The following is a 144,179-nucleotide window of genomic DNA, read 5'->3' as shown; positions in this document are numbered from 1 at the left end:
AAACAGCAAAAGCAATTTACTTGTTCAGCCAGGCAGCAATGGTGTATTTTTTTACACTGGCATAGCTTGAAAAAACCAAGTTGCATCTCAAGTCATTTAGTTCAGTTTTATTTGTATAGCACTAGTCACCCTAAAGCTTTTACAGACACAATCAATACAGTTCAATTTATTGTAGTCCAGTTCTAACCAGTTTCAACAAAATTCATTACATAATGACCGTGTTCATATAAAAAGAATAATTACTAAACTAAGGAAGCCAAAGGATTCTTCTCTTTGTTTCAAACCTCCATCCTGATTTGCATGAGGAGACAAAAAAACCTCCCATTTATCAGGTAGAAAAACCTCCAGAAGAACTCCTCAAGGATGGCCAGCTGCCTTGAGAAGTTGGAGAGGGGACAGGAAAGAGGGGTGAACAAGCAGCATTAGCCAGTGATGCCTGCTGAGAAAGAAGAAGAGAAGCTCAAATTAACCACAATAATATTATGATGTGTTTATTCACTAAGGATGAAATTTACATTTCTAAATCATCTGTTTGCAATGACATCTTTAGGACATTATTCATGTTTAAAGTTCTAACAACCTTATACTATAGCAATAGGACAAAAGAGATGGCTAAGGGTCTCCAAGCCAGCCTTAGCTCTCAGATTTATATAAAAAAAAAGTAAAATTTGAGGACTACTCTTTAAAAGTCTTGAGCCCGGAATCAAGAAATTAATGCTGTAAATTACTGAATATTTAGCAAACATAGAAGTACAGCGTTAAGGCCGATTTACGCTCCCTTTACGTATGTAATAAATATTTCTGTACATTTCAAACATTTGTTCCCATACTTTCATTCATCCTTTACATTGTTATAGCTGTTAGGTAATACATCCCCCAGAGGGCAGTGCAGAGTTCAGAATTCACCAAGTTCCAACATCAGTTTCAGACAATAAAAACACGGCGATGGTGGAGGACACCTGTTTATTCTCAGAAAGAGACATAAAAAATGGATGAAGGGCAGAAGTTGGTGGTCTGAGAGGACCTCAAATATGTAACATCCTTCATCTTTGTTCCTTTTGCTTGTTGCAAATAAGCTATACTGCCCAACACTGCCCCCCATGGTCTGGATGCACGAGGCCCCTGAAAATGGACCAAATTATGCTCGTAAAGGATGCAGAAGACGGACTCCGTCTTCATCTTTAGTGTTGAGCATAAATGGGTCTTGAGTTAAAAAAAAAAAAAAAAAAAAAACATTGTTTGCACAATTCCAAAGAGGGAGTATTTAGTCTGAGTAGATTTATTCTTCAACACAGTCTGAGCCCTCTTAGAGAAGTTTTCTGTCATTTCTTGAGTATCTTCTAGGAATAGTTCTCCTGACTTCTTGAAGGACTTTCCAAATGTCTTTGTTGGGTGTTTTTGCCTTTTCTTATTTTCTCTGTCCAGATGATCTCACACTGCTTCAATAATTTCTACTCAGGGATGCTTTTCTGCACTGGTACTGTGGGGTCATTGTCATGCTGATAAAAGAAGACATTACCAGATGTTGTTGCAAGGTTACATGAAGTATGAAAAAACTTTTGTGGACCTTGGATCATCCCTCCGGTCCCGTGTCAAGTCTTTGCTGGATTTCTTTCCTGTCTTGAGGACATTTTTAAAATCTACAGTAGTTTTTTAGACATGAGACTTCTTTTTTGTCCTCTTGTCCAGTTTTCTTGAATTTTTTAAGGACACTACACACAAAGTTGAGATATGCAAAAAATACAGTTTTCTGATTGTCAGACTTTCTTATCTTTGTATTTTTTTATACACACAACTAAAGAAATCCTGCATCCTTGTGACTGACAGTAGGTGACAAAGAGCCTGAAGATAAAATCTAAAATGGGATTTTTGTTGCGCTAAGTGGAGACACAACACTGGCTCCTCCTTTGCATTATGTACCGTTTCAATGCTTAAATGATTCATAGGTCAGTGTTAAGTGACGTAAACTCTAAAAGACCTTCAGGAAGCCTGGAGAACTATTGCTCAAGACCACTTTAAATGATTAAAGGTAAGACCTTGAAAGCAAATTTTAGAGAAATGAGGGGTGGCCAACGCTTACAGAAGAGAAGCTTTGTTTGGAGAGGCTTTCGTGTTGAGGGATTTACAGGTGGTGTTAACAGACTCTAAACTAACTAACAGGCATCCCACCAAAGACAGATAACCAGAATCATGGATGGAGCACATATAAAGCTCCCATAGTGCCGTTCTGATGCTGGTTCTGATAAAACTGCTGCTGCAGCAGTATCTCTTGTTGACTGGCTCTAAGAAGAATCCAGCTGTCTTTGCAGGATAATTTGGCCTTCTATAAGCCTTGAAATGTAGAAGGTCAAGACCATACCAAGGTCTTGTATTTTCTGTTCCAATTTAGCTTTCTGTGATTGTTAGTTTATAAAAACCTCAAGGTCTGTTTGCTGTGAACTACAAACACAGCACCAAACTCTTTTGATTTAAACCCCCCGTGTCTCTCTGGCCTTTACTGCTCATTAGAAAAATTAAACAAAAAAATGAAAAGTTCATGCTTCTAGCTTTATTTACTCTCCTGCTTAAATTAGCGGGATATTCCTCCATGGTTGCCTTAGGGTGACAGTGAGCTTCATTTTGCGGAACATTTGCTCTGAACACTTAAGATCAGAGATTATTGTTTCACATACCTCACTGCACAGGAACATTACTATGTGGATACGACCTGATTCATCGCTGCTGTCCAGGCTTCAGAGCAGCTTTGCTTGGTAGGCTTGTGTATCAATATCTAACAGTGGCAATGAGGAAAAAAACATGTTTTGAAAGTAAAAGAGGGCTCAAAAGCAGCTTTTCCTATACGATGTCCATTTCAGACACTGAATCTATCCTGTGGCCTTCGGTTTCATTAGGCTGAAGGTTAACGGAGATGTACAGTGAGATGGGCAGTTTGTCTCATCACCTTTAATAGAGCTGTCCATAACGCTGAACAATTTATACAACCATCCAAGCTCAAACACACATACCTTCTGAAAAGTGAGGCGCTTCTATGAAAGCTGGGATTTTTAGTAGACTTTACTAATTGCTTGGGGGCACTGGAAAAGGAGAAAAAGGTTACGTTTCCCACATATCTGATGCCAAATCGCCATCTTCAGTGGGAAATAAATCAATCCCTCACTTGTTTTTCTCTTTGCTCCCACCTCCCGTTTTCTCTCACACTCTTTCCCATCCACACACACTCCTGCTGTAGCTGGTCAATACTGGAGCAGGTATTGAGCAGTAGCTGTGGTCGAAATGAGACTTTGATTTCTCTGAGGGGGCGTGGGGGAGGTGCTGGCCCCTGTAACCATTGTGTTGCATCTCCCATCAGGGGACCTCTTTGCTCACTGATGAAGTATGTGTGAGTAAAACCAGCTTGCACTTTAAACACCTTTTGAGTCAAGCTCAACAGCAATACTTTTTATTAGCGGCTGATAGCATTCATTAAGGGCAATTCAGCACAGCTTCTAATGAGCTGATCCACTTTTCTACACTTCGTTCCTCTTGAAAGATGGAGATGGGGGACTGAGTTTAGGAAGCTTCGGTGATGAAGATTTGTGCTCTGTCCCTGAAATACACTAATTTCTGCCAATTCACAAGATTTACTTTGCAGATCATATTCTTTAACCTCTTCTTGACAAAAGATGTCTGTCTCATCACTGTGGGAGTTTGATTCCAGCTCTAAAAACTCTGCTAATGTTTCTCCTATGACTCTGCTTTGTTTGAAATGAACCATGAAGGTCCTGCTGGTTTCCATGGAGATGAAGGAGGTTTATAGTGAAGGCTTCACTCTTCCTATCATAGACTGTCTTGGGCTAAGGTGAAGACGGGGCTATCCCTGGATTCTCCTGATTCTGACCATTGATAGAGGTGTCCATCATCACCATCATCGTCATCATCATCATCATCATCATTGGCCAATGGCTTACTGTTATATTTACCTGCGTAACACCTCAATTAAACACCTGGAAACCTGCTCAGGTTCACTTTTTACCTTCTAATGTAGCACAGTACCTCACCAGATATTACTTTACTCATTCCTAGGACTACTTTACTCATTCCTAAGACTACTTTACTCATTCCTAGGATTACTTTACTCATTCCCAGGATTACTTTACTCATTCCTAGGATTACTTTACTCATTCCCAGGATTACTTTACTCATTTCTAAGATTACTTTACTCATTCTTAGGATTTTACTCATTCCTAGGATTGCGTTACTCATTCCCAGGATTACTTTACTCATTCCTAGGACTACTTTTCTCATTCCTAGGACCACTTTACTCATTCCTGGGACTACTTTACTCATTCCTAGGATTACTTTACTCATTCCTAGGACTACTTTATTCATTCCTAGGATTACTTTACTCATTCCTAGGACTATTTTACTCATTCCTAGGATTACTTTAACTTAACTTTGTTAAAACAATAAGTTTGCATATGTTTAAGTAAAGCCAACTTGTTAGATTTTACAGTGCAGGGCTACTTCACTCATCCCTAGGTGAACTGGCCTGCTATCCTCTGGTTTTCACAGAAAGTAATGTAATTTTCTTTGAGGGGGAGAAAATTTACATTTTCTGCTGTGTTCCAGGTGAATTTACTCTTGAAACAATAGCACATCCTGATTCTGTAGTAATGTCATGTCTCGGCTTTCTGTAGAGACTGTGATTTTACATACATCCTCGTGGTTGTGAAAATATCTTTAATTTATTTTGGTGATGTCATTTCAGGCAAGAGGTTTGAAACAATTAGTCTCGTCAAGAAGAGGTTTACCAATGCAACACCAGTGCCTTCGATCCAAACTTCCAAATCCCATCAGCTGACTGCTAATAGAGACATTTCCTGAGTCTAGCTAAAACTACCAGATTTCTTTAACCCCTGTTAGTCTCATGCACATCCACTGTGACTCAACGACAACACACACAACAGTGTGTTTGTCAGACTGAATGTGATCCTATCTCCTCTTTTTATGGTCTTATATTATTTATATGTCTGGGCCTTTGTGGTGGGGAAAAAGTGAGGGAAAAATTGGAGAAAGGACCTTTGACAGAGCAACATTGATGAACAGTCTGACAAAGTGAGATACATAAACATGAGGTCAGGGGAGTATCGCAGTGGGAGATGGAGGAGGAGGAGGAATGAGAGCTGGCTGGAGTGAGGGTGAGGAAGGACAGGGTAGAGGAAGATACAGTGCTTTAGAAAGGTTGTCTCTCATTGACAAGCTCTCACTCCATTCAGGAAACCCACCAATCAATGCTTTGACACACACACACACACACACAAACAGGCTCATATCAACCTGTGAGGCATTGTGTGTGCTGTGACGGAGCAGAGGATGTGTTAGCGGTCGGCATGGTGCAGGAGTTTGTGTTTGAAATGCAGAACACGGCGAGAGTCCCGGGGAGCTCCTTTAGCAGCAAAGCCTCATTAAAGAGACACTCGCCTTAAAGCAAGAATACCCCCCCCCCCCCCCCCCACACACACACACACACTTACATGCACAAACACACACACAGAAACAGACGCACAAGCAGAAACGGCTTCAGACGAGTGGAAATGTCAACGTGGAGGAAGAGAAGCAGCGTGGTAAACGTCCTCCACTAATCCTTTCTTCCATTTCCTCTCCTTGTTCTCTGTGTGAATAAAGTTTAATTTATCCCCCCAACCACCCACCCACCCCTCACATCTCACACTAATATTATATTCATGTATATTAGATTGTGTCAACTCTGTGGAGATGGGCCGGGCTGTATCTGGTGTGCCTTTTAAAAATGCATCTATGAATAAATAATGTTTGTATCTACTGATTGAAAAAGCCATATTGCCAGAGAGCCATGATGAAATGATAATGTAATATCCATCCCCATGCAGAATAAAGCAAAGCCATCCTTTATTTCCCCTTTTGTTATTTATTTATTATTTTTTATGGGTTTTTTTTTTTTGTTGTTGTTTTTTTTTTAATTCTCAGTTAATGAAACCTGAATCTCTGCAGCTGCACCTTCCTGACTGATGACATTCTGTACAGTTTGCAGTGTCGCTATGTGTGTGTTTTAATAAAGAGGAAACCTCTTTCTATAAATCTGTTGTGTGGTTGTTTGGTGAAATTAATAAAGAGGAGCAAGCCGGTTTCCCGAGCACAGACCCCCCCACGCAGCTTCCTCCTTGTGCTAATTGACAGTGATAGCAGAGACTCGTCTCCTGGGCTGATGTTGGGAGCCTAATAAAGATGCATTACTATGAGGGTGGCAGGATGATGCGCATCGTGTGATTCCCCACCCCCTCCACTCCCCACGCAGCCTGATTAAACTGATAAACTGAGCCAAAAAGAGCCAGAGATGGGGATGGAAATAATGAAATAGCAGTGAGTGGAAGGTGGGGGAAGAGTCACCGTGATCAGACAGGGAGAGAAATCTCATTAGGAGCAGCTCCATGCCTAATGAGTGAAAGTTTTATACCCCTTGCTTAATTTCACAATTTCTTAATTGCCGTGACATTTCCAGTTAAAAGCGCCGGCCCCTGGGTGACCCCAATGTGTCAGACTGGAAAACGACACACACACGTGCACGTGTACACACTGCCGCTCGTGACTTTGATATGCTCTCATTAGCATAGCAACGGCGAGATGACCATCCACGAGGGATGCAGTAACCCAGGCAACCAAAGTTGGCCAGCCTTCTACGGGAAGCAGAGGCACAAATGGAGCGCTCTCATCCTGGTCTCCATCCTAATTTTACTAAGTTGCAACAAAAATTTACATCCAAGGATGTTGCAAAGATTTGCAACAAGAGCAGCTGTAGTAAACTTGTTTTGACTTGTTAACAGCATCTGCCAGGATTCAGAAACCTCCTTACACACTGGGTGCATTTTACCTTTCAAAGCTTAAAACCCCTCTAGATCCCCGAGCACCATCACTTCTACCACCACCAGTGTTTCAGGAGCAGTAGTGTGTAGCTCTGTGGGATAAACTGTGATGGATAGCTACCCTTTAGATGATCTACGGAAGTTTTCCAGGCATTTCTATCCCATCCAGGTGGTTTACAATCCAGCCACTAAATTTATAGTTTTTATTCAGAGACTCTATCTGGTAAATCCACAACGATCCATGATAACAGCATTATTTATCACATGTCATCATAAAAGCATCACCATCACTACTATGTTGCTAAGAGACCTCTATTTAGACCTGGACATGATGATGAAGCCACTTCCTGTCAGACTTTCCACCAATCAGAGAGCTTAGATTGACGGTAATGTCCAATCAGGAGCAGCCAAAGATCAACCAGTGAGCAGAAAGTTCTATGTGTGTGTGAAAAGAAGAAAAATAATGCTCCTCTATGGCTGGAATAAAGCCAAGAAGACGTTTCTGATGCACGGTGGCGCCACAAAGCAGCTGAGCTGGAGTTGGTTTAGTGAGGATAGCAGGTAAATAGTAGCAGGAATAACTGGAAATGAGGAAAAAGTGGAAACATGGAAATAGTTTCTGTTGTGTGTTTGTTTCAGTGCCAATACTAAATAACCCTATTTATTGGCTGAAAGGCTAATTGACTTCAAACTTCATCCTAATCTGGTTGGATGGATTCTGAATTTTCTTACCAATAAGTCCTAGTGTGTGAAGGTGAATAGTACGTTTTCTAATGTGCTCCCATCTTCCACTGGGTTGTTGTCTCTCCACTGTCATACATAATGTTAATAACAGATATGTTCTAAAATTTGCTGACGACACGGCCATCGTTAGCCTTCTTGATGGTGGTAAGACAGCACACGGGCAGGTTGTGGATGATTTTGTGAGCTGGTGTGAAAACTCTTTCCTCCATATAAATGTGTCCAAAACCAAAGATATGGTTATTGATTTTAGAAAGTCTCCGTCAAGCCCCCCGTCTTCTTCTATTAAAGCAGCTGCCATCAAGGAGGTAGACAGTTATGGATATTTGGGTGTGGTTTTTGACAATAAATTATGTTTTGAGTCTTACACTGACATCACCTCTTATCACCTTCTCTTTTCAAGAAAGATGAGGTCTTTTAATGTTTGCACTAAAATATTGTCTCTTGTTTATAAAAGTGTAATTGAATCGGTTTTATCCTTTTGTATTATTGCTGGTTCGGGAGCCTAAGTTTGGCAAATAAAAATCTCTTGGGTCGTTTAGTAAAAGCTGCTGGCAAAGTTTCTGGATCACAGCAGGAGGGCCTTTTGGCCATCTTTAACAAAAATGTGGTGATGAAAGCTCATTCTATATTAAACTGCCCAAACCACCCTCTCCAGAATGAGTTTATTTTATTACCTTCGTTCGTCACTAAGGCCTCTTTTGGGAGGAGAAAGAGACTTAAAGTGTTGTTAGTCCCTACTGCTGTTCATCTACTTAACAGTATTAACCTAAGGTGACAGTTGTTCTCTCTATTTGTTTTTAGCTGTGATTTTATTTAACCTATTTTAAGTTCATTTGTTGTTTTGGATTGTGTGAATCTCTTTTTGACATTTGGTTCTGAATTTGGTTTTTGATGTTTTTGATGTGATGTCTGTTCTATGTGTGTGTTCTGGTTGCAAAATCAATTTCCCTCTGGGGACAATAAAGGATTTGAATTGAATATTTTTTTCTCCTGAAAGCCAAGACTTGAGAGAATGATGAGATGAGAAAAGGTTTGGTCACTGTTGATCTGTGTGTTATTTCTACAATGTTCTGTTAGTAATAAATTCTGCTTTCTTCTTCTGGTCGGCCTTTATGCTGCTATATCTATTCATACATTCATTTTACATCATTTTAGCCTCAGAATCTGACAGCTGAGAAACATCATGTCTGATGCTGACTGGTATTTTTTTAACTTGTCCTGTCCAGCATGGTAGCAGCAGAATGATGCTCTGGCTGCTGTGTTGTGCTGAACAAATTTGCTTTGCCAAGGGGAGCTTTATGGATGTAAAGCCCCTACAGGCTGGTTTAAAAAATGGTTTGGAGTTTTAAGAGTTAATCTACATCTTTGTGTTGTCATTACAGCCTGGCTCTGAACCTCTTTAATTTCAGAGTAAAGTGTCAAAACTAGACGATCAAGCATCAGAGGTTTTCACTCAATTTTTTGTTCTTGATTGACCGAAGTGACCTATGCTAATGTGACCTTATCGCTGCACAGCTACCAGGGTATTCCACAGTTCTACAAAAGCCTCGATTTCTTTCATCCAGCATGTTTGATGACCAGTGCCAGTGTTTCTGCTCCCTGCTGTCTGTAATATTTCAGATTTGTGAACTCAGTGTGGAACAGGGAACACAACCAAGTGAAGATCTGCCATAGGATGCAAACCGCTGTATTCTCTAAGGTCATGTATATCCCCCTTACTGTCAGTTCTCCTACTTCCAGTATATGCTGCTTCCTGCGTTGTCACTCAGCATTAATTATAGACACCAATCACAATCATTCCACCAGGCTGTAACTCCAGGGATCTGACAAGTGTCTGACAAGGACCTCTAGAGACCATCTGAATTATGACTCATGCCTGTCAGGAAATAACAAACTCCTGACTGGGAAGCAGATTATAGACTCTTCTGACAATAACAGTGCGTTCCTTCCAGCCAAATACTTAAAAGGACTGTTAAAATATTTTATGTAATACCATTTTTTGGCCAAAACAGTCTGCATGATTGTAATTCTTCACACTTTAAGTTCTGACAGAAGGTCAGTCAAATAAATCCACAGTATCCTCACCTTCAAATATGATTTTTGAAGGAAGAACTAGACTGGATGCAGTCCATTTTTATTTTAATCAGTCAGTCAGGTGTAATGAATCTGACTCCAAAACTCATAAAAAAGCCACCATGTTTGGTAATCAATATTACAACTAATATACAAAATTGTGGTAAAAGTTTGAAGTGGTTGGAAATCCTTGTCAGGTGACAGAACTACATGTTACACCATCAAACGGCTTGATTCAGTCCAACAGCATCCATCTGTGCTCTCCTCAAAGCCATTAACTAAACCTGTGATTTTCCACCTTCAACACTGGCGTCTCCCACTTCGTTTTTTGTTGCGCAACTGTGGTGTTGCAACACATAAGTTGGGATCCAACTTTCCTCGTTAAAACACTGAAGCGGAGGCAGCAGCAGCATCTGTGTTCTGCGAGGTGAAACCCGTCATCACCGCAGCCTGTAAGGATCCCTCCAGCTACAGAGTTTCTGCTTTGTTTATAGCACACAGGACAGATGGGATGGAATAACTTGGTTTATGCTCCTTCTGCTCTTTGCAATCACATCTGCATGTCCAGTCAAAACTTATCAGATGATGAAACTGAGAAATTTTACATGATGGAAAATCTGAGCTGATAGTGAATCTGATGGCAGCAACACATCAGCATGGTGTAAATAGTAGTTCCAGGGTGTGTCATGGCCCACGCTCATCCTCACCCCTGGTTTCCTGTTGACCATATTTGGCACACCCTTTGTCACCGCAATCAGGATGGCGCAGCTGGAAGACATCTACTCATCATCTCACCTGCTCTTAAACTCCACTCAGACCTCCAGTCATCGCTGGATTATACTACTCATCGTGGTAACCAGTCGCTTTCACTATCTTGTCTCCACCTTGTGCGAACTCAGCTAACCCACAACCTTCTCTCTCTTCCCAAGAACCCATACCTGGACCAGACCGTGCCGCGAAGATCCCAGTCTGCCAGCTCCAGCCCGTACTCCCAATGAACCTGGCTTTTCCTCTGCACAATAAAGTATTCTTTGATCATTCTCAGTTTTCACCTTTCCTTGGATCCATACACCAAGCCCTGGCAGAGTGATGTTCAGCACGGTGTAACAAGTAGTTCCAGGGTGATGTTCAGCAAGGTGTAAAAAGTAGTTCCAGGGTGATGTTCAGCACGGTGTAAAAAGTAGTTCCAGGGTGATGTTCAGCACGGTGTAACAAGTAGTTCCAGGGTGATGTTCAGCACGGTGTAAAAAGTAGTTCCAGGGTGATGTTCAGCATGGTGTAAAAAGTAGTTCCAGGGTGACGTTCAGCATGGTGTAACAAGTAGTTCCAGGGTGATGTTCAGCACGGTGTAAAAAGTAGTTCCAGGGTGATGTTTAGCACGGTGTAACAAGTAGTTCCAGGGTGATGTTCAGCACGGTGTAACAAGTAGTTCCAGGGTGATGTTCAGCACGGTGTAAAAAGTAGTTCCAGGGTGATGTTCAGCACGGTGTAAAAAGTAGTTCCAGGGTGATGTTCAGCACGGTGTAACAAGTAGTTCCAGGGTGATGTTCAGCACGGTGTAAAAAGTAGTTCCAGGGTGATGTTCAGCACGGTGTAAAAAGTAGTTCCAGGGTGATGTTCAGCACGGTGTAAAAAGTAGTTCCAGGGTGATGTTCAGCACGGTGTAAAAAGTAGTTCCAGGGTGATGTTCAGCACGGTGTAAAAAGTAGTTCCAGTGTGATGTTCAGCATGGTGTAAAAAGTAGTTCCAGGGTGATGTTCAGCACGGTGTAAAAAGTAGTTCCAGTGTGATGTTCAGCATGGTGTAACAAGTAGTTCCAGTGTGATGTTCAGCATGGTGTAGCATCCCCTGTCTGGAAAAGTCTGGGAAGTGAGGAGACCAGTTGCTGGAGTTGTCCCATTCTGGTCTGATGCAGGATTCTAGCTGCTCTACAGTGCTGGACCTGGTTGCTGGATTTCTGCTTCCATGATGCTCCAGATGTTGTGTATTGGTGAAAGGTCTGGACTGCAGGCAGGCCAGTTCAGCAGCCGGACTCTTCTTCTGTGAAGCCATGCTGTTGTGATGGATGCAGGTTGTGGTTCAGCATCGTCTTGCTGAAATCTGCAAGGCCTTCTCTGAAAGAGACGCAGATGTTGCTCTAAAACCTCCATGTATTTTCAGCATTGATGGAGCTCCACAGATGTGGAAGCTGCCCACGCCATAGGCACTGATGCAATCCCATCCCATCAGAGATGCAGCTTTTCACCTGTCCACTGATAACAAGCTGGATGCTCCCTCTCCTCTTTACTCTGCAGGACACGCCGTCCATGCTTTCCAGAAACTAGTTCACAGTTTCATCCAGGTTTCCATTTTGCCTCAGACCATTTTAAATGAGCTTTGGTCCAGAGAAGACAGTGCTGGTTCTGGATCCTGTTCACATCTGGCTTCCTTTTTGCATGATGGAGCTTCAACCTGCATTTGTGGGTTTCAGGGGGAACTGTGTTTCTGGAAGTCTTCCTGAGTCCATGCAGTGGTTTCCAGTAGAGAATCATGTCTGCTTTTAATGTAGAAGATCACCAGCATCCAGCCTTGTCCCATGCACACAGAGACTCCTTCTGATTATCTGAATCTTTAATGATATTAAAGATGGTGTTATCTTTAAAGTCATTGTAATTTTATGTTGAGGAACATTTTTCTGAAATTGTTCAATAACTTTAAGAGCCAGTTTGTCTCAGATTGGTAAACCATTGTCAATCTTTCCATCTGAGAGACTCTGCCTCTCTGAAATGCGCCTTTATACCCAGTACTGTAAAGATATGGTTTATGAGCACAAATACAAGCCCCCTGCTTGCCATGACTAGCTCTCATGCTAAACTAGTCCTGTGCCACCATTTAATGTTTTGCCAAATACGTTCTGCGTATTTAATATATTTAGTACGACCTACAGCGAGCTGGGTTGCTAGCCTCCTGGGCTTAACATATTCAGTAGGCTTGCCATACTGATGTATCTCTTAGTGTTAAGCTGTTTGTTTGACTGGAACTTCTCTGTGGAGTATGTTGTTGATTTTATTTTATTTTATTTATTTATTTATTTATTTTAACATGATTTTAATTAGAAACTTGTTTCATTTACCTGGATTTTACACAATTTGTGACTTCACTGCTATTTTCACACTGCAGGGACATTTCAGCCAAGCAGCTTTTCATACTGAGTGGGACGTTGTGCTAATCTCCACCCGTTCATACCTTTACACCTCAAACAAACGGTGCACTGCCAAGTGGAAACAGTGTCAGTCTCTCCATCATTCTGGCTCAGAAACCTAGCAGAGTATTTGAAATGCATATGGTAGATGCTGCACAGATGGATTCCTCAGTCTGGCAATTTTATTCCACCTGTCAGTGTTTGTCCCTCATGCCTGACATGCACACTCACGTGCACGCAGTCACGCACACATGTGGGAGAGCAGCGGGGGTGGTAGTGCTGTTGTTAATTAGAAGTTAACATATCAAACTGCGTTTTCTCAGCACCTCAGTGTGTGGGGGGGTTAATTGTGTGGGCAGAGTGACTAGCTGCATAGCTGTTTGTGTTAACTCGAAGCACAGGCTATGTTTGGGAACGTCTAATAATAGAGACGTGGACAGATTGGAAATTCCTCTGCTGCCCAAGCAGAATAAAAGTACTTTAACTACATCTCTGAGTAAGCAAAGAGGCAAGCGGGAGAGGAGGGGGGAAAGTTGAGAAAAGGAAGTATGAGGGTTTGTTTTACTCTTTGCTGGCTCTGTTTTTGTGAAAGTGTTGATCAGCTGTGAATGGTATGAAGGTACACGGAGCTGTGTCAGTTTGCCTCAGTGCGCTTTGTGTGCAGCATTGTGCAGACCTTCTGCAGGCCTCCCCGAGACAACTCTTTAATGAGCATATCGATCAGTGTTTCTCACACCTTCGTGTTCCCCCCATAGAGAGAGTGCAGGAGACAGAGATGGAGAAGAAAAGGAGGAGGAAAAAAGCGATGAAAAGACGAAAGCTTTAGAAAAGCTTTAGATTTACAAAGTGGGCCGTTTTCCCTTCCAAAGACCGCAGGGGAGTCGGCTTTGTGCCTGTAAAATTCAATTTACCTTTTCACAGATGAGCTATGCTGCGCGGCTGGTAGCTGAATGTGTGTGTTGGTCCTGGTGGTGCTTGTGTGTGCATATGCATGCGTGTGCGTTCATTCATGTGCATGCGTGTGAACAGAGGGGCAAAGCAGCAGCGTGAACCCTGGTGTGAACCTGGGCTTTCTCTTGGAGTTCCGTCTCGCTTCAGCCGCTTCTCTGCATCACATTACCGCGCCACCTCCTCCCGCCCAGCTCCACAGACAGAGAGGGAGGTGGGCACGACATCAAAGACAGTCGGTGAGGCTGTTGGAGCAAGTTAAATCGCTGGGATGTGACTTCTTTGTAGACTTGAAGGAGAACAGTCAATAATGTGCACTTTTCTCTGGGGTTGGGCCGTTGTTTACATCAATCCCGTGCTGCTGGGTGAGGTCCTGCACTTTAGTGTAGAATGATATGCCATGTCAGCGGAACATCCGCTTCCACTCTGTATGCAACTGTTGTCCTCACAAGTGATGTTTTGCAGCAGTGTTTCCTCACAAAATCAATTCCTCCCAGCACTTGGCAAATCCCTTGGTTTGGGAAAAGCATCAGAAAACATCCGTGAAGCTTGTGCTTGTTTCCAACACTCAACTTTCCTGCCGAAATCCAATAGAGAACCACTTAGAATATGTCGGTGGCTGTGTGGCTGTGTACTTATTCTATTCTTACTGGTTTTCTACCTGTGACATTTTAGCATGCTTTGGACTGTTTGCTAGCTTTAACTTACAGTTGGTGCTGTAAGGAAACATTCACTCTGGCACCGTTTTGTCCTCTTTAAACAAACCCTAATCCACTTCCATGGATAGTATGGTTCATTTGGAGTCGTTTAAACACTCATTTAAACTCTGGTGTGGACTAAAGAAGCAGTGGTGGCGATAGAGTTTTATACATTGGGGGCCAGACAGTGAGACTTTATTATGGCGGGTAAGAAAGGAAATACAATACAATACGACATACTTCATTGTCTCCATAGGGAATTTTGTCTTGGGCTCAATGCTAGCCTTTTCATACCTTCATAGTACAACAACAACACAGTATCACACAGTTAACATAATGACAAGGTGTAATTCCTCTCAAAATGTACAGTTTTTAATCTTATACACATGTTATACACATGGTCCCACCCACGATGCCTATTGCACACACCCCTAGCCTATCGCGCGCACACCATATACACTTATTATTATCCACACCAAAAATAAATACAAATACAACCATTAAAAATGAATAGTAAAAAAAAAAAAAAAAAAAAAAAAACTAAACACATTGAGTCTACTGCACATTCAGTTTGTCCTGGGGCAGTGTTTTTTAGAAGTCTGATTGAAGTGGGCACAAATGAGTTTTTATAATGGTTCAGTTTATAGAGAAGGACTCCATCATCTGTGGGTTGGCAAATGTTCATATTCTGTGTGGGTTGGTCACCATCCTCTGCACCTGCCTACAAACATAGATGCTCTGAAGGGGCTGGCACCCCCTCTTCCCATCTCCTTCATAGCAGTGTGTACCAGCTTCCTGAGGTCAGTCTTCAGCTGCACAGTCAGGTTGCTGCGGAAATGTCCCGTATCTGACCAATACTCTCCGTATGTCCAAGTACTGCCTGATGAAAAGAAACTCCTGGCTGACACCACACACACTCAGTCTACACAAAAACCAGTCTGCTGTAGACGAGAACACAAGCTCTCCACGCAGGCCTTCCAGCTCTATGTGAGCACCAGGATTCTTGTATGAGCTGACCTGACTGATGTTTGCATGGTGTACGACCACAGGACTACGATCCCTACTGTTCCTGATCTGTCTGTTCTCTGCTGCATGAGAATAGTTTTAATTTAAAAGTACAAATCTGCACTGTTTCTTTTAAGCTCCATCAAGCTTTTATTACTGTTTTTATTTAATGTTCTTTCTTTTTCCTGTGTCTTTTTTATTATTACACTGTAACTTTTATCGCTTGCATTTTATCTTATTTCACTTTAGCGTTTTGTCTTCAATTTCTCTATTTTCTCTGACAGACTTGTTCACCGGTGCTGCTGTTGTTCTGACTGATTCTGCTGTGTGACATTACGTCAGCGTGACGTCTACAGCAGACAGGTGATCAGCGAAAATACAGATAAATAACATTAAAAATTAAAGCTTGTTCACAAGGCTTAAATCACAAGATTTGAGTCTCAAGTCTTTTGACTGTGAAATGTGACTTAATTGCAACCCAGACCACCGTGCAGCCCAGGAGATCTATATTAAAGAATTCAAGTACCCCTTAAAAATAATCTTGTTAATGAAGCTCAGTTAAACACTTCCATTGCAACAGGCCACAATAAATCATATCTGCTAACAAACTGTTCTTTTTAGCATTTGTACTCAGCAGTGGTTACAGATTCGCTTCAGACATTCTCTAAACCTGGACTGTCCAAACGACTGTAGGTGTACTTTTAACTACTTCAGCTACTACTTACTGTGCATCAAAAATGTGGTTTGGTGGCTAGCTAGCGTTGAGTGTTGCTTCTAAGCCAACTACCATCATTAGGTAACATCTTTTTCTTAAGAAACCAAGCTAACTATGTCTTTAATGACAGTTATTATTATTACCTCCATCCTTACCGAAGGTTATGTTTTTGGCAGCGTCTGTCTGTGTTTATCTGTCTGTCAGCAAGGTAACTAAAAAAATTATGGAATAAAAATATGAAAAATATGAAATAACTGATTAAATTTCGGGGGTGATCCAGATCAATGCCTAGAACAGCAAACATTCCAGTACCCCCCAGAACCACCAGAAGGGGTCATTTTGACACCCTGCTGATACAGCATTAAAAAAAGAAAAAAGAAAAGATAAAGGTGGTGTTTACAGAGGCTATTTTTTTTCCTTTGAACCCTTTTTATCTTTACAAGTTGACAGCGCTTCAGTAAATAAATAATTAATTCATTATCATGTGGGATTACTTGGGCTTGTTTTACAACAATAAAATGTCAAATATTTACTAGCTTACAAAATGCAACAAGTCATATTAGCAGCAGTTGACATCTGTTATGACAGTTTTACTATTTAAAAATATTGTAGATGTTAGAAATGATTTTGTGGCTATCTGGAATGTTTTTTTCATTGCTAATATCTGAAATAAAAATTATGACTAGAAACAACTGGATTCTGGATATCAGAAACTCCAGTTTTTCCCAGTAGGAATTTTATTTCAGATATCCAGAATGTTTATTTTAGACAGGAGGAATGTCATTTAGGATGTCTGGAAGTAAAATGCAATACACATGAATGGGGAATGTGGCGTCATCTGAAAATATCTAAAATGTTAATTTTGACTAGGAAGAATTAAATGACAGATATCTGAAGTACATATCCAGTCAAGCTAATATATGTTAAAAATGGCCAACTAAAATATGTAAAGATTTGAGGATACCTGAAGTTTGGTTCTTACTAGTATGTTTGTAATCGTAGAGATCTTGAAATTCAGTTTCTGCAAGCAAAAATGTGATGGAGCATATTTTTCTTTGGAATTCTGACTAGTAAGAATGTAATTTTGACTATGAAGAATCTAATGTGGACATTTACCGAAAGGATCAACAGGAGGAGTGGCTTTGATAAGAAGTCAAAACGGCTTGCCATACAATTTGTCATCGTTGCCAAAAGACTCCACTTCCAGCTTGCACTGACGGCACTCGCCTTGCGTTGTGAGAAAATTTCACCCTGGAGTTTGTTGTCAAATCTTTGCGGTTTCATCCACCCAAAACTCTGTTACCGTGGAAATGGGAGGCCAGAATGCAACTAAACTGTGGTTTACTGTCTCAGCGTTGTGGTGTAAATGGGGCCCTGTTTGCTAGCTCACTGACGTTTTGTGCCACAGTGATGAGAAAGCGGAGAAATTAGCAGCATCTCCAAAGCAAATGTGGGCTGTTCTCAGCTTTTTGTCACATTTCCATGTGATTGCATGTAAGTAAAATGTTAGGACTGGTGCTTTCTAGCATGTGTAAAATCATTAATGCTACAGAGATCTCACTTAGCCTGCCTCTTGCCTGCTCATAGCTGGAATAGGATCCAGATTCCCAGTGACCCCGGAATGAAATAAGCGGTATAAAAAATGAATGAAAGAATTTCACTCAGCTTCCTTTACAGGGGGTGCTCATTAGGAAGAGATTAATCGACCATTCATACAAGTCATTAGAGCAGTGGTTCATAACCTACTTTCTTTTGGGACTCCATTCATGCAAACACTAAAAAGCTATGGACCCCCTGCCCCACCCTTGAACCTGCTTGGTTTTATACTTTCAAAAGTGAGATTTGCACCATAAATACCGTATTCTGGCTGAGTCCTGTCCTTCACTAAAGCCAAAGGGAAATTAACAATATATAGACTTACTGTTTCCCTTTTCGTTTTAATAGGGACAGTGTGTGGATGGCACTGAATGTTCAAAGCCTCGGGGACCCCTTGTGCTCTTTGGGGGACCCCCTTGGGTGGTCTCGGATCCTAGGTTGCTAACCACTGCATTAGAGGTTTATAAATATTTCGTGGCAGGATGGGAATCAGACCTTCAGCTGTGGAAAGTTCCCCAAACAACGTATTTCCTTTTCATGTCAAAGCTGAGTAGAAACCAGCAGATGCAGATAGCGTTACCGCGATAGGATGTCCGGTGAAATATTTAGGAGTTAATGTTACTAACAATTACTAGGAGAATTGGTGGAACATCAACCCGTTACCGTGGTGATCTGCGGTGGAGGCTGGATTAGTGGAACATCCACCCGTTACCGTGGTGATCCGCGGTGGAGGCTGGATTAGTGGAACATCCACCCGTTACCGTGGTGATCTGCGGTGGAGGCTGGATTAGTGGAACATCCACCCGTTACCGTGGTGATCCACGGTGGAGGCTGGATTAGTGGAACATCCAATCAGTTTCACCGTGGTCGCATTTCCACTGGGAGAAACTGGAGAAAGTTTGGTTCATTTGCTGCTTCACATAAAGCATAACTTACGTATAAACTTATTAACTGACCGTCCTCCCGGTTACACATGAACAACGTTTCTGTGTTTCTGGTTGGATGAACCAGAATCTGTTCAAGAATTAAACGAAGGAACGAGACCATTTTTAACAACTTTAATATAATTTGTTCTCCTCTCTGCTTGCTGTCGCCTTCTTACTTTTCCAGATCATCCTTTAGCTTCTTTTCTCAGGAGTGCAGACAAACAGGAAGATGGACGGGACATAGGCTGGGGACATCGGCTTGTCTTTTACCCAGGGGAAGACGCAGTTAGCCTCAATTACATGTCCGTTAGCAACAGGCTAACGTGAAGTGTCTGGTCGCGGGGAGCAACGTTAAACCCCTGCAGTTTGCTGCATTTTAGTAACATGTTGTCTTTACTTTTTTTAGAAATAAATATATTCAAATTAGAACAGTCCACCATAAATAGACCTGGAAAGCGTACAAATCAAACTTCCCACCAACAAAGTGCTGCTACACAGCAGCAGAGTCTCTGATAGTTTCCAGTTATCTGGTCTGACGGCAGCAACACTTTTAGGCATCATTCAGGGTTAGCAGCAGTCTGGAAAATACAATTTCATACGTGGGATGTGGATTGAAGCATCCAAAAGCACGACAGGGATGTACCTTTTTTGATTTATTTATTTGAAAAGCTAGCTGAAGTAGCTAAGCCGGTAGCAGTACGCCTGCTTTGTTTATCTTTTTGCCACCCATAAATGGTGCTGACGTGCAGGTCATGTGATCAGTGACGAAAACTGGGAATCTTATGTAAAATACTTAAAATGCAGCGGCGACTCCTCCAGCATGGGAGACAGTGTTGTTGTCACTCAGCTGATTCCACGATGCCATCTCCATATGTGCCACACAGTGATGCAGGACTGATCCACTTCTGTTTGGCATGTGTGAACTATGAGGAGGAATATCAGTGGGTTAACAAGAATGTCTATTTTTCTATCATATCATATGAGAATGTGTAAGAGGAAAATGGTGGGATGAATGCATCAAATATGAGGAGCTTGTATGTGACTCTTATTGCTCTGTCACCCACCTTTAGCTCAACTGAACCTTAAGTGTATCGGTGTTTGTTTATGCTGTTGTGTGTTTATAAGTCAAGATCTGTGTGTTTTCATGCCCCTGCGAGGCTTTGCCCTTTTCACTTGTTTTTTAATGAGGAGGAAAATGTTTCTTGGCACAGCAAAGTGTCTCCAAAGTCATGCATGAAAAGTGGTAGAAAACATACACTTCATACTACAATCACGATGACATCTTACTGGATTTCTGGTGGTGAAGACACCGAGGAGCTTCACAGCAGCTGCATTATTTCTTTGCCATTCCAAAAACCTTAAAATGGAGAGAAAAAGTTGAAGAAACATCAGCATTGAAAGACAGAAGAAGAGCTGGGAATCTGTTCCCTCTGCTGTTCTGTCAGTAACCAGCTCTACCTGGGTCTACCAATCTAGCTTTTTCCACACCGGCTTCCCCAATTATATGTTTACTGCTGTTTACCTCCAGCAGAGATTATTTTCTTTCAAACAAAGTTAAGCTTAATGATTTAATTGATTTAGTTAGTTAGTTTCCACATTAGTTTTACTACCTTACTGGACACATTGAGAAAGTTGGCACATTGAGGTAGAGGAAAGGTACAATAATGCACAACAGATGAAATTATCCCTCATTCTTTTGGCCCTAGACTTTAATAGACCCTAGGGTTTTACCTTGTGTATCAATTTTTTTTTTTTTTTTTTTTTTTTTTTGAGAAACAAGTCAACAAACAGCTCAGTGATTATCTCAAGAAGGACATTTTTTTTTAACCTCTAAAGCTCTGTTTCCACCAACAGGCTGGGGCGTTGCAGTTTAGGGTACATTTTGTAGGCCCACATGTGAAGACTGGGAAGGGTACCCTAAAGTCCGACCCGACCCATCCCCATTTTTTTGGGACCCTTCCGTTGGTGTACCTATCTAACTGATCCGAACCAAAAGGGTGGTGTTTGACACACTGCAATACGTTGATTGGTTGGAAAAAAAAACTTTGGAAAAAAGTCACTTCCCACGCAAGCTGGCATAAAAACAAAGCAGGACAGCTCTTTGTTTAGAGCAACCAATTTTCTTTTTGTTGATTAAATCTCAGTTTAAAATGGCGTTGTAAAGCACCGCTGAGAAGAAAGAACACGAACTGTTGGATGACAGCCATTCTCTTTCTTTGTTTCTGACTCGTGCTTTGGTTCTACTTTAAGGAAGGCATTGCACTGCGATGGCGTCATGCTATTACACATTTGAATAATGCTCCGCAACCCAAGTAAGGTTACGGTTGGCTGTGGGAACGCAGCAAGATTACATTTTACGAGCTGTATCCGTTGGTGGAAACAAAGTCATGCAACTGCTCACAAGAAGCAGTTACAACAAGAACTAACAACTGGAACCATTTACAACAGGAACTAATGACCGGAACCAGTTACAATAGAAACTAATGACAGGAACCAGTTACAACAAGAACTAACGAATAGAACCAGTTACGAATGACTGTAACGAGTTACAACAGGAACGAATGTCTGGAAGCAGTGTTACAGGTAAAACTCATTGCAGACAGCTGTGGCTCGTCCTGCATGCAAATGCCTGACCCAGATGTCTATTCGGAGTGGTTGGACCTGACGCACCCCGGTATCTTCCATGCTAATTGGCTCATCATCCAGCCAATCATACTGCAGCTCGAGGGAGTCCCGGAAATAAAGGACTGCTGCAGAGGTTCATTCGGGAGGGAAAGGCTGGACAGCACAGGCTGCTTCCCCTCACCATGGCAGAGTTATGGCTGCTTTGTTATTTAGTTAACACGCCAAGTTATGTGCACTCTTTTGTTTATATAATCTTTGTATGGATTATTCGGCGGGTTTTGTGTTAGGTTATAGGAGTAACCTTTATGGGTTTCTTTCGGCAGTTTCACTAACCCCAACACTTGGTTATGTTTGACATCTGGTTTTATTCTTTATGTATGCTCACCACAGTAAAATGTGCTGTGTTTTACTTATACATCTGTCCACAACTTACTTTTGTGTTGCTCCCACTCATACCCCTGAAAAAGGATGTACCAGCAATTACAACAGCAACTAATGACAGGAACCAGTTACAACAGGAAAGAGTGACTGTAACGAGTTACAACAGGAACAAATGTCTGGAACCAGTTACAACAGGAACAAATGACTGTAATGAGTTACGACAGGAACAAATGTCTGGAACCAGTTACAACAGGAACAAATGACTGTAATGAGTTACGACAGGAACAAATGTCTGGAACCAGTTACAACAGGAACAAATGACTGTAATGAGTTACGACAGGAACAAATGTCTGGAACCAGTTACAACAGGAACAAATGACTGTAATGAGTTACGACAGGAACAAATGTCTGGATACAGTTACAACAGGAACAAATTACTGTAATGAGTTACGACAGGAACAAATGTCTGGAACCAGTTACAACAGGAACTAAAGACTGTAACCAGTTAAAACAGCAACTAACGACTGTAACCAGTTAGAACAGGAACCTATGACTGTAACCTGTTGCAACAGGAACTAACGAATGAAACCAGTCACAACAGGAACTAATGACCGGAACCAGTTACAACAGAAACTAACAACAGGAACCTGTTACAACAAAAATTAATGCCAGGAACCAGTTACAACAGGAAAGAGTGACTGTAACAAGTTACAACAGGAACAAATGTCTGGAACCAGTTACAACAGGAACCTATGACTGTAACGAGTTACGGCAGGAACAAATGTCTGGAACCAGTTACAACAGGAACCTATGACTGTAACGAGTTACGGCAGGAACAAATGTCTGGAACCAGTTACAACAGGAACCTATGACTGTAACGAGTTACGGCAGGAACAAATGTCTGGAGCCAGTTACAACAGGAACTAACGACTGGAAGTAGTTACAACAGGAACCTATGACTGTAACGAGTTACAACAGGAACTAAAGACTGAAACCAGTTAAAACAGGAACTAACGACTGTAACCAGTTACAACAGGAACTAACGACTAGAAATAGTTACAACAGGAACAAATGACTGTAACAAGTTACAACAGGAACAAATGTCTGGAACCAGTTACAACAGGAACAAATGACTGTAACAAGTTACAACAGGAACAAATGTCTGGAACCAGTTACAACAGGAACCTATGACTGTAATGAGTTACGACAGGAACAAATGTCTGGAACCAGGTACAACAGGAACTAACGACTGGAAGTAGTTACAACAGGAACCTATGACTGTAACAAGTTACAACAGGAACAAATGTCTGGAACCAGTTACAACAGGAACATATGTCTGGCAACCAGTTAGAACAGGAACCAATGTCTGGAACCAGTTAAAACAGCAACGAATGTCTGGATCCAGTTACAACAGGAACTAACGACTGGAAGTAGTTACAACAGGAACCTATGACTGTAACGAGTTACAACAGGAACTAAAGACTGAAACCAGTTAAAACAGGAACTAACGACTGTAACCAGTTACAACAGGAACTAACGACTAGAAATAGTTACAACAGGAACAAATGACTGTAACAAGTTACAACAGGAACAAATGTCTGGAACCAGTTACAACAGGAACAAATGACTGTAACAAGTTACAACAGGAACAAATGTCTGGAACCAGTTACAACAGGAACAAATGACTGTAACAAGTTACAACAGGAACAAATGTCTGGAACCAGTTACAACAGGAACCTATGACTGTAATGAGTTACGACAGGAACAAATGTCTGGAACCAGGTACAACAGGAACTAACGACTGGAAGTAGTTACAACAGGAACCTATGACTGTAACAAGTTACAACAGGAACAAATGTCTGGAACCAGTTACAACAGGAACATATGTCTGGCAACCAGTTAGAACAGGAACCAATGTCTGGAACCAGTTAAAACAGCAACGAATGTCTGGATCCAGTTACAACAGGAACAAACAACTGGATCCAGTAATAACAGGAACAAACCACTGGAACCAGTTACAACAGGAACGAATATCTGGACCCAGTTACAACAGGAATAAATGACTCGAACCAGTAATAACAGAGACAAATGAATGGAAGCAGTTATAGAACAGCTAGCACTATGACTTTCAGTGCATTTCACAGTGAAATAATAAAAGCTTTATCAGAAGTTTTTATAAAGCAAGTTTTACTGTATCTCTGGATCACCCACAACTTCATGGTTTAGACATTATGGGATGCTGGGCAGAGCTGAGGCACATTAAAGCAGCATGTTTCCATCAGTATATCACCCAACGGCAACATAAGGATGGTAAATATGGAACAAACGATGGAAATATCGGTGTTATGAACCCACAGTGCAATTGTTTAGCTACAAAGCTGTGTGAGGTATTTTATTCACCATTTGCCTTCAAGGGAACTCCAAGAATAATGAGTTTATTAATTTCTGCTTCAAAAATGGCCCGAATCACCGCTGCTCTACCATATCACCAATGTTTGCCACTGGAGGAAAATTGTCTGAGCTTCTTTAGAACTGATTTTACTAGAAAAAAAACTGCACATTTAAAATCAGTTTAAACTTTTACTATGCTGGTAACTGAGGGGAGGAGAGTTGTGGTTTCACTTTTATGTACTTATTATTTTCCAGGTTGAAATGCCATGAATTAACCCAGGGTTTAAGGGTTAAGGTTTAATAGGGAGAATGACATATTTTGTTCCGACAAGTGACCTTTGTAGTCTTGTGAAAGCTGACTTCCTAACACAAAATGTCCTATAAGAATCCAGAAAAGCCATGACTTCAGCACGAGAAACTGAGACTGAGAGGAACTGAGGTTAAAGGTAAGTTTAGGATTAAAAGGGTTGTTTATGTTAGGCTGATATGACCAGGTGAGTCGGTCACTTGTGGCAACAGAAACAGGCCCTAAACAGCCCCTTATTACTGATGTGAGAAATTACAGATTTTCCCTAAGAATGCATTTTAAGAAATTAAACATGTCAGAATTTACTTTTTTTAAATGCACCAAAAAGTCTAAATTGTGTCATGAGCACTTTAACCTCTTACCTTTTTGTTACCATCCATCTGCATCCTCGCATCCTGTGTGAGTTGCACTATGCCAAACGTTTCTAATGCATCTGATCTACCTGTGTCTAAGCATACATTTTTCTTTATTGTTTGTATTTTATTTTCTTTTTACTTTCATACCTAATCTATTTAAATATCTTCTCCTGCCTTCTGGGACTGCAGATAGAAACCAGCTAAGAAGCTGAAGTCTGGTCTCAGACTCAGTCTCAGTCTAATGTTTTACTTTACATGGTCCCTGACAAATAAACTATTAAATAAATACATTTCTACATGTTTTTGTTTAGCAGCAAGAAATTTTAATATTCAGCAAGAAAAACAAAATTTTTCAGCAGTTTTTGTTTTTCTGGTAAATATAAATATAATATAAATTATATAAATATGAAGCCAAACAAAAATCTTAAAATAAGCGATTCTTTAGCTTCTCTGTGTTCACTGGCTAAGGGCCAACTGACTACCAGATTAATTTCCTGTGTCGGTTTCTGTGTATTTATTTATTTAATCATTCATTTGTGAGTTATATTTTGGTTTACTGGTGATATTTTGGTAAATATCACTGTTTTAAACCTTAATGAGCTGACACTAACAGGTGATAACTCTCTACTGTGTTTATCACTAAATGTAATACTACTGATCAGTTATTTGATCTAATATTGATTTTAAAAAAAAGAAAAAAAGCACCTTTCACTGAACAGTGTTGTAGACATGCAATTTTAAGCTTTTAAAAGAAAACCAAAGGAAGAAAATTTGGATTTAATCCCATGCCTCCCTGATGGTAAATTGTTGAAGAAGAATCTAAACAACCATAGTGGCAAAGATTTGGGCACCATATTGCTCACCTAGTGAGGAAGGAGAATAAATCAAACAGAGAGCAGCTGGATCTCATTTAGACTTCAGTCCATTCACCTGTTCCCCAGTTGCACTGGGAGCAGGAAGGACAAAGCCTCATTAACAAGTCCACCAATGTCCTTTTGATGTTGCTGGTGGAGCAGAGACACCTTGTGGCAGCTCACGGTACTGCAACCACGTCTCATCACATCCTCAGCTGAGCTGATATACATTTTTGTTCAGATAATTACAACCAAAAACCCAAACTTTGATGTATTTGCATGTGTGGCTGTCAAATACTGAGCCATTGAGACAGTTATTGCGCTCAGATTTCAGTCCTGGCTGTCTCTGTTTTCTACAGGCAGGGTAAGCCGCTTGGGGTTTGGAGCCGACAGTGAAGCTCCATAGATATCCAGACATCAGGGCAGAGGGTGTTTCCCCCGGGAGATAAGGGAGCTTGATGGCTGACTCTATCACAGCATGGCAGGGACCGGTTCCCACCGAGGATAAGGCGCTGGGCTGCAAATCGTTCCTCATCTCTGAAGTTGAAGGTCAGAAACTAAAGTTGTCTGGATTCCTGGAGGAAGATTAAATCAAAACGTGACCGACATGCACAAATGGAAAGCTGTTGGTCTTTAGATCTTCTCAACCTTTTATTTAAAAGACATTCAGCAGACGTGTCATTGGATGAAGACGCATCCACTACGCACCACATGTAGAGGTTCAAGCACTCTGTTTGGGGACACTGTGTAAAATGAACCTTTCCACATTACAATCATAAACTTTATGTATTTTATTGGGAAGTGTTTACATTTTTACAAATAAAAGCAAAAATAATGTGTTGTCTATTTGTATTCAGCTCTTCTGAGTCGATGCTTAGTTGAAACACCTCCCTGTAATTCCAGCTGCAGGTCTTTTAGGGAATGTTTCCACCAGCTTTGCGCATCTAAACTGAAAGTTTAGTCAAAATAACTCAAACTCATTCAGATTGGAAGGAGGACAGCAAATTTTAATTTATCTACATAAATTCTGATTTGTATTTAGGTCTGGACTTTGGGTCGCTCTAACACATGAGTATCATTTGATCTAAACCAGGGGTACACAAGTCTGGTTTTCGAGATCTACTTTCCTGCAACTTTTACAAGCATCCCTTCTCCAACACACCTGAATCTATTGGCAGAATTCCCTCATCTGCATGTCATTCAGCACTGCAGAGGCTGGTAACGAGACATTTGCTTGAATCAGGTGTGTTGGAGAAGGGATGCATCTTGAAGTTGCAGGATGGTAGCTCTTGAGGACTGGACATTGGCTGCCCTGATCTAAATCATTTCATTGTATGTCTGGCTGGATGTTCAGGGTGATTGTCCTGCTGGAAGGTGAAGCTCCGCCCCTCTCAGGTCTTCTGCAGCCTCTACCAGGTTTTTTTCAGGGACTGCTTTGTATTTAGCTCCATCCATCCATCAACTCTGACCAGCTTCCCCATCCCTGCTGAAGAAAAACATCCCCACAGCATGATGGTGCTTTCAGGGTCATGCACTGTGATAGTTTTCCACCACAGATAGTGTTCTTCATTTAGACTAATGCGATCAGCTTTGGTCTCATCTAACCAGATCATCTCATTTCTGTTAGCTGTGTTCCCTACACTGCAAATGGGACTTCTTATGGCTTTTTTCTTGCCATCCTTCCATACAGGCTAGATTTCTGGAGTAGTTGCTCTGTAAACAGATTCTCCTGATTCCACCTGAGCTGCGGATCTCTGCAGCATCTCTAAAGCCACCATGGACCTCTTGGCTGATCTTCTCTGATTAGTTGTCCTTGTCCAGCTTGTCAGTTTAGTTCAGGGCTGGGCAGGTCTGGTCCTCAAGAGACCCAGTCCTGCAAGTTTTAGATGTTTCAAAACACCTGATTTAAATAAATGAGTCACTAAGAAGAACTTAAAAAGCTGTCGGGTCCATTTAATTTGCATCAGGTGTGTTGGAGCAGGGAAACATTGAAAACCTGCAGGACTGTAGATCTCCAGGACTGAACTTGCCTACCCCTGGTTTAGGTGGACCGTCATGTTTTGGTAGGTCTACAGCTGAACGGTTTCCAGATGAGCGACCGAACAGAGCTTGGGATATTTTCCTATAACCTAACCCTAGTTTGAACTTCGACCTGTCTGGTGTGTTTCTTGGCCCACATGATGCTGTTTGTACACTGATGTGCTTCAACAAACCTCTGAAGTTATCACAGAACAACTTAATTTGGACTGAGAATAAGTTACACACAAGTGGACTCATTAGCAGCTTATGAAGGCAATAGCTGCTCTGGATTTCATTCAGGAGTATCGGAGGACGGGAGGCTGAATGCACATCAGACTTTTCTGTTTTTATTTGTTAAAAAAATATTAAAAACTCTTTCTTATACATTTCCCCACGTCACAGTTGAGGAACATTTTTTGTTGCTCCATCACATAAAATCCCAACAACATACAATAAAGTTTGTGGTTGTAACAGGACAAAATGTGGAAAAGTTCCAGGGGTGTGAATACTTTGTCAAGGCTCTGTCATAAAGCCTTAAGAAAACATATAAGACACCATCCTGACTTTGGGTTAAATTTTATCTGAATGTCTGAGACCTTTTTAGTTATTTCTAATCACATTTCTGTCATAGGAAACATTATATGAAACTAACCAGGCCGAAAGCTGGCACATTCTCTATGCTCAGTTATCTGAAAGAGATGTTCTGGATAAAAAAATGTTTTCTAAGCTCATAGTTCGGTGGTAGATGTTCAACATGTTCAACAGAAAGACGTTAATATGAATCTTAAATATGGAGCAACACAGCTGTGTGCTGACAAGCTGCCTCACCATCATAAGTTGATTTAGAAATAACGACTCAAACTTCCTTCAGCAGCTTCTTTCATCTCTTTTCTAATTCTGAAAACACTTTGAGCTGAAGAAGCTGGGGGGAGCAGTCGGGTCCAAGTTTTTATGAGTCTGCTTACAGTCCATTTACCTTCCATCAGAAATGGTAAACGGACTTTACTTACATAGCCCTTTTCTAGTCACGTCTACACACACACACACACACACACACACACACACACACACACTATTATATACCAAATGCCTTTTTACCCTGCCTTACCTTCACACACATCCATTAACTGATATGATCTGGTTTCCTGATTCCCTGAGGGGAGGCAACATAAGGTTCAGGGTTTGGCTCAAGGACACGTCTGCATGTAGTCAGTAGAAGACTGGAATCGATCCACCGACTTTCTGGCTGGTAGACGACTGTGCTTCCTCCTGAGCTACAGCGTATGTAAAGGATGGATAAACTCACTCAGGGTGCATAGTCTTTACGCTCTTGTTGTCTTTTAATGGTTTTATTTGTTTTTATTGTTCTTATTTGTTCATCGTTCCCATTGTTTTTTGTTTTTATTTAATTACCATTATTAATGCAGCACTCAGCAGAAATGTGCTTTATATATAAACTTGAACTTGATGGTCTGAGGGGTTTTGGTTGAAGTCTGTTCAGTTTCTGGTTTTGTTTGAGTTCTCTCTTTTGGTTCCTGTTTTATTTTGAAAGTTTATCCTTTTCTATATTCTGTTCTGTTAACTTCCTGATTGACTCACTCCTTCCATGATTAGTTTTCTGCATAGACTCTTCATTTCTATTTTCATTTCTAGTCAGTTTCTTTTTTTTTTTTTAGCTGTGTCTCCATCGTTTGAAAAATCTCTTTCATATGGCTCAGATGAGGTAAGCAATGATGTCACTCCTCAGAAATAATGGTGAGTTCCAGTTGTCTCGGAATTCCGAGTGGTCCAGAGTTGGTGACGTCATTACCAGCTAGTTGGCATTCCAGTTGCACCTACTCAGAAACAATGGACTTCTGGCCGCAGCCATCTTTAAATCTGGATTCTCAAGGTCCTCTGAAACTTGGAGTTTGCTGTTTGGAAAAATGAGATCACTTTGTCATTTCTAGCAAAAGTTCCTTGGAATTCCGAGCTCTGAGAACAACTGGAACCCACGAAAATACAAGCCCCGATACATACTTCACGGATATACTTCCTGGATTACCTACTCCGAAGACTACAGTACGTCCCATCACTGCCTGCACCAAAATAATTTAGGTGCACAACCCACATGTGTGAAACGTCAACCTTAAATATATTCTGATAAAATCTCATAAAAACGAAACCATGCATATAAAAGTGTTTTTAGTTGAGTTTGGTTTTTAATTACTGCTGCAGAACTAGTAAAACCTTTAAAAATGATTTATTGCATTGTTACGTGTAAAAATTCATTGATGGCTCAGAACTGGATTGTTGCCAATTTTCGTATTAAAAGGACCTCTGCTTTAACAAAAGAGCAAAACCTTTTGTTCATATTTATTTGTAAAAGCAAACTATCTGCTTGTTAACAGCAGTATTCTCTTTGCACAGCAGTAGTTCAAATATTTCTTGTAAATCTGAGCTTTAACAATGTGATTAAAATCAAATGTAAATGAAAAAGAAGCATAAAAATTTCAGGATTTATTAGTTAAAAGGAAACAAGTCTGCAGAATGAATTTAAAGTGAAGCTGCTTCTAGACAGAGGGAAACAAATGTGATGGAAGATCATTGCTGCTTCAGTGAGCACCACACCGGGTGCCTCCTGTCAGCTAAGAACAGGAAACTGAGGCTACAATTCACACACACTCACCAACACTGGACAATAGAAGATGGAGAAATGTTGCTGGTCTGATGAGTCTCCATTTCAGCTCCACATTCAGATGCTAGACTCAGAATCTGCTGGAAACATCATGAAAACATGGATCCATCCTGCCTTGGATCAACGCTTCAGGCTGCTGCTGGTGTAATGGTGGGGGGAGATTTTCTTGGCCCACTTTGGGCCCCTTAGTACCAACGTGGCCTGGTTTAACCACCACAGCCTACCTGAGTATTGTTGCTGACCATGTCCATCCCTTTATGACCACAGTGGAGCATCTTCTGATGCTACTTCCAGCAGGATAATGCACCATGTCACAAAGCTCAGATCATCTCCACCTGCTTTCTAGAACATGACGATGAGTTCACTGGACTCCAACGGCCTCCACAGCCACCAGATCTCAGTCCAGTAGAGCAGCTTTGGGATGTGGTGGAACGGGAGATTCTCATCATGGATGCAGCCGACAAACCTGCAGCAGCTGTGTGATGCTGTCATGTTGATATGGAGAAAACCTCTGAGGAAGGTTTCCACCACCTGCTTTCACTTATCACACCAAGAGTTAAGGCAGTTCTGGAGGGAAAATGTCTGTTTCAGAAGCTGGCATTAATCTAAATGCAGAATTTGAAATGAAATAAGGTGTACAGCAGATAATCTGTCATGTCACAGCATTTTTTAACACCTGTATAGGGTTACATACTTTACGTTCAGAAATGAATTCCTTACTATGCGTAAACTGGATGCTCAGTAAGTCCTAATCCTGAGCACAAGGCTGATATTTAGATTTTACGCTGCTTATTCTCAGAGCTGTGTCTCTGTGCTAAATTTATTACAATCGTTTCACCACTCGTTATGCTCGGATTCAAAGGACTTAAAAAGACAGAGTTGGTAATGATCGGCTCCCAGCGAGCAGACAAGAAGGAGATTTCACTGTCGTTCAGTTCTGATGCAATGTCTTATTTATTACAAGCCTTTTTCAGCCTTTGGTTCGTCTCTCATTTCTTTTTATGTTCTAGACCCTTCAGGGAAATGTGAATCTGATATAGACTGGAATTAGTTTTTCTTTTCTTCTTTGCTAAAGCTGACTTTCCCTCATGTTGTGCTGTTTTGGCGTTGCACCACTTTAAAGCATTAAATGGAAAATGCTCCCTGTGGAAACAGGTGCGTGCTGAAAGAAACCGTTCCCTGGTGTTTCCCTCATGCCTATGTGTTTGACTTTCTCTTGTTTTTCCCAGGCTTTCATCCTCCCTCTCCGGTACGAGGTGTCCTCCCCCCCCCCTTCATTCTTCCACCTCATCTCTGTTTGTTCTGATAATGAGCGGAGAGGCGTGCACGGCCTGCCTACAGAGCACCACGAAGAGCGAAGGCAGAGTTGAGGGAACACTCTGTTTTCGTAGATAGGAGACTCCTCGTGTTCTACTTTTACCATCATGGCCTATTTACGTACGACGATCTCGCCTCTGATGCTCAGTTTATTTTAAACAATGCTTCTCCTGACATAATTGGAGTACACAGGCACATGCGCATGCATAGGTTTTGCTCTGCCTATACATGTGTGTCTTCCCATTCATGTGGGAGGCCGTGCCTCTCATCTCCCGGCTCAGTAGGGTTGCTATGGGAACAGTGGAGGGCCTGCAGAAGCACTGAAGATGCTCTGAATTGTCGTGAGGTCACCTTGCACAAGCCAAAATGTGACACACACATGCTCCAACATAAAGACATGGATGCATCCCACAATGCACTGCGACATCTCATTTTACCAGCTTCTATCCTCAGACTTTATCTTGACTTGATGTTGAGCCGTCACCCACAGATGTTTTCCTCAACACCAAACTCCAGCTCCCATCCCTGGCTGAAGCACTTGTGTACGCAGGAGTGCTGCAGAGTGCTGGTATTAACACGGCTTTTAATCAGAGGCTGATGGAGTGGCATGGAAGCCAGGTGGAGGCTCTCTCTGGGAAATCAGTGCCATTAACTGATCAAGTAAAGTAGCTGAAATGCACGACGGCAGCAGATGTACTCCCTAATGGCGAGTAACTGCTAATAAGCATGCGCACGTAGGTATGTGATGGTGTGTGTGAGCAGGTCACAAAAATGCTTGTGTGGGTTTGTATTCAGGTCTGGGTTAACCTTAAAAGTGCACTAGATCTCTGGCGCCCCCAAGCACCATCATTTCTGCCACCACCAGTGTCCTAGGAGCGGTAGTGTGTAGCTTTGAGGGGTAAACTGTGATGGATATTTTACCCTTTAGATGATCTACAGAAGTTTTCCAGGTATTCCAGGTTTACAATCCAGCCACCAAATGTAGTTTTATTCAGAGACTCTATCTGGTAAATCCACAATAATCCATGATAACAGCATTATTTATCACATTTCATCATAAAAACATCACTATCACTACTATGTTGCTAAGAGACCTCTATTTAGACCTGGACATGATGATGAAGCCACTTCCTTTGAAACTTTCCACCAATCAAGACTGGGGTTAAAAACTTCAGCTGCTACAAACTGGTTTAGATTAAAAAAAAAAACAAAACAGACATGAGTAGCTTTTAGTTTTGAGGGTTAAAGCATGTGTGGGCCAGTGGGGGAATTGATGTCATTGGAGGTGCAGACATACTTTGTGAAAGTCAAGCAACATCCATTTAACACTGATCCCAGCCCTTCATTGTCTTGTTCAGACTGACCCTGTATGTGTGTTTGTGTGTGTGTGTGTGTGTGTGCATGTGCTGAGTAGCTCCACACCAATCAACCAAAGCACCGTTATTGATGCGCTGCTCTCCGCTCACCTCTCCCCTTGTTTACTTGTTTTAGTGATTAGTCTGACACTCAACAGGCTGAAGCACATGGCGGCTACTTACCGATGGAAATTCGGAGGAAGCTCTGCGGGTGTGAAGGTCAGAAGAGATGTGATGAGGGGGGAGAAAGTGTGGGAATGCGGAGCTGAGGGAAGGATGCGTGAAATCCCATGATGGGTTCCGCTCAGCATCCAGAGGATTTGCAGAAACATCCAGTGGAAGGCAGCGTTCCTGGGGTGCACTCCAGATAGAAAAATCTGGCACTGGAAAGGAAACAGAAGCTTACTTTTATAAAAATGATTATGGTATACATGTAAACAAAACTTCACACAACTCTCACAAGGGATAAAAAGCAGCTTCAGGAGAGATGAATGGCAAAAAATGGATGTAAAATGTGTAATCAGGATGGATTTAGAAATGCTTTGGAGGCCCAGCACTTTTATTAACAGCCTCAGAGTCTGAGAGGCTATTTTAAGCAGCCCTGGCTCTGCACGTCATTATCTCAAAATATTCTTCCATGTAAAAAAATTAGTTATACTATAGTTGTACTACCATCTATTTACTTTGTACAATCATTGTTACTGTTTCCTGTTTAAAAAAAGGGTTATTTTTATCTTCAAATATAAGTTTTAGCAGGAATGATTAAGTAACGACAAAACCCAAAGCTCCTTAAATCAGTTCCCATTTGTTTGGCAGAGCTCAACCAACATGGCGTCACAGAAGAAGATGGTGTGATGCATCCAACGGCTGCACAGATCGCCATCTGCTGCGCTGCCTCTGTTTTTTTTTCTATCTTTCTGAGAATTATCATGATCTCCTCCACTGTTCCCATGATTGTCTGAAACTGACGTCAGAACTCAGAGGTGAAGTCTGAATTCTGCGTTGTCCTCTAGAGGATGTATTGCCTAGCAACTGTACCGACATAAAAGATACATGGGATTATGTGGGCAGTGATTATATGATGTTTCAAACATACATACCTATTTATATAAATAAAGAAACCATAAATGAAGCTTTAAAGATTCATTAAGTAACTTCCCAACCTTAGAACTCTGTTTCCATCTCCTTTGATGGCACAGTGACATTTATTATCACGTTTCTGACTCCATTGCTACCCAGCAGCATCCCGAGGCCAAAAACAACCTTTTCTTCCATTTACACTGGTAGATTCCATTTATTTGAAACTGGGGCCTTTATTGGTCTTTCTGAACAAATAATAATAATATGAAGAAGAAAAAGTTCCAATATTAATGTCCATGTATTTGTAATTTGTATCATTTATGATATATCTGGTCACGATGGCAAAATTTTCTATTTTTAAGAAACAAAAATCAACACCAATGGAACCGACAGGATGGAAAAGGAACAATTCACTTTTTAATTTTGCATGTTGGAAGACCTGAAAACAGTTTCTTTGCTTGTTCAGGCAAAGATGCATTCTGGGGACATGGGGAAAGTGGCCTGAGCTGTGCTTGCATCTCTGTTGTGTTTTCCATGTTGGGAAATGATCATGGCCATCCTTTCTCACATCAGGGGCACCCCAGTGGTTTTCCTCTGTAGGATGGGAAAACCATAGGGGTGGTATCCTCTGGAAAGGATAGTGGTTTGCCACACGATTTGACCTTCCTAAAACCTTCTCAGAGGCAAGGGTTTCTGCTTGGTGTTTGGTTTTTCCAGGTCTCTCCTGTAGTGGATCCGCCTTGTTTACTGCCGCTGTTAACAGTGTAGCAACAAATGGATATGTACAGTCTTCGGGATCTGATGCTGTTACGAAGGTCTCCCATGAATTTGTACATGTCAGCGATGGCTGGTCCGAGAACCATAATGTGGGTTTTGATTTTCCGATCCAAACAGCTTTGGTGTTGTCTTTTGGTTTTCTTGTGGTCTTCTGAGTCTTCCTCATCTTTGCTATCTATATTTGCAGGAGGAGTCCATTCCTCCTCCTCATCATCGTCATCTCCCCCCAGCAGTTCCATGTCACACATTCCCATCCAGATTCATGTTCAGAACATCTTCAGCTGTATTTTTGTGACATCTAAAAACATTTTTTTATTTTATTTATTTATGTTTTTAAACTTGTCCTGGTCAGCACGGTGGCTAAGACTCCTCTTGATAATCAGATTCATTCATTCATTCATTCATTCATTCATTCAGTCAGTCATTCATTCATTCATTCGTTCAGTCAGTCATTCAGTCATTCAGTCATTCAGTCAGTCAGTCAGTCATTCAGTCATTCAGTCAGTCAGTCAGTCATTCATTCATTCATTCATATTTGTTTGTTTTGAATTGTTGAATTAATGTAATCTTGCTGGACCTGACTGGAGGGGACAGAAAAAAAGGAGAATAATAAAGAGAAGTAAAAAGGAAAGTAGAAATAAGGAAGAGAATACAAAGATCCAGTAGATAGAAGCAACAACCTTCAATCCAACCTAATACCAGACAACCAGCTGCTACACTGGTACAGAAACGCAACAGAGAATTTTCTACAGCTTTTACAGGTAAACTAAGCTGACAATCATCAGGAGTTCCTAAAGAATAATCAAGACAACAAGAAGATGTATCACAACAACAAACAGAGTACCAGAAACACACACAGAACCCTAAACAAAAGTATCTCTTAGTGTATAAGCCCACTGGACGACTCAGTGACTGTCCGCATGCAGAGGATGAGGAATGTGGAGATGAGGTGAGTGTGATCCTTCAAATGTGACCACACCTCCACAGAGGCTTGAGGCAGACTAGGGTTGCCCAGAGACCCAGGCCATCAGCAGCAATCTTGGAGCCACCCCACCACAAAGACTACCAGACTGACAGATTCCCTGGGTCCTGGGGCGACAACCAGACCCCAGGGCAGTACACTCGGGCAGGCCCAGATCCCCCCGGCACCAAGTGACCCCTCAACCCCCAGAGAGGGGGCCACCCACAGGCACCAGAGCCCAGACCCCACCCAGCTCACCTCAGAATAACCTGGCCACCCGGCCCAGGGCCAACGGCCACCAACCCAGGCCCCACCAGTGGCCACTACCACAAGGCGACCCAATCTGCAGACACCTCACAGCCCCACAGGGCAGTACACAGAGCCACCCCCAATGTGGAGCAGCCCTGATCACCACCACGGGAAACCACCAAGGACTCGCAGCAGAGCTGGGCAATTAATCAAATTTTAATCACAATTACAATCTGGGTTTTCAATGATCAAAAAAATGAAATGATCCAATAATTTTTGTCCTTCGCAGTCCTCTTGTGCTGTTTTTAGTTACAAATCTAGTGCAGTGCTCTGCTGCAGACTCCTCCCACAACCCAGACCGCCTTAGTTTTATTTGGCGTGAGTTGCAAACACCTTGCCAGTTAAGGGCTGGACACATGGGACGTAACTTCACTCCTTCTCCGTCATTTTTTTTGGAATTTGCGCGATGAGGCGAAAATCGCTGCCCTCCTCCAGCAAGTGATGGGCGACATTCGTGCATGTGAAATGTTGCGCTCATTCACATAGACATGCACACTAGGGCTTGTGACGCGACACAAGAAAATAGAAAAATGTTCGTGACTAAATAATCTACCATCTCCCAGAGACACAAAGAGACAAAAGTTATAAAAAAGCCCAACTGTTTTCTCAGTTAACACAGTGAACAACCCGGGATTTAAGAACCTCATCAACACTTTGAACAAACAGCATCACTGCCATCTCGCCTCCATGTTAATGGAGTGTCTCTCGCTGCCCTGTATGATAAGGGTGGTAAGGGTGTTGTGAAGGACGTGGCTACAGTCCAATGTTTCGCCACCGGTACAGACCTGTGGTCAAGCTGCACCATAGAGCTGTATATAAATGTCGCGCTTCATTTTATTGACACACATGTCAATGTGAAAACGAAATGTCTCCAGACTAATTTTTTCCAGATCCCACCAGGCAGAACATAACTGCTGGTCTGAGACAAAATATAGCTACTGGGACCTGGTGGAATGATGCTATCTGTATTACCACATTCTGTATTATCAAGATTCAAGAGTTCTGCTACCCCGATAGGTAGCTGCAAGTTTAATTGGTTAATGGTATATGTTTTAAACCTAATAGATTTAAGCTTGTGATATTCTAAAAATTTTGTTCTACTGATTCCATATTGTGAAGTGACATGAAGTTTCCTTTTTCTGTTATATGTTCTAACAGTTTTATTTCTTTTTTTTTCCATTGAGTGAAATTAATCAGCTTTTTGTTTTGCAGGATGTCAGGGTTGTTCCAGATGGGTGTAAGCTTACATGGACTAAATGAAGAATTATGTATTTATTTATTAGGTTATTTTTTAGAAATTCCCACCAAGCCATTAATGAGAAACTGACTTTAATGCTTTTAAAACACTTATGTGTTTTGATGGCTGAGCTAATGAATGGCAGGTCAGAGATAACCAGATCCTCACACAATGCTTGCTCTACATCTAACCAGGGTTCATCCAGACTGCTAGGTTTAAGCCATTTGGAGATATATTGCAGCTTGTTAGCTAAGAAAACATGATTAAAGTTGGGTAGCTCCAATCCACCTCCATCTTTAGTCTGTTGTAAAGTTTATAGACTGCTACATGATGTTTTTCCATAGAAATTTAGATATATGAGAGTCCAGTGACTGAAACCAGCTGGAGGATGGTTTAGTGGGTATAATTGAAAACAGGTAGTTGACTTTAGGTAGAATCATCATTTTAACTGTGACAACCCTCCTTATCAGTGATATGGGTAAGCGCCTCCACCATGAGAAATCATCCACTATTGCTTTAAGTAGCTGGACATAATTTAGCTTTGTTAGTTCTGATAACCTGGGGGAAAAGTTTATGCCTAAATATCTAATCTTTCCAGACTGTATTGTAGTATTGGGTATGTTTTGTAGGTCACAGTTAATGGGCATAACAATAGTCTTAGACCAGTTAATTGAATAGTCAGATTTTGATGAGAATGTGTTAATGAGTGTGATTGTCTGGGGGAGAGATGTCTGTGCGTTCTTGAGGAAAAGTAATACATCATCAGCATAAAGACTTATCTTATGTTCTATTTTTATGGCATGTATTCCTTTAATCTCTTTATTTTGTCTTATGGCAGCAGCTAGGGGTTCAATAAAAATAGCAAAAAGTGAAGAGAAAAGCCGGCAGCCGTGCCTGGTGCCTCTCTGCAAACTGAAGCTTGGAGAAGTTTCATTGGTCTTCACACATGCATTTGGGTTGTTATATTTTTATCCAGTCTATTAAAGATGACCCAAACCCAAATTTATTTAATGTTGTAAATAAAAATTTCCAGTTAACTCGGTCAAATGCTTTTTCTGCATCTAAAGAAATGACTGTAGATTCCAGATTATGTAGAGTAGAATAATCTATGATGCTAATTAATCTGAGCATATTAGTAGAGGAATGTCTACTTTTAATGGTGAGAGCTTTGCTGATTATTTTAAGATCTATGTTTATTAATGAAACTTGACAGTAACTGGATGGAAGTGTGGGGTCATTTCCTAGTTTTAATAGTAGAGTAATATTAGCTAAGGTCATATTTAAAGGTCCCATATTATGCAAAATTCACTTTCTAAAGTTTTTCTTTAAGTCATATGTGTCCTCATAGCCTGTGTATGAGGCCCAAGAATTAGAAAATTCTGTCTCCTCTCTCACTTGCTTGCTCCACTTTTTAGCAAATGTGTGCTCAAATGAGTGAATCTAGGGTAAATGAAGAACCATGGCTGAATTTGGGGTAATACACTTTGAAAACAATGTTGTTGGACCTCTGACACCGATATGAAATTGTTGAAAAAAATGTAGAATATGGGACCTTTAAAGGTATTTTTTGTTTTTCCTTTATTTCAAATATATTGTAGGAAGTGGGTGACAGTGTTGTTCAGAGTTCTTTGTAGAATTCTGCTGGATAACCATCTGGATCTGGACCATCTGGACCTGGGTCATCTGGACCTGGGTCATCTGTATCTGGACCATCTGGACCTGGGCCATCTGGCCTGGACCATCTGGATCTGGGGCTTTATTGTTGTTGCTGGAGAGCTTTTTGTAGTATTCTCTAGAAGTGTTATTTATCTTGTCAGGGTCGTGGTTGATATTTCCTTCTGGATCTTTGACAGAGGAGATGGTTGTTTTGTCCTTGTTTGTTTTTAACTGATTAACCAAGAACCTTCCAGATTTATTTCCATGTGTTCAAAGTTCTCCAAACAAAGTCTTTGCACCAAGAATTGTGTCTTTCTATCTATTATTTAATTAAGTTCAAGTTTAGCTTTCTTTATAGCGTTCAGTGTGTGTTCTTCTGGTAAGCTCCTCTAAGGATTTAATTCTGAGTTCTAACTATGAAATTCTCGAAGCCTCCTCCTGTTTCTTATGGTAAAAGAAGGAAATTATTTTCCCTCTCATTACTACTTTTCCTGCTTCCCAAAGAACACACGCTGAAGTTTCTGGCAAGTCGTTATTTTCTAGATATACAGACCATTCTCTTTTAAAGTAGCTTATATACTCAGGATCCTTAAGTAATGATGTATTAAATCTCCAATTTCTAGTTGCTAGTTTATTGTTCTTATTTCTCAGAGTGAATGATACTGGTGTGTGATCACTGATGGTATTGGGATGGATTCTGATTTCTGACATGTCATTCATCAGTGAGCTGCTAGTTAAAAAATAATCTAATCTAGAAACATAATCTAATCTAGAATAGGAATGGTGAACTGAAGAGATGAAGGTGTATCTCTTAGTGTGGGATGGTGAGAGCGCCAAGCATCACAGAGACCAAAATCCTTCATGTACTGTTTTACAGTTTCTGAGGATTTCCAGACTCGACCTCCTGTGGTTCTGTGTTTGTCCAATAAAATGTTAAAGTCACCTCCTATAATCAGTGTGTTATCTGAGTGACCATAGAGCTGGGGTGCCGAAAAGGGGGCGTAAAGGAGAAGGATTCTAGGACCTCATGATTGACAGGGCCACAGAAGGGTCCTCAATGCAATTGTAATACTAACAAGATTATATAATACTCAATGATAAACTAGTTACAGTGGATTGGTATCACTAAGTTTCTTTGTTCTGGAAACATTTCTAAGCAAAAGGAAGCTGCTAGCAATGATACCATGGCGATTGCTGCGTCATCATGGTGAAGCAAGTAGAATATTCTAAATTTGCTCTAAATGTACCAAATTATGCAGTTTAAACATTCAGTCAGTTAGCTTGAAAAATAAAAAAGACTTTATGAAGAGTTATGGTCCAAAATGCTATAAATCCATTTTTATAGTTTTCATAGATTTGTTCAGTTTATCCTATTAATATTAGTTGTTGGCTCAGTCTGAACATGTTGAACAATTAATATTAAATAAAACAACAATGTTGTTAATTATAAATTTAGTTTGTTTTTTTTGTTGTTTTTTTTTTCAAAATGCTATAAATCCATTCTTTTTTTTCCCATTTTCTTTCTTTTAAATTGATGGTTTCTGTCTTTTTTTTTCTTTACAAAGAACAAGAGAACATGCATATGACATCAGGAACTCAGATGATTAACTTATCAAAACATCAGATAAGTGCATGAAATAAATAAAAGCCAAATAAAATTAATAGATACATAAACTAAATGGTAAATAAAATAAGTATATTCATTTTCGCCTTTCAGTATGTTCCATCACATAAAACAAATTATTTATAAATACCATGCATGCAAATACCATTTATTAAATACAGCATTGTTACAAACGCATTCATAACATCAACACGTTAAGCCTGATAGTTATTCAGAGCCGAACCTGTAAAAAGGTGGACCATCGTCAGGTGTGCTTTGAGTGTGTGACGTCAGAGACGGTGAGAGAGGGAGTGTGTTGATGACAAAAGACAGAGAAAAACACTGTGTGTGTGTGTGTGTGTGTGTGTGTGTGTGTGTGTGTGTGTGTGTGTGTGTGTGTGTGTGTGTGGGTGGGTGGGTGTGGGTGTGTGTGTGTATGTATGTGTGTAAGAGAGAGAGGGTGTGTGTGAGGATGTGCATGGATCACTCTACATCTTCATCACCCTGGCCTGCATCGTGAGTCACCTGACAAAGTGCATCATCATAAAAAGTCCTCACCCCATCAGACGCACCTATTGCTCGTAACAGCGGCAACACATGGCGCTTCATATCAGCCTTCACACACGTCTGCTTTGGATAACTCAGGCTTCAGGTCAGCCCACCGCTTACCAACTTTAACACACTCTGGAAATAACACTCCCCATTGTAAGGTGTAAGGACAATGAGCTGCCTTCTCCTTGCCTGCTGCTCACTGTGCCGTGCACCACCTCTTCTGTCCTGGCGAGTCTCAACATTATATTGAGCCACCCGGGGGACACGGTCTTTGCTGATGCCGGTGAAAGTAAATTATTTAGATTGTCACATTGAGTGAAACCAGTACAAAATAAACAGAATTGCTTGCAACTAACTTGCTATTACTCCTCTCCCCAGTTCTTGTTTCCTTCTTAATCGGGAATTTGAGCCTCTTTTGCTTAAGAAATGGTAACTGTTTACAGCAACGGTCTTTCCTGGGGGGGGGGTAAAACTACAAAGAAAATCACATGAAGACACTTTAAACGGGCCGGGGCGACATGGCTCAGTGGGTAGAGTGGTTGTCTTGCAGCCTGAGGGTTGCTGGTTCGATCCTCAGCCTGTCGAGCTCATGTCAAGGTGTCCCTAAGCAAAACACTGAACCCCAAATTGCTCCTGATGGGTCATGGTTAGTGCCTTGCATGGCAGCTTCCACCATCAGTGTGTGAATGGGTGAATGTGATGTTTATGTAAGCGATTTTGGATAAAAGTGCTATATAAATACAGACCATTTATCATTTAAACGCTGCCATGTCAGTTTGTTAATGCTGATTGATCTCTGGATACATCGAGTATGTCCTCCATATAGCCTCCAACCCTGTCAGTGATGTTTAAATCAATGTTTGTTTTCTGTTCTGGGTCTGACTTCCGATTACTGGGACATCTTTATTCTAAACTTTTTTCACTAAAGCCAATTGCAAATAATAGTTGCGTATTTTGGGGGCTTGTTCTAAGGTGAAGTTTTGACTTCTATATGTCTCATAATTCTCTTCTCGAATTTGAAGGAGACAGTATGGGTGAATGATGAGCAAAGACAACACACAGCGAGAGTAGAAATCACCATACTGGATTTATTTTAAAAATAAATTATTCAAACTCGACGTACAGATTGTGTAAGAGTTTAATGTGTGTTATCTTGTTAAAAAGAAACACACTGATATCTTTAACAGTGATTCTCAGGGACATAATAAGTCTTAACAGAATACTGAAGTGACAGAACTCCAGAGGGACACTGGAGTTGCTTGACATTCTCTCATGATTATTTATTATTCATTCTTATGTTTCTATTTTTGTCCCATTTGTTAGGGTGTATGTGATCTTTTGAAGGAGAAAATAAGAGAATATATTTGTAAATCTCTTCTTTATGAAATTAAATTTTGGGCTTGTCTCCAAAGACCGGGTTGCTTGTTTTTGTGGCTGGATCTGGCAAGATGGACATATGGCTCGTCTCTTCTTTATGTTCAAACTGATATTTAAACATAACTTCATGTCCAGTATTAGCAGAATCTGTGGTTTCTAGATGTTTGTATAAAACAAATACCTACAGGTCCTGTATAGAAATATAGATTTAACACCAATCAATACATCAAATTGAGAACTTGTGGATGGCCCTGGGCCTGATTAGGATGCATGGTGTAGGATTATGCTTATTTCACGGTACCCTGATTATTTCTGTATGCCTTGAAAGTTCCTCAACTATAACAGGGTGGGGGAGGGGGGCTACTGATTGACCGCAATGTGCAAACCAGCTTAATCAATGCTGCACATGACCAGCAGCATGGATTACATCCTCCACTTGGCCAATAGCTAATGTGAAGCCTGCTCTTCGGTAATGAATAGCGATGCCGTGTGAAGATTGTAATTGTAAATTGATCTAAACTGACAGAAGAACACATCAGAGAATTTAAAGGCGTTTACAGTCTGTAATAATCTGCTAAAGAGAAAGTTTCCTCAGCAAAATTTCCTTCATAACAAACAGCCGAACCTTGTTTAAACTGCATGATTTATCGTGAAACACAGAATTTAAATAAGAGTAGAAACCACAACCAACAAGTAAACAGCATCACTGTTTAAAAGTTACCTAAACAAGAAACCTGAACACACCACTGGATTACTTTATACCAGCTCATAAACATGTTACAGCGTCAGAGGAATTCTTTACTCAGACAGCAAAGAAACAAGTAAAATGTATTTATATAGCCCTTTTCACAAGTAAAAAACACAAAGTGCTTCACAACAACAAAAATTTATAAAATGTTTTCAAAATAAAACACAAGGTAATTAAACCCTTGTTGTATAGTACAGTGTATCGCAAAGTTTTATTAAAAAGTACCTCTATTTGAATTCATTACCTTTTGGTTTTAAAACACTTTTTTCTAACATCAGATAAGCTGCTTTTTAAGAGCAGTACTGACTTTATACAGCAGCAGATCAAATGTTTCATGTAAATCTCAAATTTAACATTTATAATAAATATTATTGAGGATTCATTTGTTGAACATTAACAAGTTATCAGGATGACTTTCCATCTAAATACAGAGAGCAACATCCGATGCTGACGTTCATGTGTGTGTCCTGCTGTCAGCTCTTATTAACTGAAACAGTCACGTTTCACTCAGGAAAAGCTCAACACAGTCATGTCGCAAAATAAAATAATGAGCTTCGTGTGTAAAAACGTTATTCAACAACTTTTTAATACTTAAAACATTAAAATAAATAGAAACTCTGTAAAAACAAGTTTTTTCCTTTAAACTTTCCGTAATAATTTGGCAAAACAAGCACAATGTATGTATCTAGCCTTCCAATCTATCTATTAATCAACTTAATATTAAAAACCATACAAAGTGGTTTTTCAGGCATCAAACTCCATGGCTGCACTGAACCCGAAGTCTGAGTCATAACCGCTTGTAAATATTGTAAATGCTGTAGATATTCATCTGTTTGTTAATGTCTTTGTTGTATTATTTATATTTTATGTTTTATTTAAATTTCTGATCGTATTATGTTTGATTTCAATTTATTTTTCATATATATTTTATTTAATTTTACCACCTTGTTCTAATTTCTTTTTATTTCTTTATTTTCTAGTCTCTTTTTCTCTCGCTGTTTGTCAGAGTTTCAGGAGCAGAGCAATGCAGCGATTTCCCTCTGGCATTAATAAAGTATTTCTGGTTCTGATTCGGAAGCATCTGAACCATGAATGGACCAGTAAATGTTCTGGTTCAGTGATGGCTTGTGTCTAAGCAGCCCTCTTCATAATGCTGCTCACATTTAGACATCATCAGACCAGGACCACACCTAAAACAAGGCAAGTTAATCACACATCAACATTTTATATGGACTTACTCCCACCATTGTTAGCTTGTTTCCTTACATTGTTTGAGATGAAGAATTTTTTTTTACATGATTAAATGTCCTACTTTTCTAAGAAGTATCAGTGCAGCATGAACTTTTGATATTTTCTGTAAACTTGAACCTAAAGCTGAAAATCCCTAACTTTTGGGTGAGTAGTGTTTATCTTTTTTTAAGGAAAGTGCTGCCTGAATAAATGAATCTGACTTGAAGAGCGAAACTCATCAGGTTGTTAAGGTCATGTCAGCGCCATCCCCATGCTGTTTCCCTTCATTTTCCAGACTCTACAATACATGTAGGTGTGCTGGGTTTAACTGTTAAATTTGGTCAGAACAGGGTATACTCCAGTCTCTGTGCAGACGTCCATGTCCAATTTGATATGAGCATGCTGACCATGAAGCCCCCAACACTGCAGGAGAGAAATTCTCTTGCTCTGAAAACTGAAATGGACCCTGAATTTGAAAGAAGGCTGTAATGCTCAACTGTTCTTTAAAACATATAAAGAAAATCAAGTGTGCTGTCACTCATGGAGGGAAATTATTCAAAATTTCAGAAAAGAAGCATTCAAGTTTTAAAATAATATCCACCAACATTATAATAACCCTATTTTTTATGGTTGAAAATTTTAATTTCAATGAATGTCTGATAAAGGGTTAAAGTCCTGTTTTTGGGCTCTGTTTATACCTGGTGTTAACATGCATCCATGTCGAGTTGATCATAAGTGAGAAGCACCAAAGCACTCAGTGTGTAAGGTTCATACACACTCATAACATTAATATTTTAAATGCTAGTGTTTCCTGGGCCACATTGAAGGACCATCTACTCTCCTGACGTGACTCCACACAAGTAACTTCTGCTTGCTGTTCCAGTTTCCAGTAATAGATTAATTATATAGATCTACCCTGTCAGTCCCAGGACTCTCTTTTTTAACAGATCAAGCTGCTCCTATTGCTGTTCCTCAAAACTACCTGAGAACACACTCGGTTTGAATTCCAAATACATCCGACACCATCAGTTGGTTTGTTTTTTTTACACTGAACCTCGCGCAAGCCAACTAGACTGCCTGCACAACACCATGCAGTTACAACAACTGCTCAGTAGGGGGCAATATTCCCAAAACAACTACTGCCCCAGAAAAAATAAGAAAATCAAGCTCATTGATTGGCCAGGACTGAAAAATGTCTTGTTCTCCTCAAGTAATCAGTGGAGAAACAATACTTTATTCAGTCTGGTTTCTGTTTTTACTTTGGTGTTCAAACCTGGTCTGGTTTACACCAGCATCTGTCCAGTATGAGAAGCAGGAGAAGTAGTGTGTGGAAGTGGACCAAGGTTTGTTAAAAGCGAACCGAACGGTGCCAGCGCGAACGTACCCTAAAGGTTCCTGACTAGATTTTACCTTCTCCCACGGTGCTCAGTGAGAGGAAAAAAATGAACCTGTGTAAGAACTCCAGTAAGCATTAGGCCCCGTTTCCACCTACAGGTCCAGCTTGATGAATGACGGAATGGTACACTTTTTCTTTTTTTTCATGTAATACCTGGTCTAAGCCATCCTACTTTTCTGGGAGCTTTCCACTGGGGTCCCAGTCTTACAGATCCAACAATAAAGGGTGGAGCTCGACACACTACAATCTCTTGATTGGTTGAAAGAATCATCACTTCCTGTGCAATTCTGGAAAAAGAACAAAGCAGAAACAGCTCCATGTTCAAATATACGTGAATATTTTCTTTATTTAAGCCACATAAGAATATATGCCAGCTGGATGTCCACCATTCTCCTCCGTAGTTTCTGGGTTCTTCTTTGTTATGATTCAAGGAAGGCACTACGCCCTGTGATGTCATGCTGTGACGTAGCTTGCACATCTTTTGCTATCCAGTTTACACCCTACCAACCAGTTAAGTGTGCAGTTAGCTCTGGAAACGCAACAGATCTCAGGGTTTACCAAGCCAAACCGATCCAAACCAGACCACTTGGTGGACACGAGATATTAGTGTAAAACTCCTTCTTTGGTAAGGCAGACTAAACACATCAGTGGTGTATTGCTACCCCCCCTCGGTCTTATATTCTTCTCTTATAAAGTGAGTATGGTGGCAGGACAACCCAGTTAAAGGCATTATCTCCATTACTACTTGTCTTCTTCCATCTCACCCCTCTCTTTGTGTAACTTCTCTGTTGCCCAGCTCCTCACCAACACCCATAAACGTGATCACATCACTCCTGTCCTGTACCTTACACTGGCTCCAAGTTCAGTTCAGGATTCGGGGTAAAATCCTGCTGTTTGTTCGTTGTTCCATCCACGGCCTTGCGCCTCTTTATCTGTGTGACTTGTTTACTCCTCATCAGTCCAGTAGAGGCCTGCGCTCGTCTGAACATCACCCACGATCCAGGTGCAAACAGTGGGATGATCGTGCCTTTACAGTGGCCCAAACTATGAACTCTCTGCCCCTGGAGTTGTGCTCCATCATGGACCCTGTTTAAGGTCGGGCTGCAGATCTACTTACTCAGATCAGCCTTTGACACATGAAAGTGGTGTCACTTGTGAAATGAACTGATATGCATCATTTATAAGTGCACTGTAATTTTATTCTTGTTTATATCTCAGTCCAGCACTTGGATGGATGGATGGATGGATGGATGGATGGATGGATGGATGGATGGATGGATGGATGGATGGATGGAGCAAGTGTTGCATCCCATGACAGTCTCCATCCACGTGTTGCCTCTAGCCCAGTGTCCATATTGGGACACATCAACTTCCCTTGCTTTCCTCCATCTAAGATACGTCTTAGTGACATAACATGGTTTTCCTCGTAAATTCCTCTGACTTCTCCAAACCATGCACCCGATGTAGCCGGTAAATTCCTGTTTAGTAATATATTTATGGGGATTTATGTGACTGTTTGGTTGCTATTTTTCTTCTCTTTCATACTTGCCCCATTCAGTGGGTCCACGTTGGTGTTTTTTGGTAACCCTGACGAAGGCTGCAGTCTGAAAGCACTCATAAAGTTGTTTACTAGAAGTGTTGCTGGAGTTCTGACTAGTATATAACACAGCAGAACTAAATATTAAGTTGATATTTTGCTGCTTTTCTATCTTTTATTTAAGAGATTGACTCGATAAAAAACTGCAGGAAGTGTAAAACCTTTGGTTTGTCTCTAGTCAGTAGAGGTGAACTGTCTCTGAATGCTTCTTTTATCCTTCTCATAATGTGTCTGTTACAAAACTGAAATGTTTGGAAGAGATACTGCAAAAAACATAACTCAGGCAAATCTGAACCATCCTGAAGGCTGAATAAGTTAGTATTGTTCAGGTCAACACATCAGTAAACCTACTGATTTTCTTTTTGTTGCTCACCTGTCAGGTGATTGTGTGATGGAGACTGTTGCGCTAGATGGGCCCTTCAGCTATTTGGTGACCAAAAGAGAAGTCACTGAGAGTTATCAAGAATTATCAACAGGTAATTCCTGAAATGATTAACCAGCAGTCCTTTTCCTTCCCACACAGAGGCAGGTGTGTGAATGCAGCATCCCGCTCACAGCCCAATTAAACCTCTAATAAAACAATAATTATTAAAAAAAAAAAAAGGAAGAAAATCACACTCTATGTATTTACCTCTGCCAAAACACTGAAGCCTCTTACTTGAGATTGTTCTTGGAAATGATAGTAGTCTGAAGTTCTGCGAGCTCAGATGGGCCAAGGTGGCGCGTTCTCCGGTGGAGCTGGTCCTGCTGGGAAAGAACGCAGTGGCGTGGAGGGGAACATGGTATGTGTCCACAGGAGACCAGAGCCTGAGTCCTCCTTTCTGCAGCTGGCATCGTTCTTGGTAAAGTTTGCAGGATAAAGTTCCTTTGAGGTCAGATAAAGGGCCATGATGATGCGCCGTTAGCAAGTCAGGGTGGAGCTGATCCTTTCGGGGCAATGGGAAGAATGCAGCAGTAGAGAGAGCAGGCAGCGCATTGTCTGGAGAACAGCTTGAGTCCTACTTTCTGCAGCTCAGTGAAGAGATAGCCAGATACACAAAAAGCTAACCTCTTAGTATCTAGGAGTTTTAAGGAGAGTCTTTTACTCGGCCAGTGAAAGCAAGTTTTGCTTTCACACTGTCAGCAAACTGCACCAAGATTCACTTGAAAGTGAACCAAGATCCCAGATTTTCAAGTGGATCAGATCTTCATTGGTCCGCCCCAGATTGCGACTGAGCAGTCATACTATTAAAAACAAACTGTACTATCCATGGAAGCAGACCAGGGTTAATTTAAAGTGGCCCAAACGATGCCACTGTGAATGCACATTAGGTGCACATTAGGTGAACCTAATGATTGTTGGTCTGAGTATATCAGAAACTGTTGATCTACAGGGATTTTCACACACAACCATCTCTAGTGTTCCCAGCGAATGGTCTGAAGAAGAGAAAATAGGCAAGGCAAGGCAGTTTATTTGTATAGCACATTTCATGTACAGGACAATTCAAAGTGCTTTACATAAAACAAAGGCATTATAGATATTTAAAAAATAGTAAAAGGCATCAACACATAATCACAATAAAATAATAAATTACATAAAATGATTTAAAGCAGGATAAGTTAAAAGGTTTCGGTGCAGATTTCATGCATGGGCGCATGAGAAAAGAAATGTTTTTAACCTGGATTTAAAAATGTCTACATTTGGGGAAAGTTTAATCTCCTCTGGCAGTTTGTTCCAGTTGTTTGCAGCATAACAGCTAAATGCTGCTTCTTCATGTTTAGTCTGGACTCTGGTCTGGACTAGTTGACCAGAGTCTTTGGATCTAAGAGCTCTGCTAGGTTTATATTCTCTGAACATATCACAGATGTATTCTGGGCCTAAACCATTCTGGGATTTGTAAACAATCAGAAGGGTTTTAAAATCTATTATGTGACTGACTGGAAGCCAGTGTAAAGATTTCATACCCAGCAAGCAGCAGTTTTCTGGACCAGGATGTCTAGTTGGTGTCAGAGGTCAGAGGAGAATGGGCAGACTGGTTGAAGATGATAGAAAGACAACAGGAAGTCCAATCAGCACTGGTTCCAATCAAAGTCTGCAGAACAGCATCTCTGAACACACAACACGTCCAACCTTGAAGCAGATGGGCTACAGCAGCAGAAGACACACCGGGTGCCTCCAGCCAGCTAAGAACAGGAAACTGAGGCTACAATTCACACACACTCACCAACACTGGACAATAGAAGATGGAGAAACGTTGCTGGTCTGATGAGTCTCCATTTCAGCTCCACATTCAGATGCTAGGCTCAGAATCTGCTGGAAACATCAAACAAACATGGATCCATCCTGCCTTGGATCAACGCTTCAGGCTGCCAGTGTGGCACTGATGGTGGGGGGAGATTTTCTTGGCCCACTCTGGGTCCCTTAGTACCAACGTGGCCTGGTTTAACAGCCTACCTGAGTATTGTTGCTGACCATGTCCATCCCTTTATGACCACAGTGGAGCATCTTCTGATGCTACTTCCAGCAGGATAATGCACCATGTCACAAAGCTCAGATCATCTCCACCTGCTTTCTAGAACATGACAATGAGTTCACTGGACTCCAACGGCCTCCACAGTCACCAGATCTCAGTCCAGTAGAGCAGCTTTGGGATGTGGTGGAACGGGAGATTCTCATTGTGGATGCAGCCGACAAACCTGCAGCAACTGTGTGATGCTGTCATGTCAATATGAAGCAAAATCTGAGGAATGTTTCCACCACCTGCGTCCAACTATAACACCAAGGTTAAAAAGGGGGTCTGACCCGGTACCAGAAGGTGGACTTGATGAGGTAGCCAATGAATGTGTATACTTAGACTTGTCCAGTTGTGTTGGGACCACTCAGGATCTTTTTCAACTGCAAATCCTTCAGTTTGTGGCAGTTAGGATAAGCAACTGGCATACATGAGGCGGCCACAAACATGACGATAATGGAAATTAAAGTGATGTTCACCTTTCATTTAATTTTGATTGAACCCAAGCGGTTAGAAAACAAAATCTGTATCTTGAGCTTTAATTATGTGATTATACCGTTCTATAGTAAACAAAAAATAAAAAACTGTTAAACTCTTCTCATTTGAGATGTTAAACCTTCTCAGGTAGATTGTCTTGTTATGTAAAATTTAACATCAGATTCCAGCCTGCCTTGTCTCTGTGTTCAAAGGGAAAGTTGCAGCAATCTCAAGTGTCACATTACTTTTTAAAGTCAGATCCAAACCAAAGCTGTTTTTCTCTTGAAGGTCATAACTGAGGAATTTATTCATTGTTTCATGTTTGCCTGAGCGAGAACTATTACTCCTGTATATTCTGATCTTGCTTTGCATCCATGTGCTCCTCTGGCAACTTCAAAGGGTTTCTTTGAACCCTCCCCCTCCGCCTCCACCACCACCCATAACAAATTACCATACAAGTCTCCCAGCACACGATGCTACACAACACTGAACCACTTCACAAACACAGCTCTGCTGGATGATCGAAGTCGGGCTCTCCTGAATTCCTTAGCTCGCTTCTGTGATCAAAGTGGATGAAATCGGTTATTGGGAAGGCCTCAAAAGTGCAGCTCCGCCTGGAGCTCATGTTGATCTTTGCAGGGAGAAAGAATAGCCTGCTTCACACAGTCTGCCCTGCAGAATATGTTCACACGGGGCAAAGCCTACCTCTTCATTTCTCTGGCTTTTAACCATAATGGTGCTAAATGCTGTTTCCTTCTGTTTGCATTTCACTGCCATCTTGTATGTGCATGAGATGAATAAACTTGAAACTTGAAGCTTGAACGTTAGACTTCGTTCACACTGCAGGTCTTCATGCTCAAATATGATTTTTTTTTGCAGAAATCCAGTTTTTCTGAGCTTGTTAACTTCAACATTTTTTAATTAATTTATTATGATTGTTATTTATTTATTTATTCATTCATATCCTTTTACCTTTTAAATACTATACTGACATGCTCTTATATACTATACTGCCTCTTACACACTATAGAGCATTTCAGCATAGTATATAAAAGGACAGTTTCAGTATAGTGTTTGAGAGGTTTTACTATTATGTGTGAATGATTTCAGTATGACATACGAGAGGTTTCAGTCACACGAATTTTACATGTGTCTGTGAGAGGGTAATTCTGAAAAACGGCCCCTCATAGACCACCATCAGAAGCACCTTTAAAACAACAAACTGTAAAGAAAAAACAATTATTATATCAGAAACACCCCCCATCCCTAAATCGCCCCTGCAGGTGATGCAGCGTTTGAGATGAGAACAATGCAGAATCCTCCTCCGGTTGCAGACACTCTGATGGTGGGAGGAAAGTCTTTTTGTTTATTTATTTGCCTCCTGCTTGAGCAGTGGTGTGTGGTGAGCTGGTGAGGCACTCAGTCCATTAGAGTTCGGTTTACAATTGTAAAAACTCAATAGCTTTTCAACTGGCAGCATATTGATCCCTGGAAGTGTTTCATATCATCAGCATTCCTCTCTCTCACTCACACACCAACACACACACACACACGCACGCACGCACACGCACACACACACACACACACAGGAACATGTCTGGCCTAGAAGGAACTTTTATAGCAGCAAGAGACGATGAATAGAGCAAATTTGCTCCATTAATGTGTTCTAAACATTTCATATTCATTTTAAACAAAGTAAAGATGTGAACACAAATTCATTTTAACATTAAATTAATTTTTTACTCAGTTAAATTCTTAGTTGTTTTTAAAAATTCTCAATTTGTATTTTGAATCTGTATTTTAATACATGTTGCTCATCAAGAGGACAACAAGAAAAAGTAGATTGATTCACCAAAATTGTTTTTTTTATCTTTCGTTCTTTCTTTCTTTCTTTCTTTCTTTTTTCTTTCTTTCTTTCTTTCTTTCTTTCTTTCTTTCTTTCTTTCTTTCTTTCTTTCTTTCTTTCTTTCTTTCTTTCTTTCTTTCCTTCCTTCCTTCCTTCCTTCCTTCCTTCCTTCCTTCCTTCCTTCCTTCCTTCCTTCCTTCCTTCCTTCCTTCCTTCCTTCCGTCCGTCCGTCCGTCCGTCCGTCCGTCCGTCCGTCCGTCCGTCCGTCTTAAACTCGTGGTATTTCCCCCTTATCTAAGTCTTAGCTATTGAAAAACAAACATCCATTCGTGGTGTTACCTTTCTTTGTATGATGATGAAGTTCATGCACCTATCCTGATCCAACAGGTTGGATGTCCAACAGGTCAAAACAAGTCAACTCTTCTCAGAGAGGAGTGAGATTTGGAAGTTGCTCAAACTATGATTTGGTGTTTGGGCAGTTCTGGACAGACCTCCTGCAAACCCACAAATCTGGCATTGGGGTGATAAACCGTACTAATGTTTATTTGTTCCAGTTATAGGTCTGGACCTGATGACCTGGAACTCCTTTCTCTTCACTCTTTGGGTTCCTCAAACTGATGAGCCTTCATCCTCCACAGGTTGTATCTTCCTCTTTGACACAGACCAGACCATCTTCCTGCAGATCTTATAACAAAGACTTTAACTAACAATCCAGATGGGTGCTAAAACTCTGAAAAAGATTTTCTACTCTTCATCAGAAGTGCCCTGATGAGACCGGGAAAACTTTCTTTATCTGAAAGATAAGAAAGACCGTTAAATAATGTCCACTGCATATAGGCTGTTGATAAGCTATATATTTGTACTCAGAAGCAGGCCATTCAAGTCATCGGGATTGGTATGATGTTCAATCAAATTTATGCTGAGCCTTCCTGTTCTTTAATGTTTTATAACAATGTTTATATAACCACTTATGGTTCATTTATCCTGTTTCAGTGGTTGATCGACATTCCATCACAATGTGCATCAATTTAATGTTTAGCATCTTATAACTTACACATGAGTTTATCAGTGGATAAATTAATTTGATCCTCTTAACGAAAGGAATCTCCTGAAGTTTCATGGCCCAGCCAAGCTGCTCATCGGCTGGAGGAAGTAAGACACTTCCTTGTGGGCGTCGACCGCCTCCAAAACCAAGTAAAGAACTCAGAAGTTAAGACACACAGAGACACACACTCTCCTTTCCTTCACTTTTTACTCCTCATTTTTCTTGCCTTGAAATTCTTCACTCCTTTCACACAAAGAGTTGAAGAAACTGAGCCAGAATGAAGAATGAACTGAGCCGATCCTGCTTCTTAACATGCATGAAGACGCCTGCTCAGGCAGGAACAAGGCTCAGACCCGAGGTGCAGAGTCCATCTCCACCCATGCTTAATCTCCGTTTTTATGTCCTTTTTCTGTTGTAACTAGTTAAACTCTGTTCAGTTTCATGTTTTCCCTTTATAAATTTTTGCAGCTGTTAAGACATGTGCTATCATTTCCTGTATATTTGTGTTACTATGATTTACTTGAACCTGATTGTTTCATAAAATGGTGGAAAGAAGTGTTGATCATGTGATCCATCTGATTGTGCAAAGACCCCGCTGGTGTTCTTAATAAAAGGAATGTGTGCCTGCAGAGCAGATCTGGTTCACACAGACCAAGAGTGATTCTCACTACTGTGCTCTTGTCACGTTGAACGCTGTTGCAGTAAACACTCTGCTAACAGCAAATGGTTAAGGGGCCGTCCCCACGCAGGCATATTGCAGCAAAACAGCAAAAGTACTTTAGCAAACCACCCTTTCATCCCCACAAAGTCAGGGATTAGCCTCCATGAAACCGACCTTGTCTGAAGCCAAAGTGGATAGGTTTGAGCCCTCGACCATCTGCAGTACTGTGCGTACAACTCGAGGACATGACGTCAATGTGACGAACACGCGGCGATTTCCAATCCACCCTTCCTCGCTTTTTTATGCTTTATAGTCAAGCATTTTTTTTGAAGAAGAAGAAGCTCAACTTCTTTATTAGTCCAAACAAATGTTTTTCTTTTGCTTCGCAGTGAATCCTCTGCTATCTTCTCTTTTCTGCTTTCACCGATGTAAACTTCCTGCAACACGCCGTGAGCCTTTATCTGTGCGTGTGTTGTTGTGCTCTAGCTTTGGAGCGTTACTCTTTAGCGCCCCCACAGCCTGTAGTATGTACTACAGCGGTGTCGTGGGGATGTTGAAGCCTTTCTCCTAGTTTTTGCTACCATTTTCACTCCTGGGTGCCATGTGGACACAGCCTAAATCAAGCCTGTGCACTTCAGCGCCAGTTTCCTAAAAGTTTTTCCCTTTGTTTTTTTTTTTTGGCTCCCAAAGCTGGATTTTTTTATTTATTTATTTTTTTTTATCTCTTTGCCATCCCTCCATGAGTAACGCGGCACATACCAACAGTACACCATCTGTTGACGCCCAGCAACGTCTCGGGATGAGACTGAATTAGAGGGCGACCCCTGCAGACCCAAAACCTGCGGACCACCACGAGTGACGGGCCTTTGGCCTTTAATGGGCGCTTTAGATGGAACTCAACCACCAGCAAGGCGTCCTCTGTGTGCTGAAGTTATTCACCAGAAACAGTCGTAATGGAACCGGATGAGTACCACCAGTCTCCTTTCTACTGCTAAGAAGTATGGTTGCTACATGCCTTTTAGCTCCATAGGGTTCAGAGATACTCACAGCATTCCTGTTGAACATTAGTTATATTCACGCCAGGTTAATTAACTTCTGTTTTCATTTTGCTCTGCATCTAACATTGCCTTACATTAAGAGTCTGGTTTGAACATCATACTTGCAGTTTAATATTATGCAGTTTAGACTAGTTAATTAATATTCATGTTTATTTAACTAGTTGTTGTTTGTGATTTTTCCTCTGAATCAGGTCTGATCTGTTCGAATGAAGAATTTACGTAATTAGCGTCTTGACACTGATTTGATTAAGTGAAATTAATAAATTAATTAATTTAATCTAGGACTTTAACAGTTTTCCATGCTTCCACTAAGAGGAAAAGCTTGGTGGTGCTCTGAGGTTTCCAGATATTAATAGTAAGAATTGATATTTTTTTTTTTTTTTTTTTTTTTTTTTTTTTTTTTTTAACCTGTCTTGTCCAGCATCGTTGCAAACAGAATGATTGTCTGGCTGCTGTCTGGTGCTGGGCAATTTTACTCTATCAAGCAGGGATTTATACTACATGTATAAAGTCCCTCTTGATGACATGAAAAACTTTATTAAATCAGACTCTTAATGCTGGACTCGACCGGAGGGGACAGAGAGAGAGAGAGATAGAAAAGAAAGTAGAGAGAAGAGGGAGGGGAGAGAGAGGGACAGAAAGGGTGTGGGGAGTGCGGGTGGGGACTTAAAACATTATACAGAAAACCATGTAATCCATACTACTTGCAACATATATAGCTAAGATCATCCTGGCCAGTAGGTCATTACACAACTAGTTGATAATAGTAACAATAATAATAATCACAATACTAGTAATAATAATAATAGTAGTAGTAATAATAATAAGAGTAAGAGTAATAATAATAATAAGAACAGAAATAATAAAAAAAAAAGAAAAAAAAATATGATAATAGATATAAGTGAAACTGCTGTATTCAAGAACACGCGCAGAGAAACCTGTGTGGATATGCTGGAGAACTCGGCCACATGGCGACGCAAAGACTGTGTGGAGACGTTCAGGAAGGAGTGACCATGCAGATGCCACCTCACTTGAACAGAGGCCAGAGTCAGGCCAGCGGTCCCGAGACCCAGGCCACCAGCCCCCCCGTAGGCTACAGATCCCGACCGGTCCACAGAGACGACCACTCGCCCGCCCAGGAAGGCAGCAGCAGGAGACCCCAGCAGGAGCCGCCCCGCGGACACAGGGCACCGGCCCCGGCAGGCCGAGGCCAGCAGTCCCCGACCCCCCCGGGCACCGGCCGCCCGGGACAGACGGGGCAGAGGGCCCGGGCCCAGGAGCGCAGGGACACCCCCCACCCCCACAGGCCAAGGGCCAGCACGCCACCCGGGGGGACCCGGCCCGCCCAGACGGCCACCGCCAGAGGCCAGCCCCACACACCCCAGCGCCCAGCCGCACACCCCGAGAACCAGTCCTGCCCCCCCCCCAGACCAACACACACAAACACACACACTCTCCTTCCACTCCTCCATTCATCCTCCCACACATACACCATCCAACCTTACATACTCTGTCCTCCCACACACACACACCATCCTTCCACCATCCATCCTTCCACACACACACCATCCTTCCACCATCCATCCTCCCACACACTCACCATCCTTCCACCATACACTCTCCCACACCTACCCCATCCTCCCACACACACATCATCCCTCCACCACTCATCCTCCCACACATACACCATCCTCCACCTTCACACCTCCCACACACACACACACACACACCATCCTTCCACTACCCATCCTCCCACACATACATCATTCTCCTACACCATACACTCTCCTACACCAAACATCCACCTTCACGTACCCCATCCTCCCACACACACACACACCACCCCTCCATCACCCACTCTCCCAAACATACACCACTCCCCCACACACACACCATCCTCCCTCCCATACACCATCCATCCTCCTGCACACACACCATTCTTCCACCATCCATCCTCCCACACACTCCCCCTCCCTGCACCATACATTCTCCCACACATACCCCATCCTCCCCCACATACATCATCCCTCCACCATTCATCCTCCCACACCCACACCACCCCCCCTCCCACACACCACACATCCACCTCCACACACCCCACCCTCCCACACAAACAAACACCATCCCCCCACCACCATCCTCCCGCCACCCCACGCCGCGGGGGGACAGCCCCAGCCAGGAGGCGAGGAGACACGAGCCAGGCCCCCACCCCCCCCCACCCCGCCCCAGTCCCCCACTCCCCACCCCCAAAACAGCACCTTCCCCCCAGGGCCAGCAGCCAAACCCCCCGGGACAGCCCGCCCACGCCCCGGGCCAACGCGACAGGCCACCCGGCCCGCCCCGCCCCCGGGCCATCCATGGAGACAGGGGCGCTTGAAGACCCCATCGCCCCTCCCTCCCCCACTAGTGAGGGAATATATTATGTGCTGTTTGCAATTAAAAAAAGAGGGTTAAAATTGGGGGGCAGTAACTGCATTGAGGAGGGGGTGGGGCCACCTGAGCAGTCCCACCCACCTGACCTCGCATGTTCCACCCCCCAAAACGTGTTTGTATGTTGCAAATGTTATTTGTGCTCAGTGACTAAGTGGAATTAAAAGCTGGGAGGCATGCTGCCGCTCGGCGAAGCAACGGGGCACTATGATGACCCCCCCCTGCCCCGCCCAGCGCAACTAGCACACCCCCCACGGCCCTACCTGTGTATGTAGTGAAGAGTGGGGAGGGGAGGGGTCAGGAGATGTAGGTCCAGAGGGGGGTAAGCCTCCCCCCTGGAAGACGACCCGCCAGTGCTTAGGGCGCCCCCGTCCCCCGCCGGCCCCGAAGGGCGTCACAGGCCCAGAGCAGGCACCCCAACCCAGGCACGCCACGAACCCCCCCAGGGGCCAGCCACCAGCCCAAGGGGCCACTTTCCTCTTTCTGAGTGGGAGGGGGCGAGGCGAAGGAAGGGAACCCCAGGCCCCCGCCCCCAACACCCAGCCAGGGCGCCCCCCAGAGGACACGTCCTAACCCCCTGCAAACGCACACACTCCCTTTTTTTTTTTTTTTTTTTTCTCTCCCAGCCACTCACACACACTCTCACACACCTCTATATACCAACACCTCAATACGTGCACATACCTCCACACACACACGTCACGCACATACCTATAAACACACACACCGGTGCCCACATACACACACACTCTCATACCCCTCCATACACATACACCACTACACACACACTCACATACATACCTGCATATACACACAAGCACCTCCATACATACTCACGCCTCCACCCACTCCTTCACTCCTCCACACACACCTCGACCTCCACGTGCACACACTCATATATACATACCTTCACACACACCCACATCCCACATAGACCTCCACACACACACCCGCACACTACTCACACACACACATACACGCACACACCCAGACCTTCATACACACCCACACACACATACGGCACACACGTCCCTCTACACCCACCCACACACACACCAGCATACCCACAGACACACACACACACACACCCACACACAAACACACCCCCACCCAGGTTCCGGGGCTGCGACCAAGCACCAGGACACGGACCAACCCCCGGCACGGCACATCCGGACGGGCCCAGCCCCCCCAGCAGCGGCAGACCCCCCACCCCCAGGAGCGGGGGGAGACCCGACGCCCCAGAGCCCGGGGCCCCCCCCCCCGCCCCACCCCGGGCCCGACCGCCCACCCGGCCAGGGGCCGACGGACACCGACCCAGGCACCCCGGCAAGCCACCCCCCACCGCCACGAGGCAGCCCCACCCCGGGGCCCACCCAATGCCGCCCGCCCAGACCGGACCCCCAGCCGACCCAGCAGCGGAGCAGCCGAGATCCCCACCCAGGAGACAAACCGGAGACCTGAAGCCACCAGGGACCCCCCACCCACATCCGCCCCCATCCCAGCGAAGCCGCAATCCTCCACCTACATTAAGTGATGTAGCCAGTCACAGGGGGACCAGAGGGAATGAAAGTCATCTGACTGGTTCCTGGAGGAGGCAGACATTGTCTCAATGCTGATGTGATCTAACAGGAGATTCCTAAACTGCTGGATAGACAAATTATTCTTATCTTTCCAGTTCACAAGAATAGTTTTCTTTGCGATGCATAAGACTGCGAGGACCCAGGTTTATGGAGTGTATTCCTATGTTGGTGTCACCCAGGTCGCCCAGTAGGCAAAGTGTGGGGGTTTGCAGGAAACTAGTTTTAAACCATTTTGAGAGATCTTCACACACCTTAATCCAGAACCTTTGGACAGGTGTGCAGGACCACAGCGCATGGATGTAGCTATCAGAGGTGTTCTCAGAGCAAGTGTGGCAGATATCTGATGGTGAAAGGCCCATCCTGAACATCCTGTGTCCTGTATAATGAGTTCTATGGAGAATTTTGAATTGTATTAGTTGTATATTTGAATTCTGAGATCATTTTAAACGTGTTTAAACATATTTGTGACCATCTTTTCTGATCAAAGTTATTAGATAAAATCATCTTCCCATTTTGAAGTCGGGAGAGATATCCTGTCTTCTAGCTTTGCAAGTAATCTATATATTTTTGATAATAATTTTTGGAGTATTTTGATTCAGGAATTCTGCTATTCTGACAGGAAGCTGCAAGTCTAACTGGTACAGGGGTATACTTTCTTACATATAATTGATTTTAGTTGGTGGTACTCTAAGAATTTATTGCTGTTGATTCCATACTGTGAGACAATTGTGTTGAAAGATACAAAGTTTCCATTTTCTATTATCTGTCCTAACTGTTGTATTCCTTTAGTCTTCCATTGAGTGAAGTTTATCATCTTTTTGTTCTGCAGGATGTCAGGGTTGTTCCAGATGGGTGTAAGAGTCTACATGGAAAGAGGGAAGATCTGGTTATCTTACAGAATTCCCACCAAGCCATTAAGGAAAAACGGATGTTAAGGCTTTTAAAGCACTTATATGGTTTAATGGTTTGAGCTGATGAACGGCAGGTCAGAGATGACTAAGTCCTCACACAAAGCCTGCTCCACATCTAGCCACGGCTCATCCAGATAACTGGGTTTGAGCCACTTGGAGATTGTACTGCAGCCTGTTAGCTATAAGAGTAGTTATTAAAGTTTGGTAGGTCCAGTCCTCCTCTATCTTTAGGTCTGCTGTAAGGTTTTAAGACTGATACGTGACGGCTTGTTTTTCCCAAGAAACTTGGATATGAAAGAGTCCAGAGATTTAAACCAACTGGTGGAGGGTTAGTGGTATCATTGAAAATAAATAATTAACTTTAGGTAGGATCATCATCTTAATGGTGGCAACTCTCCCCATTCTTGAGATGGGTAAGCGCCCTCCACCGTAAGAGATCATCTTCTATTGTTTTTTAGTAGCTGAACATAGTTTAATTTTGTTAAGTCTGATAATCTGGGGGAAATATTTATACTAAATATCTAATGTTTCCTGTCTGTATTTTGATATTAGGGATGTTTTGTAGGTCACAGTTGATGGACATGGCTGTAGTCTTAGACCAGTTAATAGAATAATCAGATATTGACTGAGAAACTTATTAATAAACCGGATTGTCTGAGAGAGTGATGTTTGTGAGTTCTGAAGGAAGAGTTTAAATTTACATCATCTGCATAAAGGACTTATTTTATGTTCTATATTTTTGCCCTGGATTCCTTTAAATTTTCTATATTTGTCTAAATCGCAGCTGCTAACGGCTCTATGAAAATGGGCAAAAAGTGAGGGGGAGAGTGGACAGCCCTGTCCTGGGTGCCTCTCTCTGTAAGCGGAAGCTTGGAGAAAGTTTCGATCGTTGGTTTTTCCACACATGCATTTGGGCTATTATATAATAGTTTTAATCCACTCTATGAAAGAAGGTTCCAAACCCAAATTTGTTAGTGTTGCAAATAGAAACTTCCATTTCACCCTGTCGAAGGCTTTTTCTGCATCTAGAGAAATGATTGTGGATCTAGATTATGTAAGTAGAGTATCATGAGGTTAATTAGTCTACGTGTGTTAGTAGATGAATTGTCCGACCTTTTATAAAACCTGTCTGGTCCGGATGTATTATAAGAGGGGTTATTTTTTCTATCCTTCTGGCAAGCGCTTTACTAATTATTTTCAGGTCTACATTTATTAAAGATACTGGGACGGTAACTGGATGGAAGTGTGGGGTCTTTGCCTGGTTTTAGCAATAGTGTTAATTAGCTAAGTTCATATTTTGCGGTATTTTTGTTTTCCTGTATTTCTAACACAACATATTATAAAATGTAGGAGCTAGCGTTGTCCAGAATTCCTTGTAAAATTCTGCTGAGTAACCATCTGGACCCGGGGCTTTATTGTTGGGCATATGTTGGAGAGCTTCGTGGAGTCATCTACAGTAATAGGTGCATCTAAATTTATTTTATTTTCATTTTTTAGTTTTGGTAGATTAATGTTGTTTAAAAAATTGTTTCAATATGTTCATCTGTTGGATTAATCTGTGATTCATATAATGTTTTATAGAAGCTTCTAAACGTGTCATTTATCTTGTCTGGGTCATGGCTGATGTTTCCGTCTTGATCTTTAACAGAGGAGATTGTTGTTTTCTCCTTGTTTGTTTTTAGTTGATTTGCTAAAAACTTTCCAGATTTGTTACTAGTGTTCAAAGTTCTCCAAGCGAAGTCTTTGCACTAAAAACTGTGTTTTTTTATATCTATAATTTCTTTAAGCTGCAATTTTAGTTTTCCTTATATTATTCATTGTGTGCTCTTTCGGGGAAATGCGGTAAGCCTCCTCCAATGATTTAATCCTGAGTTCTAATTCTAAAACTCTTGCTGTTTCCTTCTTCTTCTTATGTGAGGAGAAGGAAATTATTTTCCCTCGCATACTGCTTTTTCCTGCTTCCCATAAGGAGACACGCTGAAGTTTCAGGCATGTCATTTTTTTCTATATAAATTGACCATTCTTTTTTTAAAATAATCAATGAACCTCAGGATCTTTCAATAAAGAGGTGTAAAATCTCCAGCTTTTACCAATCGGTTTATTATTTTGTTTCTCAGACTGAATGAAACTGGTGCGTGATCGCTGAATGCTGATTGGATGTATCTGAGTCTCTGAAATGTCGCCCATTAGTGAGTTTACTATTTAATATATAATCTATTCTAGAGAAGGAGTGGTGAACTGAAGAGAAGAAGGTGTATTCTCTTAGTTTAGGATGGTGAGAGCGCCAAGCATCGCAAAGACCAAAATCCTTCATGTACTGTTTGATAGTTTCTGACGACTGCCAGACTCGATGACTACCTGATGTGCTGCAGCGATCTTGTTCAGTCAAGACTACATTAAAATCACCAGCTAGCACTATTCTGTTATCTGAATAATTCTGGAGTGTAGCAAACAGGGAGTGGAAAAAGGAGGGATCATCTGCATTGGGGCCGTACACATTGGTAATACATAATTTGATATTACAAATAGATAATAAAGTTATCAGAAATCTGCCTTCCGGATCCGCTACTGTGCTATCTATGTCAAAATTTAGTCTCTTATTAATAAGAGTAGCTACTCCTCTTTGCCTAGAATTGTAACAAGCTGAGTAAACATGAGGAAACTGAGCTGTTTGAAGAAGGTCTATGGTTGAGTTTGTTAAATGAGTCTCTTGTAGTAAGACAATGTCAGCCTGCAGCTCCTGTAATTTATTAAAGATCTTCAACCTCTTCTCCCTGGAACCGGCTCCATGTACATTCCAACAGACGATTTTTAACATGGTTATTGTGAACGGTTTAATGCTTTATGCGTGTTACTGACGCGTGTGTCTTTGTGCGCCCCTCTTGCGTGTTCGCGCGTGTTTGCATGCAGCCTGATTGCGCGCGTTTGTCCGTATGTTAAATGTCCGTATATGTACCTTAATGCGTGTTCTCTCATACATAAAACGCGAGTGTTTATATTTATCATGTATAGTGCGGCTGTGCGTCCTGACGGTTTTTCGACCGGCCGCGTGCGCTGCTGATATTACGAGCTGGATTACAATTAACAGTGAAAGCGTGAAAGATAGTGAAAAGTGAGAAAAGTATTTGTGTGAAATATAAAAACAAAACAGAAAAAAATACATCGATCTAGATGTAGAGGCTGTGGTGAGACGAGCAGTGTGTTCTACTGTCAGTGATCTATAATGGCGAGTTAAGAGTGATCATTTGGAGAGATTGACATACAGCACCTGGGATCAGAAGAGCCACGGAGTGACGTCCGGGTCGCGGTACAGTTGTCCATTAATAAACAGTTTATCCACCGCGATGACAGCGCGAGCGCCATTAGCCATAGATTTCCTTCTGATGGGAAACAGGACTCTCCGTCGGTCCAGAATCTCTCTCGGATATTGGTCGTTTACTCCGAAGTTGGTCCCCTTCAGTTCGCGGCCCTGGTTCTTCACCTGCTCCTTCTGTTTGAAGCTGACGAACTTCGCTACGATGGGTTTTGGTCTGCTGGACCCGGGTTTCCTCCCGCCGAGCCGATGGACTCTGTGAAAGGAGATGTTTTTCACCGTTTCCTCCGGGAGCTTGAGGTGGGTTTTGATGAAGTTTTTCACCGTGGTCTCGGGGTCCTCCTCCGTCTGCTCTGGAATCCCTGCAAATACCAGGTTCTCTCTCATGCTCCGCGCCTGCAGATCGATCACCGTTTCCTTAATCTTCTTATTTTCATCTGAGAGACGGGTCAAGCCCTCGGTGAGGGATTTTACCGTCTCTCTGAGACCGGCATTTTCTGCAGCCAGACTTTCCACCTGCTTCTGGCTGAATTCTAATGATTCACGTAGCGCCTGGAACTCTTTGTGGAGAATTTCTACCAGACTCAAACGCGCATCAAAACTACTGAGTTTCTTATCTATGGAGATCAGAACATCTGTTGAGTCGTTCCCCGGTGGTGAAATAGCTCCAGGTGAATCCTCATTTCGCTGTCTCTTGGATTTAGATGAGGTGGAGGGGGTGGAGGTGTTGTTTGGTTTCCCCATGACGATTCTGTCGTAACAACGATCTATAAAATCTGTCAGGCTGGCCAAATCCTCCCCGCTGTGCTCCAGAGTGTACCTTTTAAAGACACTATAGTCCTACTTTAAAGAATATTTTTTGATTAAGTTGGCACAAAATACAATCGAATGAAAGTAGAAATGTTTATTTATATTGATTATATACAATGAAATATGTTAACTCCATCCATACCATTTTCTGCCGTTATCCGGCAGAGTCGGGTCGCGGGGCAGCTGCCCAAGCAGAGAAACCCAGACGTCCTCTCCCTGCCCACATATATATGTTAAATAAACTTATTAATGTTATTGACCCCAGAGCACTACACATTACAGACATTAAACAGACTGTAGAAAGTCATGGTGTTGTAATAAACCTTCTGTTAAACGTGATATTGGCGGAGCAGAAATGGCCGCTCGCCGTACAGCCCAGTGTGTCGATCCTTTGGAGGCTCGGCTCGCTGCTGCCTCATCTGAAGTTTCTGTTCGGTATTTAATCGGGAAATTTATGAATTAAGCAATTTTACTTATGATAATGTTAAAAATGATTGAAGTCATAAAGAAAATACATCTATGACACAGATCAGTGGACCAATATTAAAATTATATTATGTGATAATTAGTTTGAGAATTACTTTGAGGAGTGTTTATGTTGTACGTTTGTGTGTTTTCTCTGTGTTTTTATTTTTCATTGTTTTGTGTAAAACACTTTGGAAGCTTTGGCTTTATAAATGTGCTTTATAAATGAAATTGACATTGACATTTTTTCTGTTTTTCTTAGTTGCCATGGTTTCCTCTTTGATCAGCAGCTGGTTTGGTCGTGTTCAGAGCAGGAAATGAGACTGTTTTAGGTGAGCGCATTTCCATGTAGTCAGTGATTGATAGAGGGGGATTGTGCGTACGTATGGTTTTAGAAGCCTTGATTTTTTTCAGCTTTTGAGCATATGTACACTTTTAGTATATATCCTATTCAATGTTTTAGAAATGAGTCCCCAGGCCAGTACATCCACCCACCCCTGAAAACTCGCTAAATATAGTGACAAAGTTGCTAAGGTGGCAACACTGCCCCAAGGCGCAGTAGGGTGGAGGCAAACAGGAGTGTGAGAAGACTCCAGACTCCAAAACATCAACAGCTTAGTGATGGCGAGTGAACCTGACCGAGCAGCAGCTTATGGAATTCAGATGGTGGAAGAAGCATGTTTACAACAAAATGTTTACACAAATTTACATAGCAGAGCATTTCACCCCACTTATAAAAAAAACACGGGCTCACTTGTACATTGCAGGGGGTTAAACTTTCAGGCTCGTCCTTTAGCATATAGCATTAGCGTTAGCATTAGCTGCATCAGCAAAGCATGACTTTATATCATTTTATCATTCCACGCCTAAAGCATGACTTTAGGTGTGGCTCATTCAAATAGCATCCTGTGATGACGAAATCCCAGGAACAAATTAAAACCACACGTTAGCGAGAGTTTACCTTGTTGGCAGTTCTGCTGTGAACAAAGGACCCAGAAGGAAAAACTCCACCGTCTTCAAAAGAAAGGCTTTCAGGGAAGTTAACACTTCGATCCAACACAATACACGTTTAAACTTGAAAAAGTGCAATTTCCGGGTGATGACCCCTTTAATGAAGAATTACAGTCGTCTAATCTGGAAGTAACAAACCCATGGACCACTTTTTTTGCTTCACTCTGAGACAATTAAACATTTGCAGTCAGGCCTGTTGCATCACTGCACCAGTAGGACACCAGATTTCAGAAACACCACCGCTTTGATCAAGTAAGTCCACCAACTGGAAAAGCTGTATAGACATGTGGTCTGGAGTGTGCAGTGACTGCAGAAGTGTCCTCCGATAGCTGTCATGAACAGATGGATCAGCCAGTTAATCAGAAGATTTGCTATAAATCTAGTCTTCCTCTCACTGAGATTTAGCAAATGTTGCACAAACTGAACAAATACCTTAGCCCCTCAGTTCCTGACCCTGCTGATCAGATCTGGAATGAGCCCTGTGAATACAGCTCCTGGTAAACCTCAAACAAGTGCTATACGCTGCAAGTTTGCAGAGTAAAAACTGCTGCCTGAAGACAGTTCAAGTTGAATTATAGATGCTGCCGTGGGTTCCGTTCCCCAGTCTGGTGTTCTGCTGCGATGGAAACATCGCTGATGGGGAGTGACATATCAACAAGCCAATTATGTGACTGGCCAGCTGACATCGGCTTTATTAACAGAATCTCCGCAGTCATCACCGTCTCTCACTCCGAAGCTTCAGAGAGCCAGAAAACCCGAGTGACAGGGGACCACACAAATCCACAGCACCACCACAATAACAATGCAGTTGAGAAGGCATATTCGATGAGCTGGGAAGATGTGCTCCAAGAGAGTAGTGGCTTAACTTGTGTGTGTGTGTGTGTGTGTGTGTGTGTGTGTGTGTGTGTGTGTGTGTGTGTGTGTGTGTGTGTGTGTGTCCAGATCTAAGAAAAACAAATGATGGTGCTGTAATCAGGCTAGGTCCCTGGAGGTTGGACAGCAGTGCTGACAGTAAATTGGTACCCGTCTTCATTGCTGGTTTCTGGGCCACAGTGCCTCCATTTGACTTTTAGAAAATAGCAGGGTTGGGGGGAGTTGATCTTTCTTATTCTTTCTTTCTTTCTTTCTTCCTTTCTTTCTTTCCTTCTTTCTTTTTTCCTTCACCCCCACAGACACTGAGAGAATCTAAAAACTTGGCTTGCTTCTGAATAAATCACACAGCGAAACTGAAGACTGAACTAATGAACGTGGATGACCGTCTTAAGAGCAGTAAGCACACAGACTGGATACATAATTCATAACACTTTTAGACTAATTATTAATGCATGGGTTCACTATCATATATACACTGTTATGGAGCAGTTTAATCCATATTTATGTTTTATTCCTGACCTTTAGAGAATCCTACCGACAGGGAAGAACATAAATGAATTTGTCAGCCATGTAAATGAATGTTTGTTTCACTCAAACATGATTCTGAAATGTAAATGATTTCAAATGTAAGCTTGGAAAGATGTTTGTTTTTATCTAATACTTGTAGAAATCGCTCAGGTGTTCGGAGCAGATGTTCCGTGTTGGCTAACACCATGTTGCTAGCATTGTAGCATGGTCCTGTATACATGCAGAACTGCTCTGTGTGTTTTCCAGTTCACTACATAACACGACGGTTACATAAGACTCTTCATGAATCTGTGGTGTGCTTCTCGCCCTCTGTGTTACTCTCTAATTCTGCTGAGATAACTGTGCTCACATCAGAGAGACATGAGAAATAAAACATCTTTACATTAATTTTCAGGATCGCCAAGAGGAAATATTTACAACAAGTTCACAAAGATCCATAGAAGGTAAGCTGGTTGTTCTGGGTGCAGCATGTGGATCCTAGTGTGGTAGTAGGGGGATCGGTTCTGGTCTGCTGTCTGGTGGTGGTAGACTGGATTCTGGTGTGGATAGCTCTATGTTGGGAGGTGTCAGGCTGCTGAAACTGGATCTGGGGTTTGACTCCACCTGATCCACGTCCTTCCTCTTTATGAAAAACCCAGAAATATTTCTCTTCATTCTCACGTCGTCCTCTAAAAAAATCAGGCTGGTTACAGCAGGGGTGTTCATCTCAGGTTTTCAATGTGGCCCTGCTCCAACACACCTGACCAGAAAATATGAAGAATATTTAGCTTTTCTTTCTTTTCCAGAAGGAATAAATGAACCAGACAATTATGACTGAAGACAGACGGTTTGTGTTGCACTGGTTCGAATATGGATGAAAGCAGGACTCAGGGACTCTTAACATAGCAGAAAAAGCAGATTAATGGAAGCTCGCAGCGTCCACACGGATGCTGTGTTGCTTTGGTGAAGCAGATGCTCCTGATGCATCAGGACAGGAAGTTTACAGCTGTTGGGTTGAGAGGGTTCATTAAAAACCACTTTATGTCACGTAGACACAGAATAATTCATATAGCTGAACTAAAGACTTATTCAGCTTCAGAGGATTTAACTGAAATAAAATAAAATGAAAAATACTTTAAACCCAGAGGGAAATTACAGTGTTGTGATATATTTTTAAGATTACAAACCTTTTTGGAGGCTTCACAATTCAGTTTTCTCCTAAACTTTTAGTAAACTACTGCTCTAATTTACGTTATACTGTAAGCAAGATTTGTGGTACACTGATCTGCTGCCACTTCTGAACAAATAGCACAATTTCATGAATGAGCCCTTAGGAATAAACCTTTCCTTCCTTTGTAAGTTTGCAAGTTAGCATATAATTTATTATTATTTTAAAAAGTAATTATGGCTGACATCTAGTAATGAAGATGGGCATAGCACAGCAGTGAGTGTACGGTGGCCAAAATTCTTCCAGACATATTTTCATTTGAGAGTGGATCCAGTGGCCTCAGGTGCAGCCATGACTGTACTACAGGTAACTACTTCAGCATTGTGTACATGCATACTGTCTTCTTCTTCTATGGTCCTTTTAGGGCGTTACTTATCCCAAACAGAGCAGTACCTCTTATCAAACAGAGCCGGTGCTGCAGTTTCAAAGCTTCACACACAGAGTTGTTTGTCCTTTCAGAGACACCGTAGTAAAAACGGTGGCGAAAACATGGCAGCGGCCATGTTAATCTGGATTAAATATTCACAAGTGTTTGGAAAAAAATGTTCATTCATACTATGAAAAGTAATTCCTGGTGATCATGCTTAAAGATTGTTTTGGTTTGTTCAGCCCCAAACTGCAGACGCTCCAGGCATCTTTCCTCCATTCAGTCCTGGTGAATATCAATAACTTGCCAGGATCAATATGACGACGCTAGTTGATGTGAGAAGCGGGACCAGTGCGGCATCTATGTATATATGCCCATGTGTCGACCCTTGACAAGTAAATGGTTCATTCTAAGAAAAAAGATTTGTTACCAATAGAAACACAGTTTTTAATAAGATATACATTTATTCTCTTATTAACCTTAATGCACCTTTAAGTTCAAATGAAAAAAAACGTTTTTGTGGACAAAACCAAATTTTATGGGAACTCTCCAACTTATCTTTGCTATGATATGAATTCATCTCATACCACAAACACCAGTTTAAATAACCTAAACAACACTGGGGAACATGGTGCAAAGGGAAACTGAGTGGGGACCTTTTTCAGCGCTGCACCACTAAACCTGTAGCAGAGCAGCTGTGTTAGTGAAGATGTTGATGGTGGAAATGGACGGAGGAAGTTCAGAAAGGGAAGCTGTAGATGTTGAACATGATGACTCTTCTGTTGTCTGTGGTTGGATGCGGACCAAACAACTAGTTAGTGAAGATGATGTCCAGATAAAGATTTGTTTGTATTCTGCATTTTGTCTCTACTGTTGCTTCATGCTTCCTGGTTAAATAAAGATTACATATAAGATGTCACAAGAGGTGGCAACACAGGCAACTTGTTGCAACACAACAGCTGCTAACGTGATTTAGACTATCGAGAATGTCTGAGACTTAGATCAGCACCCTCAACATTCCTCAGGTCAAACTGGAACATACAGAGGACATGCAAGCCAGATGTCATGTGTTTGCTAGAGGTACCGATGGCAAGAAACACCATCACCATCCATGTAGACAAAGAACATGGTTCTGACTTTATTTTACCAGGCAAAAACTTTAAAAACAATTCTTGTTTATAATGCTTGCCTGCGGCAGGAGAGGAGGGAGAGCCAAAAAAAAATAAAAATAAATGAAACTATAATACACGTATAAATTCCAGTCCATCATCAGAAATATAAAAGATTAGATTAGAGTGGATAAACCACTCTTTGGAACAAACTGCAGGGATTTGATTCTGCAAAAGAAAAGGATGATTGTCCCAAGTGAGACTTGGTTTTGTTGACGTGCAGTGAGGAAAGATGTGAGGACCGAGTGTTGTACTTGGCCTAAGGGAACTGGATGCTGCAGAGGATGCCTTAGATGCAGAGGTGCATGACCTCGCAGTGTTTTAGATGAAAGTGAACCAAAGAACATTTGATCTAATCTAGTTCATTTTACAGAATTTTAGCCTCACAATCTGACAGCTGAGGCTGGAAACATAATGTCTGATGCTGGCTGGGATTAAAAGGGTTCAGCTTCTATATGCATTTTTACATTAAAAAATGTCTTGGCGTTTTAAGGGTTAATTGCGTCCAAAAGCAGAATAAGGACTTTTGGTGTCAGCTGATCTGAATCGGGCTCTCTGTGGAAGCTACAGACCTGAAACTGCTTCTAACTGAGCTGAACTGAATATAAACATAATTTATTTTAATAATTAAACCATGGATCTGCTGCTTGATGTGAAAACACCTGCAAATCCATTTCTGATGGAATATTTGTAGACAGATTAGTGTGTTATAATAAAGCTAATCAGACTGGTTTAGTGTGGATCTGCAGTGTGAACATAACGCTGACAGATGTAGAGAAGCCCACAGAAAATAAATATTTAATCCCCCACTTCTATATAAAATATGTAGGCTATATTGTAAACATCCACTTCCTTTCATAACGACATGATCTCTCTTCCTATTCCAGTCCTTAAAATAGTGTCAGTGGGCTCCTGTTCACCAAATCTAGGCTACCACAGCCCCCAGCCTGCTCCATCCCCTCTGCCCGGATTGTACCATCGCAGGGGAAGAAAGAAGGAGAAAAAAAGAAAGAAAAATGAGAACACTTGGGAGCTGGAGATGAATACTTCATCTCTGACCCAGATAATGGCGATATATGAAGCTCGGTGAGCGCTCCTTCCTCCGCCGTGTGCGCTCCCGGTGCGGCGGCTCGCCTCGTCTCCGTCTTCCTCCGCCTGGATCCGGCTGTCCTTCTTTTTCGCTCCCTCTCTCCATCTCGCTTTCTGAAAAGGAGGAGAGGAGGGAGGAACAGGGGCGCCTTTCGCCGTGGAGAAGGGGCGACGGAAGCGGGAAAAGTAAGTGGCTCCAGAGGGTGATGGATGGAGATGTTAGGATGAGGACATGATCTGGCTCCGCGGTGCAGGACTGCTAATGGTTTACCGGGATGCTCGAAACTTAGTTGCTCAGACTAGTTAAGCTAGTAAGAAGCTGCCATAATCTAACAAACTATTTTAGTTAGGGTGGCATGTGCTTCTGCTTGTTGTTTACTTGTTTTAACTAAAGTGCTGCTATTTCTCACAGAAAGCCACAATATTTTACACAATGTTACACTAATAGATAGAAATATACTTTATTTTAGATATATTAAGGACAAAAAAAAACAAAAAACACAACACACACCACCCCAAAAAATCTGGATTAAAAACAAAGAAACCTGCACCACTAAATGACAAACACCAGCAAGTGTGTCCTGACTTTACTGCATCTGAAAGCTGAGGGGACTGAGGCGAAACCCATGCACCGTAAGGTCACTGCACATCTTTGCTCTAGTACAGCCTAACGGCTTACATCCGGCCTTCCTAAAGGTTATTTAAGTCTGTGTTTCCATTACAGAGACAAGTGTGGTTTGTCAAAGTACAGTTATTATTTTTAAAATGATCTCTTTAAATTTTAAGGTTTTACATGTCAGGACATAAAAGAAGAACGCTTGGGCTGTAAATGTGGTAAAGTCTGAGTAACGACACGTTAACACTGTCATTATTTATTTAACGAAAACAAAGCCAAAGTGCAGAAGCAGCGTGTGGAGAAGTGAGGTTATAAAGACTCAGAGATGGTGGAAGCCACGTTAGCAGCAGCGACTTCAGCTAAAAGTTGCCTGTTCCTGTTGTCATGTTGCTTCAGGTCGTTGCAGGTTGTTTCTGCAGGTTGTTTCTGCAGCTCTCTGAAGGTCCCACATCTCCCACAAGGCAGCCATTTTCTTTCTTTGTGAACTGTTGTCCCAGTTTAACGCTGTCCAGGGCGGGTCTGGTGGTTTACTGGTCCCAGTTTAATATTATCCATAGTGGGTCTGATGGAATAACATTAATTTATTATAAAGGCAGCATCAAGCTAACGTTTACGCGCTGCTGTGCTAACATAGATGCTAACATAGAGTCTAGCATTTGCTTCATATTACAGTGACTAACTTCCAAGTGGATGAAGGTGGATCCAGGATCCAGAGTCCTGGACTTTTTATACCACAGATGTTGCAGTTTGCTGCTCTTTTTCTGCTGAAAGCTGCTGTGCTTAAACATCCAACACCAACCACAAACATGTCCGCTGTGGCCTGGTCTGTCCAGAGCACATTGCTCCTGAAGTCTTTTCAGACGCAGCTTTGTCAGGACTTTAACATTTAATATGCTAACTGATAGGAGAGTCTGAGATCTAGTAAATGTACATAGATGTACATAGAAATTAGGTGCCTTACTCATGGTGTTCAATAAGATCAATATAAAGGTACCACAAATACAAGGATAAAATAAGAATAAAATGATCTAAAAGCAGTCATTAAATACAGTACACTGCTGCATGTTTCCTGATGGCTGCAGGATAAAAGCTGCTTTCCAGTCATTTTTTTCCTGGCTTTGTCCTGTATTTCCTGCCTGACAGCGGTAGTTAGAACAGGTTCTGACCAGAGTGTTAGGAGTCTTTTAAAATGTTTCTGGCTTTCATGAGGCACCAGGAGCCTTGCAGCTCTTCCAGAGAGAGTCGAGGACAGCAGATGATCTCCTGTGCAGTCTTCATGATACCCTGGAGTGTTGGTTTGCTAATAATGTGGTTCAAACTTAAACTTTAGGTGTGTGCGTTGTGTTGTTTATTTTGTCTGTGATTGCTTTGGATGGGACTCTCATGAACTTTAACATTTAACATGCTATCTGAGGCCGGGGGAGTCTGAGATGGAGGTCTTGGGATGTGGCTTCGGGCTGAACTTGCTGGGACGTCCTCCTCGGGGAGACTGCAGGGCTGGGCAATTAATCAAATTTTAATCTCAATTACGATCTGGGTTTTCAACGATCATAAAAATGAAATGATCCGATTATTTGCTCCTTCTCAGTTTCCTCTTGTGCTGTTTTCAGTTGCAAATTGAGCGCCGCTTGCAGCGCTCTGCCGTAGACTCCTCCCACAGCCCCTGCTGCAGACTCCGCCCACAGCCCCTGCCGTAGACTCCTCCCATAGCCCCTACTGCTTTGGTTTTATTCAGGGCAAGTTGCAAACACATCTCAATTAATGGTCTGGACAGGAGGCGATGTCGCTCCTTCTCTATCATTTTTGTGGAACTTGAAGTGAAAATCGCTGCCCTCCTCCAAACAAGCGACAGGCGACATTCGTGCATGTGAAATGTTGCGCTCGTTCATGTAGACGTGCACACCGGGGCTTGCGATGTGACACAAGAAAATAAAAAAAATGTTAATTTTTTTTGAGTCACAACTAAATAATCCACCAGCTCCCAGAGACACAGAGAGATAACAAACGTTATAAGTGCTCAGTTAACACTAAACAACCCGGGATTTAAGAACCTCATCAATACTTTGGACAAGCGGTATCACTGCCATGTCGTCACCATTTTAGTGGAGTGTTTCTCCTGCCCTGGATAATGAGGATGATGAGGGTGTTGTGAAGGACGTGGCTACAGTCCAATGTTTGCCACCGCTACGGACCTGCGGTCAAGCCGCATCATAGAGCCGTAAAACACGCCTCGTGCTACATTTTACTGACGTGGATTTAAACGTGAAAATGAAATGTCTCCAGACTAATTTTTTCCAGACCACACCGGCAGAACATAGCTGCTGGTTTGAGACAAACTGCTACTGGGACCTGGTGAAAAGAAACTACTGTAGTCTGGATTACCACAGACAACTATACAATAGTTGTCTGTGTTATTTCGATCAAAATAATTGTGATTATCATTTTCCCCATAATCGAGCAGCCCTTAAAGACTGGTGACTGTCCTGAATATTTTTAACTCGTGGTAGAATGATGGACTCCAGATAGTTTGGAAAAGACCTCCTAACCTCTTCCCAGACTAGAGGGCAGCAACAGTTGCTTCTCAGACATCCTCTCTGATGTCTTTCCTCCTTGGCATTGTGTTAACGTACATAAATGCTGCAGAGCAGAAAACAGATAAAACATCTGTGTTTACAAAGGAGTTCCCACTGATGGTGATCAGGGAATCAGTCATATTCTCACCCTCTTAATTCCTATAAAAATAGCTTGGATGGTCTTAGTTCTTCACACTCTTTCTGTGTTTGGCTTCTGTGTTTCTGTGTTTTTGTAAAATTAAGAACAACACAGTGTAAAATGTCACATGTTGTTTATCTGACGTTTATCCAATTTGAAAAATTGTTTTACCACATAATCTCATGTTCTTATAAGTCAAGTTCAGTCTTCACCAAAACAACTTAAGCTGTTTTTTCTTTTCTATTTTTGCCATTAAGTTAGAGGCTTATTGGATTGTTTACAACCCTTTCATAGTATACTAGTTTCTGAAGCTCCTGCTCATCCCCAAGAAATGATGATTGATGATGATGGATCTATTGTTGCGCTCCTCTTGACAGTGATGACGGGGAATATAAAGACCTTCCCGGCCGTATCTGAAAGGTCACTTACTCAGTATTCAGCAGACTTGTCTGTCAAGGTTCAGCGTCAGCTCAGATGTAAAGGAGGAAGAGCCACATGTCTGCCTCTGCAAGGAGATTAGCACATCCTCCTCACCTCTTTCTTTTTCTGCTCCAAGGTTGGAATTCCACTAAGTTTACATCAGCCAACTCTTCATTAAACTGAAAGGACATTTAAAGGTTAGTTGATCTTAAAACTGTAAATTCCATCCAGGTGGTAGTTTCAGGTGGCGTAAAGTTAATATGGTTTACACAGATTATGTTTGTATAAAAACAAACCCTGTTTATTTATTTATTTGAGTGTGTTTTAATCTGTTTTTATTCTTGCTATTTTAAATTGCACTGTTTGCTTGGACAGTGTTGCCCGGGAGCCGCCTTGCTGTCTCCTTGTTCTCTGGACAATGGCAAAGACTCTTTAAGTTAAAAGTTTGAAAACTAGTAAGAAAAAGTTTCCCTCTCCTATCTGACCCTCCATCAGAACCAGGAAGGAAAACCTCTATCAGAACCAGGAAGGAAAACGGGTTAGGGTAGAGAGGACAGGAATTAGGGGTGGACAGGCAGCTGGGATATACTTGCTATGAAAGCAAGGATACGCGTCAACGTTCCGCTACGTTTGTGTAAATACTTGCTGCAAACGACGTGATCACGGAGTGGCAAAAAATATCAATACTGGATGTCACCACAAGGGGGAGTACACAGCACATGGGCTTTAAAATACTGGAAAGCTCAGTCTAATGGTCACACATTTCTGGATGTCAACCCCTGAAACACTTCCCATTTGTTGCCAACTGTAGGGGCACGAGTGTTTCTCACTGTGCAACGGGGAGGAAAAATCATACAGATGCCGGTAGTTGCAGACGAGGTCCGAGAGATGGTCTGCAAAACTCCACCATTGTGTTTACCTCTGACCCGTCGTGTTCATGCTCTCATTCACATGAGCGCACCAGCGATCAAGTCCATAAAGGAACTTGTGCACGCAACGTGTTATCTCGCGTCAACACGAACGGCCTACGTGCCAAACGAACACTAGAAACTTATGGCAGCCATGACACGTACACAGATGTGTCGCTAACAGCAAGTATATCGCAGCCCTAACTGTAATCCAGGGATGCCTGCGGAGACAGAAAACACACGTCTGGCACCAGAATCAGAATGTGGTTGGGACAAACGCTGCAGCCTCACAGGAAGCTGAAAGACTGTAGAGCTGCACTGCTGGAATCATTTGCCTTCATTTGGTTACGTAATTGTTCAATGATGTAAAAAAAAAATTCAGCCTCTAAACATGTGAGTCTTTGTGGTTTATAGTATCAACTTTGTGATTTTCACAGGTAAGCCCAGGATTATCCAGAGTTCCCTTCCTGGGATTTCCATCTAAAGGTAATGAGTAACTTTCCTTTCCACTCCCCCCCCTCCTCAACTCTTCTTCGTTCTCTTTACTCTTTCTCATCCCAAAATGCATTGATTACCTTCTTCGGAGAGTTAATTACTCTCTGTAGTGTGTGTTGCACCCTGGAACTGGGCTGGACTCAACAGTAATGGGGAGATTTCAAGAAAGACTCAGATGCGATGCTTCATCTGCAGCAGCTCTGGCTTGAATTTAATTGTATTCTAGTTGACAGATAAACAAACATCCTTATAACAAACAACAGTGATGAACATCAACAACAGGCAGTTCATCGCTTCGCACTTTGTGTTATTATTAGCATTTAAACCAAATATGGCTGATAAATTATAACAGAGCGTAATAAAATCCAAACACTCGCCCCAACGGAGGAATAAAATGTAAATATTATTATAAACATGCTCGTAGGTTAACATACATTTCTAATTAGTGAGTTTTTCATTTTCAGATATAATGCACTCATAGTAGCATTCGCACACAACACAACCACAACTAAACTACAACACTGCACAACCACAACACAACACAACCACAGCACTACACAACCACAACACAACACAACCACAACACAACGCAACTACAACACTACACAATCACAACACAACCACAACTAAACTACAACACTACATAACCACAGCACAACACTACACAACCACAACACAACCACAACACTACACAACCACAACACAACCACAACACTACACAACCACAACACAACCACAGCACAACACAACACAACCACAACATAACCACAACACTACACAACCACAACACAACCACAACACTACACAACCACAACACAACCACAGCACAACACAACCACAACACAACACAACCACAGCACTACACAACCACAACACAACCACAGCACTACACAACCACAACACAACGCAACCACAACACTACACAACCACAACACAACCACAACACTATACAACCACAAGACAACCACAACACAACCACAGCACTACACAACCACAACACAACCACAACACTACACAAACACAACACAACCACAACACTACACAACCACAACACAACCACAACACTACACAACCACAACACAACCACAGCACAACACAACACAACCACAACATAACCACAACACTACACAACCACAACACAACCACAACACTACACAACCACAACACAACCACAGCACAACACAACCACAACACAACACAACCACAGCACTACACAACCACAACACAACCACAGCACTACACAACCACAACACAACGCAACCACAACACTACACAACCACAACACAACCACAACACTATACAACCACAACACAACCACAACACAACCACAGCACTACACAACCACAACACAACCACAACACTACACAAACACAACGCAACCACAACACTACACAACCACAACACTACACAACCACAACACAACCACAGCACTACACAACCACAACACAACCACAACACTACACAAACACAACACAACCACAACACTACACAACCACAACACTACACAACCACAACACAACCACAGCACTACACAACCACAACACAACCACAGCACTACACAACCACAACACAACCACAACACTACACAACCACAACACAACGCAACCACAACACTACACAACCACAGCACAACACAACCACAACACAACCACAACACTACACAACCACAACATAACCACAACACTACACAACCACAACACTACACAACCACAACACAACCACAGCACTACACAACCACAACACAACCACAGCACTACACAACCACAACACAACACAACCACAGCACTACACAACCACAACACAACCACAACACTACACAACCACAACACAACCACAGCACTACACAACCACAACACAACCACAGCACTACACAACCACAACACAACCACAGCACTACACAACCACAACACAACACAACACTACACAACCACAACATAACCACAACACTACACAACCACAACACAACCACAACACAACCACAACACAACACAACCACAGCACTACACAACCACAACACAGCCACAGCACAACACAACCACAACACAACACAACCACAGCACTAAACAACCACAACACAACCCAAGCACAACACAACACAACAACAACACTACACCACCACAACACAACCACAACACTACACAACCACAACACAACCACAACACTACACAACCACAGCACTACACAACCACAACACAACCACAGCACTACACAACCACAACACAACACAACCACAGCACTAAACAACCACAACACAACGACAGCACAACACAACCACAACACTACACCACCACAACACAACCACAACACTACTCAACCACAACACAACCACAACACTACACAACCACAGCACTACACAACCACAACACAACACAACCACAGCACTACACAACCACAACACAACACAACCACAGCACTACACAACCACAACACAACACAACCACAGCACAACACAACCACAACACAACACAACCACAGCACTACACAACCACAACACAACCACAACACTACACAACCACAACACAACCACAACGCAACCACAACACTACACAACCACAACACAACACAACCACAGCACTACACAACCACAACACTACACAACCACAACACAACCACAACACTACACAACCACAACATAACCACAACACAACCACAACACAAGACAACCACAGCACTACACAACCACAACACAACACAACCACAACACAACCACAACACTACACAACCACAACATAACCACAACACAACCACAACACAAGACAACCACAGCACTACACAACCACAACACAACCACAACACTACACAACCACAATACAACACAACTTTTCCACCATATAAACGACTTCATATCTTACATAGAAATATGCAACACAATGCATCCGTGATCTCTTTTCATCTGGATCCTTATCATACAGGATTCACTGCAGAAATAATTCCCCTGATAAAGGTTGCCTCTAGGGTTTGTGGGTTAAGTTGAATTCTGCATCTCATAGAGAGCAGCATTTGTCACTGCAGTTATACGCACAGCTAAATCCCAGGCATGAGTGAAGGGTCACTTCACTGAAAATCTGTCAGACAAACACCGTTCTGGTGTGGAGGGAGGGCTAAATCTGCTGCTAACCATGGAAAAAAATCCCGATTTTCATAAAAATAAATCTTCAGAAATGGAAAATTCGATTTATCGATTTATCGCCCATCCCTAACCACAACACAAACACAACACAACCACAACACAACAGATCCAGATTTCACTTTCATTTATGCTCCCTTACGTACGTAAATTGGTACATCCATTGCAAACGTCCTAATACGTCCAGGCATCTTTTACATTGCCATGGTTGTTAATTCATCCACTAGTGGGCAGTGCTGAGGTCAGCGTTCACTGAGTGCATCGGGTGTAGCTTTCATGTTCATTTGAATGTCATGTTTCAGACTGATGATACAGATAAAGATGCAGATATTTCAGCTAAACTCTCCGGTGTTTGAGGCCAGTCAGTCCATTTTTGGTTTTTAATGGAATTACACTTGTGTCACCAACTCAGGTATTACTACATATACTGATGTTGCATCTCTACCATGATCTAGGTTCAGAAAAACTCCTGGTATCCTGAAAGAAAACACAGATGAGCATAACTGGTACACTGTGAACCTGAAGTGTGCATCAGTGATCTTTATTAGAGGGGTCACATACTGAGAAAGGAAATGATTGTGTTCCTCTCTCTAACTGTGGTCCTTCCTCTTTACTAAATAAACTAATTAACCCTTTAAAAACTGCAATAGAAATGGTTGTCTGTGCATAACCTATTATTTTTGTGCATAGTGGTGTCATTCTTGGAGTATCATCAAGTCTTCATATTTCTATGATCTGTACAACTTAAGCTAAAAGTTTATGAAAGTGAATAAGCAATAATAACTTAAATTCATAAATAAAATAAATGATGCCATAAATTTAAAAAACACACTAAAATCTGAATTTCTCATCACATTTTGCAAAATACACACACAAAATATAGTGATCCAAAACATTTCTAAATGGACAAAAATAAAGAAAATGACACACTGTACAAGTTATTGCAGGCTTGAGATAAACTCCTTTTTAGGAGCAGCGCATGAAGGTTTTGATTGATTGATTGATTTCACCTGCAGTACAAAGCAAATGAAAAAAAAAAATGGGCATTTTTTTTCCCAATGTTATTGTCATTTGAAGGAGTAATTTTAATTGCTTTATATCCATAGAATATGTACAAAATAAACAACAAGGTTATGGAACGTTGAAAGTCTAATAACTTATGTGAAATATATCAATTTTTTGTTTGTTTCTGAAGCTATGTTTTATGTACAGAGTGCAGGTTATGTATGTACTGCATGTAAGTTGACAACAGCTCCTAACCTGCTCCGCAGAGTATTTCCTCTGCACCACTGACTCCAGATGTGCAGAAAAAAGGAAATATGCTAAGACTTATTTAATCTACACTAATGTGGACTAAGCTGAAAAATACTAATGTTGTGCCAAAAAATAGACTAAAGTCTGCTGAAGAACTGTGGTTAAAAACTACCAACTTTCTATGCTACAACTACTGACTAACTGTGGTAAGATCTAGTGAAAGCCCTGGTGTTACGAAGGACCTCACGGAGACAGGACTGGGTTCACAGGTTTTATTGCTCACAGGGTATTTGCTTCAGAAAGGATCTTACAAGCTTAGAGTTCATCAAACTCCAAGTTGTCAGCTTGGCCAGTCGGAACCGGGAACAGAAGAGGAAGAGTTCTGCAAGCATGAACGAGGTCTGACGGAGACTGGCAGGAGAACTGGAGTTTATAAGACCTGGAGCTGGGAGTACTTGCAGGTGTGTTTCATTAGTCGATCTGTGTCCGTAGCAGAGTCTGGTGCAACAGTGACATTAACCGTTGCACCAGAGAAACTGAATCTAGTGAAAAAGATGGCCCACCTGGTTTGATGAGGATTTAGCCGTCGGGCTTCACGGATGTAAGACAGGTTCTTATGATCTGTGAGGACCACAAACGGATGTGTTGCTCCCTCTCTCCCTCGAGTTTGATGGCGAGGAACTCCCGATTCCCGATGCAGGGATGAAGGGCGGATGTCCAACCCGTTGTGACAGCACGGCTCCGACCCTGGTTGTGGATGCGTCCACCTCGACGACAAAGGGCTGAGTGGGATCTGGATGGCGGACTACTAGAGCGTTGTTGCGTTTTGTAGTTTTTGCCAGGCTGTATCTGTTTCAGAAGTCCAGTCGAGGCTCCGAGGTTTGTTCTTCAGCAAGGCTGTAAGCGGAGCAGTGAGTGAGCTGAAGTTCCGTATGAACCGTCTGTAGAAGTTGGCGAACCCCAGGAAATGTTGGAGAGCTTTTACTGTGGTGGGTGTTGGCCACTCCAGGATGGATTGCACTTTCTTTTTGTTCATTTTTACTCCCTGAGGCCTCACTAAGTAACCGAGGCATTCCACCTCGGATTGGTGGAAGGCACATTTCTCTGCTTTCAAGAACAGGTGGTGTGTGCGGAGGTGATCCAAAACCTGACGCACATGGCGAACATGGGACTGAAGATCTGGGGAGTAGATCAGAATGTCATCAAGATATACTATCAGAAAACGATTTATCATGTCATGGAAAATATCATTCATAAACCCCTGGAATACTGACGGAGCCTTGGCCAAATTGTAAGGCATGACTAGGTATTTATAATGTCCAGTTGGTGTGACAAACGCAGTTTTCCACTCATCTCCTTCGCGAATTCTGATGAGATTGTAGGCGCTTCGGAGATCCAACTTGGTATAGATGGTTGCCCCTCTGAGTTTCACCAAAGCGGAGGGGACCAGCGGAAGAGGATACTTGTATTTTACTGTGATCTGGTTGAGAGCTCGATAATTTATACAGGGTCTAAGCCCACCATCCTTCTTCTCTATAAAAAAGAAACTAGAAGAGGATGGCCAGATATATCCCTGTGCCATTGCTTCCGCTATGTATTTCTCCATGGCTGTGGTTTCTGGGATGGAGAGGGTAGATTTTACCTGCAGGGAGTTTTCCATCAGGCAGGAGATCTATGGCGCAGTCAGATGGCCGATATGATGGCAACTGGGCAGCTTTCGAGGGACAGAACACATCTTGGAAAGAAGAACATTCAGAGGGAATGTTGTCAGCAGAGCCTATGTCAGGACTTTCTATTGAGGTTGATCCAAGACAAACTTTTATGGCAGGATTGGGACTTGGTATACACGGTAAACATGTTGGGTAACAGGCTGAGCCCCAACGCAATACGTCTCCTGTTTTCCATGATATTAATGGATCATGTTGTTCCAGCCAAGGTTGCCCCAGTATGACGTCAACGGTGGCTCCGTCTAATACCAGGAATCACGTATTCATGGTGTAATTCACCTACTTGAACTGAAAGGGATGGAGTCTGACGGAGAATGCTGTGTGGGGTGAGTCTCTTTCCCGTTATGGACTGGATATTATATGGCTTAGGACAGCGGTGACATTGTACCTGTTGCTGGTGTTTCAGTGACCCGGAAATGAAGTTGCCTTCGGAGCCAGAGTCAAGGAGAGCCGTGACTGTCAAAGATTACATAGGAGTACTTATGATCACTAGTATTGTGAGCAATTTGGTGGGTATTGAGGCCCTACATGCCAAACTCACCCAGGATCTCGGCGGTCTAATCGGACATATATCCAAACGGTGGCCCGCCTGACCGCAGTAAAGGCAAAGTCGTCGTCTGCGCTCTGTAGGGGTCAGGTGGACCGTATCTACCTGCATGGATTCCACTTTGTCCACCTCGGCTGCGACGGCTGAGGGTTGTGTGCTACATGGATGGCCAAGTAGATAAACTTTTCTAGACCCATATTGCCGTCATAGGCTGAAAGTTGAAGGCGGAGCGCTGGTCCCAGACTCATCCTGAAATGGGTTATCAGGGCTGCCTCGTTCCATTCACTGGCTGCCGCTAGAGTGCGAAAGCTGAGCACGTGTTCGGTAATGGAATTACTTCCCTGTTGCAGCTGTAACAGCCTCTCCTGGATGGTGGAATCGCCGGGAGGGATGCCAAAAACCTCCTTGAAGTGGCGTGTGAACTGGGGATAGGATTGCTTGATGGCGCTGTCCTGTTGCCAAAGCGCATCCGCCCACTGGAGAGCCAGTCCTGTAGGTAAGGAAATAATATAAGCGATCTTCGAGCGGTCTGTGGGATACTTGCTCAGATTCATTTCGAGGTGAAGAGAACTTTGGAGAAGGAAGCCGCTGCAGAGCTGGGGATCTCCGGAATACCGGGTGTTCGGGGACTCCATCTTTGTGTAGTTTCCTGCTTTGGTCGGACCTTCTGTTACGAAGGACCTCACGGAGACAGGACTGGGTTAACAGGTTTTATTGCTCTCAGGGTATTTGCTTCAGAAAGGATCTTACAATCTCAGAGTTCATCAAACTCCAAGTTGTCAGCTTGGGCAGTCGGAACCGATACGGGGAAGAGGAAGAGTTCTGCAAGCATGAACGAGGTCCGACGGAGACTGGCAGGAGAACTGGAGTTTATAAGACCTGGAGCTGGGAGTACCCCTCTGTACCTCACCGAGCTCCTCCACATACATACATACCCGGTCGTACTCTCAGATCTCCATCAAACTCACCCTCCCACTGCTCGCTTGTCCATCATGGGGTCGAGAGCCTTTAGCCACAGTCATGTAGATGTGGTGGAGACGAGTAGCTAGAGTTCAAACTGAGCATTAGAATGAGGAAGAACAGGGATTTAAGAGACTTTGAACATGGCATGGTTGTTTGTCTGAGTACTTACTGGGATTTTCACCAACAACCATCTCTAGGGTTTACAGAGAATGGTCTGAAGAAGAGAAAATATCCAGCGAGCAGCAGTTGTCTGGACCAGAATGTCTGGTTGATGTCAGAGTCAGAGGAGAATGGGCAGACTGGTTGGAGATGATAGAAAGACAACTGGAAGTCCAACCAGCACTGGTTCCAACCAAGATCTGCAGAATAGCATCTCTGAACACACAACACGTCCATCCTTGAAGCAGATGGACTACAGCAGCAGAAGACCACACCGGGTGCCTCCTGCCAGCTAAGAACAGGAAACTGAGGCTGGAAACATCATGAAAACATGGATCCATCCTGACTTGGAAAGCAGACACTATGGGTGGAGGTAAAGACAAGGAAGCTGGCAAACTCCACTCTGAACTGGTACTGTGTTGTAACAGAAGCCTGGAAATCTGAGCATCTCATTGAAAGACCTGTTTTTAGACTCAGCTGGAACAAACAAAAGTCTTGTAGCACGTGGGAGTTTCTGAGTGAGTAGTCACTGCAAATTTAAAACTATATGCCTTAAGACACAGAATTAATATATTTTTAATCATAAATCTCCTAGCAAATAAATAGTCGTTTTTTTCCATAACTGAACGTAAATAAGAAAATAAATTTCTCCTTTAAAAGTTGTATTAATCAAAAGAGATGAAAGCTGAGGAGAAACTAGTTGTGTAATCTAACTGGGAAGTGGTGACATTCTGTTCTACATGCTGCAACACGTTTTCTGCAGCTAAAACTCAGTTCATGGCTTCTGAATTCTTGGTTGCTCAGCAGATTCAAAAATAGGTCTGACTTACTCAGCTATAAGGAAAAACAAAAACCTGTAACAAGCTTTAATTTCTTCAGTCAGCTGACTCAGTTTGGAGGATAAATGACCTGCATGCGTTCAACAGACTGCACATGCCTACAGAAGATACTGAGCCACACAGTAACATGCTGCTGGTGTTTATCTTCTTTTGCTTAACCCGGTGGAAGTTTGAGGCGAACAGGCTGATCGCTGTGCATCTGTGGGACAGGTAGATGAAAGGCAGCCTGCTCGCTGTGTTACAGGCTCAGAAAACACTGTCCAGACTTCCTGCTGCTCCATAACGCACACAAACACACACTGAGGGAGCAGAGCAGAGACAGCCTTTTATAGATTCTTCTTCTATAAACATCTATAAACCTTCACACACATGCTCTCTCTTACAGAGGTGTAGTTTGGGAGGATTAAATGCCCTCACTGAAAGTCGACCACTTACATCTTTAAAGTGTAGAAGTGTAAAAACACACATACATGAAAGCCTGGTGCACTGAAGGAACCGTTAGGGAGTTAATTCCAATTCTGCTGACAGTAGAGAGGTTTTACCACTCTCTTTCACTATCACATAGTAATTACTTACAAGGCCACAGGGATTATGATGTCCCCAACTCCCCTCTGTAATAGAGCTTGTGCTCCATATAACCCTTTAGCTTTATTCCCCCAGTCTTTATCACCCCCTTAAATGAGCTGCCCCCCCTCTCATTATGCTTCCACGTAATAGCCTCCATCCATTAACTTAGCCCACTTCTCCTGCACCATCGCTTCTCCCCTCATTCTGCCTCTTGTCCATCCCTCTTGCCCCCCCTCAGCCCTTCCTTCACAGCAGAGCCACACTGCATCAGCTCAGTCTGATATGACTCCTACACAGCGGTAAGTGAAAGGAAGCAGAACCACGATGCCCGGAGTATACGAGCAACGGGTGTGTGTGTGTGTGTGTGTGTGTGGGAGGGGGGGGGGGGCAGTGCTTACGATGCAGTACAGTGGTAATTGAATAAACACAACCCTTATGCAATCAGGCATGTTCCTTGATGCATGCACCACATATCCGAGCACACATCAAGCTTTATTGTCTCGGCTCTGCCTGTGTTTGCTCTTCCTTAAGTGCCAGCATCTATTTCTGTTTTGTCTCCATGGTTCCCGGTGCAGCAACATGCAAAATGCACTCACGTCCGTGTCCTCAGCTGAGTCCAGCTTTCAGATGAAAACTCATTAAGATGTTTGGCTCTTTGACGCTCTGATGCATAATGTGTGAGGAATGCATCATGTAGCTAGTTGCTAGTTTCTGTAGAAGCAGCTAAACTCTGAACCCCAGTCGCTCAGGCTTACTTACAATGACAGGAAGGATTTCTCTGCAATAGGGTTGTCATGATATTAAAGGATGGTGTTCGATACTTAGTTTTTAGATATTACCGAGGAGTTAAAAAAACAAAAGACAACTTTAAAAAATGAGTCAGAAAATAACAGAAATAACAACCCAACCCAAACAGTGTAATAAAAACATAGTAATGATTATGAGACATTAATGTGATGCTGGAATTAGGTTGGTGGTTTTCTCTCAGAACCTCTCAGTTCTCCTTCTTAGTGATGAAGTGAAACAGTGTTTGTCTCAGCATCTCATCTCATCTTTCAGATAAACACTTTTTTTCTTTTAGAAAAGCACAGCTAAAGGAAATGTTGCATCAATACAGACAGCTCTGTGACAGATCTCTTCATACAGTCGTTGCATGTTTGACGTGGATAGAAAAACTAGAAGCTTCTTCCAGTTCTTCAATCCAGATGGTGGACCTGGGCTTTTAGGAGGCGCAAAATATCTGCAAGCATAATAATATGCAGTCCGGATCTTTTTAGTATTCCTGCCAGTTGTGAACTTAAACCTTAAAACGTCTCTGGAAAGATTTAAATTTTGGTTGCAATGGCAGGTCCTCCCTGGTCTTGAAGGTCCTCCCTGGTTTGGCAGATATCTGAAGGAAATAAGAAAAAAAGAAGAAAAACAAGCAAACGCTTAAAGTTTGTAGTGTCCAGGACTACTTTCAGATTTCTGGCTTGGTGTTTGCAAACTGCACCATCATGGAAAACATGATGCTGAAACACAGAAACGCAACCACTCGCTGATTTAAATGCATCGCTGACAAGACTGGAGCATGATGGGCTGTGCATGAAAGAGATGGAGGAGTGTTTTCTTTTTCACAAATATCTCGGGTGTGTCCGTAATCCAGCAGGAATTACTGGGACGGTAGTTCTCTCTCTTCCTTATAAAAAATGAACTTTTATCTGCTGCAGACTCCCATTAATTCAGACATCAAAGTCTTTGGGTTTCTGTTCATGCAGGAACTTGAAGTGTTTTTGACTTTAATTTATATTAATCCCATGAGATTTGCAGGTCATCTAAGACGTTTAATTTGCCGCAGTTAGAACAGGAGACATCTGTACCAGCTGATTGGGTTTGTTTTAAATGAACTGAAAGATTTGGCTCTTCTGTTCTTCTCCGTTCAGCATGACGGTTCTTTTGAGTTGCTACGGTGACAGTGTTCTCACTTTTACAGCATCTGCCAGCTGAAGCCACACACACGACCGTGCACACTCAAATAAAAGACACAAACACGCAGAAGGGAAGCCAAGAGAGGGAGGGTGGCAGCCCGAGCTGTTTGCCTTTTAAAGGCAGATAAGAGAAACACCAACTGCTCCACGACAGCCTCTGCCAACAGTCAGCCACAACTGATTTAGTCTCGGCTCTCTCATTACAGGACCTGTATCCTGCAACGGCAGATTAGGTCTGGTAATGGACCTCATCAGCAGCATTACAGACAGAGGAACAGTTGTGCGGGTCCATTTGGCATTTCAGTCTTGTGTAAAATATGTAAATGACAGCAGTGATGGTGGGGTGGCCAGCAGCAGCAGAGCTATCAGAAGCTCTGCTGACAGCAGCATGTACTACTGCTTCCTGACGTGGAAGCGTTATTATTACGCCTTGCTGTTGTGTCTCACTGCAGTCTCTTTGTCTTTAGAGGCAGTTTTATTAATAACAACACTTGCTGTGTTTATCTGTGCAGAGTGGAGATAAAATTAGCAGGAAAAAGTAGCCATTTGCTCTCCTGAGGCTGAAGGATGAGGGATTCTGTCTCTCTCTTCTTGGCCTATTGATCCAGCAGCAAGCTCAAATTCAGAGGAAAGTCTTGGTTGAGCAAGCTCTCAGCCCTCAGACCTTCAGACTGGAGCTTTCTGCTTCGCTCTGTCAACGAGTGACATTTGTCTAATCCTGGGAGGACGGCTGGAGCAGCTGAAGCCGAGCTGCCAGGTTAACGCAGAGCTCCCCAGGCTGACCGTTGGCAGGATGTCTGCAGAGCAAGGTTTTCCTTTAACCCCTGAGCTGTGGATCTGCCTGCCAGAGAGGCTGAATGTGCTTGGACTGAGCAGCAGTACCTGCTCCTCAGACTATTACTGCTGAGAGACAATGAGCATGTATGCCATGTAGTCCTGAAAACCCTGTTCATGAATGACCTCCAACCTCCTTCATATCCAGTGCTCCCCTCTCTGTTTGTGAACGTCTCACTGGCAAAGAAGCAGTGAAGGTTTTACTTATTTTCCTTTGCACTTTCTTGAGATCAAGTGTGAGCTAACGAAGGGTGTCACAGTTTTACATTTTCTTAGTTGTTATTGTCAGAGAAATCAGGATTAATATATGTTAATTTCCCAACACTATAAAAGCATACAATCACATGAACACTACTTTTAGTCTCTAAGTTTGATTTATTTCCATCTTTCGACGCCATCATCAATATAATAATATATCAATATATCATCAATATAAAAAAAATATAAAAACAAAGTAAAGTAAGTTCTAACTAAATCCCCTCTACTGTGTTCTGAATAAATTAATCCTGCATATTAACTCTGGATTTCTCTCAGAGAAAACAGATGAAAGGCTCCAGGACTTCTACCTGGACCTGGAAGGCTTCTTTCTGAAAACTACATTATAAAAATGCTTTTGAACAAATCTTTCGCAAGCAAGAAAACATCCAGCTAGCGTTGACTTCCAGCTTCCTTTAGCAGAATGTTTGACATATAAATAATACTGGAACAGTGGAAACTTCTGGAAGCAAAAAAATCCGACCAGGATAATTTAATCAGTTAGTTTGGAGGGAATAACTCTTCCTCTGTCGTACTTTACCATTCTCAAGGCCCATTTATGCACAATGCAGAAGACAGTATGCAGATGGACAGACTCTTTCATGCATTTACTGCGTTGCTCAAACGTATAATTTGGTATGTTTCGGGGCTTTGCAGGTCCGTTATGACAGTGTCAGCAGTAGCTGACATACGACCAGCAAAAGGACCAAATCAGAGAAGTAAAGGAACAGGAAGAAGTAGTGAAGTCAAAAGTACCATTAAGTACCAAAAGCCCAGAGAACACGGACAGTAGAGAAAAACAAGATAAAAAAAGATATTAAAATCATAAAGGATTAAAACAGGTATTTCATCTGTGATCAATAAATAAATGTATAAATAAAATGCATCTTGGAGTCATTGCGCGGCCACCCCTGCACCTGGCTGACAGCGCTGCTGTTACGACCCACTTTAGGGGTATGGTTGGGTGTAACAAAAAAATATAGACGTTGGGACACAGTTGTAAAATAATAATCAGCACATTTTATTAAACACGCGTGAAACGACTGAGGTGTGTTGAATCCAGCCACTCCAGAAAGAGAGCCTCCAAACCAGGCAATCAGCGGCAGAATGAGCCGCAGCTGCCAGCAATCGGCAGTGGCCGTAACAGCTGCTTACTGTTTATAGGTAGAAGAAGAAGAAGAAGACAAGGACAAGAAATGCAGAGCTAGCGGTCGCCAGGTGGGAGCTTTGGCAGAAAGGGTGCATGAATGTTTAGGGCATGTTGGGCAGTTACCAACAACTGTCTAGCAGTGCATTACCACCACCAACCGAGAGCTGAAGCTGACGATACAACACGGGACTGAACTTTGAACTCAGCACTGCCCACTAGTGGATGAATTGACTTAAAAACCATGGCAACATAAAAGACGTCTGGAAGAATGAGGACTGCAACACATGACAACATCTGAAAAGGACTTATAAATAATATGGAAGGAAAACAAAGCAACACGTGATAACACACAATGTTTTTTAACTTCATTTTTCTTCCTCATCTGTTCTTATGGTTATGGTCTGATCATATGTTAATCCTGTATGGGAAGTCTTCATATGGAGGGATGTTTATGGTTAATTAATTGTGGTGTTTAGTGTTTATTTACAAAATCAACTAATTGTGACATCCCTCTAGCTATGGTAGCACTTTCATTCTGTCCAAAGGAGAAACATAATCCTTCTCTGGCTTCTGAAGCCAAACTGGTACAAAAATACACCCAAAGCTTTCCAAGTACCAGCGTTTCAAATGCTGCTGCTAAATATAGCTGGCTTTATAACTGCCAGAGTGGGCCCTGCAGATGTTACTGTGTCAATATTATCATGATATAGCTATCTCTCTCTCTCTCTCTCTCTCTCTCTCTCTCTCTCTCTCTCTCTCTCTATACATATATATATGTATATATATATATATATATATCACAGTCACAGGACATTTAAGTAAAGATGAAGCACTCACACATTATTTTCACACATTGTGTTCGAGAGGAGGGAGGGAGGGAGGTGTTGAGCTGGAAGGTAATTATTTCAAGGAAGGACGAGTGCTTCCTGTTCTTTCCAACGCTGCATCGGTAATTGATCTGAAAGATAATCCTGCTGTGGAAGCGTTAATTAATGACCATCATGAAGGACTCCCCTGCTGTCTCAGAGAAACCCCCTTTGAGACGTAACAGAAATTTCAGCTATTTTCTACATGTAGAGCACAGCTGCACAGAATGACAGGATATTAGACTGGTACGAGTGTTTATTTGATCGGAACTGAACTGAATGAAACAGAAGAGAAAATACTTTATTAATCACTCAAAGGGAAATTAAGGTGTTGCACTATAATAAAAGTTCCAGTTATTATGTCAAGCTGTTGCTGTGGGCAGGAATTATCTCATATATCAGTCCTCATTGGAGTGGAGGTGAAGAAGCCTCTCCCTGAAGATACTTCGCTGTTAAAACATTCTGTTGTTGTGAATATTGCTGATACTCAGTCACGTGACTTACCGGCCCACAGTGGGAGGCAAACAAACCAAATTGGCTAATGGCAAGAAGATATAGGACATCGTCCAAGTACTTTCTCAGTTTTGATGCACTAGATACCTCAGACACCTGGTCCAAGAAGGAGGGAAGCATTGGATTGTTTACCAACATCTGGAACTACCTGTATCTGCTGCTTCAGACCAGCTTCTACATGACTGAAAAGATGGAAACATGGAATCTCTGACTGGTGGAAGGTCTGACAGGAAGTGGCTTCATCATCATGTCCAGGTCTAAATAGAGGTCTCTTAGCAACATAGTAGTGATAGTGATCGTTTTATCATGAAATGTGGTAAATAATGTTGTTATCATGGATCACTGTGGTTTTACCAGATAGAGTCTCTGAATAAAACTACATTTAGTGGCTGGATTGTAAACCTCCTGGACGGGATAGAAATGCCTGGAAAACTTCATCCATCACAGTTTACCCTGCAGAGCTACACACTACCGTTCCTGAGACACTGATGACCTTATAAGAGAGAAAATGATGATGATACAAGAGTTTTAAGGGTTTTATACAGACCATCAGAGTAGTCGGTTTAGTCACATGATGGAAATTTTTGGAAATGAAAAAGCACTTCGGCTACTGGAGATTTCATTTTCCAGTCTGTGTGGTGTGTCGGTCCAGAGAGTGTGACTGCAGCTGCATCAGTGAACTAAAGATAGAAAACACATTTTGTAATAATTTACATATGAAAAAATGCTGCATTATTTACTCAGAAAGCCACAGTTCTGAAAAGGAAACAGTGTTTTCTCTTTTCTGTGTATACTGAGTTTTATTTGCTCCTAGAGTTAAACAGATCTGTATCAATAACAGTTTATTCCCATGGAGCTTCTGGCCTGAGCTAGAGTTTACCCGATAAGGCTTTTTCAACCCAAACAGCACTGATGGTATCTCGCTGTGAGCTGGGAAACCGCCGATGGACCAATCCTGTGTTGTTAAAACCAGACCAGGGTGATAAAGCTTCTCAGCTGCACCACACACATCCATGTAAGAGCACACACACACAGATTTTGGCAACTTTAGCTGTGTACTGAGGTCAGCTACAGACTGCAGCACAGATGCACAATTTGAATACTGCAGACTAATTAGATACTAGTCAATAAACGATGCCTTGCTGAACTCCAACAAACAGAAAGAGGAGCAGCAGAGGGTCATTAGTTTGGAAGAATAAAGCACACCAGGTGTTTTATCTGACTTCTGAATAAAAAAAAATAGGCTTTAGAGCTAAAAACATCCTGATATATGAAGTTGCTGCAGCCTTTTCCCAAATCCCAATCCAACCAGTTAGACACACTTGAAAGGAGGATAAAGTGGATTCAGGGAAGGTGTTTTTGAACATTCAAACCACAGCAGGTTAAAGATGGCTGCTTGCATCTCAAGCTGTTGCTGTAGTGGTCTAGATTTTTATCTGTTTTTACCACCTGTTTTTGAGAATGATATCTATCAATACAAAAAAACATTTGTATGAATTTTCCATGAAGATTACCTTGTAAAACCTTTCAGAAAATACTACCTCACTGTAATTTTCAGGGCACAGAATCTTGTCACAGGGGTGGTAGTCTCAACTCTGCAGCTTGTACCTGCAATAGTTGCTGCTGATTGTAGTTTTTAGCTAATAAAGATCAATGATGTACCGCTGGTGGTTGTTTATGTCCAACCACAAGACAAAGGGGGGAAAAAATCCTTTTTCTTTTCAAATACAAATTCCTGTCAGTGAATGCATCACGGACAAGCAGGGTTCAGTTTCCACCAGCCCACCAACACTCTGACTGGCAGGCGAAGACTTTTCCTCTTCCCAAAAACAAATGAGCATGTGAAACATGTAAAAAAAAATTAAGTATGTGTTTTATTTCATTATATTTTACCGTGCATTCACACCAGGATAGTCTGGGGACTCGATGCGATCAGACTGGAAATTCTGAAAAATGTCCTGCTTCGTCTGGTTTGGTTTGCTTTCACACTGAACTCTGCTCAAGCAGACCAAACCCCCTGGACGACATAAACCACCTGGACGACATCCTGCAGTTACCACAGCTGCTCATTAGGGGGCGATATTCCCCAAAACAACCACTGACCAACAACAGCACCAACAAAACCACATACACCTTTTTTCTTTGTTTGCTTTTCCTTTTTTTCACAAAACTACACAATTACGTAGCTACTGATAATAATCTGCTTTGAATAAGATAACTGTAAAGCCTTCGACTTTATGAGTGAAACTTTCTTTCTTTCTTTCTTTCTTTCTTTCTTTCTTTCTTTCTTTCTTTCTTTCTTTCTTTCCATCTGTCTGCCTGCCTGTCTTAAACTCCTGGTATTTCACCCCAATATCGGCAGGAAACAGCACACACTATATATTTACCATTTACTACTATAAATGTATAAATTAGGGGTGGGACTTTAACGCGTTAATTAAAATTAATTAATTTAATGAAATGACCATGTTAAAAATTAATGCATTTATTTGCAGTGTGAATTCCAAACAATGCAGAATCATTTTCCCTGCACAAGTTCCTCCTACACCAATTTAACTGGTGCACACGTCACAGCTCTGCTAACTTAGCAACTTTGGCGACACTTTTAGGGAGTTTTCAGACCTCTCTATTGACTTTATTTTAAATTTTTTAATCAGCTAGCAACAAATCTAGTGATGTTTACAGTTGGTTTTGGAGACTTTTGGAGACTGAGGTGGAAGCATGTATAGTTTACTTCTTCTCAATGTGCCATGGATGCTGCTGTAAGCCCCTCCCCCGTCCAGTAGCATCTAGCTGCAGAGCAGCAGACGTTCACCTCCGCTCCAGGACCAGACTAAAAGCTGCTGCTGGCTGATCCCATCCTGGCTTACCGTCAGATATTAACGCCAATTAATGAAGAGTGTGGAGGAAACATGTAGAAAGTTAAAAGTTCTGTAACATGTTGTAGACTTTTAATCAGAGAACAGAGAGCTGCTAGTTAAAGGACTTAAAATGGCACTTTAACTTGAGGTCTATTGTATTTTGGGACAGGCATATTTTCTATTTCCTTTTGTACTGTTTTAAATTGAAAAGAAATTAAAAGAATTTTCCAAGCTTCACTGGATTTTGAGTTTACAATATTAATGTCTGTGTCTTTTATTTGATTCAGTTGTCCAGTAAAATCCATTTAAATAAAATAAAATGTTCTGCAATTAAAATGCAATTAATTGAGAATTAAAAAAACCTCTAATTAATTAGATACATTTTTTTTAATTGGGTCCCACCCTTAGTTTAAACGTACCTTTCATGACCTGATAATGTTCTGGTTTTCACCAGCTCGGTTTTTGGACCCTTCCACTGGCTGATACCCCACCAACCAGGTTAGGGTACCGCTGGCTGTGGAACTACAACAGATATCAGGATATACTGAACCAAACTGTCCAGCCGGACCCGTTGGTTGAAACAGGGCTTAACGTACCTTGAGGTTCAGTTATGAGCCCTACATACATACAGACAGACTTTACTGTGGGAATAGAAATTAGAAATTCAGTCCTACTCTACCTCTTTTTCTACGCTAGCAGTAACGGTGATTTGCTAAAATACTGCACCCCGTTGGTATTTTTTATTATTTTGCTGCCTTAGACTTTTGATTTTGTAAGTAATTTTGTAAAATTGGATTGAAGTCCAGGATTGGACAAGGTCATCCCAAGACATTTTACCTTTCTACTAAACCAGTAAATTGGTCCTTTGATAGATTGCTTCATGGTCTTTCATCATTCTCTGATTTACACCTTTCCTGTCTTGATTTCACCTTTACCTTTAAAATAAACTTGTGTTATTATTAGTCTTCAAGTTCTTATTAACATGAGTTTTTTCTTGCATGAATGAGCTTATCACAGACATTTGGATCATTAGTTTTCACAATGCTACTGCTTTATGTGGATGTGTGACTGCAGGCAAATCTCATCTTGTGATTACGACATATAGGACTGTCTGGTCAGATCACATCACATTTACTTGTCTTATAACCAACTAGGTTGCTGTGGTAACCGCCTAGATGTGTATGTGTGTGTTAAAATCAAGCTGCTCTCTATATGAAAAGTGTTGATGTTTGTGTAAACCAGCAATATCTTGTCTTGGTGTGTTGATCGGTTGCAGAAAGAAAGCTGACGTGCTGCATCCAGCCATGTCTGAGCAGTAATTATAGTGAGCTACCAACACACGCTTTTCTGTCCGAAGTAATGCAGACTGGGAGGAAGAGGGTGCTTCTTCACCGCACTTATTCTGTTTATTTCAAACTGTATCAGCTGTTTGTGTTTGTTTTGTAGGGTTTGGTTGCGTTGATGTGTACACTGTCAGTGGAACCCCTCCGTGGACCAAACACTACATAGATTGCTTGGGAAGAAGAGTCCTCATATTTGTGTTGTAAAAAGAAATGAATCATCTAGAAGATTTTACAGTGGAAATCAGAAGTGTCATGAGAAGCAGGTAGAAAATCGATGTCAAAAGTTTGAAAAAGTTAAGTTTTTCCCAGCTTTGGCTCAGTGGTCAGTGTTCTGATGCTGGTTTGTGTTGGCCTGGCAGACTGCTTTACCTACTGTAAATAATGCTGGGCTGTATTTAAACATGCGTAACATAAGGTTCAGGAGGAAATGTGGTGACCAGAACAAGCTTTCTTCTTCTAGTTGCCACCTCAGGTAAAGAACACATTTCTCTGTTCTCGTGGAGAATGTGCACAACTACCAGCGTGGCATGGTTTAACCACCATCTCCTTCAACAGTTCATTCAACGTTACCTCGACATGTCTCCACTGGCATCTGCAGTCTTCCTCAGAAGCTTCATGCAACCGTTATGACATGTCGTTTATCAGCTGTTTTTCTTAGACGTGGCTAACCTGACAGACTAAACAGATCTGCCAGCTATTATTTTTTGTTCCGTTCTGATTTGTCTGTTTTTTAAGTTTTAGATTGCTGTATCTTTTGTTTATGGCCCATGTCGGGTATTGGCCGCTTGCAAGTGCGTGTATGGTATGTTTTCCTCCTTCTGTCTTCTTTCTCTGTTGTGAAACTGACCCGTTCGTAGAGTGTTCTGATTCCTGACCAACCTGACGGATCATCAGGTCTCCCAATCGAAACATGTCGAGGTACACTACTGTTCAAAAGTTTGGGGTCACTTTGCCATGGGATTCAATAGGGAAGTGACCCCAAACTTTTGAACGGTAGTGTAGAACAAACATTTTTTACCTTAACTTTGTCTGAATGAAACTGTGAATATATCAGATCATGTCCTGCTGGTTTCACGAACATGACAATGAGTTACTCTGTACTCCAATGGCCATAGTTGCTGCTTTGTAGACAGAACGCCACCCTGTCCCACTTTCATATCACAGTACTGCACAGAACTGTATGGACACTGTTAACCCAAAAGTGGAAAAATTCTGTATGTCCACAGTATTTGCTCTGTTGCATTCACAGAATACCAGACTGAACAAAAGAGAGAGTACTTAAACCAAATAAAATGATTTGCTTCAGTTGGTAATCAGTGATTGAATTAATCACTGAGTGGTGGTGGTGAGTTTCTCTCCATCCAAACACTCATGGTCCCAAACTGTTTGCTTTGAAGAAACTAAAGCTATGTCAAACTTAACTGTTCCTCCTCTCAGATGAATACAGGACTTTTTCATCCTAAGATGCAATGTGTGAATCCAAAGTTAAACTACTTACAACAGTTACAGCAAAAAATTCCTTCTTTTATTTGGCCTATTTTCACAGACTTTTCTTAGGGTGCTGTCAGGACTGTAGCATGGATGACAGGTGGGGACCCAAATGCAGGCAGATGACGAATGCAGGAACAAGGCTTTAATAATAAAAACTAAACCAGAGTAATTATATAAAACTTGGCACGAATACTAAAAGAAACAAAAGACTACAAAAAATGGCATTAAGACTATGAGACTAAACTTGGCATGAAACACTAATATCTAACAATGGACTGGCAGGGAATAAATGAAACCAAGGGGTATGTTTGCATGGGAGAACCAAATGGAAACAGGTGAAGTGAATGAGCCAAACAGGTACACTAATGATGGGAAGCAAAAAGCAAAACAGAACTAAACATGACAAGACCATAAAAACCAAAACCAAGATCATGAGAGTTGCCGCATCACGGATTCTCTGAAACAGTTGTCCTAGTCTTCTTTTTCTGGTGGGGTTCACGCAGCTGTTTGTTGGGGAAACAGAACAAACTGAGCTATGCTGCATGGGTTGAGGTGCAGTTAAATGACATCACTGCACCGGAAATGTGTGATCATGTGATATCATGATATTACATTTTCTACCAGTGTCAAAAATCTACCGGTATGATTGTGAACTATATAATATTGCACACTCCTAGTTAGAAACTCTAGGCCTGCTCTCAAGTTACAATTTGTCAAGCCCCCCATTTTCATGTTTCGAATAATATTAACAATAAATTACACAAGACTCTTTCCATTTATAACCGTAAATAATGACTAAAGATTATTAAGGCTAGGCCTGTCACTTTTTCTTTGCAGTTTAAACATCTGTTCAGGTGTTGGAACATATAAAGTCTCATCCATTTAAATTCAAGGATTATAGCTGTTAGGTACTTCTAACCGTCTGATGCATCCATCCATGCTGTTTCTGGTACAGCTTTGATTCACTAGAGGCCACACTAGTAACAACTTGACCCAAAGTGTGTCTGGTAACATCTCAGTAACATAAGCTATTGCTATGTTCATTATCTGAGAAGTGGTCTTTTGAAGTGTTTTAGATTTTATACCATATATTATGGTAACAGAAAAAGATTGCCTAAGTCATTGGGTGCATTCACATCAGAATAGTCTGCTGGACTCCGTGCCATTGTGGATTCAATTCAGTTGGGGGTGTAACATTCTTCCTGACAAGTTTGCGTTCACGCAGCACAACTCAAACAATCGGACCTGTTAAATATCGTATTACCAGAGACAGCGCTGCATCAAGAATTACTGAAGGAGAAGATAAAAAACACAACCAAGTAAAAAAACTGGTTCATCTGTTTGCTAATGAAGGATAACTTGTGTTTCTATCAGAGTAAAACATGGAGCTGCATCAGATCCTAGCGGTCTTGGATTGATCATATTTCTATCAGAAATTTGTCCTAATTTTTTCTTGTCTGACGCCATTTTTCCTGACCGAAGCCGGCTGTCATCCCACATGCATGTATGTTTTGGTTGTGTTAACCTACAATGCCATGAGCTGAACCTACAATGCACTATGCCTTGTAGTCCACTTGCTGTTGTTGGTCCAGTCAACTTCTTTGATCCAAATCAGAGTTTATTTGCACGTTCACAATTCCCAAAATGAAGCAGATGTACTAGGGTTCAGATTAAAGGGGAGGGTGTGAATGCATCCCTACTCTGCAATGGCAACAACTTTACAGACTCACCCATAGCTTACTAGCTACTGTAGCTGGAGGCAACAGAGGCACCTCATGGAAACAGGTCAGTATCTGGTATTAAACGCCTTCTGACTGCCTGCTGTTCAGCACTGTCAGCTACAGTAGGTCTCTTGTTAGAGGCCGGTAACAATGTCATCACCAGTAATACTATAATATAATATTTAGACAACGTTGTTATACATCAGGAAACATTTATTTATTTCAACATCAGTAGCTAGACTCTTCTCCTCTGTTGTTCCCCGGTGGTGGAATGATCTACCAAACTCCGTCCTATCCGCAGAGTCCTTATCCACTTTTCAGAGCAAGCTAAAGACTCCGTTGTTTAAGGAGCATTTCCACATTTAGCTTAACTAAATGAGTTAGAAAGATTTGTCCAACTCTTTAGCTCAACCAAGTACTGAAGAAGCTGTGTGCACTTATGACCAAGTTGATATTGTGTGATGAAATCGTGATCTTGTATTTAAATAAAATGACAAAAAAAAAAAAAAAAAAAAATTATATGCACTGCCTCTAGCACTACATGACAGCACCTGGATCCAACTGGACTCAAAGCAGTCTGACTATCATTAATTATGACGTCCCATCTTGTTTGAATTCATGCTTGTGTTGTTCTTACTCTCAAATGTAAGTCGCTTTGGATAAAAGCGTCTGCTAAATGACTGTAGAATAGAATAGAATAGAATAGAATAGAACTTTGCATCAGTTTAGCAGTGCTGATACAGCACACACCATGAGGCTAGAGCGAAGCTGGGAACATTAATCAGACTACAGTTCTTTCCAGGGACACAAAACTCTTAAAGAACATATTTCCAAATAACATCGTAGCACTCGACAAAACCTAAACATAAAAAGGAGGTGTAATTCAGCTGGGTCCCCCATGCATCAACAATGTAGACTTGGCTCTGACTGGTTGAAAACTTGAAGGTGAGTATATTTTTGAATTCTTTCAACTTTCTTGAACTTTTTTTTTTTTTTTTTTTTTTTTTTTTTTTGTTATTTTCAGTCGATATTGTGACAGATGAGTAATGTGTGAAATTCAGGTTCCGTCGTGTGTTTTCTGAAGAAGAGTAATGTTGCATTTCTTCCCTGCAGGTTTGATTAATAAGGGATAAACTCTCAAGGCGCTGCAGATGGATCCAGTTTAGTCATCTCAAATTTTCCAATTTGTTGTATCAAATGTTATTGCTGGCTGGATTTGTGCCTTGGCTTCAGGTCGGCTTTTGCAATCTTGGCATTTGCATATTCATGCATCTGCTGTCAGTGAGCAGAACGACAGACTGGGTATAAATATTCCTTTAGCATCAGAACCTGTTTATCATGGTTGATTTTTATTGCCGTTCAACCTCGGCTGAAGGTTGAAGAGATGCCTGTCAACAGAACATGACGTGGTGTTAACATACACTGTATTATGTTCCATTTAGGGAGCTTTCATTGGCCTTACACTTAGAGACGGTGGCTGCACAGTGCGAGCTGAAAGAGAGTAGCTGCACAACCTAATTAAAAGTTTCAAGTTGGAGGCCCGCTGATTGTAAATGACTTCAGATGATGCTGGTGGGCTTACTGTTGATCTCAAGCTGCTCAAGCAGTTAATTAAAAAAAAAAAGATGCAGCGAACTAAATTGGTTACAGATTGCAATTAATGCACTCTGTGAGCAGGGATGGCGAGAGAAACTACCCTGCCTCGTTAGCGAGCGCACGCCTGCTGGGGTCAGCCTATAGGAAAGCACCCGCTTTGTTTTTCATAAGCTATTATTAACAGCAAACCAAGCGATAAGCAATCATGTTCAGAAGATTTAAAAGAGAAAAAACAAAATGTGGCGCCTCTTGATGAGAGAGAGAAAAAAAAAATCCAACTGTTGCCATGGCAACCTGTCTTCCCACATTGAAATTGGGGAGATTTTATTTTGAGGTACAATCCTTTTTATCTTTACCCTCCATCCTTTACTCCTGTCAGCCGGCTGATCAAAGGTGTGACAGGTAGATGAAGCATGGCAATAAAGCAGACAGAAACAGACTGAGCGGGGGAGAAAGGGGGTGTTTCTAAAGCGGACGGGGTTTGTGGTCAAAAATAGCCGAGAAGCTTGAAAGGATAAACTGCTGAGAGACTTTGTTAAATCACAGTGATATTTTCAAAACCCACTGACTCCCACAGTGATAATTAGCGTTGCCCTCTACCCCGAGTGACATGTTTAAGGTGCATTTTAAAGTGATGTTATCCGTGATGAAGCCTGAATTAGCCTTGCAGTGCATTGTGAGCTTATTCAGGATGCTTCCTCTCACCTCACTGACAGACTTCATCTCTCATTCTGCTCTGCATGTTTTGTATGTAGGCAGAAAAACTGGGTAAATTAGGAAACAGAAAGCTCCTGAGGGATGACACAGGGGGGGAAAAAAAAAACATCAATACAATAAGGACAAGAGCTTAGAAGTGCAGCATCACTTCAGTTCCACAAGCCTACAACTCCCTATCGTGACATGATTAGAGCATCCAAGAGAAGAAGGGTCACTCTTATACAAGGACAAAGTGATGTTCTGTAAAAAAAAAAAAAAGGAAATGTGGGTGACGTCAGTGATTATCAACATGAGAAGCATTTTCAGCAATTTAAGCCATTCTTCTACAACCCCAATACCAAAAGAGTTGGGATGATGTACACTACTGTTCAAAAGTTTGGGGTCACTTCCCTATTGAATCCCATGGCAAAGTGACCCCAAACTTTTGAACGGTAATGTATAAATGCAGATAAAAGCAGCTTGTGAAAATATTTAAAGTTAAATGTTCTCTCTGATAAAGTTACTTTGTCATATCTGGCAAAACATCCTTTGGGAGACACCTGGAATGCTGGATTATTGTTATTCCACTGCAGGATTGGGGGCTGGAGCTTATCCTAGTGGCTGTTTTGTGAGATGTAGGATACATCCTGGGTAGGTCACCAGTCCACACTCAGACCTCGGAACAGAACCGTTATTGGAGAAGGGGAAATAACATGGCACCAAAACGCCCAGACAAGGCAAATAGGAGCTAAATCAGAGAATTAATGGCAAGAAGTGTTTTTATGCAAAAAGCATTTTAATAACCTACTGAGAGTCTGAGATTAAGATTAAGTCCAGATGGTAAGACTAGAAAACACTTTTCTAAGTTATGGTAAAGCTGTTCTACATACAGATCTTTTGAGTTCTTTATTTGCAGAACTTGAAGGGAGCAACTTCTCAGCAAAATAAAGTCATGTTTAGATTCTCATTTATATTCCTGCTGTTATCATCTGATCAGGTTAATGTCTGTGGTTTAGGAAACAAATGACTCTTGCATACCTTTTTAGAAAATCATCCTCTTTAGTTTAGTCTCTTCTTCCAGTCAGACCTCTTTTAGCTGTAAAGTTAAAGGGAGAATTATCTTCAAAACAGGGATGGGAAGAATGAAGCTAAAAAAGCAGCAAGACATTAAAACAGATGTCTAAATGTAACATCTTAGCCCCCCAAAAAAGGTAAATGGTTCTCAAATAAAACACTACTAAAAGCACCAAACTGGAGGAATTTGACTGACAGGTAATTGACAGCCCGTATCAGCCATCCAAGCCCATCCCAGCTGAATTAAACTGTCTCACACTCAGCTGTGGAAGGATGAGGGTCTGTCTCTGGGGGCGAGTGCTGGTGCAGACGCTGAAATCCATTTAACAAAAGTAGACTGAAACAAATGCCCCTGGATGCGACTATATGAAAGTTCCTCCAGCAGGGTGAGGCTACTTATCCCCATTACTGGTCATGCATATTTAGTTCGGTGAGCATCAATTGACAAATGAAGACAAAAAAAAGTTTTAAGAATCACATATTAAAAGAGTTGCTTAAGCAAAAGATGAGCTTACAATCAGTCACCATGAGTTCTTGAAGCCCTAGCAAGACTCTCCAAGCCAGACCATTTGTGACGAGGCTTTAGCCAACAGGATCAACTGAAGGTCCAGATGCTTTTCTCAAGTCCTGGTTCAGGTCTTTTCTGGATTTGTTCCTATTTCAGATCCTGTTCACCTGCTGTAGATGGGTTTTTAGTCCTGACTCTTCTTCTTTTGTCCTCCACTTGTCCAGTTTTTGCTGAGATATGCCAGGTTTCTTTGGGATTCACCTCGCCGCTGCTAAAATCCTGTTTTCTGTCTGTCAGACTGTCTGATCTTTGCTGTTTGTGTAGCTAAAACAAAAAGAAACAAATATTTCCAAGTTATCTCTTGACAATCCGACATAACATGGGCTCATCCCTCGGGTCAACCTTTTTTATGCTTGAATGATTTTTAGGTCGGTGTTCACGTGCTTAAAAAACGGAAAACTAATTTTTCAGGAAGCGGTTAAAAACAACTGAACTGACTGTAGAGAGAAAAAAAAAAACCTGAGACACCTTCAGAAGCCGTGGAGGACGATTGTCTGATTCTTGAAGATACAATATAAAGAAATGAGGGACTTTTGCACAGTGCTGTAATTCTGGTTTCATGCCTCCTTCTGCTGCTTCAGTCTATTTACAGCTTCAGATGTAACAGAAGTACACTCACACCTGAAATGTCGTGAAGTACTGTAGAAGAGAAAATGGAAACACTCATACGGGGAGCTGAAAAACGGAGCGGATCAAGTGCTTCCTGTTCTCTGACTCACTCTTCTCACCAAGCTCTGGGTTCAGTCCTGTGACGCAGCATAGAAATATAAAACTGGACACTGGAGTGGAGTCAGGGGCTCACTCTGTGCTCATTTATGTTGCAGAACTAAATCTAGTCGTACCTCTTACTCTATCTTCTCCAGGAGTCGGCGTGAGGCGGAAAACCATCCAGAGAAAACGGGACCTCCATCTGGCTTAGAACTGACCTGACAGTCCCACTGCAGACTTTGGCTTCACCTTCCGGACACAGAACAGCCACCTCATCCAGGGGTCCAGACCAACACCCCAGCTCTTTTCCCAGCTCCATCTTTTCAGACCCTCTACGTTCATCTAAAACCATCCTTCTCCCTGCTCCCTTCATGAAGCCATGGCTGTACCGAGTGCCAACGAGTTCCACTGGCAGAGCCTGGCACGCTTGTCCAGTGGCCGCGTCTACCACAGTCTAGCTGAGGTGGGGGGGCAGATGTACATGCTGGGGGGCTGTGACGCTGCGGGGAGGCCTTGCCCGGCCCTGGATCTCTATTCCCCTGAGGTACAAAACAAATGAAACCTGCATGTTGCAGCCAACGTTACATTAATTCAAATGTGCTGCAGGAAGGAATGAGGCAGGAAGCTGGAATGCTGCGTGAAATGTAAATAAAACCAGAATGCACTGATTTGTAAATCTCATGAACTCATATTTTATTCCCAGTAGAAGATCAACAACACATCAGATGGTGAAACTGAGACATTTCACAATGTGATGGAAATACGAGCTGATAGTGAATCTGATGCAGCAACACGTCTGAAAAAGCTGGAACAGGAGCAACAAAAGGCTGGAAAAGTAACTTGTACCAACCAGAAACACCTGGAGGAGCAGTGGACAACCATAACCAGGTTAACTGGCAACAGGTCAGCAACATGACTGGGTATAAAAGGAGCATTTCAGAGAGGCGGAGTCTCTCACATGGAAAGCTGGACAGAGGAAATATTCAATCTCTGCATTTCGACCAATTCAACACCACATTTTCCACCAGTAGTCCAGTCCTTCTTATTTACCTCCGTTAGAGCTGCTGGGTGCTGCTTTTCACCGCCATGTAAATAAAGCACATTTTATTTAATGTCAGCCTGATGACACTTGAGTATTATATCCTTGTGTTTCTACAATAAAATGAGGTTCACCAACATGCCACAACATTAGTTTCCTGTTTTTACAGTATTCATTTTATTTAAGTCATTTTCATTTGATTCATTTGTGTCTCGGATTGGTGAACCTCTGTCCATCTTTCCATGTGAGAGACTCTGCCTCTCTGAAATGCTCCTTTTAAACCCAGTCATGTTACTGACCTGTTGCCAGTTAACCTGATTAGTTGTCAAATGCTCCTCCAGTTTTTACTTTTCCAGCCTTTTGTTGCTCCTTGTTCCAACTTTTTCCAGATGTGTTTCCGCATCAGATTCACTATCAGCTCATGTTTCCATCACGTGGTGAAATGTCTCAGTTTCACCATCTGAAATGTCATTTTTGTTTTACTGGGAATAAAATATGTGTTCATGAGATTTAGAAATCATTGTTTTCAGTTTTCTTGACGTTTTACAGAGTGTCACGTTTCTTTTGAAATCTTGTATAACTGTTTTAAGTTGAAGAATGTACTGGATCCACGAGAGATTAAGTCAAGTTATGGCAGTTTATTTCAGATCACTGGCACAAAGCAGCATACTAGCTGTAAATAACAGTTCGTCTAACTATCCTGCTTTTGTTCATACAGTTTGATCCTGTTTGAGCTTCCAGATGATTGACAGCTGATTCCTGTCTGCAGGGGGACAGGTGGATGAGCTTACCCCCGATGCCCACCCCTCGTGCTGGGGCTGCCGTGGCAGTGCTGGGAAAGCAGATCCTGGTAGTAGGAGGAGTGGGAGAGGGCCAGAGCCCTCTTAAGGTGGTGGAGATGTACAACACAGAGGAAGGGCGGTGGAGGAAGAGGAGCACGCTGCGAGAAGCGCTGATGGGCGTATCCATCACTGTGAAAGGTATGGATTGTTAGTGTCTTCCTTCACAATGACTCTTACAATCAGCTTCCAGAAAAACAATCATTTAGTCAGAGCTCATTAAAGAAAACCTCCTCAGTTTGATTAAAATAAGAAAAAATGTCCCGAGTTTCCTCAAAGCATTTCAGCTACACTACACTTTTACTATGCTCTAAAAACAGACACATGCAGAAAGAACAGAGCCGCCATCTTTTATCAGCAGTTCATTCAAACTGAACTGCAATTAAACTTTAGGAGCTGATTCTTCTCCTTCTATCTGCTGTAATATCTCTAAAAGGACTTTCTGTTTGTTAATATGCATCTAGTTGAAATCAGTCCTAGACGAGAGCAGAAGGAAATGTACAGTCATGTCTTTTCATTCCTTGGACGTATCAGGACAGAAAACCTCATGTGGTTTTAAAATGAGGTAAGAACAAACTCAATTAAACGGCAGCTCATGACTGCCAAGGTTTATTAAAAAAACAAAACTGAAATGTACAAAGTCCACCCTATGATTCAACAGTTAGAAATAAGAACTTGAAGGGATCATTTCCTGTATGATGGTTCAGCTCTCTGAAGGTCCCACCACAGCATCTCAACCAGGCTGGGGTCTGGGCTTTGACTGGGTCATGGTTCTTTTCTCTTTCCGCCTTCCTGTTGCAGTAACTGCAATGTGTCCAGATGACCGTCCCTCCATGCTGAACAGTTTTAATGAGGCGTAATGATGCTGATATGCTGTGTTTTTGTTTGATAACACTTAGCCTGCTGCCTGAGGCCTGCAGAGTCTGAGATGGAGCTCTCAGATTTTTTGCAGTTTCTCCTGGAAGACAAGCAGCTGTCTTGAAGTTTTCTCCGTGTGAAAAAGCTTTGATGGACTCCAGATAGTTTGGAAATGACCTTGTGATTCTTCTCTCAACCCAATTCGTTGACTAGAAGCCCAAGAACAGAAAACAGAAGAGGATCCGTTTAAACTCAGGAGTTTCATTCAGTGTTCCGTATCACCGGTAAAGCAGTGCTGGAGCCGCAGGGTCCCCGACAGTACCCATGACTGTTGAGTGGTCGGACTGACATCCCAAGCGATTGTCTCTGGCCAGTTATCGGTGGCCAGCCTGCTCACATCATAGATCCGGGATGCGTTGCAGGTTTCTGACATTATCTAGTTCCTGTTTATCAGTTATGCTCTGCAATAGAAGGTTTTGACCAAAACCACACTGACATAAGACTTGAAGAGAAGTACAGGTTTAAGGCATTCATTAATTAAATAAAATATAAAACAGTCAAGGAAATAGCCAATAATTATTCCCAGACTGATGGAGTTGCTTCCTGGCTGCTCCTGACCCTCACACACTGTTTCAGCATCTTGGTTTGGACTTTTGTTAGATAACTAATGACAGTGTTATGTGTTGTTGTTTATGAGACGTTGAATTAACCAGACCTGGTTGGGACTAGATGCATTTTTAAAACCAAGTCCTGATGCATAAACACAGAATTCAAAGAGGACTTTCTTTGTTTTTCACATGACTGTGTTGGTCCTTACCGTTTGATTTTTAGCCAGATTAATAACTTGATCTGACTTTCTTGACGCTCGGTGGAGAACTGGAGCACAAGCAAAGGAAGAACACGTTTGTGTTCTTGGTCTTAAAAGTCTCTTTGGCATCAGTTGGAGCTTCAAGTCTTCTTGGACGAGTCTCTTTGGGCTTTTCCCACCTGCATGTGCACAGCGGTTTATCCCGTTCTTCTTATGCTCCCATTGCTCTGTCAGATGGATTTAAAGCTTCTGTGAACTGCTGTTGTTAACTGATCTTCAGCCAAAGCTCAGATTAAAGCATGGGAACATCTGTGGGCAGACCTGAGGGTGGTGGTTTAAACCAGTATGGTTATAAATGCTGGCAAAACAGGAATAAATGAAACATTTAACAGAATTTCTGTTAGAATTCTGCAGCAGCAGTGAAGATTTTGACACACCTGCTGTCCTCTTTGAAGGCTTTTCTTTATTCTTACGTTTTTCTAAAAAGACAGACGACATCCAAGCTGTCACGTAACACCTCAAGATTTATAGTAAATGTGTGGGATCAGTCGCACAATTCAGCTTTATTTATACAGCTTTATTCATTCACAACAAAGTCACCTCATGGCACTTTTAAAGATGCAGTCCAATCATTTATGGGTGTTTCCTCTTCATGTCAAAGCTGAGTAGAAACCAGCAGACACAGGTAACGTTACCGCAATGTGAAAAATGGGGATGAGATATTTACGTTACTAATAATTACTGGGAGGAAACATCATTGTTTAAAGACAGTTTGGTTTATTGAGACCACAAAGGAAAATAGATGTCCAGCTTTTCATTAACACTGAAGACTACCGTTACCGTGGTGATCAGCGGTGGAGGCTGGATTAGTGGAACAATCACCCGTTACCATGGTGATCCGCGGTGGTGGCTGGATTAGTGGAACATCCGCCCTTTACCATGGTGATCTGCGGTTGAGGCTGGATTAGTGGAACATCCACCCGTTACCGTGGTGATCCGCGGTGGAGGCTGGATTAGTGGAACATCCACCCGTCACCGTGGTTCTCCGCGGTGTAGGTTGGATTAGTGGAACATCCACCCGTCACCGTGGTGATCCGCGGTGGACGTTGGATTAGTGGAACATCCACCCATTACCGTGGTGATCTGCGGTGGAGGCTGGATTAGTGGAACATCCACCCGTTACCGTGATGATCCGCGGTGGAGGCTGGATTAGTGGAACATCCACCTGTCACCGTGGTGATCCGCGGTGGTGGCTGGATTAGTGGAACATCCACCCGTTACCGTGGTGATCTGCGGTGGAGGCTGGATTAGTGGAACATCCACCCGTTACCGTGGTGATCCGCGGTGGACGTTGGATTAGTGGAACATCCACCCGTTACCGTGGTGATCTGCGGTGGAGGCTGGATTAGTGGAACATCCACCCGTTACCGTGGGGATCCACGGTGGAGGCTGGATTAGTGGAACATCCACCCGTTACCGTGGTGATCCGCGGTGGACGTTGGATTAGTGGAACATCCACCCGTTACAGTGGTGATCCGCGGTGGAGGCTGGATTAGTGGAACATCCACCCGTTACCGTGGTGATCAGCGGCGGAGGCTGGATTAGTGGAACATCCAATCAGTTTCACCGTGGTCGCATTTCCACTGGGAGAAACTGGAGAATGTTTGGTTCATTTGCTGCTTCACATAAAGCATAACTTACGTATAAACTTATTAACTGACCGTCCTCCCGGTTACACATGAACAACGTTTCTGTGTTTCTGGTTGGATGAACCAGAATCTGTTCAAGAATTAAACGAAGGAACGAGACCATTTTTAACAACTTTAATGTAATTTGTTCTCTTTTCTACTTGCTGTCGTCTTTCAAACTTTTCCAGATCATCCTTTAGCTTCTTTTCTCAGGAGTGCAGACAAACAGGAAGATGGACTGGACATAGGCTGGGGACGGCTTGTCTTTTACCCAGGGGAAGACGCAGTTAGCCTCAATTACATGTCCGTTAGCAACAGGCTAACATGAAGTGTCTGGTCGCGGGGAGCAATAACGTTAAACCCCTGCAGTTTGCTGCATTTTAGTAACACGTTGTCTTTATTTTTCATAAATAAATATATTCATAATTAGAACAGTCCACCATAAATAGACCTGGAAAGTGTATGAAACTAAATTTTCTATAAACTTCCCACAAAGTGCTGCTACACAGCTGAGAGTCTCTGAAAGTTTCCAGTCGACAGCAACACGTTTAGCTGTCGTTCAGGGTCAACAGCAGTCTGGAAAACACAATCCCATAAGTGGGATGTGGATTGGAGCATCCAAAAGCACAACACGAATGTAGGATTTGTTGTGTTTTTTTTTGTTTTTTTAAGTGAAAAGCTAGCTGTAGCTGCTGAGCCGGTAGCAGTACGCCTGCTTTCTTTATCTTTTTGTCCTCCATGAACGTTGCCAACATGCGGGTCACGTGATCAGTGACGAAAGCTGGGAATGGTCCATATATATATATATATAAAATAAAAAAATAAAATTGTCCCCTCGCCCTCCGTGGGTGGTCTCTCATCCATCCAAGCTCGGGTCCTATACCACAGCCCTGGGAGCTTGAGGGTTGGTTGTCCCTAGGACTGCACTCTTCTGGACCGAGATGTCTCATTTCAGACTTTTGCAGAATATCTCAGTGACACGTTCCTCATGAAGGAGGAAGTTGTGGAAAAGTCCTGAGCCGCTCAAACTCAAACTCATCTGATAACAAGAGTTCTCCAGCTTTCTGAAGGTCTTTCAAAGTTTTTTTTTTTTTTTGTGTGTGTGTTTTTTTTTTTTTTTTGTTGTTCTGTTTTTTCACATATCTTCCAAAGAAGAGTTTGGAAAGTCCCACACGAAGCCTGGAGAACTCTTCCTGAAGACTAAAAGATATGTATAAATAACAACTTAAGGGTTCAGGCTGGGATGAAGAAAACTGCTAAGACCAAATATTCACTTTCAAACTTCAGAACTGAGCAAACTGTTCTTACCTTTTAGACTGAATTTATATTTATGTTTGCACGTTTTAATAAATCCCTCCACTTTTTTTCTGGTTATCTGGTAACACATAGAGGAATTAGAGGTGGTTTAGATCTTTTCGACATTGTTTTCCCACTGCATGTCATTTCATTTACTGGTTTTGATTTCCTCCACCATTATTATAAAAATAAATTCTAGAAGAAATAAAGAAATGAAGTCTGGTTGGACACATGCACCCTGTTAAACTTACATTGAACATGTTCAGCATCTCTAATGGAGCCACATCCAACAGCCCAGCCTCAGTAACATCCCATTAAGACCCTGTGAGTGCAACATTGAATCACTTGAGTATATTTAGAATAATCAACTTTGTACCTTTTCTGACAACAGAAATTCAACAGAAAAAAAAACAAGTCATGTTCAGAAATGTCCTGGGTGTAGCTTGGATGCTAACAATGCTAACAATGACCACTGTAAAGATCCATCTTTAAATAACTAAAGACGTTAGGCTGTGCGGCTTTTGTGCTTCGGTTAATTATCACATTTTGCAGTGAGTGTGAAGAGAGAGCTTCTCCTCGGCCTGAAATGAGTCGAGCGTCAGAGATGCATCTGTCATAGTCTGCTGGAGCACAGACGGATGCAGCAACATGCAGACTTATTGGCCAAACGTAGACTTGCTGCTCTCTCCATCTCCCCGACCTGCCTTCGATCCTTGGCCCGCTCTTTGCAGTTTTATCCCCAAACGCAGCCTCTGAAGCTGAAAAATAAACAGACAGTCTGACAAACGGATCAATAGAGCCAAATGAAAACAAAGATGGCCAGTCTGAATGGGTAGCCAGTCGCCAGTTGACTAAATCCGGCCATTTGTGTTGAAATTAGCAGAAGCATCATGTGCTGGATATTATATAATTAGCTTTGATGAGCTAATCTTTACCATAAGATGAATATAGTTTTTTTTTCCTCACTTTTTCCCTTTTTCATAATTTACTTTTTGTAAAGAGGTTGAGGTTCCAGTTTTGACTTATTTAAGTTAAATAAAACGTAATAAAAATGCTTCATGTTTGGTAAAAGCCGCATCTTGTCGTGCTTCGACCGCCCCCCTCGCTTCCATTCTCGTGCTGGAGGTGTCAGCGTGCCAGACGTGGACTGATCCATTTTTATTCTGCTGCTGAACTCTCTGTCCTCCCATGTCTGTCACAGTCTCTTGGCTTGTCACGAGCCACAGTCACGGCCAGAACTATCTGCACCCCTGGACTCGCAGCACACCATTCCCAATATCCTCGGAAATAAAGACGCTGCGTGGTCTCAGCATAAAGCTGTAGAATCTTATCTGAATGTCCACCCTCATTATTCATGACCTGGAATCTCTCATTAAAAGGAATCACTGTACAAAACTTTTTTCTCTTTATTTGATTTATCTGTGTTTGTTTTGTTGTAATGCATGCACCATAGCATCAAGCTGGGCTGAAATATTCCACATTTAACTTACACTGTGGGAAACAGACGTTATCACAAGAGGAGGGGCTGTGAAGCAGTGGTGGGTTTATATTTGCTCTTTATTTTTACTTTAACTAAATTATTGAATGACAAATCCTTTATTAATCCCTGGAGGAAAATGTATAAATAAAAACTTATTAAATATAATAATAGTAATAATAAAATAATCATAAACTACATTTAGATATTTAATAATAGAAAAATAGAAAAAGTAAATACATAACATTTTTACTGAACACTGACAAAATATTATTCATCACAACCTTAATTTATTTAGAAAAAAAAATGTATTTTAAAACAAATCTATAAAACTTTCTATTCATTACCAACAACAATAAAAAGCCTTTAAATTGAGCTGTATGGAGATGTGTAACGTGATGCTTGTGGACAGCAGGCTGCAGTGACGGAGGAGACGGCGTTCACGTCGGCTTGATGACCTTCCTTCTTTGTGTGTCGTCCCAACGTAAACCATAAATAAAAAGATCAAATAAGAAAATACTGTAGATTGATAAGTTCTGACAGTCAAACACTTTATTAAAACTGTATTTTCATTTCTTTTTATTTTTGATCAGACCCAAACAAAAGTTGTGTAATTAGCAGGAAGCTGCAGGTGAGTCGATCACAGATCTGCTTGTTAACAGCTTTTAATGAATTTCTTCTCTGGTTTTAACTTATTAATAGGAATTGGTTTCTATTTATTCATTGATTTATTTAACTTTATTTGGGTCTAATGAGGTGTGCAATAATGTGTAATATGTAACTGTATAATTTAAACTTAATGAGTTTTATTTACTTATTTTATTGATGGGAAATTTGTAATAATGGGGATCAAATGTAGATGATGTAATTTTATTTATATTTGTTTGGCTTTTTTAAGACTTTTGTTATAAATGATTAAACCAACCTTCTTTCAGATGGAGATTAGCTAATGACTAAAATCTGACCATCAGTCTTCATTAATGTGTATTGTCCCTATTCTAGTCAAAAAATAAATGAAGATAATTCACTAATGAAGATATTTGGATGTATCTGTTTACCTTAACTAATCAGCATGCCGGGAGGGTGTTTGCATCTGCTGGACTGCTAACAGGAAATGACATCATTGGTTGAATCTGTCTCTGTGTTTAGATGCTCGGGCTCTGGCTGTTGGGGGGATGAGTGCTGACCTCCTCCCTCGCAGCATCCTGCAGCAGTATGACCTCCGAAAGGACGTGTGGGCGCTTCTTCCTCCCATGCCGACTCCACGCTATGATGCTAACACACATCTACTTGGCAACAAGCTCTACGTCGCAGGTACCAACACACACAGACGTTGTCGTAATTACAGGAATTTCTCTATTTTGTTAGATTTAATACTTAAAAGTGACATTTTCCTTGAAGGTGGCCGACAGTGTAAGCGACCTGTTAAGGCTTTTGAGGTATATGACACAGAGACACGGTCTTGGACTTCACTACCCATCATGCCTTGCAAACGCACCTATGGAGGTGTGATATGGGACTCTGCTGGGAGGCTGTGTCTGCTGGGCGGACTAAGGCAGGGTGGCGGACACCAGAGCTCCAAGTTCACCAAGAATGTCAATATTTTTGATACCAACCAAGGTACAAACACACACTACGTATCTTTAGTTTCTCATTCAGCCGTACAACTCTGGATGCAGCACACTTTGGGCCTCATTCACCAACAAAATTCTTTAGTGTGCTGCTTGCATGTTTTTTATGAAAGTTTCCTCTTACACTCATTTCAGTGCTGATGTGTTAAAACAGAATAGTTTGTTTTATCATCTTGGGCCCGTTGTTCAGAAAACTTAATCCGGATCTGGATTTGGGAATCCCAGTTTTCAGAATCACATAATCCAGCTTACTTTTACCCTGGATTGGATTGGCTCACCCTGATCCAGAATCCTGTTTTTCATGATCACTGTTAAAATACTGTCCTAAAAAGTTGCTTTTATTACATGGAGCTACCTGGACTACTGTAATTCCCTGGACTTTGGCATTGGCCGTTCAGATCTCAGCCGTCAGCAGCCTGTCTCCTGACCGAGACAAAGAAAAGCCGATGCCTTAGCTACGTAATAGCATGACGCCATCGCAGTGCAGCATCTTCCTTGACGTAGAACCAAAACACGAGTCAGAAACAATGGAGGAGGATGGCGTTGTCCAGCAGTTTGTGTTCTTTCTTCTTGCAGTGCTTCGTAACGCTATTTTAACGAGATTAAACTAAGAAACAGAAAATATGTTGCTCTAAACAAGGAGCCGTTTCTGCTTTGTATTTATGCAGGTCGCACCTGAAGTGACTTTTTTTTAAACCAATCAACAGATTGCAGTGTGTCAAGCTCCACCCTTATGGGTCGGATTGGTTAGATTGGTATTCCAACAAAAGACTCCCAATAACAGAGTAGAACAGATCAGGTCGGTTACTAGGGTGCGCTTCCCAGTTTTCACGTGTGGAAATGCAAAAAAAATGCATCCCACCTTGCCCCACCCCGTCCTGCCTTGCCCCGCCCCCACTTGCACCTGTTGGTGGAAATGGGGCGCAAGTAGAAAAAAATTAAATACAAATCCGGAGGAGGGAAATTTGCCTAAAGCAGCACAGACTCATGAGATATTTCAATGTCTGAAATGTTTTCGTTTCATCCAGTTCCATGGAGATAGATTTTCTTTTTTTAATTTAACATTTGTCTTTAAATAAAGACAAACATTCTTCTAAACCTCATTATTGTTCACAATCATTTAAATAACCAACAATGCCTGCGTGTAATGATCAAAAGACGACCATTAAACTGTATTCAAATGAGCTGCTGAGAGCAGCTGGGGGGCACTCAAATTAAAAAGTGATGTTCAAACCAGTGTCAAACGTTAGTCTGAAGCCCTGCCATACTGACTTATTTTTATATTATTTGCTTAATTATCTTTTAATTAATTTACTTTTATTTGTGTTTAGTTTTAGATTATTTATTTTATTTATTTATTTGGTATTTTTGGTCCACCTGTTTTTTTATGTTAAACTACATATAGAAGTTTTATATTTTTTGATGATTTTTAACCCCAGTCAGCATCAGACATGATGTTTCTCAGCTGTCAGATTCTGAGGTAAAATGATGTAAAATGAATGTATGAATAGATATAGCAGCATAAAGGCCGACTAGAAGAAGAAAGCAGAATTTATTACTAACAGAACTTTGTAGAAATAACACACAGATCAACAGTGACCAAGCCTTTTCTCATCTCATCGTTCTCTCAAGTCTTGGCTTTCAGGAGAAAAAATATTGTTATTGAAACAAACACACAACAGAAACTATTTCCATGTTTCCACTTTTTCCTCATTTCCAGTTATTCCTGCTACTATTTACCTGCTATCCTCACTAAACCAACTCCACCGTGCATCAGAAACGTCTTCTTGGCTTTATTCCAGCCATAGAGGAGCATTACTTTTCTTCTTTTCACACACACATAGAACTTTCTGCTCACTGGTTGATCTTTGGCTGCTCCTGATTGGACGTTACCGTCAATCTAAGCTCTCTGATTGGTGGAAAGTCTGACGGGAAGTGACTTCATCATCATGTCCAGGTCTAAATAGAGGTCTCTTAGCAACATAGTAGTGATGGTGATGTTTTTATGATGAAATGTGATAAATAATGCTGTTATCATGGATCATTGTGGATTTACCAGATAGAGTCTCTGAATAAAACTACATTTAGTGGCTGGATTGTAAACCTCCTGGACGGGATAGAAATGCCTGGAAAACTGCCGTAGATCATTTAAAGAGTAAAATCACAGTTTACCCCACAGAGCTACACACTACCGCTCCCGACACACTGGTGGTGGTAGAAGTGATGGTGCTCGGAGGCTTCAGCCATCTAGTAGCGTGTTTTCTAGAAAACTTGTAAATCCAATTCTGCAATCCAAAAGTCAAAAACTTCACTGTATTTCTATTTCTTACTCTCAGGCTTCCTCATGAAAACAGGTATCTCAGTGTCATATAAAGTATCCATGAGCATTAACCTGCAGAGGGAGGCTTTACTACTAAAACTTGCTCATTCTTCTTGTATTGCTGTGCACACTCTGTGTCCTAAAATGCAGACAGATGACTAATCCCTCTACCTGGCAAAGACACCCCAGAGTAACAGGTGAACAAATTGAGAAGGGAACGAAAGGAGAAATGGGAACACAAAAATCAATAAGTCATTCTAGACAGCTGGGTTTGCGGTCACACTTTGGGATCGGTCGACTGGAAGCCAAATAAGGCAGAACATGGGGGCGATAACGTTAATATATGATAATGGGGGGAGAGTTTGGCATGTGTGTGAGTCTGTGTGTGCTTGTGTGAGACAGATGAAGAAGGGCAAAAGAAGAGGACGCCCTCCAAAACACGCTAACGTAACACTAGCGTTATTGCACATGCACACAAACACACACAAAAGGTTAGGATAACCATAGCTCGCTTCTCCGATCTAATTTTGTTTGAGATGAGATGGGAGATGGGCTGCTGAGGTTTGGGGGGCCGGGTGAGGGGCGTTTCAAATTACAAGATCCAGAAACAGATTGCTTTATTATCCACCTGCAGTGATATCGCTCTACACACACACACAGTCATGCAATCTGCTGTCACACAGTGCTATTATATTACTCTGCCAGTCCGTATCAGCAGCATTAAGACACACGCCTGTTAGCTTGTGCTGTTGGCTTGGTGCGACAAGTACACAAAAAACCCAAAGATCTGAGTTGTTTAAGGGAAATTGTCAGGGAAGGAAATGTTTTTGCTTTTCAGAATTGTGCATGGGGTCAGTTTGGTCAAATTACTGCGGAAATATTGTCTGATTTTCTTCCTGTAGTAGCTCAACAGTTTATGAGCTCAGACAGAAATCTCCAAACTTGGACAAATAAAAGCCAAGCTGTGTTTGTTCATTTCCACTACAGTAAGTTTTCTGAGATGATGGGAAAGATGCTGGAGCTCAGGAAGTGTGGCTGGATGTTTAAACCCTCATCACTCAGGGTGGGAGATAAATTGATATTTCCACCTGGAAGTAAATCCACATGTTCAGTTTCCTGGCAGGTGAAGCCTGAAGGAACAAAGTGAACAACTTTGGGAGGTATGAGTTCTGTAAAGCCATCTCCTTGTTCCCGTCTCCAGGCCGGAGGCAAGGCTGCAGAAAGATGCTTGTTAATTAGTCACAGTCAATGATCCAGATGCGTTCATGTGCAATGATGGTGACATTATCTGGTCTCATATTGTTATCTGACCCCCCAGCAGAATTACGGACGTTATGTACTCCCCATGAACAGAGAACTTTGTTCTTGTTCCCGAGGCAGCAAGAAAAGATGGTGTCATTTTTTTTCTCTTTGTGGTTTCGAAGTATTTGCAGAACTATCATGTGATTGGTTGTAAATTTGTGTAATTAATGCGGAAAAGCATGCAGCGGAAAAATGTTAATTCCTGTTTTTCCTCTGATGGAAAAGATTCAACGAGGTTGAACGGATAGTTTTAAGGAACAGCTGGTCAAGGCGGCGAACTAATATATGCACAACAAATAACTGGTCTAAAAGTGATTTTTTTTCTCATTCTCTCCACCTTGAGAAGAACAAAATATTTATATTATTTTTATTTTATTTTAATTGGTTTATTTTTTGGTATTTCTCCTTTTTATACTATTTATTCTGTATGTTGTGTGTATGTTGTTGGCTTGTGTTGTATGGACCTGTGTCTGCAAATAAAGTTTTACACTTCTGAAGAATGTAACGTGCTTTAGGATACATCCGCATGGAGATAAAACCAATTTTAATGGAGACAGAATCATTTCAGGAAATGTGTCCACCTAAAATCCCCACTAAGAACAGTGTAGTACATATGCCAGGCCTGTAAGTGGCGCTGTGATGCTGCCATTAAAATACTCCAAAAAGACATGGACCACGTCCAGACACTCATACAGGCGGGGTTTGGACATGCAGGTTAATGGAGAGATAGATCAATGGTGCCACTGGCTCAGGAAAGAAGCGTTTGAATTGTAACCATGGAAACAAATCTGTGACCTTTTCAGATTTATTCACTTTGGGACCTGATTTAAAGATTTTTCATTTTCAGGCTCCAAACAGCAGTTTTCCATGTGGACAAAACATCCAAAACATAATAAATTTAGTGGCTACATGTAAACTTGCATCCATGTGGACATGGTCAACTCTGTAGCTGCGGGCCTGACAGTCGGGGTAATACCTTCCACCACTGCAGCATAACGTCAGTTAAATAACAGATTACCACGCGACATATTTGATTCTTATTATACTTTTAACATCGTTGTCGGTCTTCTTGAGCCTATTATGATGAAAGAACCGAAAAGAAACAAAGTGCGATTGATTTTGTCTAAGAGGATCATCTGTGCTGTCAGCTGCATGTGAGATTCCACGTGTGACACAAGCAATTCATCGAACACAAAGAACTAATCACCATCCTTCTCTAGATTTAATCAGGAGGGACAATTACAGAGAAAAGCTGTGGATGAAATGACTGCCTCACAGAACACAAAGCCCAGTCTGCAGTCGCCTCATCCCCCTTCGTTCTATTGTTTCGGCCTGAGTATTTTCTCTGTGTCTTCATTCTCTTCTGTCCTCTCCTCTCAGAGTAAAAGAACATGCTGAATCTTGACGTGAGGACTTTTATAATACCTCCAAAGCAAAACAGAGTCAGACATGACATCGAAGACTAAGTGACATGTAGTCGTTTCTCCATTTAGTGCAGAGTAGGACTCAGATGATGTCATAGTTTTCTAGAAAAGTGACCAGCAAATACTGTATACGAGGAATGTGCTGCGATGTGAAAATAGACTTTTCAAAGGTCCCCATCTGGATTTAACTTAGTAAACAGGTAAAAGCCTCCCATTGGATAATTCCTGCGCAGAAGATGGTGTATCAGCTCCAGCAAGGTGTTTAACCTAACCGATGAAGTGAGCAGCTTCTCGTTTCTTAAACAACCATGTCAGAAGACATGTTGATCTGTTTTAGAAGGGTCAGATTATTGGCATCAAAGAGAGAAAACATCGAAGGAGATGCTGAAACTACTAAAACTGGGTTAAGAAAAAACTGAAGGATAGTGGGGAAGGGGAGTTAAACCCATAATCCTCTTTGTTTTGTAGTTCTCTTCCTGTATCTGGTTTACTTGAAGCTGACCAAAATTTGCATTTGTAGGTGGACCAGAGTCTGCCTTTTTTAACCGAATCAGTTTGTTTGCACACTCACACCTCCCCAAACAACGCAGACTTTCCGAGAAAACTTACAACTTGAATCAAAAGGCATGAGAACCCGAGCTCTTTGTCATCATGGCTCTGAAAATACTGATCCACTGACTACATTACTGCCTGAAACTGGTTCTTTAACGGGATTCTTCACTCCAATGTGCATAAATCTGATTCTCTGGACAATCTGGTGTGTTGCCAGTTCTGCAGAGGGGCCACATTTCAGCTTCACTCCACAATTCCACAATTCAGTCTTAGTTCTGTGACATCTTACAGCCAGATGAGACAGATTTCCATGATGAAGGAAGGGCGGCTCGCTAGCTAGCCGCTCATCTGTAGCCTCGGTCTAGTGTGAGAGGTGGGGTTGTGTTTGCTGCTTTATGTAAACGATCCCCGAGTCATGGACTGGGGATTTTAGACCCTGAACAGAAAAACAGTGTAACAGTCCACAAACAAGTAAAACACAGTTTTTAAGCTTTTCAGACTTATAGTTGGGTCACTGTTGAAGACTTTGAGCTTGTTTTCATTAAAAATCTGAATTCATTTCTCTTTCTTGGACTAGGGTAAAATGGAGACTCTCTGAAATGTGCCTTATAAAAGTTGATTTTGTAAAATTCTATGTAAAAATAGACATACACAAAGTCCCAGTTAGAAAAGTTCACTGGAAGACTAAAGATGAAACTAATTCTAGTTTCTGGTGCAGCCCAGTTTTCAGTTTCTGTGGTGTAGCCTCGTTCTCGCTTAATCACAGAGTAGCTGCAGGAATTCATTGAACTGCACAGATTGATGGCACACAGCCGTGAAATACACAAAGAGAAGAGACTTTTCCCCTGAGAAGAGAGGACGGCCAGCTGTGATCACTCCTCAGTGCAACTTAACCAGGCTGGAAAGGAAAGCACTCCTCTTCATCATCACTCAGAGGAGGACTCCCCATCTGGCTTCCTATATCCCTTTCGTTCTCTCGGCTTCTGCTTCTCCTGATCATGTTGTCTCTAATTTTTTATTAAGAAAAAGAAATAAAAAGAAAAAAATGTGAAATGCAAGCGAGGGAGGAGTGAGGGAACAATGAGAACAAGGCAAAGAAGGTGGGATGAAAAACAAGTGAAGATACTCACAAAGATAAAGATAAAGGCCTCCACCCTTTACTCCAGTTTTATTCCTCTTAATCCCCCCCTCTCACTCCTTCCCTTCCTAATGAACTTATATTTCCTCCTTCCGATGAACAAAGACCAGAAGTAAAAACAAAAGTTTTTTTCTGAAAAGGAAACACCAGCTGGAGTCATTTAGCCGCCACTCCTGCTACAACCACCTCCAACAGTTCCACTGATGCTGTTAAGTGTCGGGTAATTAAAGGAGATTAAATAAAAATCTACAAGTATTTCACACCTGTGGCTTTAGTCATTAATGGGGTTTCCAGTATTTCAGGATTAAAACCTCCAGCAGCTATTTTCATATTGAACAGAGTTAGCCAGCACTCATCGCTGCAGCTGTGTTCAATTCCCATAAGTGAGACTTATCTGTTATATGTTACAGGCAATCTGTTACATGATTGGACCCCCTTTTTCCTCCAGAACAGCCTTCATTCTTGGTGTTAGATTGAAGCAGGTGGTGAAACCTTCCTCAGAGGTTTTCTCCATATTGACATGACAGCATCACACAGTTGCTGCAGGTTTGTCGGCTGCATCCATGATGAGAATCTCCTGTTCCACCACATCCCAAAGCTGCTCTACTGGACTGAGATCTGGGGCCTCATTTATCAAACTGTGAGTAGCAAAGCAGACTACAGGTGGCGTAGATAGGGAAAAATGGAAATACCGTGCACAAAAACTTTGTTTTATAAAAGCGTGCACATGTCCTACGGCTGTTTCTGCGCCTTTCCCCGCCCTTGTGGCCTACAGGTGAACACCTGTAATAAATATTTATCATATCATTTGCGTAATGGCTCGGGAGGGAAAAAGAGGGAAGAAGTGAATTTTTGTGAGACAGAGATCCTGATGGACCACATTGAAAACGTAAAAATGTTTAATTGGTGGGCACGGCGTGGGCATTACTGGTGTCAGAAAAACAGAAGAATGGCAGCAGGTGGCAGATGCTGTCATCACAGTGTCAGAAGGGAAGATACGCCAGAGGAACATACGGCTGGATATCTCAGTCGTTAGAGCATCCGTCTGCCATGCGGGAGGTCGAAGTTTAAATACTGCAGTTATGAATCGCTTTGGAGAAGAACGTCTTCTAAATGACAGTACTGATGCCGGAAATTTAGTCATTTGTTTAAATTTATAAAATAAATATGTACAGATACATCTGAGATTGGTAGCAGTTTATTCAGTGTTAAATAATATTTCTTTCTAGTTACTGGGTGTTCCAGCTGGGTGGGCGGTGCTACAGCTGTGGTTGGAGAGGGTGAGGCCAGAGACTCCACCCAGCACCGCAGCAGCCGTGTCCTCAGAGGAAGTCCTGCAGGTGCAGAGGGACACCATCACCGCTGTTAACCAGGTGGACAAGGATACGCGGGAAATAAAGACTGTCTGGACTGTAATTAGAACAACAATAAAAAAGCATTGTGTAAAAATAAAAATCCACCTCTTGTGTGTTTCTTTAGCGTAGCATCACTTCTAGACCTCCAGCCTCCAGTCTGCATCCCGCTCTGCTGGAATGAAGGACCGAAGCTACTTTTCACACTGACTGCTACATGCTGGCAGCAGAATGTCCACCTTATTTAGCTGGCTCCAGCTTCCCCACTACTGGGTGTAGAAAATTGATAGATTAAATAAATATTTTTCATTTCATTTTTAATTAATTCGGATATTTGAATGGAGTGTCGATCTCTCCAACCCTCCTCCTTTCTGTGGTTTACATTTGTTATAACCTTTTCATGTCCTTTCCAGTTGCATGTGTGTGCATGTGTATATGTGCACAGGTGTGTGTACAGCTGCCTCTTGGGTGACCTGTTTGTGCAGGGCACACTGAAAACTCAGCAGCATCCTGTCTGGCTGAAAGTGGACTGCAGTGCCTCTAGAATTCACCTCAGCTACTTTATAACCTTGTGCACACACAAGCACCCCCGTTCACTCACTCCAGCTGTCTTTTGTTATCCTTGTTCTTCCTCAGGCACCTGGCTGAAGTCAGAGGACACGGTGGCTATGAAAACAAAGAGAGCTGACTTTGCTGCTGCCTTCCTGCGTGGCCGGATGGTGGTCGCAGGTGGACTTGGTAAGGGAGACAAGCTGGAAACAAAACTCTTTGTTTGTTTTTATCTTAATTTAACTAAGCTTCAAACATAGAATTAGTGTCTCCCTTAAATTAAATAAAATAAAAAAGGAGCCAAGCTTTTCATCTAATTATTGTGTCCATCTAACAGTTTTCTTTATGTATTACATAATACAGCATGGGAAAAATCATTGTTATAGCTGCTTTAAATCCGCAGAACACCACCTGCAGTCTTAGAAAGTTGAGGTCAGACAGTCCCAATCCTAACATCTTGCAATGGGATTTTCCAGCTGTTATACTATTAAGAAGGAGAAGGAAGAGCAAGCTATGAGGAGGAGAGATCGTTGCATAATTTTAAAAATAAAAAACAAAGGAAAAAAGAAAGACCATTAGATAAAAAAAAAAAACATATTAAAACATGATCAAGTTTAAAAATTCAAGCTTAGCATCTGTAAGCAGCCGTTTTACAATTAGCCGATGTTAACGTCTATAAGTAGTCATTTTACAGTTAGCCGATGTTAGCATCTGTAAGGAGCCATTTTACAGTTAGCCAATGTTAGCGTCTGTAAGTAGTCGTTTTACAGTTAGCCGATGTTGGCGTCTGTAAGTAGTCATTTTACAGTTAGCCGATGTTAGCATCTGTAAGCAGCCATTTTACAGTTAGCCAATGTTAGCGTCTGTAAGTAGTCGTTTTACAGTTAGCCGATGTTAGCTTCTGTAAGCAGCCATTTTACAGTTAGCCAATGTTAGCATCTGTAAGTAGTCGTTTTACAGTTAGCCGATGTTAGCTTCTGTAAGCAGCCATTTTACAGTTAGCCAATGTTAGCGTCTGTAAGTAGTGGTTTTACAGTTAGCCGATGTTAGCGTCTGTAAGTAGTCGTTCTACAGTTAGCCGATGTTAGCATCTCTAAGCAGCCGTTTTACAGTTAGCATTTAAAGCAGCCATTTAAGGCCTGGTACACAGATTTTTTATCTGGTTTAGACCTCACACGTGAAGAGAAAAAATCAGGCATGTAACAGTTTTAATCGTACTGTGTGTGGTGGCTCCAATAATCTCATCACAGAACAACAAGCACATTACGATGTTGTCCCGCAGCTGATCTACAATCTAGTCCTACAAGCCAGAAATCTCGCATGACCAAACGTGAACTAACAAAAATGTAGAAGAAGAACCATGGCAACAACCGGAAAACACAACACCCAGCATGGAACCTGAAGCAGTTGACTCTCGCCACCACAGTCCCGTTGATGGAAAGGGGGGCGTGTTCCCTCTCTGCCTCATCCTAAAGTCCACAAACTTTTGCTGCAGACGAAATCCAACAAAAGCCCTAAAGAATCATTTATCACCGCCAACTGAAAACAGGTTCAGCTAAATGATAAATTTCAGCTCTGTGAGCTAAATTCAGTTTATCCATTTGAGAAATGTCCAAAAAATATATTAAAACTGAGAGCATAACCTTTTGCACAGTTACAGGAATAATTTAAGCAACTAAATACAGACTCTTTATGTTCCTTCAGGGCCAGAATTGTCCATTCTTTTGAGAAACTATTGTTAGACATACAAACAAAAAATGGAACAAGAAATTCACATGTTTTTATATTTAAATATAATAAATATATTTTTCTGTATTAATCTGAATAATGCTATTCAGATAAGAGAGAGATAGGAAAATTAAATTAATGTAAACCATTGCATGTGTGGGAAGAAATATCTTCTGAAAACGTGGTATATCATTCAAATGGTGGAGGGAATTCAGATGGAAGGTATCATGAGTGGATATCTGGCACAACATACTCAAACAAATGCTAAAGAAATTTCAGCCCACACATTACACAGATATTCTAGCAATGCCTAAATGTGGAAACATTCTGGAAAGCTGCGCTGATCCGCCAATATGGTTCAGACATGATTTATGGAAAGTTACAATATTGAAGGATATAATTAATCTTGGTGTTTAATATTGCAATCATTTGTAAAATTAGGTAATTGTGACGCCTCTACCCCCATACTTTGAATGAACTTCTGATTTTTGTTTGATTGTAGTTTATTTCATGATTTTGTGTGAAACTGAACATTAAGTACGTAAACAGCATGTTCAAGGGCTAGATTGAATGTGTGTGTGTGTGTGTGTGTTTTTAGGTCATGAGCCTTCAGCTCTGGACACAGTCGAAGCCTTTCATCCTGAGAGGAAGAAGTGGGAGAGGTTGGCTCCAATGAACTCCCCGAGATGCTCCGCCTCTTCTATCGTCATCAGAGACCGCCTCCTAGTTGTGGGTGGAGTCAACCAGGTAAATGGCCTTACTGTAAATGGCCATTTATGCTTGACGTAGAGAACACATTAAACACATTTAAAAAAAATAAATAAATAAATAAAATAATTAATTAAATAAATAAATTAAAAAAAGATAATGAACACAGATGAATGGATACTTTTCTGCATTGTTTACGCGTGTAATTTAGTCCATTTTTAGAGGCCTTGCAGATCCGTTGCTTGACGTTGCAAATGGAGCAATACCACCAGAAACTACAGGGGCAGTGTTGAGCAGGATAGCTGACATACAACCAGCGAAAGGAACAAACCATAGAAGAAGAAGAGCAACAGGAAGAAAAAGAAGATGACAACAACGAGGACAACAACTGTAGCTTTTGAACAAAGACTATGTGATTGTGTGGATAAATTGACTTAACAACCATGGCAATGTAAAAGATGCCTGGAAGTATGAGGGAGGCGTCAAATGACATTTGAATCACACATACCTATTTACATACGTAAGCAGGGCTTAAAGTAAAAACAAATCCTGAGCCTGAACTTTTTTCTGGGCAGCGGAGGTGCAGTGGATCTGATGCATACACACTACCGGCAAACAGCTTTTTGCCATTGTGCTTGGCAGGGCATAAGATGACCTACAGTTTAAATGTGAATTTTAGAAAGTAAAGGTAATAATGTTATGAGGACATGTGAAACTCAGTCAGGCTAATTAATTTAAATCATTCATTTAGCAATCATTTAATTTAGTCAAGAGCAATTTATACAAAAGCAGTTACAGAGCAACAGTGAACTTTAGGTAACATTTTATTTTAAATTGCAACATTTCCATTGTTTTTGTTCAAAACAATATCAAATTAGGTTATAGAAAATACAAAACAAACAAATGCAATTTAATACACTGAACTACAAGTCAAGTGGCAATATGTCTAAATTAATAAAGAAAGTATGATTTTGCAAGTGCTTTAACGGATTTATTAACACTGCAGATGAAGACGTGCTGTAATCAGAAACGATATCCAGGCATGTTGCTGCTTCACTGTTTAGGTTTCATGCGTTTGTCTCAAAATGCAGAACTAGAAATTGGGGAAGTGCAGCCCGGACTGTCTGTGGCGTGAACATAACAAACACAGTGGCTGAGCATGAAATGAGACTGGTACCCACTGTAATAAAAGCTAGTGTGTGGATTTACTTTGGCTTTATTTGCTTGGAAAGTCCGGTTCGTTTGGTGAGGTGTGAATGCGCGAATGACCTCTGATGTGGATCAAAAAAGCAAACACTGGTCCACCGGTGTCTGGAACTGATGTTGGATCGCAGGAGTGATCTCTGAATTTAACACTGCCTGAGGAATTGACTGAACAACCATGGCTACATAAAAGACGCATGGAAGTATGAGGACATATAACTACATTTGAAACAGACGTCCCTTTATACATATGTAAGGGGGCATAAATGGGCTTTAGAGTGACCACCTAGTCTAACATGTATGTCTTTGGACAGCATGTTAGCTGCAGTGTGCAGCTCACAATGCAGGATTGGATGAAAGAGAAAATTTGATGCTATCCCCTTTAGTTTCCTTAGCTAGGCAATTATTTTTATTTGTTTATATGAACACAGTTGTTATAAGTTGGACTAATGTGGATCATATGATGGATTTATTGTAATGCAGTTGTAATTGGACTACAATAAGTTGGACTGTGTAAAAGAACTGAACTGAGTTTTAATAGAAACAGCTTGTTTTAATTTAGAAAGGAAAATGAGTATCTCTGTTCGGATCTGGATCAGACTATCATCCCTGAATCCTGTCCCATGTATCTGGATAATTCTGTAACACACAAATGCACCCCAACAATATCTAAGGGATTTCATGCTGCTTCAGTGAAACACGCAAACAATTTCAGTTTTCACAGATGCAGCTGGAACTGGACGTCACCTGTAAACCGACTGATGTTTAACCTTCAGGGGTCCATGATCATACTGGCATGATCTGGTCACTTTCACTAAGCTGCTGGAGCTGCTGTCAACTTCATTTAGAAGCACAGATGCAGAATTCTGTCCCAGTTTTTGCGTGATGCTAATAGACCATGGAAAACCAAAGATATGATATGTATGATAGTATACAGTACAGGTTTTCACTGTTTCAGAAATGATAAGCTGGTGCCACATCTTTTTTCAATGCGCTGTTTATAAGACGGGCAATATTCTGGACGTCTCCACGGTGAGGTTTTCTGAGCATGTGCCATCAGGAGGATCCTCCGGGGAAGACCTAGGGGGGACTATGTCTCTCAGCTGTCCTGGAAACGCTTTAGGATGCCCCTGGAAGAGCTGGAAGAAGTGTTTGGGGAGAGGGAAGTCATTTTTATCTTGTATATAAAGTCTAAATCAGAAGTATTTGATGGCCAAAATAGGCTCAGAATCCTAAAGGGTTAAAACTGAATTCTCTTCCAGCATTTTCTAAAAAAAGCATCTGCTCGGTGCTGCAGCTGCATTTGTAAAAACAGATGCTGCAATGTTTCTGCCAAATATAAAAGCAAGACATGCCTTCTGCTGTCAAAACCAGTAAGAATCAGGCAGAAAATATTTATCTGAAGGCTTCACCTCACTGCCAGCTGCTCCGTGGATCCCGATCGGAATTAAACCTGATGGAAGGATTCAGTATCCAAACACAGGGAGTGTGATCAATATTATGATCGAGGAGACTGTCCAGTTAAACATTACATCATGTCCTGGAGTATTGTTCATCTTGTGAGATCTTATATCAACTCTCTAAACTTTACATCAGTCTGCAGTCTCATAACTCCTTTCAAGCCTTTGGATGCTCAACAGTCCTTAGCTCTATCCGCCACAGTCCACTTCTGCTTTACTGCCGCCATTTCTCAGGTCTTACCTGAAAGTCACCGAGCCCCCGCATGGTTCAAGCATGCAGACAAACAACATCCACCACAGAAACCATCAGAAGTTCGAACCACCCCTCTCTATCGGACTGAAAATTTATTCATGTTTCATGCTGAGGTGTTCATAGGATATATTTTTATTCTGATTGGATGTTCAACCAGATCAGAAGAGCTCCATCTAAACGCAGCTACTGAAAAGAAGCACATCCTGCACCAAGCGTGATGCCATTTTTTAACCTTTTTCATAAAAATTATCCAGATCCTTGACATCCACTGGGGTCCCTGTTGTTTCTGACCAGTAGGGGGCAGTAACCTGGTTCCTTTTCCTCATCTCATCACTACATATGATCCACAAAGCAAGGCCTTCTGGGAAGTGTTTGATACCAAACTCAAACACCCTGCCAATGAAGTAAAAGTTATCTGGGCAGAAAACACTGAACAGCCAAAATCCAACTATTAAAGGTGTACAGATTCTAATTTATGCTTTACACACTGTATGTCCATCTATGTTTCACAGGTTTTTTTAATGCAACTCTTCACTTATTTCTTGATTTTTTGCAATAAATGAAGAAATGGAGAGTGACACAAGACATTAGCACTGTGTTGTATCTATGGAAACCTCAGACAGCATCTTTCTGTGTAAGAGGAGAGAAACTTAGTTCATCCCATGGTTGAATTACTTATATGTGATTAGTTGACAGGGACTATGTATGTGTTTCCATTAGTTAAATATCATATTGACTCCAGCCTCCACAGGGAAATATGTCCAGCTTTTGACTGCCTGTCTTCTTCATTTCAGGTTCCCAGCTCAGCCCATGAGATCCTGTATGTCAAAGAAGAAGAGTATTTGTAGATTGATTTGAGTGACACCAGACGATGGATGCTGATCGGCGATTCCACTTCCTCCTGTCTGCACAGCCCTCCTGAATCAGACTGTAGTGCAATATTTAGGATGCATTGAAAACAGTGAGATTGATGGGAGTCTAGCTAGCTTGTGTGATGCAGCAGGTAACACTGCCCCCTGCTGGACATTACTGCCACCTGCATTAGGGAGGAGCTGGCTCTGTCTCTAAGTTCAACTGTTGATGTGCAACTCTTCTGCATTGTACGTTGTAGTGCATACGTGGAGAAGTTAACCATGTTGTAGCTATCATGTCTACTATTTAGACAAAAAATATATATGGGAGACCTGTTTTATTATATATGTATTTCATGTTTGCATCCATCTTTATGATTGAACTACTAAGCTTTTGTAGATGGCATGAACTCCACAAAAGGTTTTTATTTAATCTAATAACATGACTGCAATATCTGTATATTATTTATTATCATTTATCCATAGGAAGAGTTAAATGTTTGGTTGATTAACTGCAGGAACAGAATTTGCACTAAAGCAGTTAACAGTGAGCAAGAGTTTCACCATCAGTCATGTTGTAGTGATGACGTGTAAAATGCTGTAGTATCACTCCTCCGTGGTGTAACAGTCTGCATATTTATTATGTAAAACACTACAAATATCAAAGGACACAGCGTATTTAATGGCAGCATGTGTGTGTTTAGGTTCTTACTAAACTGCTGGGTAGATGAAGAGCTGGATCGTGGATCTTGTCGAACTTCCAGGCTGGTTGTTCCCGTTTTATTCTGTAGCAATAGAACGTCTCTGTCATCGTGCAGCCTTTGTGCAACATGTGCCGTGCAGTGATGGTCCTTCCTGATTCCTTCTCTCAGGTTGTGATGTTACACATGTTTGCTGCTCCTGCAGCAGAAGCCTCGTTTCTGTTACGTAACAGTTGAACAACCTGTAGATTTTTTCTCTTTTTTTATTGGCTGTGTTGAAGCATCATCTTCTGCCAAGTTAGATTTGACTCTGAAACACGAGCAATCCCTCTTCTTTCCTTCAACTACTCATGTCATGTACTGTTCACAATAAGACTTGTTATATTTAGTGAAATAAAACTTTGTACCACACCTGTGTTCCACCAGATGGCAGCAGTCACACACAACTCCACATGTCTGTGGCCTCATCCCACACTCATCAAATTCAGATGATTTTCTGTAAGTTTTATCAACATCAGGCCAACATATGTGTTTATTAAACGCTTGTTGGCTCTGTTACCTTGTTTTTTCAGGCCAAAAGAAAAGGAAACATCAAGGACTCACAATTTGGTCTTTACATTTGTAACATTTCACAGCGTAAACATACCAAATTACCAGAAAAGTTTTAAAAACGAACTGGTGCATGTGGTCATGTAGTCACATTCTGTCTGATTTTTAATATGCTTTTCGATATTTTAGTCAATCAACAGGGTGAAAAAACAAATGTTCAGAGGTAAGTACCTGGAACTAAATTCTGTGAGACAGAAAAGGCTTTGGAAATGGTTTAATTTCCCCCACAACCAGATATTTAACCAATAAAATCTGTCTCTTGGAATTTTTTTACGTAATGAGGCTGTAAAGGACATAAGCCTCATGCTGGAGGATCACTTTCATACCATCCCAATGAAAAGCTGCAGACTGAAAGAGCTTCATGTTTACATGTAAATGAAACTGAAGAGTTAAATTATTTTTACTTTTGCTCACATTATTGTTCATGTTTCAGTGCTACTGAAGATTGTTTTTATGAATGTTCCTTTTTTTTAATTTTTTGTTCTGTTTTAATTCTTCTTGATAGTTTTTGTTCTGTAAAGCACATTGAAGGTTAATTGGTTGCAGGTGAGGGTGTCACAGTTGGGTATAAAAGGAGCACCCACCAAAGTTTTAGTTTTTCTAAGGATGGGTCGTGGGTTACCACTTTATGCACTTTATGATTTCTGTTTTGAAACTGTTGATTCTTTAATTATAATATTACAAAGAACTTTCCACATTTATGGAGCATCATACTATGAGAGAATGCAGGGAGATAACAGCTGTTAAACTTTCCTGCTTCCATCTCAAAACCAAGGGCAGGAGGCAGAGGTAATTCCTCCTAGCTGCCCCTAGATTTAGGGTAAACTCCCTTCACTTTACCCAGCAGTGGTGACACAGACACAGGACTCTGCTGCAAACAGAAGAGCTGTGGTATACTTCTTAAAGATCTATTAGAAATTGTTGACGTTGTCGACAATGGTCGACAATAAGAATAGAATTTAACTGTCAACTATTGTCAGCAAAAGAAAAAAAAAACCTACAGAGTGAGACATTGTCTTCTTCCCTATCTCGACTGAGAGTTACACATGAGCAATAAAGTCCGCCAGGTGAAAAATATGGTGGCGGACCAGGGAACAAAATGGCAGCAGAGGATGTCAAAAGTCTGAAATAACTTCACATTAAATTTACAAAATACATTAAATACATGTGAGATTTGTAAAGAGGACCTTGCGTACTACGGAAGTACGTCTGCCATGCTTGAACATTTAAAGAGGAGGCACATTTGACCATGTCACCCGGGGTCTCCTGTGGGTGATGCTCTGGCAGTATGGAGTATCGGACCCCCTTTTACAAGCTGTCAGGTCCCTGTGCAACCTGTACCAGAGATTGGTTCACATTTCCGGCAGTAAGTCAGATTTGTTTTCAGTGAGGTTTGGACTCTGCCAAGGTTGCCCTTTGTCCTTGAGTCTGTTCATAGCTTTTATGGATAGAGTTTCTAGGATCAGCCAAGGTGTTGAGGGGCTCCGGTTCGGTAGCCTCAGGACTGGGTCTTTGCTTTTTGCAGATTATTTGGCTCTGTTAACTTCATCAGGCTATTATCTCCAACTCTAACTAAAACAATTAGCAGCCGAGTGTGAAGCTGCTGGAATAAGAATCAGCACCAAATCCAAACATAGTCTTCAGCCGGAAAAGGGTGGATCATCCTCTTCAGATTGGGAATGAGGTCCTCCTCCAAGTGGAGGCGTTCAGGTATCTTCAGGGGGATCGGTAGTGATGCAGTGATCTTCTCCATCTAACGATCGATGCTCAGTTTGAACTTCAGCAAGTCATCTTCACCATGTCTACATGACTAATTGCTGCCATGTGATTGGCTGGTTAGATATTGGTGGTAACAAGAACTTAAACAGGTGAAACTATGTCTGCTTCGGTGTTTCATATGTGTTGAGTACATATACTGAGATGAAGGATGTAAATGGTAGAGGATTCATTCCCGACTGTCTGACCACACACTGAAGTGAATTAATACAAAGCTACATCTGAACCAACCAGCCCTGTCATTCATTGATCAGTCAGGATATCGGTTTTGGCAGGTTACAAGCACAGACTTACTGTTTCACAAAAGTCTGAACAATATACAATTGATGGCAGTTATTCAATGTCTAACTGTACTTTTCTGTATTTCTCTGAGTAACTGTGCTGAATGAATATATAACTAATACAGACCGTAAAAATGTAATCAGTGGAGTGAGGGAATGATGAGCTCTACAGGTGGATCAGTGCACATCTGCAGTGATGTGGACTCTGCATCAGTCTGCCATGCTGATGAAGGAGCTGAGCTGCAAGGAGAAGCTGTAGATTTACCAATCAATCTAAGTTCCCTTATCTACGATCACAGGGGTAGTCACTGGGTAGTGACAGATAGAACAAGATTGCAAATGTAAGCAGCTAAAATAAGTTTCCCCATCATCCATCCACATAGAAGTGGTTCAATTCAGAATATTATATTATTATTTTGTTGGCTCAACAACTGCACAACAACTTTAAGACACTTTAAGACACGCTACATGCTAACATATGGAGCATGTTTACCTCTGTAAACACAGCATCCTGTGTCTGATGTCATCCTCAGTTATTATTACAACACAATCACTTATTATGTGAACAATCAGGCAAAAATTATTGGATCTTAACAGGAAAATTGAGCATTAAGACCTGCAGTGTGCATGTAGCCAAACAGAATGTCAAAAGAATGAAAAAAATAAATAAAAATAACAAAGATGTTCACTGAACCCATTTTTCTTCCTGTTCAAAGTGATAACTTGGTTATAAATAATCACACAGTGAGATTCAGGTCATATAAAAGCAGCTTTATGTAGAAACGGGTCATTAATTCCTCCTGAACCTGGACAGCAGCCTGCAGTCTGGTCCATGAACACATCAGGACCAACATCCTGGTGGTGTCGTGGTTAGAGAGGAAAGTGGTTCATGGTTCATTTACTTTACAGTTTGTAAAGTAAATGACCTGCTGCTGCATCCAAAGACATCCGGCATCCTTTAAGATGGATCCAATGGAATAAAACCTCCACGTGAGTTGGTTGATTAGCGGTGTTATTAACCAGGAGGTCAGCTGTGTTATTAACCAGGGTGTCAGTGGTGTTATTAACCAGGAGGTCAGCGGTGTTATTAACCAGGGGGTCAGCGTTGTTATTAACCTCGAGGTCAGCAGTGTTATTAACCATGGTGTCAGCGGTGTTATTAACCAGGGTGTCAGCGGTGTTATTAACCAGGAGGTCAGCGTTGTTATTAGCCAGGGTGTCAGCGGTGTTACTAATCAGGGTGTCAGCGCTATTACTAACCAGGAGGTCAGCAGTGTTACTAACCAGGGTGTCAGCAGTGTTATTAACCAGGAGGTCTAGCAGTGTTATTAACCAGGAGGTAAAGCAGTGTTACTAACCAGGGTGTCAGCGGTGTTATTAACCAGGGTGTCAGCGGTGTTACTAACCAGGAGGTCAGCGGTGTTATTAACCAGGGTGTCAGCGGTGTTACTAACCAGGGTGTCAGCGGTGTTACTAACCAGGGTGTCAGCGGTGTTATTAACCAGGTGTCAGCGGTGTTATTAACCAGGGTGTCAGCGGTGTTACTAACCAGGAGGTCAGCAGTGTTATTAACCAGGGTGTCAGCGGTGTTACTAACCAGGAGGTCAGCGGTATTATTAACCAGGGTGTCAGCGGTGTTACTAACCAGGGTGTCAGCGGTGTTACTAACCAGGAGGTCAGCGGTGTTATTAACCAGGGTGTCAGCGGTGTTAGTAACCAGGGTGTCAGCGGTGTTATTAACCAGGAGGTCAGCGGTGTTATTAACCAGGAGGTCAGCGGTGTTATTAACCAGGAGGTCAGTGGTGTTATTAACCAGAGTGTCAGTGGTGTTATTAACCAGGAGGTCTAGCAGTGTTATTAACCAGGAGGTCCAGCAGTGTTACTAACCAGGGTGTCAGCGGTGTTACTAACCAGGGTGTCAGCGGTGTTACTAACCAGGAGGTCAGCGGTGTTATTAACCAGGGTGTCAGCGGTGTTACTAACCAGGGTGTCAGCAGTGTTATTAACCAGGGTGTCAGCGGTGTTATTAACCAGGAGGTCAGCGGTGTTATTAACCAGGGTGTCAGCGGTGTTACTAACCAGGGTGTCAGTGGTGTTACTAACCAGGGTGTCAGCGGTGTTATTAACCAGGTGTCAGCGGTGTTATTAACCAGGGTGTCAGCGGTGTTACTAACCAGGAGGTCAGCGGTATTATTAACCAGGGTGTCAGCGATGTTACTAACCAGGGTGTCAGCGGTGTTACTAATCAGGAGGTCAGGGGTGTTATTAACCAGGGTGTCAGCGGTGTTACTAACCAGGGTGTCAGCGGTGTTATTAACCAGGAGGTCAGCGGTGTTACTAACCAGGGTGTCAGCGGTGTTATTAACCAGGAGGTCAGCGGTGTTATTAACCAGGAGGTCAGTGGTGTTATTAACCAGGGTGTCAGTGGTGTTATTAACCAGGAGGTCTAGCAGTGTTATTAACCAGGAGGTCTAGCAGTGTTACTAACCAGGGTGTCAGCGGTGTTACTAACCAGGGTGTCAGCGGTGTTACTAACCAGGAGGTCAGCGGTGTTATTAACCAGGGTGTCAGCGGTGTTATTAACCAGGGTGTCAGCGGTGTTACTAACCAGGAGGTCAGCAGTGTTATTAACCAGGGTGTCAGCGGTGTTACTAACCAGGAGGTCAGCGGTATTATTAACCAGGGTGTCAGCGGTGTTACTAACCAGGGTGTCAGCGGTGTTACTAACCAGGAGGTCAGCGGTGTTATGAAACCAGGGTGTCAGCGGTGTTAGTAACCAGGGTGTCAGCGGTGTTATTAACCAGGAGGTCAGCGGTGTTATTAACCAGGAGGTCAGCGGTGTTATTAACCAGGGTGTCAACGGTGTTACTAACCAGGGTGTCAGCGGTGTTATTAACCAGGGTGTCAGCGGTGTTACTAACCAGGGTGTCAGCGGTCTTACTAACCAGGAGGTCAGCGGTGTTATTAACCAGGGTGTCAGCGGTGTTACTAACCAGGGTGTCAGCGGTGTTATTAACCAGGGTGTCAGCGGTGTTATTAACCAGGGTGTCAGCGGTGTTACTAACCAGGAGGTCAGCGGTGTTATTAACCAGGAGGTCAGCGGTGTTACTAACCAGGGTGTCAGCGGTGTTACTAACCAGGAGGTCAGCGGTGTTATTAACCAGGGTGTCAGCGGTGTTACTAACCAGGAGGTCAGCGGTGTTATTAACCAGGAGGTCAGCGGTGTTACTAACCAGGGTGTCAGCAGTGTTATTAACCAGGAGGTCTAGCAGTGTTATTAACCAGGTGGTCTAGCAGTGTTACTAACCAGGGTGTCAGCGGTGTTACTAACCAGGGTGTCAGCGGTGTTATTAACCAGGAGGTCAGCGGTGTTATTAACCAGGAGGTCAGTGGTGTTGTTAACCAGGGTGTCAGTGGTGTTATTAACCAGGAGGTCTAGCAGTGTTATTAACCAGGAGGTCTAGCAGTGTTACTAACCAGGGTGTCAGCGGTCTTACTAACCAGGGTGTCAGCGGTGTTACTAACCAGGAGGTCAGCGGTGTTATTAACCAGGGTGTCAGCGGTGTTACTAACCAGGGTGTCAGCGGTGTTATTAACCAGGGTGTCAGCGGTGTTACTAACCAGGAGGTCAGCGGTGTTATTAAGCAGGAGGTCAGCGGTGTTATTAACCAGGGTGTCAGCGGTGTTACTAACCAGGGTGTCAGCGGTGTTATTAACCAGGAGGTCAGCGGTGTTATTAACCAGGAGGTCAGCGGTGTTACTAACCAGGGTGTCAGCAGTGTTATTAACCAGGAGGTCTAGCAGTGTTATTAACCAGGGTGTCAGCGCTGTTATTAACCAGGGTGTCAGCGGTATTATTAACCAGGGTGTCAGCGGTGTTACTAACCAGGGTGTCAGCGGTGTTACTAACCAGGAGGTCAGCTGTGTTATTAGCCAGGGTGTCAGCGGTGTTACTAACCAGGGTGTCAGCGGTGTTACTAACCAGGGTGTCAGTGGTGTTACTATCCAGGAGGTCAGCGGTGTTATTAACCAGGGTGTCAGCGGTGTTATTAACCAGGAGGTCAGCGGTGTTATTAGCCAGGGTGTCAGCGGTGTTACTAACCAGGAGGTCAGCGGTGTTATTAGCCAGGGTGTCAGCGGTGTTACTAACCAGGGTGTCAGCGGTGTTACTAACCAGGGTGTCAGCGGTGTTACTATCCAGGGTGTCAGCGGTGTTATTAACCAGGGTGTCAGCGGTGTTTTTAACCAGGAGGGTATTCCACCAGCGTAGCTACAGAAAGCCAGGCTGTATTGCGAAAGCCTCACTTGCACTAACGCCATGTCTAATGATATGAATGAAAATAACTGAGTTCCCTTGCCTGTGATATGGTTTCATATCACTCGGTGGATCCTGAATCAAATCAAACTGAAATCTGACCGTGACTGAATTTGAGATTTCGTCAAACATTGAATGGTGATCCATTGAATTGATTTACTGTATTGTGAACAGATGATTCACAGCCCTGCTAATCACAGCAGCTGCTCCTCATCTTGTGACTAGTTTCCCTCGGTTTCTGTTGTTCAGTGCTACATCCTCATCACCAGTCTTCATGTGGTGATGTAGTTTTTCAGTAGTGGTCCCTTATGAGTTCTTATTTTCTAGTTTTCGGGTTGTAGTTGTCCCTTCCTGCCAGTGCAACGCTATTATTTTATTATTTAACATTTCCTCTGAAGTCCACCTGCCTCCTTTCCCTTGAACTTGTGTCCTGATCCCCTTTTCACCTGACCACAACAAGGTTTGCTTTTCTGCCTGAATGCATTTTTGGAAGTGAAGAATGGGATCACACTTTTGGAACTGGGGAACAAAAAAGATCGACACAACAAATATGCACCAGGAAATGTGAGGAGGATCCGGATGACGTTTAGAAGCTAGCGTGAAGCGTTGAAGCCACATCAGCTCAGTCCTTGGTTGCAGCCGGCCAGGACATGCGGTTTATGAGTTGAGGGGATCAGCAGTGCTGTTATAGTGTTTAGTGTAATGCTTTATTTCTCGTAATTTAACATGTTTGCTGCTCTGACATGTCTGGCACAATAAGACATAATATAATATATAATATTGATGACTGGCAGCTTTTTACATCGTATTCTGTTTAATAACGAGGGCTGAAGGAAAACTGTGTTTTCTTTACATGGACATTTCAGAATCGATGCTCTTGTTGGCGCTTTTGCTCTTCGTAAACTTGCCTTTAATTTTCATTTTTGAATCAATATATATTTGAGCCAAATGTTGCTTTGTGTTGTAGTTTTAGATGTGTGGGGGCGGCGTGGTCGCCTGGCCTGAGGGTTGCCAGTTTGATCCTCGGCCTGACAAGCTCATATCGAGGTGTCCCTGAGCAAGACACCTAACCCCAAATTGCTCCTGAAGGGTCGTGGTTAGTGTCTTGCATGGCAGCTTCTGCCATCAGTGTGTGAACATGTGTGTGAATGGGTGAATGTGATGTATGATGTAAAAGCGCTATGTAAATACTGACCATTTACTATGTTTGTTTGTTTTGTGTTATTTTTTAAAATCTAAATCAAATGACCTGCTGGCATCTCACCACATTCCTGCATTTGGGTCCCACCTCATCTCCGGCTGTCCTGATCCCTCACAGGAACTCTGAGGTGCAGCGGCCAGACAGTCGGTGGCGTGGAAGTAGCAGAAACAATGGCTGAGCATGAAATCTGACTGGCAACCTCTGCATTAAAGCTTTGATGTGGAAGAATACTTCAGCTTCATTTGCTAGGAGAGTCTCTTTGGGGGTGGGGTAAATGTGCAAACAAACTGATTCCTCTACAAACGTAGGTCTCGGTTCACTTCAAGTGAACCGAATACAGGAAGCGGACTACAACACAAGGCATTGTGGGTAAACACATAACATAAAGGCAGAGAAATGTCTCACGGTCAGATGTGGAAGAAGGAGGTAAAAGTTCTGGATCTTATGCAGCTCCGTGTTTTGCTCTTCTGGAAACAGAAGTTGTTCTACAATAGCCAAGTTTTCCATTGGCTAAACCATTTATCCACATATTTAAATCCACGTATAGAAATGTTACTCAAACAGAAACGCTATGAGCTGAAGAGGTATCATATAGACCGATTATAATTATTATTATTATTATTATTAATGTTCCATAACTCTGTTATTGTGATAGATTATTGTAAACTTATAGATATAACATAATAAAGATAATATTATCATCATTACTATAATGGTATTACTATTATTACCGTTATTGTTGTTAGTAGGACTATTACTATTAATTTCCATGACAGTTAAAATCTTCATTAGTTTGTTTTTCTACAAGCAGATACTGATTGTATTTTCTGAATATTGTTATTATACATATTGTTTTATTATTAGGTGATGTAATGCCCAGTAGTTAATAATGAATGTAATTATGGTATAATTTTAATTTACTGGGTCGAGATTAGATGAGCTTAAACTTCCAACCACTACTTTGTAACTTTTGTCTTCATTTTTTTGGGTATTTATTTTTATTTTTGTTTATATATTTATCAAAATGTTCAAATTAAAACGGAGTTTTAAGTTTCCTCTTGGAAAGCATTAGCCATGCAGTCACACGGGGATAAAAGATCCTGTCCTATAGCCATCTGAATCATAATCCTATTGTGATGTGCATAAAGATTCCCACCTTTAATAAATATTTTGTATTCTTATTATTAAACTTTAATTTTTAATTTGCTTACAGCCTTATATTTGATGGAAACTTGTACTATGACAACAACTTTAGCAATCATTAGCTAACACAAGTTACTCCCAGAAACACTGGCTCAGCTCTACTTTGTTTTCCTCCACCAGAAACGTGTTTGTCTCTGATTATCAGTATTGTTTTGAGCACCTGGTCTGTCTCACACACCTGTAATGCTCATCTATTAGGGGCGTGTTCATTTACAATTTCCACATCCTCAGCATAATCAAGTTAGCTTAAGTCTTCAGTGTGAAAATAAAACTAATCCTATCTTCTGTGGTTTGAATCAGCTTTAATTGTTATAATGATGCATATTTAGATTTTTTTTAAAAATCTTAGTTCATGCTACATGTTCTACAAAAGCTGTTTAGCTGCGAGTCGCATTTTAAGTTCTTTGAGGCCGTTCACCTCCAGACTTCAAGGGACAGACTTCATCCGGTAAGGACACATGATGCTACATGTTAAATATAAAAGTTACACTGTAAGCTGCGGTCGCTGGTTGACATGGAACATGGAGACCTTACTGGTCTGGCAACTGTTTCCGTGTTTTCTTTAGAGTATAAATATGCAAGAAAATCTTTGCCGCTGGCTTCTAGTGAGACAAAATGTGCACGTGCATGAACATTTCATGCTTCCACATGCATGTCTACATGAAAGAGGGCTGCATACATGTGGACTTACAGTGTGGTATGGAGAGCATCTGCTGGTTAATGACCCTCTTCCCTCCACTTCCAAACCAGGAAGTGAGGTGAGAACAGAAGACAAAACACCGCTCGGCCCCAGCAACGCCTCAGCAGAGTGGCTGTCCTTGGCAACGCCGAGGCGGTCTGCGCCAGTTTTCTGGCTACTTCTGTCCCAGGGCTCCTTTGAGCCCAGAAGAATGTCAGGGGGGAGATTTGGAAACCTTCCCTGAGCTCAGGATGAATGGCTGTCTCCCACAATCTCTCCCATTCCCTTCAAGCTTCCTCCTCTGCTCGTACAGGAGCAGTAGAAACCCTGATAGGCTTGATTTTTCTCCTCACTACATCCAATAGTGGGAGTGCTGTCTTTGACATCATCCAATGATTTCACTAGATGGATCAGCACAACAGACATGAACAGATTAACAGCTTCCATGATTCCCTGAAAGATGTCAGAAAGAGCCTGTGACAGTCACAGTTTAGACATAACTCAAAGTTTTAGGTGCAGACTTCCCACTAACAGGGTGATCAAAGCGTGCACAAGTTCAACAGGAAATGTCCCATAACACTTCCTGTCCGAAAACCAGCTGCACCGATGTTAATGTGGCTGGTTTGTCTTCTTCAGCTGTTGATATTGTGTCAATGTGTGCAATGTGCCAGTGGCCCGGTGATTTCATACATGATCAGCTGTTAGTTAAAGCTAACCTCGCATCATCAGAAATGCAAAAGTGTCAACCACGCCCACCTCAAGTGTCCGACCAATAACACAATACTTCTTCTCAGAGCCCCACAGTACGGCTGATGTGTCGAGAACAAGCCGAATGATGTCCCCACCCACGGCCTCAAGAACAAAGTTCTCGCTTCTTGAGGAGTGTGTAACAACAGGGCTGGGTTTAAAAAATCGATTTATCCATTTTAATTGATTCAAATTAAATAAATCCTCCAACATCCATTCATAAAACCTGGAGGTCAGTTTTTTTATATGTCCTCATTTCTAGTAGCTTGACTTACTCGGTAAGATCTTAGCATATAAACAGACAGCTGGTTTTCTGTGTTGTCTCCGTCCAAAATCAGCGTTGCCATGTTCCACAACAGGAAGTGATGTCACCACGCACATAGTTTAAAATAAATCTGATATGGTTATTTGAAGTCACTTTCCTCTATAACAGGTTTCCACTTCGTACTTTTATTAAACAGTCTGATGCTATTTATCTGGCTTACATGATGGCATGTCATAACTGCTCTCTGGGTCCACGGCAGTGAGCACACACACGCAGACACGTGCGCGCGCACATAGGTTTCAGTCAGAGGACACAGTGCACATGTTGGAAAACACGTTATCCAGCTGGAAATCAGACAGAGATATGAGAGTTTTCTAGATTCTCTCAGGCAGGTGGAGAGGAAAGCATCTTGCTCCAGTGAGAAGCAGATGGAGGATTTCTCATTGATAGCATCACGGTTGTCATGGCAACGCGCACAGCAGATCAAGTTAAGTCAGTTTATCTATGTCATTTAAGGAATTTCTGAGTTGTGTTACGGCTCTAAATGGATCCAGTATTCTTTGTGGGTTTTATTACCATCAACACGTTATCTGAGATCTGAGCTTTAAGAACATTAGAGCGACTCCACTGAATGAAACGCTTTCATCAGGACATTTAAAAAGTTTAATTTTTTTCTGTCCTGAGTTACTTAGTATTTATTTATTTATTTATTTTCATCACAGTGTTTCTGGCTGTGAATCTGGGAAATACAATATTGTTCTGGTATTTCATAGAAGCATGTAGATGTCAGATCAGATTATTACAGTAATCTGATTAATCCCAGATTTTGATTATCAAGAAAATGCACTCAGTGTTTCATGAAAACAGTTATCTGAGAATGTCTTTAATATTCAAGAAAAAGTTGTACACAGTTAGCTGTAAATGAATCAATATCGAATCGAAAAATTAGTGACGATACTCAGCCCTGTGCAACAGGCTTAACAGGTCGGGTCTGTGGGCAGGCTCATTTAATAAGTGAAGTTTGAAGTTATAAGAGGCCAAATTCTAGATTAAAAATTCAATATTTGACCCATATCCTAGCAGATTAGGACTAGAACACCACTTAAAGTATTTTCCTCTACTATTTAAAAAGAAATTGGACCCAGCTGACATCAGGTGTGGCCGACAAATAACAATAAATTTAACATTTCACTCATGAATAGCAAACTCTATCTAGTAATATCTAATTCAATTCAGCTTTATTTAAACAGCACCAACCAGCAACAAAGTAATTTCAAGGCTCTTTCACAGATACAGTCATACACATAATGAGGGACTGACAACCATGTCTCAAACAGCTGGGAGTCACAACATCTCTAAGAGGGTCGAACTTGTACACATTATTCTTTGTAAAAACACGGAAGGATGCAGATAGAAAATCCGTGTCCTGACCTGTGACCACCAGCTGTTGTAATGAACAAGCTAACCTGCCAAATAGCTGTACAAACAGTGAAGTGCAACAGAGCCTCTGGTGAAGTAGGAAATATTCTCTCAGACATGAGTTAATCAGTGTGATGATTAAAGGGGTTTGTGATTCTGAAGAAATGGGATTTGCAAGTTAAATAGAAGAAAATTATGTTAGATAGTAACAGAGCATTAACTGAGTTGAATGTGAACTGGTACCAGAGGGTGTGTGTAGATCCATGGGTGGTGGGTGAAGAGTAACCTCCTGCTGGCACATGGTTCACTAATTAAACGGGGGAGGGGGTTAAGGGTTGGGGTAGAGAGGTCATGTTTATGTCCCTGGGATGCCTAGCCTTGGTGTAGGGTTGGGATGGCCGGCAGTGGTTTTGCCTGGGGCGGTTGGGCCCCCATCGGGTTCCTGAAGGAGGCTCTGCTGGGGGGAATGGGTGGCCCTTGGACCTGAGGGATGCCTGCCCTTCGTGTGGCCTGCCCCGCGGCGCCCGCTGGGCCTGCTCACCATCACCCTGGGCTGCCCGGTGCCCCTGCCCTGTCACGCCCGGGGGCTCCGGTCTAGAGGCCCCTCTGCTCTGGTCTGAGTGGGCCGCTGCGTTGACACAGCTCCAAATGAATCGACCAGAGTTTGTTTAAAGCAGACCAAACAGCATCAGAGTAAATGCAGAGTAGATAAGTAACAGGAGCGTGATAAATCCCAACTAGGGATGGGCAATACAAACATTTTTCTTATCAATACAATACCATTAGTTTATGGTACTTTTTCGATACAATAGCAATAGCTATACCTGTAGTCAAGGAAAAAAGTGATTGTACAATGTGCGTTAATATCTTTATTCCAAAGGCAATGTGGAATATTAATAAAACTCAAGAACATCATTCCTTGAAAGAAATGCTTTTAAAACGATAAAATTTACTGATGAATAAATTACACAAAATAAGATAAAATACAAAAACATGCATGTTAGGTTAATTAGTTATTCTAAATTCTCCCTAGGAGTGAGTGTGTGTGTGAATGGTTGTTTGTCCATATCTGTGTTGGCCCTGCGACAGACTGGTGATCTGTCCAGGGTGTACCCTGCCTCTCACCTGTTAAAATGCTGGGATAGGCTCCAGCTTACCCGCGACCAGTAATGGACTAAGTGGTTAAGATAATGAATGAATGAGTGAAGATAAAATAACTCTTTCTAAAATTATAATATAATTAAACTACAGGTTAATAAAAGACTAATCACATTTATTTAAAGGGAAAAAATATATAATACGTAATAGTAATATGATAAATACAATAAAATAAAATGCACAATAACCTGCATTAAACCAGTAAAATATCAAACAAAACCTCATCATCACTAACAGTAGCAGCATCATCAAGATATCATGACAACTGATAGGCTTCCATAGTCATGTGACACTCTTGCTGGGCTTCACACAAAACCAGTGGCATGTTTTGTATCAGCAGAGTGAATATCTCGATACTCAAAAATGTATTGAATCAGATATTTGACATCAAAGTATTGCCTCCTGAGTATTGATACACGCATCCCTTCTTCAAATTGCAAGCCTTCTGGTCATTGGACGTGGGCCACTGCCACCTTACCGAACTCAAAGTTCATCTGGTTTTTCAGCAGTGTGGCATTTTTTCTTGTATTTTTAAAACTGCACTCAACCTCATGTACTTAATATGCACTTCTAACACTTCACGCTGAACACAGAAGACGGATACGCAGTTAGACACTTTCGTCCTTCTCCTGCATCATTTCTGGGCGTAATTTGGCCCGTTTTCGTGGGCCTTGTAGATTCGTTGCTTGGAAACCACAAGGTCAGTGTTGAGTAGTATAGCTAACATGCAACCAGCAAAAGAAACAAACCAGAGAAGAAGAAGAGGAACCAGAGGAAGACGAAGAAGACGACAACGAGGACAACAACTGTAGAGATGTAGCTTTGGAGAAAGGCTATGTGAGTGTGTCGGGCGTGTTAGAAACAGCTTGGTAGCGATGCATTACCGATGCATAATGATGTCCGAAGCTGACGTCGTCAGCAACGCCCACTAGTGGATGAATTCACGTAACAACCATTGCAACGTAAAAAAATGAAAGTATAAAGGGCGGCAACATATGACAACGTTTAAAACGGATGTACTATCTACGTACATAAGGGACCATAAATGGACCTATATACAAAGTTTACTACAACTGGTTTTCGCTCTACTTTTTGTAGCCGTTGTCCTGTATTGTTGCAGCTTTTCTGTGACCTCCCACAGATGGAAATTAGCCGTGATGCTAACTTTGCACACTTTTATATTTTTGTTGTTTTGGTTTTTTTTTTACTTATTGTGCAACATGCCCCCTTTTAAAATCAGTTCATAAAAAACTTGTAGATGTGGTCTTTGCTAATTTAATGTCACACCACGAAGCTCTCCATCAAGTTGTAGCAGCTGAGTGTATAATAGCTCTCTCACACATGGAAGACCAGACGCACATGTGACTTTTTAACAACCACATTTTTAAAAATTACTTTAAAGAACTACTAATATGAACTACGTTTTAACTCCCAAACTAAAAATACATGTTTTATGCAATGAATTAACTCTAATTTGATGTTTTTTTGTAGAAGTCAACAGCACTCTGCATCAACTTCCACCCATCAACATTTTCATGTATTCATCTTTTTTTTTTTTTACTTTTCTTTACATTTTTACATTTGACTTAAGTACATTTATTTCTTCAGCCAAAGTACAGGTGACTTATTTAAGATGAGAATCAATAATAACAAGATGAAATTAAGTTATATCCACTAAATATTTCAATTTAAAGCTAATGTTTCTTTTACATGTAACAGCTGCATCCTTTCAGCCTTATTCCAGTCAAGCAGTTCAAGCCCAGTAGAAATACTTCCAACTGGTATCTAACGTGCTTTTATGTCTTTATCAATCCACATCAATACTGCATGCCAATTGTGAAAATGAACTCAGGCTGGATGTCAGTACTGTTGCCTTAAAGCAAGAAGGTTCCAGGTTTGGATCCTGGTTGGGGCCTTAAAATGAAGGAAATACAACCTGAGTTCATCAAGAGAAACATATTCATTTGTTTCTTTGTGTATTTAGCAAAACCCAGAGATGGGTTAACATGGTAGCACAGCTTAGGGTGGCAAAGCTGCATCTGAACAAACCACAAGACCTCTGGAACAATGTCCTCTGGACAGACCAGACCAAAGTGGACATGTTTGGCTTGTTTATCAAAAACCAAAAACATATGATCGGTTCGCATTGCCAGCGCTAAGTCATATTCTTTCTGGTGGGGATTGGACTCCAACATGGTTGATCGTTTTCACAGACTGTATTCATAACCAATATGGACAGAATTTCTAGGGTGTAAAGCCGAGTTGTAGAGCAGAGTGTGATGCTGTTGATCTGCTATGGCAAGTGAAGTAGAAACAATACCAGTCAGTCTACATTCCCACCCATGGTCATGGGTGTCACTACTTGACCTCTTTCCACAGTGTAGGTGTTGACTGAAGAATAATATCACAACCACGGGCAACTATAAGGACCTCTATCTGAAGGGTGTCTGGACTTACCATGATGAGAAGCT

General features: G+C 41.8%; 1 protein-coding gene and 1 long non-coding RNA gene across 2 annotated transcripts; both read left to right on the top strand.

Annotated features, from left to right (window-relative positions):
• The first annotated feature begins 70,752 nt into the window (after window positions 1-70,752).
• Window positions 70,753-103,129, top strand: LOC121637440. The gene is made up of 3 exons (XR_006009844.1): window positions 70,753-71,087; window positions 75,995-76,043; window positions 103,034-103,129. It is a non-coding gene; the product is annotated as an uncharacterized LOC121637440 (long non-coding RNA).
• Window positions 103,130-103,167: 38 nt separating this feature from the next.
• Window positions 103,168-128,466, top strand: klhdc8a (kelch domain containing 8A). Its single transcript, XM_041981620.1, has 7 exons — window positions 103,168-103,422; window positions 104,687-104,897; window positions 112,033-112,197; window positions 112,285-112,503; window positions 121,239-121,340; window positions 123,478-123,626; window positions 127,298-128,466. The coding sequence occupies exons 1-7, from the start codon at window positions 103,258-103,260 to the stop codon at window positions 127,349-127,351; spliced, it is 1,065 nt and encodes a 354-aa protein (XP_041837554.1). The 5' UTR covers window positions 103,168-103,257; the 3' UTR covers window positions 127,352-128,466.
• Window positions 128,467-144,179: the final 15,713 nt, after the last annotated feature.

Source organism: Melanotaenia boesemani, chromosome 3 (genome assembly GCF_017639745.1).
Source record: "Melanotaenia boesemani isolate fMelBoe1 chromosome 3, fMelBoe1.pri, whole genome shotgun sequence".
NCBI lineage: Eukaryota > Metazoa > Chordata > Actinopteri > Atheriniformes > Melanotaeniidae > Melanotaenia > Melanotaenia boesemani.
This window is presented reverse-complemented; position numbering and strand designations above follow the sequence as displayed.

Bases quoted from the DNA above. Each gene is read 5' to 3' on its own strand.
- klhdc8a (XM_041981620.1), top strand. From the start codon at position 103,258: ATGGCTGTACCGAGTGCCAACGAGTTCCACTGGCAGAGCCTGGCACGC. The intron at 104,898-112,032 runs GTATGGATTGTT...CTCTGTGTTTAG, and splicing joins CGTATCCATCACTGTGAAAG to ATGCTCGGGCTCTGGCTGTT. The intron at 112,198-112,284 runs GTACCAACACAC...TTTTCCTTGAAG, and splicing joins CAACAAGCTCTACGTCGCAG to GTGGCCGACAGTGTAAGCGA.